General features: G+C 46.9%; 1 protein-coding gene across 3 annotated transcripts; it reads right to left on the bottom strand.

Annotated features, from left to right (window-relative positions):
- Positions 1-305: 305 nt before the first annotated feature.
- Positions 306-112,606, bottom strand: RNF213 (ring finger protein 213). 3 transcript variants are annotated; one of them, XM_059996286.1, is made up of 69 exons: positions 112,543-112,606; positions 110,017-110,158; positions 102,441-102,601; positions 97,149-97,298; positions 87,429-87,953; positions 87,027-87,149; positions 86,266-86,441; positions 85,531-85,689; positions 84,995-85,197; positions 79,776-80,059; positions 78,804-79,060; positions 77,447-77,644; positions 73,577-73,799; positions 72,738-72,793; positions 71,441-71,594; positions 68,581-68,751; positions 63,839-63,928; positions 62,607-62,729; positions 61,579-61,759; positions 59,410-59,625; positions 58,923-59,072; positions 55,817-56,406; positions 54,821-54,983; positions 53,462-53,679; positions 52,376-52,516; positions 52,087-52,254; positions 49,972-51,127; positions 49,095-49,288; positions 48,724-48,876; positions 44,493-48,098; positions 42,783-42,919; positions 42,284-42,379; positions 41,270-41,388; positions 39,846-39,965; positions 39,192-39,334; positions 38,508-38,643; positions 38,101-38,239; positions 35,486-35,677; positions 34,582-34,727; positions 33,393-33,547; positions 31,767-31,973; positions 31,252-31,427; positions 30,564-30,684; positions 28,040-28,140; positions 27,744-27,926; positions 26,853-27,022; positions 26,654-26,753; positions 22,831-22,942; positions 22,039-22,252; positions 21,602-21,792; positions 20,423-20,545; positions 19,513-19,623; positions 18,641-18,880; positions 18,231-18,312; positions 17,369-17,403; positions 15,933-16,027; positions 13,792-13,951; positions 11,758-11,926; positions 10,416-10,507; positions 9,409-9,660; positions 8,114-8,246; positions 7,688-7,771; positions 7,092-7,272; positions 6,620-6,821; positions 5,419-5,496; positions 4,296-4,490; positions 3,771-3,860; positions 3,499-3,677; positions 306-2,283 (listed from the first exon to the last, which is right to left on the bottom strand). In XM_059996286.1, the coding sequence occupies exons 2-69, from the start codon at positions 110,144-110,146 to the stop codon at positions 2,130-2,132; spliced, it is 15,732 nt and encodes a 5,243-aa protein (XP_059852269.1). In that variant the 5' UTR covers positions 110,147-110,158; positions 112,543-112,606; the 3' UTR covers positions 306-2,129. The 3 variants fall into 3 exon arrangements, with proteins under 3 accessions (XP_059852269.1, XP_069396150.1, XP_069396151.1); XM_069540049.1 differs by having other exon boundaries at positions 59,452-59,625; XM_069540050.1 differs by lacking the exon at positions 97,149-97,298.
- Between the last annotated feature and the right edge of the window lie 7,215 nt (positions 112,607-119,821).

Here is a 119,821-nt window from a genome sequence, read left to right as displayed (position 1 = left end):
CTGCACTCTAGAGCCCGTGAGCCACAGCTACTGAGCCCACGTGCCACAACTACTGAAGCCCATGCGCCTAGAGCCCAGGCTCAGCGACGAGAAGCCATTACAATGAGAAGCCCGTGCACCGCAACGAAGAGTAGCCCCTGCTCGCCACAACTAGAGAAAGCCCACGCACAGCAACGAAGACCCAACACAGCCAAAAATAAATAAATTAAAAAAAAAAAAAGAACCTTCCACTTTATGGACACCCCTGCAAGGACATCTCCACGAACACATGAAACCATTCCCCAAAGCCTCTTCCCCAAAGAGGATTCTTTAGCAGCAAAATTCAAGTTTATTAAAACAGCTATGACAAGTATAACAAAATTTACATCTGCCTGTGCTAGGCCAGTGTATTTCTGTACAAACAACAAGATAATGCTAGATAATGACAGTTAACACTTTGAAAGCATAGCATACAAAACAACATTATCTTCATCAAAAAAATAAAACCTTCATAAAAGTGGGAAAAAAAATTCTCCCCCCCATCCACCAAAGGAGGTCTTCACAGGCTGGCCAGCTCTATCCCAACTCTGAGGTATCAAAGGAGTTCCAAGTGCAAACTGAAGGGATGAACAAGCAACTCCCCCACTCTCACGTCCATTAAATGCACAATCCAGCTGATATTGTGGCAGAGTGCCTTTGCATGGAATGATTCAACAATCAGAGGTTACTACATGCAAGTGGATATTGTATCAAATCCTGGATTCCTGTGCTCCCCTTTATCAAACATGGTGAAGAGAAACCAAAGTAATAGAAATGGAGCACGGATTCTTCTACGGCTCCCTCCAATGGTGCTGAAGGGCCCATAGTGTCCTTGGCGAGCATTTTCTATTTTTGTAGCTCTCCCCATTCCATGGGCCCAATTTCAAGTTGATTGAGTCATCATCTCATTCAGAATATGTATGAAAAGACATTTACCTCTGACTTGTAAACAACTGTCATCCCAGGGCTAACAGGTGCTGAGCTATCTAGGAATAGGAATTAGTCCAGAGAGGTCAGAAGCATCAAGTAGATTTTGAAAAAAAGGCACAACACAGTGAGAAAAGCAGCGCAAGATCAGGGTGTGTTGACTATTCTTTATTTCCTTTTCAGAAATGTGACTGGTTTTATATTCTCTCTGAGTGTTATTATGCCTTGGCTGAGACCCAAAGAAAGGACCAGATAGTCATACACTTGGGGAAATCAAGACCACACTAAGAGTTCATGTTTATTTGGCAGAATGGTAGAGAGGCAAAAACTTCCCCAAGAAATGCCAGAACCATGCCTTTGATCCAAATTTACACTGATAATCTTTCATTTAGAATTTACTAGAATACTAGAACTGGAAGGAAATCAAACTAAGACACCGAAAGTGTCCTTGACTCTTGGCCCAGTGCTCTTCACAATGAAAGCTTGTGGGCTCTGACCCTGGAAATTTGGCAGTGACTCATTTGCGGGCTTGGGTGAGGGCTGGCTAGTTTGGCCTCACGGCACTCACAGAATGCCCTGACTTGTATTTGTGAGAAGACAAAAAAGAGTCTGGCACTTTTTCATATCTTCTTGAAAACCTAGAAATATTTGTACAATTTTCTGAATTTAAAGGAATGGAAGAAAGAAGAAAGCCAGATTCTCATTTGTGAGTGCAGAATAAACTAGAAAAGACGACAAATTAATAACCCCATTTTCCCTCCCTGTCACTATGCAGTGGTCTGAGGAAGAAGGGCCTGGTGGGCTGGGTACGTGCATGGTAAGAAGCTAGGACATCTGAGGCACAGATTCCTATATGTGAAGCTGAGAAGCTATTTTTTGGTTTCTCCTGGAATGCAGAGGATGGTGGTTTATTCTAGTTTCATATAATCTTCAATTTTCACCTCCTAATGAACGGTATTCAGAATATGAGAAGATAGTTTCAGAATATACACATGTTCCTGAAACAGCTTGGCTCTCAAAAAGTTGTCAGCCAGACAGCACATCTTGGTCTCAAATTTAGTGCTGTGCCAATAGCTTTCCTTCTAAGCACGCACAAAGGCAATAGCCCACAAAGGAACCCATCCCACCAGTGAGGAGGCAAGAGCCTTCTCTGCCCAAGTCTCTTGCAGAGATAGAAAATGATTCTATCTCATCTGTCGATTCCGTTTCAGTTCAGCAGCCATTTTCCACACAGAGACACAACTGGAAAGCAGTATCTCTTCTGGGAACTGAGATTCCATTTCGGGAAGAATTTCACTCTCTTTAGTCTCCATGTAACTCACCAGTGTGTCTCTCAGGCTGAAAAACCAAGGAACAAGAGACAGCGTTAAACAGTCATGTGACATAAGGAGACCATCACTGGTTGCTTTTTCAGGTCGTCAGAGAACCAAAGTGCTCATGAAGGCCAGAAATAACGAGAGTCAACCAACTGCTGAGTTACCGACCTGGCACTAGAATCCTAGGTTCAAGGTTCTAGTACATCCCTGCTGCTCCCCACACTGCAGTACACATACCCTATGGGATGGAGCACCCCTTGATAGGGGCCCCGTCAGATGGTTCTAAGCACTCTAGTGATACACCTGCTTTACAAAAAAAGCCTCGCCATTCAAAAAAAGCTTATATTCCAGTTCATCTGTATCAACAAAGATCGTAAATTCTCTAGAAAAGTGATCTTCTTTCCCTACACTAAAAGTCCAGGATAGTAAAGACTTCTTGAATAAGTTCAAAGAATACAAATGTAAATAGGCATATGCCATATACATAATGGAGGAAAACAGCAATTACGAAGTGTGTCGGTGAGGAAAACTGGAGTTTCACTATCTATTTAGAAAAACAGTAAAGCTAAATCCCTACCTCAGGCCACACATAAAAATAATTGGTTAACAAAACAAATGTAATATATAAAACTATAAAAGCACAGGAAAAAACATGGGAGAATATTTTATAACCTTGGGATAAGACTCTTACAGGTATATTTTTCCTAAAGAGTCCTTGGAAACTTCTGTAGGAAAATTCTGCCAGATTTGGCTTCGTAAAATTAAAGATAGAGCATTTGTAACAAAACAGATAAAAGATTAAGAAAAAGACATATAGCCCAAAAGAAAAATAATCATAAGATATCAAGAGGCAATTTGGAGGAAGATATACAAATGGCTGATAAATATTTTCAGCCTCACCAGTAAATAGGAAAATACAAGCAAAAATGAGATCCCATTTTTGGGCCATTAGATTGGTAAAAATATAAAAGACGAATAATATCCAATGTTGGGTATTCTTATACACTATACATTGGCGTAGCTTTTTCTATCAAATTTAAAATGCACATCTCTCTGACGTAGGAAGTCCACTTGTTATAATGAGAATATATGACTTTTTTGCAATTGGTAATGGTACATCAGCAGGAAACCAATTTCTGCAGTAACATAAGAATGATTTTCACGTCTGTGGAAGATCTCGGGAGACGTGGCAGAATGTTGTGTGTGTGCCTCGCTCAGCAGGCTTACAAGCCTGTACCTCCACTCAGGGTTGAAATTCTCCGCGGTCTTGGGGTTCTTTAGCTTCAAGACTATCATTTCGTGAAGTTCCAGGAGGAAGGCATCCAGGCCAATCTGATTCAGGAAGGTGTTGAGCAGCTTAGCATTTTCAGGGCTGAGATCAACTTTGTACCTTGGACTGATTTCCCCAAATGGCTCCTGGAATGAAATAAGAACACATGACACACGGAAGCCAGGGAAGGGAGCGTGCAGCTCCTTTCGTCCAGGTGGACAGGAAGAGGCCAGACTCACTTTTCTCAGTCGAAGCAGATGTTCAGACTTGTGGGCAGAGAGGAACTGCCAGAGGGAGATGGTGTGTTTTAACTGGCATCTGTTTAAGGCCTGAAAGAGAACAGAACTCCTGAATAGGAGGTGCTGTTTTCACTTGGCCCTGCACTGATTCCACCTCCCTCACCACAGAGGCACCTCTGCTTCGTCCACTAATTCCCTGCCTCATCTCCAGAACGTCTCTGAAAGCCCTCTCCCCGCTGCAACATCTCGGGATCCACCAGCGGCGTGCAGTTTGCAGGCACGCCTCCGCATATTTGTGGCACTCAGTCTAGATCTTTAAGTTCCAAGCACATCTCCGCCTTTCCCATCAGTGTGTTCTGATTACACTGTGGGCTGGCTCGGGGAGGGGGTGTTCTTGCCTCCCCTCCTTTTCAGGGGCTGCTTAGATCAGTACTCCCTGGGTGGTGGTATCCCAGTAGGAAGTGGGGAGACGATGGAGGGGGACAATGCTGATTTCCTTTGGAGAGAGGCTGACATGAGACCCACCTTTGAAACCTGTGAGGCCTGATCACCCATCCGCAGCATGTCTTGGATATACACATTTAAGTGCATGTTTGGATCCCCCCCAGCTGTGCTCAGAAACCCCAACGTGACTTCTATGGCAGACAGAGCTTCACAGGCATCGCTGTAGGACTGCAGTTGTCCTCTGATGGCACTGATGGCCACGTTGGGGAGGGGGCTCTAGGAAGTCAAAAGCAGGATAGAGTTCATGGTTGGGGCTTCCTGTGCACTGCTACTTGATAAGAGTGCTTACCTTCTTCACTGCTAAGGCCACAAAATGGGACAGACTCTCTAATTTAAATGGCAGTAAGACTTCCCTGGGGGCGCAGTGGTTAAGAATCCACCTGCCAATGCAGGGGACACGGGTTCAATCCCTGGTCTGGGAAGATCCCGCACGCCGTGGAGCAACTAAGCCCGTGCGCCACAACTACTGAGCCTGCGCGCCGCAACTACTGAAGCCTATGTGCTTAGAGCCCGTGCTCCACAACAAGAGAAGCCACCGCAATGAGAAGCCCACGCATCACAATGAAGAGTAGCCCCTGCTCACCGCAACTACAGTAAGCCTGCGCGCAGCAACAAAGACCCAAAGCAGCCAAAAAACCCCAAACCCCCCCCCCCAAAACAGCAGTAGTTAACACTTGGTGCTTGTTAAGTGTCAGCAGTATTTAGGTATGTTACAGAAAGAGAGATGAACTCACTGAATCCTCAAATCAACTTGGTGAAGATATGCATATGGACATATACATACATACAAACCACACACATATACATCACACACACCCCCCACACACACATAACACACATAAACCAGAAAAGCAGGAATAAATAAATTCTCTGAACCTTTTGCATCAGCATACACAGTCATGACATCATTGCTAAAAAACTACAAGCACAAGATTTCAATCTGTTTATACTCAACAAGAAAACTTCTGTTGATCTGCTGTCCTGCTTGCCGTCTGGCAAGAGCACTGGGCTCTGAACGTAGGGAGGCCCTGAAACTCTTTGGTGCTCATGGCAAATGCCAGGAGTGAGGGTGGAAGAGTCCTAACATGGATGGAAACACTCTGATAAGACAGAGGCACACGCAAATAAGATTGATCATCATCACCTGTGGCATTTTGTTCTTGATGTCCATGAAGAGATGTTCATAGTTCCAGTCACGTCTGTACACCAGAGTGGGTATTCCCTAAAGTGAGAAAGAAAAAAGTCTTTGGAAATGGAATCCACTGTGGAGGTTTCCATCAAATGACAATATATGCTTGAGCAGAAACTCAAATGTAGTCCCAGGCTATTCAGTGCATCACCAGGCAAAGCAGGCAGCTCCTTGTTGCCACGTGATGTCCGTGTTTAACCCGTACTCTATGGAAACAGTGACATGAGGAACCCAGCCTGGCCTTTGTGGCCAAGCAGATACTGTCACATAGAATACTGTGGCCTGCAGGCCGCCGGGGGAAGTAGGTCCTGAGGACCTCCCAATGGAACACTGAGAACAGACTGAATGAGGGGGCACTCTGCTAACAGGGAGAGCAGAGTGAATTAAAAGCAGCCTTGAGCTCAAACAGTTCACAGTTTAACTGCGGGCAGGGAAGGAGCATAAATATACTGAAGTACCATACCCTTGACTGGACCTGGAAGGAGCAAGTACAGCCCAGGTAAAGAACAGATGGGGAAGTGCAGGGTGCATTCAGGGGAGGGAGAGTGATCCAGTATGTGAGGTTATGGGGTTCAACGTGGGGAACTGGCTGGAGACAGGGTCAGGGCAAGGCCACAGGGCCTTTTGTGCCACATGCGCATCAAGGTTATCCAACAGGGTGGTGGGATGCAGATCTGGATGTAAGAAATGTGGGCTAAAGAGCCTGAAGGCAGGGACCAGTTGGGAGCTACCGTAGCAGTGGAACTTAAGGACGGATGCTTTGAACTAGAGCAGCGGGCTCTGGTGGTGAAACGGGGGTGGCTGATGGCTATGGTGGTGAAATGGGGGCGCCGGATGACAGACTGTGTGTGCAGACTAAAGGAAAAGGGGGAAAACAATGAGGTTTTGGTGGTGCCATTAATTATGGCATAGAAATCCGGACGATGAGTCCATTGAGACCTGCAGACACCCTTGGGGTAATGTGTGGATCCAGATGCATAGACAGCTCCGGAGAGCCGTCAGCCCCAGTGGCAGGGCTGGTCATGGACACTGGGGGTGTGGAAGAAGGGTCCGTTGGTCCCTCCTCACTTTGAAACCACTGTGATCAAAGCCACACTCAGGGCAACTTTTGCAAAACAGACACACCGACCACGTAAATACAGCAGGTCAGCCTTGCCTTAAGGGTTAGCCTGGGCTTGCCCTGCAGGAAGCGGCTGATGATCTGGCGCTGGATCTTCTCCAGGTCAAACTCCTGCAAGGTCTCCCCGCCCTGCTCCACGTGGTACTGGCAGTTGGAGAGAATTAGTGGAATCAAGTCCCGCTCCACTTCGTAGCTGATAACGTGCAGGTCGGCGACCTCGGAGGCATCGACGGAGTAGCTGGGGGACAGATAGATAGAGCTCAGCACTCCAGTCATGGCCTGGTGATATGGAGTCAGCTCCTGTCTGATGTTGCCATGGGCTGTGCAGATGAAGGGACATGCAAATCTGTGACACTTGTGAGGGTGGCCGAAGGGTATCTGTTCGAGAAGGACCTGAAGCCTGGCTCGCTGTCCCCACGCCTGGGGACCCTGCTTCCCTGCTTGTGCCGCCTCAGAAACGACTTCCTGGGCTGAAAGGGCGTCCCCTGCTGCGGGCCTGCACGCTCACCTGTTGTCTTCCTTGGAGAACTTGTCTACTGCGTAGACAATTTCGTTGTGCAAGTTAATCAAGTAGCTGACTAAGGCAGTGGAGCAGAGGCCCCGGCCCTGGCGGCGTGGCAGGATGACTTCAAAGTCAGTGTCCAGATCAAGGTTGCAGCTGCAGTAGTCTTTAGGTAGCTTGATCTCACCTTTAAATGACAGAGGGGCAGTCACCTCCCTGCTATTTCTTTCACAGCATCAGGACTGGGAGCCCACCACGGTGGGAGTGGGAGCAACGCAGAAGCCACCTCAACAGAACAGAACAGAGCTGGGAACCAGGCGTGCTTTTGCTTCCCATCTCTATTTTATGTGCTGATAAGTTTCAAATGTCCTCAACTCCTTTTTGATACCGTATTTATAGACTCAAGAGGACTGAGGGTTTGCTCTTCCTGGTATGTTATGCACTCATCTCAGACACCCCACCAAGAGTCCTCAGATCCAGCATTAGATGCACACAGCATGGCACTGTGCAGACGTGGAACAAGAAGAGTTAGGCTGGAGAGAAAGGGCCTTCAGAGAGGTGCTCCTATAATGTTTAGTGTTAAAGGGGATTTGACACTTTACCATTGGTCTCCAGCGATCGCCTCAGCTTGTTCCACGTCGACAGAAAGATAGTGATTCTGTTCTGGGATAACTGCTTCAGCCCATCTGTCAAACAAAACACTTGTTAGAACTCCAAGATAACACCTACCCCGTCTAGGTCAAACCAACAGACTTACTTGCTCTTTGACCCCTACCTTCATGCCATCACCAACACGTTCTAAATGCTGTTTAAACTAAAGCTGAGTTTGAGGAACCAGAGAGGGAGGTGTTTGTCTGTTACGGCAAAAGCCTCTAATGTGTCCCAGGGATTCACAGCACCTACTGCCTTATGCTACAAGCTTAGGGTACAGAGCACACGTTAGCCCTGAACTGGAGTCTCCGAGTTGGACTGATCCTTTTGAACCACAACAGGGATCGTCCTGATCCCCTATGAGAGCAGAGACCTACCTGAATAGTGACTGCTAATGAAACTTTTGATGGATCTGTATTCAACTTCTGAAACATTCTGGAATCGTTTCACTAGATTCCTTTGCAGGGCCAGAATCTCAGGCAAGAATTTCACCAGTCTCAGTTCTGCTTCCTAGAGAAGGGAAGACCGCCAAGAACACTTTTTAATGTACTGGGGAAACAGACTTCAAGGCTGGCTCAGGATGTGTATTTGTAGTTTAATCTGGTCAATGTGCCATTTTACATGATGACACATAATGATACTTGAGAATGGGGAACAGGCCACACCATTCTTTCAGCAAGTACCTAGTGACTGCTTACAACGTGTTGGCCAGTGTTCTTCTACCCTCTAGAGGTTGGGGAACAAACCCGTAGGGCCGACACATCAAATGTGTTTGCCAGAAGCTGATGAAAGAAAGCAGCCTCTTGAGGCCATGAGATGGGCTAGGTGTGGAGAGGAGCTGCTGAGACCAAGAAGACCAAGCTTTTAGGCAATGAGGCTTGGCGCTATTCCGGTGTTGTTCTGAAGACCTAGGACCTAAGCTTCTTCAGTTTAATGGACCTGTGCATATCAGTGACAGATCACAGTATTAACACAATGGCCTTCCCACTGGGAATTCATTTTCATTAACTGACCCACAGAAATTTCTGAGTCATCTTACTTCTTCCTAGACTGCATATATTGGTCCATGGAGGGAAATGATTAGAAAAGTCTATTGTAGAGAATAAAAGTTCAAATGGATTAGAGTTAGGAACCGTGTGTAATTCTGGTTCTAAAAGATATGACACACACTTTACTGCTCTCCTCCCCACAATCCCACCACCACCCTCACTCCGAATGGTTCGGGAACAGGGAAGATTCTTTGTTTGTTTGATTTTGGCTGTGCATTCTTAACTCGAGTTATTTTATTCAACAGACACTCATTGGTGACTAACTGCTCCAGGCACTGGGGGCAGGGGTGAAGATGAAAAGACAAAGGAAACATTTTCATTGTATTCTTTCTTGCTGAGTGATTGGGAGACGCCCTGCTGGCCCTCAAGTTCTTTACAGATACCTGCTCATTCCAACTCGTGTACATATTTCACCTGTGACTTTATGTTTCAAACAACTCATATAGATTGATGTGTCGAGAGATCTCTGCTCTATCCCTGAGTCTTCTGCCAGAGACATTCTATTCAAAAATCAAAGTAGTCTGATGGCTGTCCCATCCTCAGGACTAATCAGACTAAATGAGAGTGGGGCCTTCACGTCTCCAAGGGACATGTAGGCAGCATTCACGGAGAGGCAGCCTCACCTTCTGTAGGAACTTCCAAAGGACGGGCACTGTTTCTTTGCCATTCTTCTGCTCCACAATGTGCTGGAGGTTCTCAATGGTGATCCTTTTCCTGCAGCTCCACATCTTAGAGCAGTGAACCACGCTATTCTGGGGCAGGTGGGGCAGGCAGGCCACTGGATCACCGTACACGATTTTGGCCACAGGATTGGAGCTGATGCGCTCATCTTGGCTGATCCGAGTGTTCACCGCCAGGAGGGTTTTATCTAGATGCTAGGTAAGGAAGCGACATGGGATCTGGAAATGAGATGCTACTGCAGACAGGCTGGACACCTAGTGACCTTACCAGTGGGCAGATTCAGAGACCCGCCCTCCTCGTTTTAGCCCGTAATCAAATATTCATATTTGCCATCTTTTATTATAATTTATGTGATCCTTATTTGTAGGTTTTTATCTTCCCAAACAGAACAAGTCTCAGAGACCTGTATTTAATTCATTCATTCATTTATTTATTGATCTTGCCACACAGCATGTGGGATCTTAGTTCCCCGACCAGGGATCAAACCTGTGCCCCCTGCAGTGGAAGGCAAGGTCTTAACCACTGGAACCACTGCCAGGGAATTCCTCAGAGACCTTTATTTTATTACCATTATTTTACTTGATGACTTCTATTTCCTGACCGGCCTAGTTACTCTCAGTAACATTCTTATCTGACAGGGTTTATTTCTCTGCCTCTTGCTCTCACATTCTGCTGTAAAAAGTAACGGAGAGACAACTACTGCCTGCACTTTCTGAACTCCCAGTAATTCCTCAACCTGACACACTGACCAGCCTTGGGAGGGGATAGGATGGGGTGGGGGCAACAGGAGGGTGGGGTGACCGGATAGAGAAACCTAAATCTGGGGCTTAGCCTAGGGCTTCAATAAGGGACACTTTCAGAAGGGGCAACAGACCGAGCACTCAGTAGAGGCCCAGGAAACATGCTCCCATACTTTCCCAAAGTAGCCCTGTAGCTCTGCATCACTTACCTTTAGTTCCGGCAGAATAATAGTCTCAACAAGCTTTTCCCAGCTGTTCCTCTTTTCTCTGGTTGACAATTCTGCGTCAAAATTTAAAGACCCTACAAAGAAAAATGTGTCTGTTACCAAGAAACAAAAGCAGTCTGCATAAACACTAAATAAATGTTAAATTGAAATAATGCTCCTTTTGGGGTTGGGGGCGGGTATATCTTCCTAAATTAATCTCAGCATTTAAAAATGGTTCCTGCTGCTACCACCAACCTCATGATCTTCATGAAGAAACTTAGAACTCTAAAAACTCTAACCCACATAATTATCATCTTAAAACCATTCTGAACAAAATTACTGAAAGGACAGTACTTTAAATCAGAAGCCCACGGGCAAAATAATGGTGGCCAGTGGTAGCACCAGCTGCCTCAGCTGCTGCCACCTGGGCTTGAGAATGGAGGCGGGACCCTGTGGATGCCCGCGTGATGCAGAGTCCTGTGGAAACTGTTGGCATGCTTCCAGAATTTGATCACTTTGTCAGTATGATACTGGGTGAGCTTACCTAGTTTGAAATTGCACTAGAATGAGAGGCTTAAAATAAAATGAAGTTTTGCTAAATGGAAAATATATACTGATGTTGGCTTCTGGCAAAAAAGCTCCTGAAGTGGGAATGGATTTTCTTGTAAAGTAGCAGAACATTTTATTGCTATTGTTATTATTTTAAATAACATTGTCATTACAGTGGTAATTTTAAAAGATTTTTGCAGATAAGCAAAAAGAAAACAAAACTGTTCTTAATTCCACCACTCAGAGATAACCCTCTTACTAACTTGTCTTACAGACCTTTTCTTTCTGTGTGGATTTTAAATTTTAAAATAGAAAAATTAGCTTAGCGAACATAATAGACAGCCTGCTTTTTCATGTAACAAACTATGGACACGGACATATATTAAGTCAGCCCACAACGGCAGTATTTTTTAGGAAAAGCAGATGCTGCCCCCGCAAAACAGGACAGATGTACAAAGAGACCAAGCTCCAAGCGCTTATCAAACATTAGTCTCTCTGATGGTGATGTTTCTTTAACACACATCACCTGTTTGGGATGACAACAATATGTTCCCTATACAGTGGGTAAACTACAACAGAGGCTGACTTTTGAAACTTAAGCCTCCCCAGTACACTGGCATTTAACACTCAGAGCACACTCAGCAGGGGATCAATGGAAAGGCTCTCCCCTCCCCCACTCTCTGGAAGGTGCATGTCTTCGTGCTTCCCCTTCCTCTCGCTCTTGGGTCCGGACGAGTGCGCTGCTTCCTCTGCTGGCCGTGCCCCACGCCCCTCGGCCCCATGCCCGGCTCCTCACTGTGGCCGTGCTCTCTGAGGAGGTGGCTGAGGACAAGATGCACCACGCTGGCGGTCTCATCTGCACTCCTCCCCAGCATCTTCATTAACTGCTCCAGGTCTCTCTGGATATGCTGCAGCAGAAACCCTTTTGGATCCCTCACCGGAGGCTTAATGATGTTCATGAAAGCCTGTGGGGGCAAGGGGACAAAATGTCAAGCCAGATTTGTTTGTGGAGGAGATGGCAAGTTCAGGAGAGGTCAGGAGGGGTGAAGAACCAGCCCCGAGCCAGAGGAGAGTCTCTAGGAGGGATGTCAGTGTGATTCAAACAGCAGTGGCGAGAGAAGGCTCAGGAGCAGAAATGGCTGCAGTCTGAAAACAAGTGCCTTCCATATCCTCAGTGTGAAGTAAAGAATTTTCAAAGCCTGAACTTTTTGCTATCGTGGTTAATTAACTTAGAGGAAATGCAGCCTGCTCTCTTTCTTCCCCAGAGCTGCAGCAAAGACAGGTAAAATCATGGTTATTTTAGCCTCTCCATTCCCAGGTGTGGACCGGAGACATAGAGCCGTTCATTAAAAATTGATTTTACATAATCTGACAAGTAGTTCCCCCTTACCACCATAGACCACAGTGAGAAAAATTAGGATATGTGAATTTTATATTATGTTTTGCATTAGGTGACAATGACGTATTTGAAATCCACAAGAAGTGGCTAGAACTTTTTATTTTTTCAACTATTTTAAATAATTTATTAAACATTTTAAATGTTTATTAAAATTTAAAAGTCAAAGTACAAATTATAAGAATGACAATTAAAAATTCAGACCAAAATAGTTTAAATAATGCTAAATTTTTTATTTCAATTTTGATTTTAATTAAACTTTCTAAAATATTTTCAGGGCTTCCCCAGTGGCGGAGTGGATAAGAATCTACCTGCCAATGCAGGGGACACAGGTTCGAGCCCTGGTCTGGGAAGATCCCATATGCCGCGGAGCAACTAAGCCCGTGCACCACAACTACCGAGCCTGCACTCTAGAGCCCGTGAGCCACAACTAGTGAGCCCACGCACCACAACTACTGAAGTCCACGTGCCTAGAGCCCGTGCTCCGCAACAAGAGAAGCCACCGCAATGAGAAGCCCGCGCACCACAACGGAGAGTAGCCCCCACTCGCCGCAACTAGAGAAAGCCCTTGTGCAGCGACGAAGACCCAACACAGCCAAAAATAAATAAATAAATAAAAATTTAAAAATAAATAAATAAAAAATAAAGTATTTTCATATTAAGTGTTTTAATTCTAATGTTCGATATCCATCTAATTGTCAAAGTAAAGAATTGGTATCATACACAGTTAGCTTGAGGTCATATTAATATCACCCTGCTGGTTATCTTTTACAATTATTTCCTTTTTTAAACTTTCAACAAGTTACTTTTAGAATAAACCTTATGCCTTCTATGGAAAAAAAAAAAGAATTCATACCAGGCTTCAACATGTTTCATCTGGACCTACATGCACTAATAAATGTAAGCTAATAAGATTTGTTTTATATTGTAAAGCATTCCTTGTGTGTTACTATTGCCAATAATATTCTAATGAATGAGAACACCTAGAACCACAGATTGGACCTTCAAAGAGGAGTAAGAAAACAGTTACTTATTTCTACCAAGTATCCTAGCTAAGGATACTTAGTTATCAGAGAAGCAGTACATTCATACTCTCTGAAAGGAAGGAGTGGACCAATTCATTAATCTCTTTTCCCTCACCCAAGCACTCTGCCACTCAGATCTTCCCCATACTTCCTAAATAGTTTCTGCCTCTGATGTCAGTAAGGGCACAACACACAAACCTCACAGCATTCAAACCTAGGAAGTAGTCTTGTGTTTCAAGGGGCAAAATCAGAGAACTCTGGAGCGGGAAAGGGGTTAGTCACAATGAAACCAAGCAGGACCCTGCAGGGCCTTCCCAAGAACTGGCTAGGACTTTTTAGACAAAAGGATTCACCGTGAAAAAAATTACTGTAGAAACTAAACACATGGTTGGGCAGTACAATGCTCTACCTGGGGACTTTGGGTGGCTCCCCAAAGCATAGCCAAATGAGTGAGTAGCCGGATGAGAAGGAAGACCACTGGGGACAGCTCTCGGTCAGATACCATGGCCTCGCCTCTCAGTGGTGGGTTTCCCAGCACGTGGCCAGTCTGAGTTCTGTCCGTCTTGTTTCTGGAAAGGACAAGAGAAGACAGGGTGAAGGCTGAAGATCACCATTTCTTCTCAGCTCTGGGGGCACACTTCCCATTCTTAGAACCTGGAGACCAGGTTCAGAGTTTTGAAGAAAACAATGTTAAATTACATATTCTACTAAGCCTAGACTACTTTCCTATATTAGAAGATTTTTTTTTTTCTGCGGGGGGCCACACCATGCAGCATGTGGAACTTCCCTGACAAGGGATTGAACCCATGCCCCCTGCAGTGGAAACATGGCATCTTAACCACTGGAACACCAGAGAAGTCCTAGACCACTGTCCTAAGAGTCTTCTTCTTTATAGACTGACCTTTCTGGCTGACTAAAAGCCCACAACAGTGTAAAGTGGCTGTTTGTGAAACTAGTGGTTGCCAGTGGGGAGAGGGAAGGGAGGAGGGGCAGTATAATGGTAGGGCGTCAAGAGGTACAAACTATTATGTATGAAATAAGCTACAAGGATATATTGTACAATACAGAGAAGATAGCCAATATTTTATAATAACTATAAATGGAGTATAACCTTTAAAATTGTGAATCACTAGATTGTACACCTATAACTTATATAATATTGTACATCAACTATACTTCAATTAAAAAATAATAATAACTTTGAAGAACTTCCCTGGTGGTGCAGTGGTTAAGAATCCGCCTGCCAATGCAGGGTACACGGGTTCAATCCCTGGTCTGGGAAGATCCCACATGCCACGGAGCAACTAAGCCTGTGCGTCACAAATACTGAGCCCGCGCATCACAACTACTGAAGCCCGCGCACCTGGAGCCCGTGCTCCACAACAAGAGAAGCCACCGCAATGAGAAGCCCGCACACCGCAACGAAGAGTAGCCCCCGCAAGGGGGCTTCCCTGGTGGCGCAGTGGTTGAGAGTCCGCCTGCCGATGCAGGGGACACGGGTTCGTGCCCTGGTCCGGGAGGATCCCACATGCCGCGGAGCGGCTGTGCCCGTGTGCCGTGGCCGCTGAGCCTGCGCGTCCGGAGCCTGTGCTCCGCAACGGGAGAGGCCACAACAGTGAGAGGCCCGCGTCCCGCAAAAAAAAAAAAAAAAAAAAAAAAGTTTTGAAAGCATAAAAAAATGGCTGTTTGTGCTAGTCCTGGGGCCATGTGTCAGGATGGAGGTCTGGACCCGCTTCTTCCACTGAATCATTGTGGGGGATCGGGGGAGCAGGCGGGCAAAGGACAGTAAGAGTTTGGAACGGCTGACATTACCATGGGAATATGTACACACTGTTCTCCTTTTCCCAAATCAAAAACTGGGATCCAAGGTCTGGCAAAGGATTTGGCATCACACCCAGATGGGAGGTATAGTGTGATGGGTACATTCAGTTGCAAAGCTACTGAAGATTCTAAGACATTCTGATAGTTTATGGAGATAACAGATTAGCATATTTTAAACTGCAACAGCACTAAAAGAGCTAGAATATATGATGAACGTAGAGAGGTCACACCTCCTATTAAGGGAGCATGTATAACCATACTCATCTCATGAGCAAGTGTGGGATTATGAGATCAGATTTTTAGCTGGATTCTGAAGTATTTGATAAGATTGACTATGTCTCCTCTATTTTTCTGGGAAAAAAAAGAGTAAGCTAAGAGAGTTTATAAGTGACAGACTTAAATGTGCCTCTGAAATTGGTCACCTGTTTATGTCAAGCAATTTCTACAGGGGTTGTGCCCAAGATTCAGATGGAAGACATCTGAATTAGCAAGTATTAATAAGTATTAACGCGTGGTCTGCTTTGCATTAAGAGCCCAGTTAGCCAATAACAGATCAAATGCCTCACTACTGAATGACCACAGGGACCTTGGCGTTGATATCAACAAGACCCAGGTCCAAATGTACAATAGTAATTGATACTATATTTAGTATTGATTTATCAGCTGGAACAGAAACAGTCCCAAAGCCCATGGTTTGACTACTTAGAAAGGAGATAAAATCTTACATACTCGATAACATGAAATCCATCCTTTGGTTTGTGATTAATCCCTCCAACTGGAACACCACAGTCAATACAAAAGCTCTGTTCCATCGGCAAGCCACACTAGGATAAACACAAATGAGACCCCGGCTCAGTTTGGACAAATGCCATCGTGCAAATGAGCACATACTTACCACAGGAGGTAGCGGACGCCACTACGATTGCTTCCTTTAGCATATGTGTGTGTCAGGTGGGGCTACAGGAGCCCTGGGAGACAGGGCAGGCACTCCATGCCAACTATGTTGTATGTGGGCAAATATAGACTTTTAAAAAATAGAGACAATTTAAGTTTTATTCCTAAATAGTCACTTTATAGACAAATATATAAAACTCAATCCTCCTTTCTCATATTCATCACTGTTTTCCATTCATTCCCCCACCTATCACACTGGCCTTACTGCTTCACTATCTAACACCAGGAATACTATAGCAGCTTCCAAACTGATTTCCCTAATGCCATTTGGACTTTTTTATTTAAAAAAAATGTAACCATATGATTCACTACTTCCAAAGGCTCATTTTTCAAAATCAGATTGTGTGCTACTACATACACTGAATAACAGTCTATCACAAACCAAACCAGTCTCAGGTTCCCAGACCACAGAATTTCAGGAGCAGTTTCAGGAAGAATCTATTTTAATCCTGTTTCACAGACAAGTAAGTGAGAAGCTCAGAAAGATAAAGTAAAATGCATATATCAGGTTTATCCTCCAGGTCGCTTATTTATTTATTAAATAACATTTGTCTGTTTCAATTCAATAGCCTGTTCTGAGCAAGGATGGATGACACTATGAAGGGCCCTGGTTGATGCTTTGGGATTCAGAGATGAACAATACACAGATCTTCCCCCAACGGGCTTACAAGATGTGTGTCTCATTTTCCTATCCTTTGGTATCTAGACCCTATCTCCTCCCTGGGACAGTAATCCAGCCTACGGTCTAGTCAACACTTTGTTGTCACATAAAGACCCGTGTCACTGATCTTGTGATGCAGTGGCCAGGAAGGATGGCCAGCAGTGGTTCCTGTCCTGTAGTTTTGTCTTTCAAGGGACACTTGGCAATGTATGGAGGCAGTTTTGTTTGTCACACTGTGTGAGATGGGATACTACTGGCATCTGGTGAGTTGAAGCCAGGAATGCTCCTAAACCTCCAACAATGCCCAGGCCAGCCCCACAATAAGGCGTTATGTCCACAGGGCTGAGACTGAGAAACCCTGGCTGGAAAACCTTAGTACCATTTGGATGTTTAGTCGTAATACCTAGAATAGCCGGCAAAATGAGTCTATGTTCTCCCAAAAGGTCCAGACCCTCATTATCCATCCTCCTCCTCCACAGCTCCCCTCCTCAGACCTGGAGGAACACACATTTTGAACCCCCCAAACCCCACCCTGAATACCAAGACTCACCTCGCCTACAGAGCACGCGTGACCATTGGGACATGCTGTTAAAAGAACAAGACACATGTTGGCTGATGAGGTTTCACCTAATGACCCACGGTTAAAAGGGAAAGCTAACTCCCTCCTCTCTGGTCTAACCAAATGCTGACGTGGACCTGATTTCCCAAGCACATTACCAGAAATCTTGAACTTTGCTAGATATTAGAACTCATTAGATATTTGACACATACCAGGAGCTCAACCGGTATCACTGAAAAATAATGTCTGTGTTTAATTTCACAAAGCAAAGAGAAACTAGATTACAGGTTCATACCAGGGTTTACTTTTGGAGGCAGGGTGGATAGTATTTTATACCCTCCTATTCACTCTCTTTGATTTTTTCCTTTTGCTATGAGCAGGTTTTATAACAACTTTTAAAACTAGTTTTAAAAGATCATCTACTCAAGGCAACAGCAAAATTTACATAAAGTCATGGGTTATATTATTTTCTCCTTCAGTTCTATATTTCTAAAAGAACTATCTTTGGGTCAAAAACGTGGCTGTATTGTGAGCTGGCCCTTGACTGAGCCTCTCATGTGGTTCCCAGCACCCCCTTCTCCCCAAAGGGCATATTCCAGGGAACAGAAGTGCACCCTAAAAGACCCTCTCCCTGTGACTAAGAAAAAAATAATCTGGCTCATCCACAGTCAGCAGGGTACCAGTTCCTGCAAGCTGTTCATGTTCTGCAAAGGCAACCACGGCAGAAGGAGGTAGGCGCATAAGGACCTTCAGGGACAAACCCGTGGACCCCAATTCTATAACAATGTCTCATGTGGTTTTAGGATGCTCTTCAAAGCTCAGGAGTGGGATTCCACCTCAGGCCAACACTTACTGTACCAGTGGACTCCTTCCAGACCCTTCCACTTCCTAGCTTGAGCAAGCAAGTCTTCAGGCATCGTTGGAAGAAAGGCATTCTGAAAAGTCAAAAGAGCAGGGCTGGCTTTAGCTAAGTGAGCATATCGACGGGCTGTCACTGATCAGCAAGAGGTCTCAAGTAAGAATGTGACCTTGATTTTCTTTCTTCTTGACCTAAAAAACTCTCTATGAAGAACACAGAACAGCTCCCTGTGAGATAACAAAGGGCAAGGCAAGTTTTTCACCATCATTGTGGACTAAAGGGTCAAGTGAGACAGAGGCAGATGGAGAATCTAGAAGATAAACAGGTTCAACAGTTTCTGAGGTACCGGCTGGGTCTCTAAAGTTTTTCCTGTGAACGCAGATGCAATCATATCCCAATCTTACCGCCATGAGTTCTGGGGAGAAGGCCAAATTCTTTAGGGGTTCCAAGACTTTGCTTTGTCCACAGAGAAGGATGGTTGCAACATGAATAGCCATTTCTATTACTGTCCCTTCAAGGCTGTTGTCCCCAGGACCCGTCCTCAGCAGGGGTAGTTCATTGTTCACAAGGGATATTGCAAAACGTCTCATATCAGGAGACAAGGTCTTTCTTTCCTCAATGAATTTCTTCATAGCCTCACATTGCTGACAGGAAAGAAATGAAAATACAACAAAGCAGAGTATCATGTGAATAGTGAGAGAAAACCAAAGGTTTGCTCTTATGTCACTCATACATTTTTGATTGCAAATACCTATCAGATATCAAGGTTAAGGGGAATTCCCTGGTGGTCCAGTGGTTAGAACTTCATGCTTTCACTGCTGAGGGTGCAGGTTCAATCCCTGATTGGGGAACTAAGATCCCCGCAAGGTGAGTGGGGCAGCCAAAAATAAATAAATAAATAGATAAAGTTTTTTGCATTAAAATAACTTTGACTTTTTTAAAAAAAATCAATGTTAGAATGGCTAAATGGTTGCTGTTTGAAGGGAAATTATCTGGAGAAGAGAATTCTCCTCTACAAACACAGAAACCACATACCCAAGCACTAGTTTTCATAATTTTGGAAAACATTATCTTATGTTCTTGACTGTGTTTTAACTGTTACTCTAAAAGCTTTGGATGAAACAGAAAGTAATTGCTCCACATAAGAAGGCTGGAAACCCCAATCCTAGAATTTTAAAAACTGGGGGCATAACTGGTCTTTGTAACTTTTACCTCTATTCAAAAAGTCCATCCAAATTATGAGACTATGAACACAGCCCTGAAGGCTGATACTCACCTGTGGCTTAGGATGGAGGTTTGCACTGTGCGATCTGTACAAAGTCGTGACCTCTCTAAAAAGTGCTAACATTAGGTGGGCAGCCTGCTGAGTTGTGGGGCTCCTGCAGGCCTGAAAAAGCAAGGATATCAAGTGAGACTTTAAAAAATCTAGCTCAGGGCCAGAATCCCATGTGATTCGTATATGAATATGAAATGAGATCAGCCCTTAAGCCTTGGAGAGGTTGAGGGAGCCTTTCCCAAGACCCTGGGCGCCTGGGACCCTGCACCTCAAGGACCATCTTCTGGAAAAACAACTGTTCAAAAACATTCTCATATTAAACTCAATGCATATTTATCAGATAGCTTACAACAGAAGTAACAGAGATCACCACCTCTTCTCTTTCTGACTACTTCACTGGTCCTAGAAACTTTTCCTGAGCAGAGATAAGATACTTATTTCCTCTTTTCCCAGCAAAATGCCAGGGTAAACAAGGACTCAAAAAGGAAACATGACCAGAACAATTGAAAGATTAGATTCTAAAAACCCTGTATCTATTAAAATAAACACATGCATACGCCTCTATGGGAATTATGAGGCTACACAGACACAGGTTTTGCTTCCTGTGCCATCACTTGTCAGAGCAGAAGAATCTTGGAGGAAGTGACTTTTTAGCAGGGTCTCAAAGAAAGTAATGGACATAAATGAATCAGAAAGGAGGTGCCGGTGGCCTCGTGCAAACCCACCACCCCAAATCAACCACTGATTCTCCCGTTTGCCAGGCGAGCCCATGAGGCCGTGAGCATAAGACTTCTGATGCAGCATGTCACCCTGTGGGGCCTCTTTCGCTGCATCATTTGACACCAACAAGACAAGACTTAGGCTCTGAGGGGCCACTGTGTATGCAGAGCAGTCTCCCAGTCCAACATACCTCCAGAGCAGTCTCAATGGCCAGGGGCTCGCACTCCAGAATGGCTTTGCCCAGTGCATCGCGGAGAGCCTTGTAGCTGTCCCCATGCACCAGATACTGATCCATCTGGCCTGTATGATCCTTCTGCAACCCCAGGAACACAGGGGTTAATCATGGTGGGGACAGTGTGAGGAATGCTTAGGAAAGAAGCTTCTTGATAGGTAAAGGGACCAGGCAATCATAAGAGGTTTAAAGGCAGCTGAACCCAGTTTCCGGGTCCAGACTGAGGCATGACATCCCACTGCTGTTTGGGAAGCACCTCCTCAATAGATGAAGAGCAAGGAGTGGGTGAAAATCTGGGGGAGGTGATCTTGTGGCTGCTTTCCTTCTGCACTCAGAGTAGAGCACCAAAGGACTTCAATACGTTAGCCCTAAGCTCCAGTTGGGAGCAAACAAAAAGCCAGGATCTTTAGTGCCATTTTTGTAACTCCAGGACAGTAAAAATTCATTCATTTCTGAGCACTGGGAAAGGACCACTGAGCAGCCCTGAAGCCAAAATGGCTGCAACTCTGTCATCCTTAGTCCTTTCCTATCTCACCTGCCAAGGATAAAAAGGGCTTATTCTGAAAGCTGAAGGATTTTTTTTAAAAATATTTATTTATTTATCTGGTTGTGACGGGTCTTAGCTGTGGCATGCAGATTCTTAGTTGCGGCATGCAGACTCTCAGTTGCGGCATGCATGTAGGATCTAGTTCCCTGACTAGGGATCGAATCTGGGCCCCCTGCATTGGGAGCATGGAGTCCTCACCACTGCATCACCAGGGAAATCCCTGGCTGAATGACTTTCAATCTGCTAAAAGCCAAAGCCACAGAATCATTCTTTTGCTTTCCCTGTGTCAAACTCTATCAGAAGTGATATCTACATATGCTGTGCAGGTAGGTGACAAACACATCACACATACACACGCACGCACACACATATCTTTCCCCTAGGCAGGCAGTCTAAATGTGATCACGAGCTGGGTCAATCAACTGAAGCACAGAGACAGAGGAGAAGACCAGAACAGATGCACGCATTTTCCGTGATGGGTGTGGGAGAAGGTCAGGGAGGAATGGAGAAGCAGCAGCCCCGCTCCTGGGGTTGGGGGGCGGGCAGCGGAGCTGAGACAGCACAGGGGCTGCTGGGAACACCCTTCTTACCTGCTGTGCAATGACTCCCCTGGGAAACACCCAGTGGGCCGGATGGCCCTGTCTGGAGAGGCTCTGCACAAACTCCATCCCCTGCTGGCTAGTGAGCTTCCTCACCAGGTATACTCGGTACCAGTCATTCTGGACCCGGGCACAGAAGTGCTCCACCTGCCGCAGGTAGCGACGCTTCTCCTCCGCCATCTCTGCAGAGCCAACGAGAAAGGCTGAGTGACGGCTGAGGGTACTTGTTAGTTAACTGTCTGGAACAGAGGCTAGTAAGAGCTCTGGGGCCTCCCCTTTAGGAATTCACAGTGAAAGAACTAATCTAGAGGAAAGGGGACATGGTACAGACCAGTATTACTCCAAGAACCAGCTTCCCACACTTCCTGAATTTCTAGATCATGGGGGCTCCCGGCCTGTGGTCAAGAAAGTTTGGGAGGAAGACCTGCCTGAGCCGTCCTGAAGCTCAGAGAGGATCTCAGAAGCCTTGTCAAGACAGAGGCGGATGCGGGCCATCTCCTGCAGGTACTCCACCGAGGCCTCGCCAGTGGGCTCTTGGCTGCATCCCAGTGGTCGGTACGTCTTAAGGAACTGGCCTTCCTCTCTTAGGTATTTCGATTCATCCCTCATGAAGAAAGTATTATTCTTCTCATGTATTGAATCCTAGGGAACATAGAACCAGAAAGAAAGGATATTATTCTTTTTTATTTGCGAGTCTCCCACCTTCGAAATTTCCACAGTCTGGTCGTGGAGAATGCAGGAAGGATAAAGAATAGTGTTGTGGGTTTGAGTGTACATTTTTTGAATCATGGAAAACTAATATCCCTTTTTATTTTAGGGGCAAGAAGGAGGGGAAAAAGAAAAGCTATGATGAAAGATTTTATTATCTAATATTATTTTTTCATATGCATGGTAAGATTTTTGGAAGTAACAAAAATATGAAGAGAATAAAAATTAAAAGTATTCACAATCTCACCACCTGGAGACAACTCTGGTGGCATATTCTTCTATGCTTCTTTTTTCCCCCTCATGCACGTGCTCATAAATGCCAATATATACAACTGCTGAGGGCAGAAGCAACGTTTTTGAAACTTTTTTCCCCCTGCATGGAGCAGAGCATCTGTTAATGTTACCACCTAATTTATATTCTGTAAATTTTCAGAAAAACACTATTCCATCACATAAACCACATGGTTTGGAGAGTTTGAAAAAGAAATGCAGGGAGGTGATAATCAGCTTACCTCCAGGCAGCTGCTAAAGAGCACATACAATTCAGCTTTATCTTCAGCCAGGAACGGTTTCTTTTCCAACTGGGACAAATAAGCCTGAATATAATCCTTCACGTCACGGAAGCTTTGGAAGGAGAAATATTATACCTGGTTAGTTCAGGTCTGGAAACTCATTTTGCCAAAAAAGAAAGAAAAAAGGTATGTATGTATGTATCTATTTGCCTGTTACCCATCCCCCCTCCCTGTATAATTATATATATATATATACACATACATACATGTGTATGTATAGTTTGTAACACGATTTTATGAAAAATATTCTAGCACCAACTTGGAGGAATATAAAATTCCCTATTTTAGACTAGCTGTTCTCAAACTTTTTGGCTCCAAGACTCCTTTACAGACTTAAAAATTATTGAGAACCCCAGAGAGCTTTTGTTTCTGTGGATTACATCTACTGATATTTACAGTATTCGAAATTAAAACTGAAAAAAATTGAAAATATTTATCAATTCATTAAAAATAACCATACGAAACTCATTACATAGTAACATAAATAATATTTTTAAAAAGTTTTTCCAAAACAAAAATTCATTAGTAAGAAGAGGGGTACTGTTTTTCATTCCTGCAAATCTCTTTAACACCTGGCTTAACAGAAGTTCACTAGATTCTCAAATCTGCTTCTGCTTCTAATTGGTTGCACTATATTGAGTTATATGAGGAAAAATCTGGTCTCACACATTATGTAGCTGGAAAAGGGAGAAATATTTTAGTAGCCTTTTCAGGTAACTGTGAATATTCTCCTTTGACACTACACCAAAACTTGATAAATGATAATTTCTAAAGGTTAGTTGCAATGTGCAATCTGAAACCCTATCAATGCACGTTTCATAGTCAATTACATTAAAATCAAATGGTCTGCCTTGCACTTCAAATGGATTTCTTTTTGATCAATGCAAAATTCTCTGACATCAAGCATCAGTCACTTCAAAAATACCGGTCCACTGAGCTGTGCAGATCTGGCAAATGTTGACACATTTTAATTTTATGATATATTTTAAAAAACCTCACATTCATTATCATCAAAAGGTCTGTAAGTATTAGAAAGCTGATAGGCTCCCGGTGGAGGATACAGGTTTTCCAAATTTTTATTTTAATTTTTAAAAAATGTATTTTTTTTTTGGCCACACTGCATGGCTTGCAGGATCTTAGTTCCCCAACCAGGGATTGAACCCAGGCCCTTGGCAATGAAAGCGTGGAGCCCTAACCACTGGGCAACCAGGGAATTCCCACCAAAATTTTAATATTTGCTTAAAAGCTTGAATTTTATCATTAGCAACAAAACCATCAGTTCTCTTCCTTGATGTGACAGGCTCACATCCCTTGGTTTCAAGAAAACACCTGCCAAATGCCCAAGTCTGAATAAGTGTTGTTTGTCAGTCATTCTTTCAAGTACAAGTGGTATTCCACAAAAAAAGCAGCCAAGTTAGCATGTAACTCAAAAACCGCATGAGTGATTTTCCTTGAGATAATCCTGTACCTTGGTGTGCAGCCGGAGTGCTTTGTGTGTATCTCTCATTTCAACAGAATATTAAAAAGTCATATCCTCGAAGGTGGAGATTTAGTAAAATTAAGAATTTTTATAGCTTCGTCAAGGACATTAAGTGAAATTGGCATTTTAAAAAACTATACGTGGTTGGTGGTGATGGAAACAATGGCCAATACCGGGGTTTTCCTCATGCTAAGATGCTACCATATTCACCCTTCATTACTTTAGTAACATCAGTGCAAATATCAACATGTTGAAAAAGCCAGATAATATCTTAGTGTTATTTGCAGTCTCATCAGTGTTGTCCCCCACACAGGTCTGCCTAAAGAATGGATGCCTACATTTCCACAAAGTATGTCTAAGTCTGGTCTGAGTGATTTTTTTTTCTTTTTGGCCGTGTTGGGTCTTCATTGCTGCACACGGGCTTTCTCCAGTTGCGGTGAGCGGGCTTCTCATTGCAGGGGCTTCTCTTGTTGCGGAGCACGGGCTCTAGGTGCGTGGGCTCAGTAGTTGTGGCTCGCGGGCTCTAGAGCCCAGGCTCAGTAGTTATTGCACACGGGCTTAGTTGCTCCGTGGCATGTGGGATCTTCCCTGACCAGGGATCGAACCCATGCCCCCTGCACTGGCAGGCGGATTCTTAACCACTGCACCACCAGGGAAGCCCCTGACTGATTCTTAATACATGAAAATACTCGAATCACAAAAGCAACGACACAAGTATTTCTCAACCCAGGGAATGACAATGCAGATTTTTAAATTGTGTTTTATGTCTCAAGATTTTTATTTCAAAATCAGTTCTGTAAACTTTACTCTCTAAATATTTCAAAACAAAGTGTTTACCTTTAAGCATTGTTTGTACTCATGTTAATGTGTCTACACTATATGTCAAGAGGTATGCATGTTGATGATACTGTTCCCTTTCTCTAAGCAAAGAGATTCAAATGAATACAGATTTCACACATTTACCAAAATTAATAAAAATCACAGAATATCAAAAGAGGCTCTTCTCACATCTCAAGTCAACTCTTTCCATGTATGCCTTAAAAGCCATTTTCAGGTACAGTAAGATACTAGTTCTGTAAGAAAATGTATTTTAAGAGTATTTTATTTGAAAATCCTCCAGGAATCCTGTTTGAAAAAACTATTTCACAAATAATGGGGGGAAAAAATAGAAGCAAAATAAAATGCCCGTGGACAAGGCTGCAGCAGATCCATGCTTAAATGTAAATCTAATCTCCATCCTGAGTCACCTTTCAGACATTTAAGTTAGAAACAGTTGTTTCTATTGGAACTTTTCTTACAGCATCTTGATTTTGCCATCACCTCAAGGTGTACTCTATCAAGTCAGAACACAGGCTAGGGATACTGAGTATCTTCCAAAAGAACCTCTAAATACAGATCAGCTTTCTTTCTCTCTCTCTCTCTTTCTTTCTTTCATTTTTGGCTGTGTTGGGTCTCTGTTGCTGTGCATGGGCTTTCTCTAGTTGTGGCAAGCAGGGGCTACTCTTTGTTGCGGTGCGCAGGCTTCTCATTGCAGTGGCTTCTTTTGTTGTGGAGCACGGGCTCTAGGCACACGGGCTTCAGTAGTTGTGGCACGTGGGCTCAGTGGTTGTGGCTCGCGGGCTCTAGAGCACAGGCTCAAGTAGTTGTGGTGCACGGGCTTAGCTGCTCTGCAGCATGTGGGATCTTCCCGGACCAGGGCTTGAACCCGTGTCCCCTGCATTGGCAGGCGGACTCTTAACCACTGTGCCACCAGGGAAGCCCCCTACAGATCAGCTTCCTAAGAATTTTCTAAAATAGCATAATTTGACAAGACCATTGAGCTGAAGCACCATATGGACTTCTCTGTCCATTTATAGAATCAGAGAAACTTAAGAGCTGAAGCAAAACTTAGACAACATCAAGGGCAAGCAGGGTGAGGGGAGAGTCTAACTTATCATCCAAAAGACCACAAAACTTTGTAGCTGTGGAATTGAGATGAGAACCGCAGATTCTTGACTCCCGACTTCCCGCACGTGTTACAACACCTTGCACCCTTCCCCCAAATCTGTCTTCTTCCTAACCACGTGCTTGTAGGCATGCTGAACTCATAGCCAGTAGGTGAATATGTCAAGGACACAACCCATACAGATAAAGGAACAAGGGGGTCTCTTGCTGAAAAAGCTTCCCCAAATCATGAACTAGCTACAGGTTCTGCAAAGAATGCTTGGCAGCAAAGAAAAAGCCACGAGGAGAATAAAAAGTCAAGGCGTGCTAGAGGCAACTCCACGTTCGTGGTGCTCTCACCTGTACTTCAAAAGCAGTTTCAGTACCACTGAGCGGATGACAGGGGTCTTATCCACAACGTCATCAAAAGGAGAAAGAGATTTTGTGTGTTCACGGCGTCCTTAAACCAGAAGGAGAAAGGTAGATCATCGTTCACATCAGACATAAAGAGTGAGATGAAGAACTGAATTTTTAAGTCTATAGGAAGAAATCCACTCACTTTGGGAAGCCTCTCGAAAGAGCTCCTTCTCTACAAAGAGTAAAGACAGCAGAACATTGACCACATCCTTCTGAGGTGGAGAATTGTCTTTGAAGCACATGGTAGAAACTAGGTCCACAAAGAAACTATTGCACATCTGCCGGAAGCGAGCATGTTTCTTGATGACCTCCCTTAGGAATCGTTGAAAACCACGGTCAAAAGGCTTATAGAATGTGTTCCAGAATCCCTCCCTACAGAGTGCTTTGGGATTTGGACAGCATTTTTTTTTTTAATTAAAAGATGCAAGTATCTCCTTACATTGATTAGAACCAATCTCCAAAACTGCAGACAGTACATACACTTGGCTCTTTTGAGAAATACTTTGATCATTTGGGCCATCTAGCAATAGCCTTCATATCCCAAGAGCTTCTCAAAGATCCCATCCACTGGGCTTGCCTTGTGCTCCGCTTTCAGGAGGCATCAGAATGGAGGAAAACGGGAAGGAAAACCAACCACTTAGGCTAATTTTAACTACTGCCCTGAAAGGCACTTAGCCAGATAAGAGCTAGCTTTATCCTCAGGACATAGAACATGGATGGAATTTACATATCAAGAGGACAAACCAGTTGCATCTAAATTCTTCGGGTCTCTTGTGATGGCTTTATTTAGTTTACGAATTTCTGGTTTATTTCCTCTAATTTTTCTATCTCCCTAATCTGTATACATGTATGTCTTGAGGAGAGGATAATTTTCAGACACCAGGTGTTTATAAAGGTACATAAGTAGTTAGTTGTCTTTCTTAGAACACTTCTCTGTCAGGCTTTCTAAGATTAATAATTATATTTCTGAATACTGTATTTGCAAAAAAGGAAGAAAAAAGAGGAAGCTTTCTCAAGAGAAAGGGTGTTTTACCGGTGCTCCTGGGAAACAGAAGGAGAGAAGCTGTCTGGCAAGTCAGTTAAACAATAGGGGCATCCCATCTGCCCTTGGGTGAGGTGAACTTTGACGCAGCGCTGGCAGAATACATGGTCACAGGGCAGGCAGACAGGATCCTGTGCATCTCCCAGGCAGATGGGGCACGGCTTCACCCCAAACCTAGAAGCCAAGAAGGGTGACCAATTCTGAAGCAGAGAAGTTGGCCATGAGAAGCAAAAAATACAAAAGGTTCTGAATTCTCTCCCTTGCAGATCCCAAACCCAAGATCTCACCTGGTGAGGCTCTTGCTGACCTGGTCCTTACATTTACAAAGAGTGGTCATCACTGCGACGAAAGGCCTGTGAGTCTTGATGTCAGAGTCCTCTTGCAGGCACTGAAGGAGAAAGGCAGCGGGAGGAGGAGGGAAGCTAATTAGCAGTGAGGAAGGGCAGGAGTCAGCCGGGCAACAAAGGCAACAAAACACAACATCCCCTCTGCTGCTGGTGAAGCTGGGCAGTTAGGGCTCTGGTGTCTGCAGTGCAAGGCTTTTTTTTTTTTTTTTTAATTTAGCAGTTTCTTTAACTTTGAATGCCCTTTGTGACTATGCTGCTTTGGGGAGAAGGTTGATATTCTCGGCTTCTGATTTTTCCCCTCTTCCTTTTTTTCTTTTAAGGTCTATCCCCCTCCTCCCGTTATGAGATATTTCAAGCTATAAAAGATAATATAATGACCACCTGCGTATCCACCAAACTTTAAGTAATCATAGCATTTTTTTTGAATATGTGCTTTATCAGTTTCTAAAGAAACAAAATATTACAGGTGCAGCTTCAAGTGTATCCTTTTCTGATCATATTTCCATCCCCCACCCCCCACCCAGCCCCAGAGAATCACATTCCTAAATTCCCACTTCCACTAGACTTGGATGCATGCATAAAAATCTTGTTGCTTTGAATGTTGTAAACTTTCTATCAGGGGCATCACACTGTACCTAAGCTTCTGCAACTTGCTTTTTTTGTTGATACAAGTAGGTTCAGATCATTCATGTTAACTGCTGTATGGTACTTGTTGATACCGGTCACCTGTTTTCCCATTAATGGACATTTAGAATGTTCCCAATTTCCTGCATTTACAGACATTTCTGCACCCAACATTCTTCCATGTGTCTGAGTACAAATGGGAAAATTCTCTAGGATATATATTTAGAAGTGGAAACACTGTTTTTTAGGACATGCACATCTTTAATGATATAAGATAGTGAGTTTAATGGGTGTGCTTAGGGAATTTTCTGGTTAGGTATAATGTTTGCTATAGATGTTTTTCTATTAGGTATACCCCTTGGGCATTATCCGCTGAAGGAGAGTTCCTTTCTATTCCTAATTTGACAAGAGTATCTTTGTACCAAATTATAAATTTTATCAAATGCTTTATCTGCACCTTTGGAAATAATCGTTTGGAGTTTTTCTTTTAATTTGTTACATAACTGATGACACATCGATTTTATGATTTTGAGCTATCCTTGAATTCCCAGGATTAATCTTACTTGGCAATGATATTAGTTTTTAATACCCTGCTAAATTTGATCTGTTAATCAAAAGATTGAAAAAAGATTGAAAAAAGGCCAAAGGACTTGAATAGACATTTTCCAAAGAAGATATACAAATAGGCAATAAGCACATGAAAAAATGCTCAACATCACTAGTCATTAGGGAAATACAAATCAAAAACCACAATGAGATATCACTTCATACCCATTAGGAGGGCTATTATTAAAAAAAATGGAAAATAACAAGTGTTGGCAGGGATGTGGAGAAATTGGAGCCCTGGGGCATTGCTGGTGGGGAAGTAAAATGGTGTGGCAACTGTGGAAAACAGTATGGTAAAATGTCAAACACAGAATTACCATATGAGTCAGCAATTCCACTCTTAAGTACACACCCCCAAAAATTAAAAGTAGTGACTCAAACAGATACTTGTACACCCAGGTTCAGAGCAGCATTATTTACAATCACCAAAAGGTGGAAACAACCCAAATGTCCATCAACAGACGGATGGATAAACAGAATGTGCTCTATCCATACAGTGGAATCTTATTCAGCTTTAAAAAGGAAGGAAATTCTGACACCTGCTACAATGTGGATAAACCTTGAGAACATGATGCTTAGTGAAATAAGCCAGTCACAAAAGGACATTTCAAAGGCTGCACAGCAAAGCTGCTGGCAGTGCTTGTGTGAGGTTCCCAGTGGGCAGACACTGTCTTCCCTGAGTGGCCACTGATGCTGAAAGGACAGTCACTTTTTCTACAGAGTACTATCCTGTGTGTCACCAACTTTATCAAGGGTGTAGAGGGACAGAGACATGGGCTTCCTGACCCCTTGGTCCCACCGACAGCACTGTGTTTGGAAGTCCACAGGCCCAGCAGCATTCTCCTACACCCCCGTCTTCCTGACCGTGGCCGTGGGAAGCAGCTCCCTCCGCGGGCCAGGCTGCTGGTCTGGTCTGGGGCCACTGGAGGCCTGGCTGGAGCCCACCTTCAGTCCTCCCAAAGGTTTCCCAAGTGTACTTGCTGCATGAATAGTTCCTTTTCCTGCAAGGAACCCTAAATGACACACCCTGACTTAACACTCAGGAGAGGGTAAATATTGAAATATTAAACACCAAAATTTTAATGGCCTATGTGATGAAATATAACTCACATAAAACTCTCAGAGCAGAAAGGGGATATACCACCAAGATGGTAAAAGTCAGGTCACATTTCAATTGTTCTTTGTCTTACAAAGAGGCAGACCAGTGTTTGACAGGCCAAGCCTTCGCGCTCACCTTGTTCAGCAAGAAGACATACTCTGTCACCAGCTTGCACAGCTCGGGAATATAGCTCTCGGTCCCCAGGAGCACATGCTCCACAAAGAGCGCAATGGAGAAAATGCGATTCCATTGGGTTCTGTCGAGAGAGGGGGTCCCTCACTCAGCTCTGACAAAAGCGCCTGAGATGAATGAAGAGGGGCAGGGAGGCAGTTCCAAGGCACAGGGGTTGAAAGATAAGAAAAGGACCGGGCGTGAAGGTGGGTGAAAGAATTAGGTAGAAGCCCTTTGTGATGTGCTCCCTGACCTCCACACACTTTGTCTCTTTCCGCCCCTCCCCTCAGACTCTCAGCTGGGACATCTCAAGTTCTATGCCTCTGACTGTGTCCGGTGAGTCCCACCTCGCCCTTAAAGGCCAGCACAGGATTTGTCCCCTGGAGAGTCTACCCTGTGTGTTCCCTCTCTGCTGCCCTGCTGGGGTCCTTTGCAGCTGCTTCTTCTCCCTCAGGATCATCATAATCTGCTGCCTTTTTATCACCCCCATCACTCCACGCACTCCCTGAATGTACACCTCTCTAAGATCATCATGATGCCTGGCATTTAGTAAGGGTTCAAGAGACGTTAAAGAATGAATGAGGACAGGCCCACCTCCTGTGGCAGGAGCATCTGCTCTCTCTCTCATGTGCCCGGGACTCCTGGATCTCACCTGACATCCCTGATGACGGTTACCATCCTGTTGCCCTGCAGGTACCCATCTGAGCAGAGGAGCTCCAGCGGCATGCGAAGATTCTTCACCATCTGTAACCAAGCTTGGGGACTGGGCTTCAGGAGGTTTTCTGTCAGCATTTCAGCACAGGCCACTGCAGCAAACACATCCAGACTCTGGGGGGCAGAGAACAGGCCTGTGACTGAGCAGCCTGTCCCCTGACCCCCACTGGGCTGCTCTAACCATTAAGTCGGAGGCCCTGGCTGTTAGCCCAGTGTGTTCTTGTGTTCCAGGCTTGTAGCTTCACCTTTCATTGTCTTGGGATCTAGGAAGCATGAGCTAGATGCGTTCTAACTGAGGAGCCACACTGACATGTGTGCCCCATGAAGATGTTTCCCATTTGGAATGTGGTCCATAAGCTTTCCCTTCCCAGGGCGGCAGTAGGAGCAACCGCCCAGTCGCTGAGGAAGCCAAGCCTGGCTGCAGGCACGTGATGTCCCTAAGAGGGGCCATACCAGCTCATGTCCGGCCCAGCTGCGGTTCCAGGTGCCTTTTGTAAGGCTCTGTAGAACTTGGGGGTAGATGGTCAAGATCCTGGAGAAGTTCTGTAGCCGGCTCCTGAAATGCTGGTAGGCAAGGTGCACGGACGGTAAGGAGATCTCTTCCGCTGGCCTTCCTGCCTTCAGCTGATTGATGCAGGACCCCAGAGCCATCTGCAGAACCTGGGATGAGAAACAAGCTTTTACTATATACTTGTAAATTATTTTTTTTAAAAAAGATACACTTTCCTTGTGGGAAACCGGAACTATTCAAAAATGACAAAAAAGAAAATTAAAAACCATGCACACTATTAGTATCCCTCGTTTACTTTTTGGTGTCGTCCCTTCTAGACGTTTGTGATCCATACCTCTTCTCCCTGTGGTCCCCAAATCAGGGTCACAGAGTATTCCTGATTTTTTTCCACTTTACATTACAAGCATTTCTCTATCACGAGCATGCTCGAAGACATCGTTTTTAACCAGTCAAATGGCTGTACAAATATTTGTCCAACCCTTATTTTAAGACAATTACATTGTTTCTAATTTTCTGTTTTTAGAAATAAAACTGCAAAGAACATTCCCGTGAATAAAATATTTGTTCACGTCTCCGACAACGTTCTCAGGACAGAATCGCCAGTTCAGATTTTGTGAAGTTTTTCATTCATCCCGACAGATGGTTTTCCAGAAGCACCACGCCGTTCACACCGCCACTGGCAATGGAGGAACTCCTGGCTGTTTTATAGCCACGTTATTATTATTTATTATTTATTTTTTTTTTGCGGTACGTGGGCCTTTCACTGCTGTGGCCTCTCCCGCCGCGGAGCATAGGCTCCGGACGCACAGGCCCAGCGGCCACGGCTCACAGGCCCAACCGCTCCGTCCGGGACACGAACCCGTGTCCCCTGCATCGGCAGGCAGACTCCCAATCACTGCGCCACCAGGGAAGCCCCCTCCTGGCTGTTTTAAAAACCAGTTTTGCCACAAGAGCAAGTAAAGATCGTATCTAAAAGTTGTTCATGCCTTGCTGATTTACTAGTGAGGCTGAGCACTTTTTCCAGTGTTTTCTGGACATCTGTATAATTATTCTGTTAATAGTTAATTTCTAACTTTCACTCATTTTTAAAAATTAGGAGATTTTCTTATTGTATCCTAAGAATACTTTATTAACCCTTAATCATGTTGGCTGTTAAGTATGTTTTCCTCAAATCTGTCAGTTTCCTTTTTTAGGTACTGAAGTTTGAAATCTTCAATATTTCCATTGAAATTTTAGTTAATATCATTATTATTACCTTGCTGTGATCAGTTAAATATTTACCTAAGTTTCTTCAAGAAAAACTAAACATTTAAAAAGAAGGTGTCACAGGAAATCGGAGGTCTTCTTCCTGTTAATAAAAGCTCCATGTTTTAGGGGCGCTGGTCAGTGGGCTAAGCATCCAGCCCCGAGAGTTCTGAGGGGGTCAGTGGCATTTTCTCATACCACTGTCCTCTTGGACCACATTCTGTTCCACAAACACTACAGCTCCAGAAGTTGAGGAAAAGTTCCCATGTTGGCATCTTGTCCACGTTATACCAGCCTCACCCTGCCCCCTAGTCAGTACTCACGTTTAACTCTTCCCAAGTGGACACTCTCATGGTCAAGAGAAGGAAGTCCTTCAGGTAGCACTGAAGAAGTTCTTGCCGCTGGTCTTCAGTGAGCTGAGCAAGAAACCTGCCCAGTGCGGTCTGCTGAAAGAGCTCCACTAACTTCTCTGCCAGTCCTGCCGGGGGTGGGTGAGGGGGGAGATGGAGAACGGCTTGGGGTGAGGATGTTGACCATGACTCCCCTTACCCGCTGAATGCAGGGACATGGACATGGTTCTAATAAGGCTGCCTTTTTAATCATCATTTTTTATCATCATTTCTGGACACTTTAGATATCTTCTCAGTGGAATAACAGAAACAAAGTCAGAAGGAATGTTCCATTCCGGTCATAAAAGCCTAGCCAGCCCCAAAGAGAACACAACCTGGGATAGATCAAGTTTATTTCTACCAAGTCATAACGTGCTTTGGGAACCCCGGACCCAAGCGAACCAGGAATGAGTGGGTTGCCCTCCAGGGGCTGGGATCATATGCTGCTCAAATCAAAAAGATCTGCCGTCTAGTGGATGGGATGCTGGCCCCCAAGTCACATGCTATTATAGAAAAGTAGGGTCAGTTAGGATATGGTATGAGAAAGAGAAATACTCTCTCTTCAGGAGAGAGACTGCTTCAGGTTTGTTCAGAAAGAGTGGCAGAATGCTTACCTAGAAAAATAAGTTCATCTTCAAGTATTTTGACCAGTATTTTTTTAAGAAATCTTTCCTTTTTTTAAAAAAATTGAAATATAGTTGATATATCATATTATGTTAGTTTCAGTGATGTGACATCTGCCTACCTTATGAAATGATTACAAGTCTAGTAACCATCTTTGTCCTGTATTTTTAAAAAGCAGTACTATACATAAACTTTGAAAAGATTACTTCATGTATGAAAGATGACTTTCCCAAAAGTGCTATGTGACCACCGGTTTTCCTGGAATGTCTGTGGCCAGACTACTTGGCACGTGACAACAGAGCAAGGTGCCCTGTGACTCAGGGCAAAGGTATTACTCTACTCTGGTCACTGGCAGTTGCTGAGAAGGGCCCAGCTGGGGACATCTTGAGTCCTGGTGCCTTAGTTGCCCAGGGAACTCAGAATGGGGGTGACCACCTATGACGGGTAGCAGGGTCTCCTCCTGCCAGAACACGTCCCCTCCCACCATCGCTGGGCTCACCTTCATCTCCCGTGATGTACTGAGTGTGGACCCACAGCTCCTCCAGATAGTCCTTGATTCTCCAGCTAAACGGGACACTGTTGGAAGTGTCCTCTGAGAGGTTCATGTAGTTCTGCACTATGATGTAGGACATCTCCCCTTTAGACCTGCAATCGGCCAAACAAGGACCAAGAATGTGGTTAGTGAGACGCCGCTCAAGACACAAGACGAGATCCACTCCTGATGCCAATTCCTCTCCATCCTTAAGAACTGGGAGGCTTAGTGGGCTACAAAGACAGTTCCCCGGTCTATTGAACAGCTCACCTTTATGTTATAAAGGAACTCAAGGATGACCTTATGTTATCTCTTGGTTTTACAGACAAAACAAAAACAAACCACAGCTGGAAGGGGTTAAGTAGGTTGCTTGAAGTCTTGGGCAGAACCAGTCTGGTGGTGTCTGAACCCACCCTTACCCTATACCTAGGCAAAGAGAATCGAAGCCCCCTGAAATCCAAACAGGAAGGTTCTGGCAGGCCAGCTGAGCTTGAGTTACACAAGATCGGGTCTAGGGATAGGCTCTGTGGTTCCCGCCATTGGCAGGAGGAGCAGGAAAATCAACACAAACGCTCTCCTACGTGCAGCTTCGCCAGTGTAGACGAGGTGGAAGCTGGCCATTTTAACTGCAAAGGGTGCTCTGAGAACAGGGAAATGAGGGAAGCCGAGAATGAAACAAGTATTTCTCAGAACTCGCATCAACTCTTTTGTTACTGCAATGCCGTGACCCTTCAGGCTACAGAAACAGCCACTTAAATGTGATTCTAAAACCCATAACTATATTTCATCAAACACCTGGGAGAGTCTATTAAGTTTGTTGCTATGTTATGGGTTTTTTTCCCTTCCCATGAAAAGAAAGTCTTCTATTCACCTTGTATCATTTGCCACAAGAGGAATGTTCAGAAGCTTAACGTCACTGAAAATAAACATCCAAAGATCTCTTGCCCAGGACGGAGAATGTGGGTTGGTCAGCAGCTCGAGGTTGCCATCTCTGTCCATGAAAGATATCATGCTCGCCAGGAGGGGAGTCACAGCACCCTGGACCCGCTTCCAGATGGTCTGCCTATGTTTGGGAGAGAAGCAGGCCTGCTCAGGTTTGAGGGACCACAGATCACACTGGGATGCCTGCATCCTTCTCACATTTTGTGCCTTCTTGGCAGTAACAAAACATCTGCTCTACTACTCCTACACTGTAGCTGTGTTTTTCATGTTTTTTTACATCATTTTTAAGTACTAGAAGAAAGACTTACAAATCGAAATAAGATTAGAGGCAGAATTGGAAAGGTCCTTAATTCTACCTCTAATAAACTGGAATTAGTTCGTTGAAAAGGCCAAGTAGTATTTGTTTTATTTTGTTATATAGCTGTTTTCCAGAACAAGTCATCCAGGCTCTATAAATAAAGAAAAGAATGACCAAATTCATTTGAAAAAAATGTTATTTTAAGAAAAAAAAAAATCAGTTGGGAATAGAATATAATAAAGAGACCAAAGTAAATTCATTCCAGGTACGTTAAACAAGAAAGCATATCTTTATCTAGAACTTAGTTTTTATTGTTGATGGTTTTGTACATTAGATCTGAATATTTATATATACGTATATACACATATATATAAACTTGACTGCTTATATTAACTCATACATGTACAATTATATTTAGTAATAAAATATATTTTATTTTATAAAAATAAACTTAAGTCATTTAAAAATTCTTATGGTAAGGCCAAAGAAATCTACTACTAGGTAATTAATATTGGGGAGAAAAATGCATGTTCCATTTTGAAAAGAAAAAGAAATACTTTTTAAAAATATTGAACCAGAAATGTGCAGAAAACTGTGAGAGTGAAAGGTAAAAGCTGGCTGCAGGGAGAAATGGGGGAAGCTGTACCTGGTCACATATGCAGACTTTGGGTGCTGGAAAAACCCTAGTACAGTCATCCCGCCATACCCATAAGGGGTTGGTTCCAGGACCCTGACAGATACAAAATCTGAGGATGCTCAAGTCCCTTATATAAAATGGTGCAGTATTTGCATATAACCTACGTACATCCTCCTTTACACTTTAAATCATCCTTAGATTACTTATAACACCTAATACAAAGTCAACACTACGTAAACTGTTGTAAATACAAGGTAAATGCTATGCAGATAGTTGCCAGCATGTGGCAAATTCAAGTTTTGCTTTTTGGAACTTTCCGGATTTTTTTTTTTCCCGAATATTTTCGGCCCGCAGTTGGTTGAGTCTGTGAATTTGGAACCTGAGGATATGGAGGGCTGACTGTGTAAAGACTATCCCAATTTGGATTATTTAATGCCAAGAGGGCAAATGACTGAAATCCAAAACACATGGAGGGTGAGCAGTTAGCTTCCAAACCCTTGTGAGAACGGGCCAGTAGGCCCCAGAGCTCCACCTGGACTCAGATGCTGGTCGGATCCCATGGCGGCCCCTGAGTGCAAGGAGGCCAGTCCTGACGCAGAGCAAACAGCAGAGCAGTGACAAGTGGGGCCACCCTTGCCACTATGAACACTCTTTGAACACTGGCAAATGTGGGAAGTGCAGTAAGGGAAGGGGTGGTGTCAAGGGTACATTGAAAATACAGATTTTAAGAAGCATTTATGTAAAAACAAGCATTTAGTAAAATCCATACAGAGGAGCCAAGGGAAATGAAAATAATTCTAGGTCCAAATCTAATCTTATAAAGTTCCTTCAGAAGGTACAATTAGGAAAGAAATGAAGGCTAACTACAGAAAAACACAGAAGCAGAAAAACCCTACAGTCACAAACCCAGCATCAATAAGCTCACATGGTCCATTTAACCCTGGATGTTCCCACGTGTCCCCCCTGCCAGTGGCATGAAGGCGACACACCCCTGCTGAATCCAAGCCTCCGGATGAGTTAACCTTTCTCTCAGAGATGAAGAAACTGAGGGCCAGGGTGGTGAAGTCACAGGTCTAAGACGACCCTGCCGACAGGGGCGGGTGGAATCTTCCATTTGGGATCCAGAGCAAATGCCCCCTGCCTCAGCCACAAAGGTTGTCACGGGCTAGTCTTGAAAACAATGTCAAGTTTTGCAGAAAAAGGACCAGGGACAACAAATGAATACTCTGGGTCTTATTTTCGTAGTAATCAAATAACTTCACGCAGGAGGCCTGGGAAAACAACTTCGCTTCCCTCCCTTAATTTACTAACCTAAAAAGGCACCCATTTCTATGGTAATGGTCATGCTGGTACAAGTTTACATCCAACAAGAACAGATGTTCTGGGTTGTTTTGTTTTGTTTTGTGTTATGAAAAAATTTAAACTCACACAAAAGTAGAGAAAAGAGTCTGGCAAACCCCATGTAACTGCCGCCCAGACCATCTTGTGCTCTGGGGAAAAAATATTGACAGCTCTGAATTTCTCAGAGGTTTGGAAAGAAGCGTCTCCTCGGCTGGAAGAGCCATGCATCCACCCCCCAGCCAGCCCTGGTTTCCCTTCACGGCAGTACCTGAACGTGCCGGCTTCCTGCAGAGCGTCCTGATTGGAGGCTTCCCTCACCACCCAGTCTTTCACATTGTAGAGGTAGTTCTCTTCTTGCTTCTTTAAAAGGACAGAGAGGCGCATCTTGGTGACCCGTAAGAAAGCGGCTATGGAAAAGCAGAGCAGATGGGCACTCAGCACATCCCCGGGCACCGAGTGGTAGGCTCTGCATCCCTGACCTGCCCCAGCAGGAGGGTAAGCCCGTTTCCTTTGGGCAGGCCAGGTCTACAGAAATCCCGGAGGTGCACTTAGATTCCCAGGGGGCCAGCTGCTTCTGGGAGCCACAGAAAGCGGCAGCGGGGGGATGATTCATGGTCCAAAGAAGGAGCCCAGGCTGGGGTGCAGGCAAGAGGGGCCCCACGCCTCTGTACTTGCCATCTTCGTCTAGGAGGCTGAGGAGAATGGACACCCTCCGCATGCTGCGCTGACAAGCCTCGTTCTGGTCTCTGAGCATGCCCACGGCGCCCTGGATACAGCTTCCCAGCAGCCTGGTGGTGTCCAGGATCTGCGCCTGTCGACAGAGACAATCAAACCTTCCGTTTCTGTCACTTACAAGTCAGGAGAAGCCAGGCGACACATGGGAGACAAGGTCTAAGCGCCTATGTGCAGGGGGCACAGTGTTCCTCCTGCCCAAGCTCCCGCCACGTGCCCTTGCCAAGTTCCCCTTAGAACCACTGTGAGGGAATTCCCTGGCGGTCCGGTGGTTAAGGCTCCGGCACTTTCACTGCTGTGGGCCTGGGTTCAATCCCTAGTCAGGGAACTAACATCCTACAACCCACGTGGTACAGCCATAAAAAGTGAAAAAAAGGAAACCACTGTAACATGATCCCGTGTGCCTGGGGACCCCGTCAGTGGTCAAGGATCAGAGCAAAACTGACCAGGGGACACCAGGAAGAGCCAAGGTCAGATCTGGTACTGGTAATTCACCTGCACTTGCAGTGGCAGGGGGAGGAGTGTTGGGCTAAGCCCTGGACAGCTGAGTCCACTCCTCAGACAAGTCTAAGGAAGGGAAGCCCAACAGCACGGAGGCTCAGAGGACTAGAAAGAGCAAGAACTCACATCACTTCCTGGTCCAGAGGTCGGGCTGTCCATTGCCTCAGAACTTTCTGTCTCCATTTCCACCTCTGCCACTTCCCCTGATGTGGCCACCTCAGTTTCCATCACCTCCTCACCATCGTCTTGGGCCCCGTGTTCCACCTCCACTGCATAGAAGCAAAACAATGGAGTTACTGTTCAGAGGTGGAAGGGGAGCGCTGGCAACAGCCTCTACGTGGCGTGCTGGGGCTCTAACCACTGGGATTTCCCTGGCAACAGCTCGGGGGAGGGTCCCCAAAGGACAGGCCGTCAGTCATGCAGATCAGCCTCTGTTCGCCCACTGGATGTGGTCCATCAGTGCAACCCGAACCTCCGTCCTGGGCTCGGATGGCTGATCCGGGAGGCAGGGCAGACAGAATCTGACATGTTCCACAGGCACCTGCAAAGACCTACCTTTCCTGTGGAAATACTGTCTTCTCCTGGCCTTGGCAAGCAGTAGACAGTGCCCTCGATTCATCATCACTCAGTTCAGCAAACATGTCCCGAGCTCTTGCCGAGGGGCAGGTGTTGGACCCAAGGGAATGGTAGCCTAAGGTCCCAGCCTCGCAGCGCCGCACACACCTCCCTGCAGCCACTCCCACCATCCTGTCTCCCCGAGGACCTTTCCTCCACACTCACACTCAGGCTGATCTTCTGGTTTAAACAGCTGGCTGATGGCCACATCCTGCAATTTAGTCACGTCCGAAACCATCACTGTGGATCTCCGGAGGTCGTCGATGTGTACAGACTGCCACAGCCCTGGGAAAACAAGCCCCAGAAGCTTCCCTGTCTCCTCTGGTTTCTTCCTGTCAGTCATAAGCAGGGATACACTACCAACCCTATGTTTCAACGCACTGCGGAATGAACAATTTGTATCCTGAAGTCTAATTCCTTCAATATACACAGGAACCATATAGATGTCATGCTACAGCTGTTAGCAACTTTAGCATAAAATTCAGTTTTAAGAACTGAGATGACTACTTTGTAAAAAATGTTTGAAGAAGGCTTGTGATTCTTTTATAAATTTGTTATTAAACTTGCTGTATCATAATTAGTAGAGGGGTGTGAGACAACGGCAAGCTTTGCCCCCCATTAACTATGAAATTATTAAAGTAAACTGTTATTTGCCTATTTCTAGAATACTAATTTTCTCATACAGGGGATTCCTTGGAGATACTTTGGGATCAGGTCCAGACCATCACGAAAAAACAAATATTACAATAAATTGAATCACACAATTTTTTTGGTTTCCCAGTGCCTATAAAAGTTATGTTTACATTATACTGTATTTTATTAAGTGTGCAATAGCATTATGTCTCAAAAAACAATGTACATGCCTTAATTAAAAAATACTGTATAGCACACACAAAAACAAAACCACCAAAAAAATACTGCATTGCTAAAAAATGCTAACCCTCATTGAGCCCTCAGCTAGTCGTAATAGTAACATCAAAGGTCACTGATCCCACGTCACCATAGAACATATGATAATGAAAATGTTTGAAATATTGCGAGAATTGCCAAAATATGACACAGAGACATGAAGTGAGCAAATGCTTTCAGAAAAATGGCACCGATAGACTTGGCACAAACCTTCAATTTGTAAAAAACGCAGTATCCGTCAAGTGTAATGAAGCAAAGTGCACTTAAACGAGGTGTGCCTGTGTGATAAATATTTGGTGGCTAATTCCTCAGGAAAAAAGAGAGAGAGAGAGAGATTTAAGATAGCATTTCCCCACCCCAGAAGCAGGCATAAAGTATCCATGCATTCGTAACACTGTTAGCTGGAACTCTCTCTCTGCATTATCCATATAGTAAAAGGTGAGGAACCAGAGATTAATCAAGTGTTTATCGACAAGTGATGAAAGAAGTGCTATATGTTGGAACAGCCAGTCCAAAGATGAGTGTTTTTTGCATTAATCAGCAGTAAGAAATCTCAATGAAAAAAATATTGTTGAGATTAATATTAATGTTCCAATGTCAGACTTTGTACATCATAGGACCAAATTAGAAACAACTTAAACATCATTAAACAAACATATTCACTAATATTTTGGTCCTACCTCCATGGGATCCTACAAAGGACGTTCCACTTCCCATCCGGGACAGTTTTGTGATGAAATAGACTAAGACGTAGTCCTTATTTCCTTGTATCTTGTTGATTTCATTTATAGCAGAATACCTATTTTAAAAACAAACAAGCAAAGACAAAATAAATCAAAACAAAACCCAAGAAAATAAACAAAATGGACGTTGTCAAATGCCTGAAGGGTGTCCTCGGAGCGGTCAAGTTCCATCTCACATTTTTTTTAGCTTTAAATAGATTTCATACCCTCAAGCTTGCTATCCTCTCTTACAAGAGAATGGGAGCAAGACCTCTCTAAGTAGGCTCATCTCTTTCCCCCATTCTTGCATCCCTCTGCTTTGAAATGGCATTTTTTTTTTTATTGGTCAGGAACCCTATCTTACAACCCTTGATGGGCTTGCTCTGATGCTACTAAGGTAAGGCTGGCGGACCTTTCCATTTCAAGAAACAGAGTTCTGTGAACAGACAACCAATGGCCAAAGACAACCAAGATATGAAATATGGTTTCCAATGCTTTAGAAGGTCCAGAAATTACTTTTACTTAAACATCAAGTAATAAGGGAACGTAGTTAATTCTAAAAGTATCAAATTTCCCCTACAAACAATATAAAGCTGCCCAACAAATACAACTGAAAGCATTTAAATACCATTATGGCCCTTAAACTTGCAATAACTTCCTATCATGTAGTTTAAAATGAATAATGACCAAATTATGTCTGCTAACATATGTTCCAAGGATACTCTTTTATATCCTGCTAATATTCTGTTATTTACACTTGTTGCATTTGGCTATTTTTGTGTTGTTATGAGCCTTTTCTCTCTTTGTTTCTCTAGTCCACATTTAGAGGAATAAAAAGGGAGAATAATTTTTATTCTTATTTTTAATGTTCATTCTGATACTATACAGTTTTCAGGGAAGAAATTCTTTAGGAGCTCCTGAATAAATTTGGAGTTTCCTACGCAGTTTCCGAGAAAAATAATAAAAACATACTTTGCTGAAGCGATGAGCTGAGCACTGTGAATTCCATCTTCAAAATCTGTTTGAATAATGAGGATTTTATAACTGGCTTTGTGAGCTAAGCAGTTTCTGAAAGAAAAAGGAAATTATCCAAGTGAGTTTTCTGTCCTAAAAATTGGTGATAATATTCTCCAAAGTGATGGGGAATAGAAGGGGTATATAGAAAAACTATTCAGGTGGGATTTTCCTCTGCAAGAAAAGATTTTCCTCTGAAAGAAAAAAGCCCCAATAAATGCCTCCCAATGAGGCATAAGGATGCTGGATTCAGAGAGGGCTGTTTTTGCAGAGGATAACAGAGATGAGAAGGACACCTGGAGAATTTAACAACATCCTTTTCAGAGTCACATGTCCTCAAGGTTCACTAACCAAAAGTGGTGAGAACACCAGTGTTTACCATAGCCATACATATGAAATACAAAGTGATGGATCCTGAGGAGGGAAAGGAACGGGAGGGGAAGGCAGAGACCCTCACCGAACTTCCCTGAGGAAGGAGTACTCGGTGTCAAAGTGCTGCAGTGACAGGATGGTGAGTTTCAGAGCCCTGTCCATTACTTCTGATTCTAAAAGTTCACAGTCATGACTGGTTAGCAGTCTGGAGAACGTTGTGATCTGCAAAGGCAAGAAATGCAAATAATTCGCTGGAATGCAAGAAAGGGTTGCACGTCCGCTAGGTTTAGATCCCAGAAACATGAGGATGTTCAGCAAATATCTTCCATGGGCTCCTCAGTGTGCAGCTGGTACACAGACAGAAAAGAATACAAACCCAGTGGAGTTTTCCAAAACGAGGCAGTGCTGAGGTAAACAGAACCTACAGGATCAAACGTATTGGAGAGAAGAGTCACCCTGTCCCTAAGAGGCCTTCAAGTCTTCTTCCTAGACTCCAGTGTCTTTTCCTACTTTGGATCCTACTGACAGTTCTGATGATACCTTAGGGCTCAGAACAAATGCCATTTCTCCTTTGCAATCTTACTTCATACTTTCAGATCGAGTTGGCCATTCATGTCCCTTCCCACAGCTGTTAGCAATTCTCCCCTGCCACTGGATCACACCGCACAGTGCGACAAATACACTCCTTAAGGGCATGCTGATATCCTAGGTCCTGAATCGTTATCTCCAGGCTGGCCTTACCACTGAGTTTCCTATTCCTATATCCAACTGCATGATAGTCTACCTAGATGTTACAGGAACATCAAAGCCCATCCCAAATGGAATTCACCACTGCCTCTGCCAAACTTGCTGCTCATACCTAGATTGTGATTAACCAAACTTTTGGTCATCCAAGGAAGAATCCAGGGAGCCATGTCTAGCCTCCTCCATCTCCCAGAGCCCCTATAAGGAATCAATCATTACCTCTGCCAATCTGCATCCCTACTATGTCTCAATTCCACCCATCCATCCTCTACTTTGACTGAACTGGTACTGCAGCCTCCCTACTGGTCTATCTTTTCTGTGAGTCTTTTATCGGACTTTTTTCCTTCCTCTCTCCACACACATTTCTCCATCACTCCCCTCTATACAAGGAAGACAAAGCTCCTTGGTGCTACTGACAAGACCCTCCATGAAGTCTCTCCAGTTATATCTCATCCCCATCTCTCAGCACTCGCAGCCTTGAACTTTAAGCTTCATCAGCCTTTAACTCCTGGTTTCCTGCACAGACTGTGTTGTTTTAAACCTTGACATCCTTGCTCAAATAAGGTCCTCTGCCTATAATACCTTCCCAACCATACTTTACAATTAGCTTGACGGTCATCTCTTATTAAAGATGGGTTCACGCGACCTCGTATCCTGATCTGTGTTGCTCCTCTTTGCCTCTGTGGATAGCACTGTCATAAGATATCAACAGTACCCGTTCATGAGTGTCCTTCCACCTTACACTGTATGTAGACCAAGGCCAAGCCCTGTGTTAATTCATCTTTATATCCCCAGTGTACTCGAACCTCATTTGTTGAAGTGAACACTGTGCACAGCACTGCAGAAAAATGGGCACTCGAAACTTGGTTAAACTAACATGTATAAATATATAGGTCTCCTTGCACTTGCCAAGGAGAGGAACCAAAAGTCTCAACACATTCATTTACGGTTCCTATACACTGACTTGCAAAGAATCTTGAATTCTTGATGCTAGCAAGTCAAGGACCCTGAGGTAAAAGAGAAAAAGGGTAAAATATAGAAAGATAATCACCTCTGTGAAGACGGCACGGCGCCCCGCATCCATCGTGCAAAGGTGAGCCTGGAAGAAGTCTGCAAAGGAGTTATGCTGCTGCCTGTAATAGTATGCTTGCGACAGGGACTGTGCGGTGAACAGGCCTAGTGAGGAAGCGTTCAGCCGAACTACAGCATCAGGTGTGGCACAATCCAGCAGCACCAGTTTGGCCTGCTCAGATACCTCCTGGTAAAGCTCATCCGTCAAGACCTTGTGCCCCAGCCGCTCTATGACCTGGAGCACCACAGAGGCACACGTGTCTGAGTGGTAGCCCATGAAGACATCGGAAGGGCTGTACTTGGGTCTGGCTAGAAACTGCTCTGCTTTCACGTCTATGAACTTCTCCACCCAGACCTTAAGCTCTTCCACGATATTCTTCTGCCATTTCTCCAAAACAGTGTTGATGTCCAGATAGTGCTTCTCTAGCCGGTTAATGAGGGGGATGGGAAAATGTTTGTAGACGACATCTTTCTCCTCGATGACTATCAAGCGGAAGTCTGGGTGAACCCGACATTTGACCCGATGGGTCCCCAGACCGAGGTCCACGTACTTCTGGCCACCGAGGTAGACGTAGTACTGATTGAGCGCATCATAGAGGCTCTCATAGAGGTTCTGTAGATTGAGCAGCACCACCATCTTGCCGGTTTCCATGCATATCTTCACTCGGTTGATATTTCTGCAGATCTGGGTGTACTCTTGGTCCTTGGGAAAACTGGATCCAAAAATAATCTCTGGCTGGTCTGCACTGAAGAACGCCTGCTGCAGGATCTGCAGGGCCACGTAGTTTCTGGTCAGCACGAGCAGGTAGCGGGATTCGGAGTCGTCCAGCTCTCTGCCAGATGCCTTCTGAAGATCACCGTATATGTTCTGCTGGATCAAATGCATGGTGCTGATTTCTTCTGTGCACTTTGCCTCAGGTAAATTGGATGAAAAAATATCCAGGGCGTGGATGTCGTCTTTGCCACTGAAGTTCCGAAGGACAGCTTGTGCGATGTCTTGAGGGGAAGGCTCTTTATTAGAGGCTTTTGCCGCGGCAAACACCATTTTGATGAGGCTGTAGTAGTCACGAAGCCCAAAGAACTCCTTGTCCTGCCTCTTACATACTGTTTCATAGGCTTTGGCAAAGGATGCAAAGTATCCTCGGATTCTTTCTTGGACAAGGGGCTCTGAAGAGCAAATTCCCCTGGCGCTCTCAATGAGCTCTCTCTTATTGGGGCTGCCACGTGACACAAAAATACCCCGGTTCATCTTGGCGGGGTCCAGGGCCCAGTTGGAAATGCCTATGAAGCCAACTTTTTTGTGGGGGGCGGGATCGTCTTCAATGCATCCATCTTCCAGCAGTGGGTGCAGAGCCTTCAGGGGCATTTTGGGCGAGTCTTCTGCCAGTCCAACCTCATCTAACACCACCACGGAGACGTACTGCTCCAGGTCTTTCCCCTGCTGGAAGCGGGCACACTGCTTGAAGGTGCCTATAATGCCCTGTGGGGTGGAATGAGGGCTACACTGGAACGACACCAGATGGACCTGCTTCAGGCTCCGGAATAGGTCCGAGTGCGCAGCCTGGCCTTGCATGGCATCTGCCACGATGGTCTTGGCGAGAGATTTGGAGCTGCCGGGCTTGCCCACCAGGAAGAGAGGAATCTTGAGCTCGATGCAGATAACCATCATGAAGACATTCTCCTTCAAAGCCAAGTTCTTAGCGATGGTTTTCCTCAGAGATACGTCATTCAGAAAAAGATCCTGGGTTTGTGTTATCTCATGCAGGATAATCTTGCTATCATTATATGGTTCTGGAAAGAACCTGCAAATGGCTTTCCGATAAGATTCCTTCTGCTCTAAAGAGGCGTGGTAACATACCCCGATGGCCAGCACCAAGGACCAGAGGATGGGATCTCTCTCAAAGTCATTTTGGATGACATCAGACTCGCAGAGAAAGGAATCCAGCTTAGACAAGAGCATCTCACTGTGGTCGTAAAACCATTTGAAAACTTTCACACAGCGTTCCACATCCCTGAGGCTGACAAAACTGCATTCATTTTGTCTTTTCCTCATGAAACCCTGAGAGGCAGAAAGCACTTCGGTGATCACACGAGTCTTGCTCTGCACCATCACGATGGAGTTCACTAGTCTCTGGACAATCTGCTGGATGTAGAGCTTTTCTGCTGAGTCATTCAACTGTCCGAAGTCCCACACCAGGGGGATCAGGCTCGGCGGCAGAGCGTGAACGCGGTACACCAGCTGCCTCAGGGGGATGGAGCCAAGCCTGTCCGCCGTCTCTTCTGCACTAACCCTGTATCCCAATCCAGCTGACTCCAGACGGCAGATCATCTCCTGGGTGTGCTTCCGGTAAGGGTTGCAGGCTGCTATGATATGCAAGCCAGAATTCTTAACCAGGGGCTTGCCACCCACTGTGTGGTCACACAGGACCTCTTTGATGCAGCTTATGGCCTCTGTGGTGTTGGCTTCATCAAAGAACAAGATGGTGTCTAGCTGAAATTGGTCCTTATTGAAGCAGGCGAGTGCTTCGGCCTCCCTGACCTTGGAGTAGATCATGTCGGCAGCTGTTCCTCCGTGAACCTTGACCAACTTCATGGTGTCAGCGTCAGCACCCCCACGCCGCAGGTCACTGAGGAATTTAATGAGTCTTGTTTTCCCACAGCCGGTTTCTCCCATGATGATGACAGGGATGCCACACCGGAAACGCATCTCGATGGCAAGGATCTTAAGCATATTGTCCGTTGTAAGCTCGTATGTTTCATCAGGGTCGATGGGCCACTGGATCCCCAAGGCCAGGCACAGCTTTTCAAGTTTCTCATGTCGGGGCAGCTGGTCAAAGTCCACATTGAAGGGCACCCTCTGAAGTAACAGGCCCTCATACAGTTGCACTGTCATAACATCCTTCTTGATTACTTCCCCACTCAAGCGGTCAATGGCGTCAACACCACCGTTCTGATTGGGCTGGAAATGGAAGCCTATGAACGTCATGGATGTGTGGTCACTGTTGAAGAACACGTACGGGTGGGGCTCTGACTCCCACCTCTTCCGGAGAGTAAAAGGGGCAAGATCTTTTTCCTTGACCCCGTCCATGGTGACTGTATACTTCCCTGGGCTTTGGTCGGATGTGTGAAGTGTAGGCGTGGCGAAATCTCGTGCCATGAAGATCATGAAGGTGACCACAAAGTTCTTGAAACCCACCAGAGTGTCTCCAACAAAGCTGGGATCGCAGAAGAGAGAAGCCTCACAATCTCGGAGCTGGTAGTTCAAGAACCGAGCAAAGTTCTGAAGCTCTGACCAGGATGGGTTTATCACCCCACAGTAAATGAGGAGATGTTGGATGCATTCACCGGGGCTGCCCTCAACAGAGCCTTTTTGGTACTGAAATGTGTCTAGGTTTTCTTTCTGATGGAACCGCCTTAGATATTGGTAAGGTCTCTGGAATGTTTCACTGCAGAACGCTCTCTGGTCCATTCCTGGCTCTTCATAGCTCCACTGAGGATCCAGCTCCATGCTGATCACTTCTTTGGGAGGCCTGCACGTGACTTTGGGGAAGATGTCTAGAAAATTGAACTGGGGGACAAGTGTACTCTGGAAAGAAGAGACACAAATGAAATGAGTTATGGCTGAATTGCCTAAAAAATGCTTTTGTGTTTTAATCCTCCACATGGTCTAGACTGCATGGACCTTTACGAAAAATCACTTTCCATGAAGGGATTTCTGTAGATTCCTCTTTGCATGGGGTGTTACCTTTTGCACATTCAGGCATCATATGAGCTGCACTGTTGATCACAAAGCCCTTTTCTACCCAACCTCTTGGAACTAAATCTCTCCATCAAGTACATACGCGTGCACATGTGTGTGTATGTCCGCATAAAACTCCCTTTTGTTAAGAAACTGAGATGATGAAAGTCTCCTTTCCCTGTCAGCTACCATTAAGAAGGATGGTGCTCCTCCTAGCAAATGAGTTTTCTGCATTCCCAGCACCACTGGCATTTAACCCAGACATACAGCATCCATCCCGATGAGAACAAATCTAAGATACTGCTAATTAATAAAAGAATCTTTTTATTCCAGGCATTACTTAAAAATAAGTTTAAAGATCTGTCTTTACTAACATTGCACTCAGCTACTTTGCTAAGGCAAAAGTGGGGAATCACAAAAACGTATCGAAGCCCCCACCCCAACAGTAACCTGAAAGTGCCCTGATACACACCAGCTTCAAAGGCCTCTGTGGCAGCGAACTCCCTTCCAGGATTTCAACGATATATAAGTGGCATGGGTTCCGAAGCCACATCTTCCCATTTACATCCATTAAGTACTGGAGAATGAGGAGTTTGAAAAGAAACACCCAAATTCCAGTCTGCACCTAAAGACAGAATGACGTGGGTCTGTAAATACGTACACAAAAGACATCAATCCTCCCAACCCTAAGGACCCTCTTATTCAGCTCTTTGATAACGATGATACTGAGTATCAATACATGTACGAAGAAGCAAGTCTTTATACTGGGAAGGGGGCAAGGCAGGATGTGGGAGCTGTGTCTTTCCCAGCACGGCCACTCAGCTAGAACCTGCGGGCACTTACTGAAGAGGTCACGTCAAAGTGGAATACAATGGGTCTCCTCTGATACCGGGCGTCCAGGAAAGGCAGGAGGGAGCCCAGGACTTCATTCTCATCCACCTGAGGGTTGATCAATCGAATAATTTTTAGAGGCACTTTTTCTCCATTAAACTTCATTTTCAGTTGGCCGTGCAACCTCTTCACAAAGAGAGACCTTCCTGTGACGTGAACATACAAAAATTAGGCGCCAGGGCTACGGATCAAGAGTGAGAATGACCAGAAAGAGTCACTACAAATCGTTTCTCTTTGTACAAAATTCAAAACCGATGCAACCTAACATCAGGTTAAAGGACGCACGTTCGAACCCTCAGATTTCCTTGCTGTTACCCACCCACCATCCTTGCTGCTTCCTGGGACTAAGGATGGCAGTCTGAGCATAAGGACAGAAACAGCAGAGTTCGCTCCCGGGGGCGGGGAGCAATTTTCACTGGAAGGAAGGTAGTAATGTTAAAGGGATACAGTCAACAGAATGAAAATCATGATGGTGACTGAAGGCAGAGGCATCCGTTTCTTCTCAAGATGGGGTAATTATACCTCAGCCCGCTCAGGACCCACATCAACCCCAAAGTAGCCAACGGACTTAAAAAAAAAAAAAAAAAAAGGAAACTGCAGAGATGCTAGTTTAAAGGGGGAAGATGGCTCAGCCGAGCTGGAAACCATGTGAGAAACGGTGTCCCGCTCCAGTATGGGTCACGATTTACAACTTCAGATGAGTCAATCCTCTGGAGACTCAGTTTCCCCACCTGCAAAAGGGCTCATCTGAGCTCACCCCCCACCCCATTGGACAGGGAAGGGCCATCAGGTGGTCCCTGGGACTCAGGGACCCAGCAGCCATCATTACCGACACCCGCTCTCTCCGAGGCCACGATCCCAACACACATGTGGTCCCGGAACGTGGCAGCGGCTGACGGGGTCTGTTCCGGGACCCGGAAGTGGTGAGCCAGGTAGGCCTGGATGTCCTTGAGGGGCGCCTGGGGGGTGATGAGAACCTTGTGCTGGCTGAAGGCTGAGGGGAGGTAGCAGTGCTCTCGCTCATGGTCACAGACCATCACGAGCCGGTAGTGCTCCTGGTGGCGCTGCATGCACAGCCTCAGGAAGAGCTCCTCCGCCCGGCAGGCCACCTCGTAGCTCAGCTGGTCTGCGTACAGCAGGCTGTAGACCCTGAGTCCCTGGGAGCCCGGGGTCAGGCAGCGACGCAGGAGCAGCGCCACCTCCTCGAACGTGGTCTCTGGGGTGCAGAGCAGCACCTCGTCGTAGGTGGGCAGGGGCTGGTTCGGGGTCTGCATGTAGATGGCCAGGGCGGCTGGCAGCACCTCAGAGTGGCCACAGACGACGAGATTCGGCTGGCCGTCCTGCAGGCCTCTGGGGAGCTCCCGCTGCACAGGGGGCCCAGCCATCCTCGCCAGGCGAGCCAGACAGTGGCCAAGGGCCTCGAGGTCCAGGCAGTGAGGCAGGAAGACACTCATGCACGTCATCGAGTGCTTCATGATGACCCTCAGCTTGTCCACCAGTCTGGACTCAGAGAAGAGCAACAGTGGCAATTCTTCAACCACTGTACTCTCCTGGTGTGTGATGGTCCTGCCATCGGGCCCCCGGCAGGCCTCCGAGACGTCCCTTGGGGTGCAGTTGCCTTTGATGAAGGAGAGCATGGTGAGGGCGGCACTGCTGGGCACCTGCTTCCTGAGTTCCGAGCCCAGGTAAACCAGCTGCTCGGCAGTATAGTAGTTGAGGTAAAAGTGCTCAGCTCGCTTCTCTGCCACGAATCTCTCCCACTGGTCCAGGAAGTCCTCCATCTGCCGGCAGAGGGTCTCGAGCAGCTCAGCGACTGGCCCGCTCTCCACGAGCTGGCGCATGAGCTGCAGACCGAAGTCCATCCGGATGGAGGCACCCTTCCGGGGGGAGCAGTACACCTTGGCCGTCCAGGTCCTGAACAGCATATTTCCGGCAGAGTACAGGTTTATAAAGGACTGGACAAGCCTCTGCACGTTGCAAAACACCTGTTGCAAATGGAAGCAGGAGGCAGACGTCACAGAGCTGACCGCAGAGAGAAGGACACAACAGTCTAGAATAACACAAACAGACTGATAATTTGAAGGGCTGGGGTTCGTGTTTTCTCCATGGTTCACTGTGTGATATCGAGCATGAGACTGATCACAGAAGGCCTTCCTTCCTCATTTCCACAGTCTCTTCTTTAGGAAGCAATACGTTGTAAAGATAAAGGAAACCATTTATAAAATACAAATGAACTTTAAGGACAAAACTCATAATCAAAAGGAGAGACCATGACATAAATCGACATGCCTTTCTCATCACGATTACTTCGGATGTTGATGAAGGATGTCCATGTACATCGTTAAGTACTTGGGGATGCTTGCTGATTTACAGAGTAAATCAACATCTCTTTGGGTCATGATTTCTGAATACATGCATTCTGCAGACCCACTGGCTCCACTCTCCATGGGTTTAAGAGCAGAGTGATTTCTATGAATTAAATACAAGCTCAGGGCTTCCCTGGTGGCGCAGTGGTTAAGAATCTGCCTGCCAGTGCAGGGGGCATGGGTTCGAGCCCTGGTCCGGGAAGATCCCACATGCCGCGGAGCAACTAAGCCCGTGCACCACAACTACTAAGCCTGCGTTCTAGAGACTGTGAGCCAGAACTACTGAAGCCCGTGCGCCTAGAGCCTGTGCTCTGTAACAAGAGAAGCCACCGCAATGAGAAGCCCGCGCACCTCAACGAAGAGTTGCCCCCGCTCACCGCAACTAGAGAAAGCCTGCGTGCAGCAACGAAGACCCAACACAGCCAAAAATAAATAAATAAAATAAATAAAATTTAAAAATAAACAAATAAATACAAACTCAAACTCTTCTGACTTTCCCAGGCACCTCAGCGGTGAGAGTCCTCAGCCCAAACAGATGGGAATAGGATACCTGCTCCAACATAGATACAAACCCTTACCTCAGAAAATACCTCTACGACTTCAACATTGTTGTGATCTTTCTTGCCAGACATCAGCATCAATTTGTTCAAAAGCTCCTTCAGCTCTTCTAAAGAGTAGTCTCGCACCTCCTCGTGGCCTCCGTGGCCCTCAGGAAGGATTAAGTGTAGAACTGTGTCTGGGGAAATCTGTGGAACAGTACACAATCAGAGGTCATTTTTGAGAGGCAGAGACTCCCCCCACCCCCGCCCCTGAGGACAGCAACCTGTAAGAGCCACCTGCAGCTGTGCCTGGGATGTGAATGCTCACCTTTTGGCCATCCGCGGGAGCCTTGATCACATAGATGCCTCTGCTGTTGATTGCTGTCGCCAGGGACAGGGATGAGAGCTCCACAGACCCGTGACTCTCCTTCACTGTCTTCAGCCACTCCAGGTTCCGGGCAGAGTCACACTGTTGGGACAGGAGAGAAAATGGGCCGCAGCTTACAGGTGATCTTCTTCCTGCCACTCTCTCCACCTCTGCCTTCCAGGGGCAAACTCCTCCTCCCCTTCTCTGGCTCAGCGTGCCATCACCCACAGGGGGGGCCTCCCTCACCCGCTGCCCACCACTGCCACGGGCTTTGGCTCTCCCTCTTGGGACACTTGTCAGGAGGTGTTGCTGCAATGGGCTGCTCCCCTGTGTTCTCACCCGGTGCCCTGGATGCATGGATGGGGAGGGACAGGCATGAACCCAGCTCTCTGTGAGAAGGCAGCGTTCTGCCGGGCCCCCAGCTGGGGATAATGCTGGCTATAACAAGGCTGTGAGCTCTGCTGCTCCTTCCATTCCTCTTTTCCTCCCCCATCCCCTGTGGGGCTCCAGCCACCCTGTTACACAAGCTATGTACTGGGTTGGCCAAACAGTTCGTTCGGGTTTTTCCGAACATCTTACAGAAAAACCTGAATGAACTTTTTGGCCAACCCAATACTATGGGCCTGCTTGGGCCCTGTGCAGATGGTTTAACTTACAGTGAAATGTTTATTTTTTCTGATTAAAACTGAATCTGTACCAATTGCGGAAAGTATGGAAAATACCAAAAAGTATAGAGAATTAAGTAACAATTACCACCATTAAGAGAAAACCACTGGTAACATTTTAACATATTTCAGTCTATTTTTCCCATTCTTTTCGCATAGTAGAAATCACTCTAATTTACATGCAGTTTTGTATCCAATTTTCTAACATAATAAGACAGAGAAAGCATTTCCATATAGGAAGAAACTGTTTTTAAACATCCTTTTAAATGACTGCATTAAAAACCTGCCATGTGAGAGTGCAATAGTTTGCAGTCCTGCCCCTAGTGTTTCTAAGCGATGCTTTATTACACTTATCTATTTTGGAGCCAGAAATAAGACTCACCAGTTTTTGGGGCAGGTGGTGGTCATTATCCAGAGCCTTCCACAGCTCTTTCAGGTGTTGCATGAATTCATCGAAACCCGCACTCGTGTCCAGCTCATACAGCAGGGGTGCAAAGCCCTGCACAGCATCGTGGAAGCAAGCCACCCGATCCACGTCGATGTCATTCTCCCCCGCAGAGATGGAGGCCAAGTCCACGAACACCTTCAGCTCAGTGATGCCTGGGGAGGGAGAGGCAGGTGAGTGCAGGGCTACCCCGTGATGACATGAGCCTCAAATCCGCGACAATGGTCCTTACTGAAGCTATAAATGGATACTCGGTGGATTTTTAGGGGCTTTATCCACTTTTTGCTTTCGATAAGAACCTGGGGCATTTTTTTCTTTCTTGCCATTTATGTTGATACTGCTGACCAATACCTGACCTTACTGAACAGCATCAATGTCCAGGCATTGCATGGGGCTTTTGTGTACCTTACTTCATATAATCACACAATATTGCCATTTCGTTACGAAAAAAACAGTAACATGTTGACAGTTATCTATAAAAAATGGCTGCTCACTAATCAAAATCTGTGCATCACTGTGGCCCGAGGAGCCCATAGCTGAAAGCAGCGAGTCTGTGATGAGCTGAGCAGGCGGCCCCTCCCCTGTCCCTGCACACCAGGGCTGTCCACCTTCCCTCTTCCCTGGCTCCATCTCCCGTCCATGAATTAATTCTGCTAAAGTCACCAAAGCCACAGAGTTAAAAAGACTGCCAAGCCCTTGCACAACGACAGGAAGAGGTGATTAAGCCAAGACAAGTTCGCCTTGGCTTCTAGTAAAAATCAACTGGAGGAAAAAGCTAAAGGGACACAATTTTAAAGAAAATGATCCCTTGCTGTTCACAGCAAGCATCCAGAGTGAGAGGGGAAAAAAGTAGCCAAGGAAATAGTTTTTACACCAGAAAATGAGCTATACTGTCCTGAAATAAATGCTACCTACAATCAACGAGGCACACCCTGCACATTTACCAAAGAATACAGACGAAAACTTGCTAAGAGACTAGACTTAATTATTACAATCACTAAGATGAAAGGAGAATTACAGGGCGTGATAGTGGGGCTAATTATTGTTACAATGGCAATCATATTACAAGATATAAATGGATCAAATCAATGTGCCATACACCCTAACTTTACACAATGCTACCTGGCAAATACATTTCAATTAAAATGTTTTAATTTAAAAAATGCAGATGGCATCTCATGGTCCTTTACTCAGAACATGATCAAGGGGAGGGGCTGCCCACACGTTTAGGAAGACCACCCTATGAACCATCTAAACATGCTCCAGACTTCCGGCCACCACAGTGATGGACTGTACCTCCGAGAGCCTCCCGGACCCAGCTGATGAACTCCTTCCTCCGGGACAGCTCCTTCAGACACTGACACCGGGTCTCATTGACGTCCTGCAGCAGCTTTTTGGCACGGATAAGCTGCTGGTTGATCCGGTCCAGTTTTTCATGGCGAAAGTTGTCCAAGACAGTCTAAAAAAGTCATCAAAGCAAGTTGTCAAAGAGAGTCTGCAAGAGAAGGTTGTATGTGCACTGGAACTGGCTCCTGGACCCCCCAAAACAACAATGTTGACCGTCCCAACAGTCCTTCCCACCAAGCTTCCAGGATTGGCAGGTGCATAAAGCTCTTATCCCAGATTGGACACTGTAGCCGCTCTTCTGTCCCGCCTCGATCCATAGTAACTACAGTTCCTCCGCACCTGGCATTCTGCTAAGCAAACCTACACAAGAACCCTGCCAGGTGCACCTTGTAATTTTTTCTATTTTCTAGGTAAAGAATAGAAGGACCAGGACAGTGACCTACTCAAAAACACGCTGCTGGGCTTCAAGCTTACATGTGCCAGTCCCCATCATACCTGTCTATACAATAATATAGGTCACCATATACCTTATAAATGCTCACCTAAAAAAATCAGAAAGCAGAAGACTCACTTCTTAACTGTAACAGATAATGTACCACGTGCCGCTCCCAGGTAAGCACTAGATGTGCAGAGCTGACAAAACAAATGGCTTTTAGAACCTAAAGAGCTCAGGTGACTCTTTACAAATACCTGATGACTAAAAGAGGATCATTGCCTTTTCCTAAATTCACGATCCTCCTGCCGATCCAAGGAAACCCTCACTAGCCAAAACAGTCGCACTGTTGGTAAACAAAGGTAAGAACGAAGCCCTTGGCATATGCAGGCATCGAATAAAATACAAATAACGTTGAAGGAAGCTGCGGAATCATCTTGCCCAGTTTTTAAGAGCTCGAGAGCGGCATCCCCGCCACCCCCACCCCCAGTAGTCCCCAGTAAATAACTTACAAAGCTTAGTAAGATGTGGAGAACACCAAAGTCGCCGGTCAGGGCCAAATTCTCTTTGACCTTCAAGATGACCTTGGCTGAGTCGACAGCCTGATGCAGGTGATGGTATTCCTCGATCTGCCGGACTCGCTCCTTGATCCAATCTTTTTGGTCACTGGGGTACAGAGCACACATGGTCTGGAGGTCTTTAGTTAGGTCGCTGTATTTATTCACAAAGTTTTTGAAGATGTCATCGATTTCCCCAAAGGTGACTTCCCCTGACTTCAGATCCTGATACAGTTTCGTAAACCTTTTGAAACAAGGGCCATATAAACATTGATACATCTCTTCAGGGTGGAATAGTTTCCTTTCCAGCTCCTCCTCTGGCTCACTCAGCTCCTGGGCGGCTTCTGTCCAGAAGACCTGGAAGACGTGGCTGTCCTTCAGCAAGTCTGCATTTCTGGCCATTTCTTGGACTGCAGGGCTCAGGTTGTAATGCGTTGTCCACGTTGAGTCGAGGGAGGTGGCTGACAAGTTCACCGTCACGACTTGGTTTAATCTTTTCCCGCTGAGGTCTTCCGAATGTCTTTCAGCAATCTCTCCAAAATCCACTTTTGAAACCATAAGAGAATGTCAAAAGTGAAACCTCTATTCATGATATCATTTCATTTTACTTTCCCAGTTTTTACTCCCCTCGCTGCTCTTAAGGAAATGCAAGTGAACACACTTGCTGGCATTGTTCTCAGTAAGAATCCCTAAGTCTCCACCCTCACCTAGCTCGTCAATTTTCATGACAAAGAAAGCTTTGCAACTTCTGGGAGAAGATGACAGTCTGACATCTGCACATGCTTCCACTCCCTCCCCATATTCTGTTCCAATGATAGAAAAGAGATTGTTGTTCAAAAGCCATAAAGCAACAGGGCTGGGAAGGACAGAAAAGGAGATCACAGCAACAAAATTTTGGAACTTGAAAAGCAGATGTGCTAGGGGGTAAATGACGTCTTAAGCCTCAGAACGTGGGGTCCTAGCCCATGGTGGGGAAACCTGAGTCTGCCACGTGTCTGGTGTCACAGACTTCCCCCAATGCACAGACACTGGCTGCACAGGTAACTGAAATTTGGGAGGTGGTGATAAAATAAGGAGGACTGGGCTGAAAGTCTGCTTAAGAAGTCATCAAATAGCCTCATTTTCATCCCCACCCGTTCCATACGGCAGGTTGATGGCACCTCCTCCACCCTGGCAAGCAATGGGCGGTTTATATTTTAGACAGGATAACACGGAGGGCTCTCTGGATTGGGGGTCTCAGGTATATGGCAGAATAAAGGCATTTCCAGGCACGTATGCTTTGTCAGGAAGCTAACAGACGGTACGTACCATTAAATTTAAGAAGAAAGGAGAACAGAGGATACAGGGAGAAGGAAGGCAGTAAGACTAGATGTGCATATTGGATGCTGAGAACCCTCCAGACCTCATTTCTCTCTTGACTCCCAGAAACCTGGCAGCGGGGCCTATACCTTCCAAGCAAGAGACTGGCAATCTAAGCAGCCCAAGAGAGAGGAGCTAAAGATACAGGCTATTTCAAAGCCTAGCCACGCCACCCTCAGAATCCTCCATTAGCATGTTAGGCACCTCTCTTAATATAAACAGATAAACAAGCATTTCTAGACAGATGGGGAAAGTCTTTAACATGAAAAATAGATATTAAAACATACCAAGAGATAAAAGCAACTCAGAGGAAATAGGAAACTATTCAAGATAAAGAAAAAGAAAACCTCTAAATCAAAAATATCAATAATCTCAGAAAGATATGATACTGCAACCATGAACAAGAACAGGATAGCAGAGAAAAAGGATCACTCAGAGGAAAAAAAGAGTTCTTATAAATTAAATACATAAGAAGAGAAATTTAAAAATTTACTGGAAACGTTAAAAGGTCAAATTAAGGAAACTGCTCAGAAAGCAGAACAAAACACAAAGAGATGGAAAATAGGAGAGAAAATGTATGGAAGTCAGATGACCATTCCAGGAGATCACACATCCAACTGTGAATTCCAGCAAGAGAAAAAGTAACCACTTAACTAACACAAGAAGTTTCCCCAGAACTCAAGGACTTGGATTTCCAGATTAGAAAGACCCACTTAATTATGCCCAGTACAACAGATGGGAAACAGACCCATTCCAAGGCACATCATTAGGAAATTTCAGAATAAGGGGGACAAAAAGATATCAAGAGCTTCCTGAGAGAGAAAATATGTCATCCACGAAGGATAAGAATCACATCTGACTCTCAACAGCGACCCTGCAGAGACCATGGAGCCACAAATCCCAAATCCTGAAGGAAAACGTTTCCAGTCTGTACCTCTGCACCAAACAACAGATCTCATGTACGGGCAGACATTTTCAGACAGGCAACGACTCCTGTGCCCCCTTCTCAGGAGGGACCAGAGGGTGTGTTTCACTAAAACACAGGAGTGAAAGCAGGGAGCCATGGGACCCAGGACACAGATCCAGCTGAGGACAGAAGCAGGACATCCCTAGGACTGCATCCCTCCAGTCTGGGGAGAGTCCTTCTGAAAAGTCAAACTGATTGCCTTGTGAGGAAATTCAAATGGTTGGTAAAGAGTCTGGGATTGAATTTAAAAACAAATACATTGAAAACAAAGCATAGGACAAGACAAGAATTTTAAATCTAGAGAAAACAGTTTGCACAAGAAATGGAAGAGAATCATGGTATGTTTCATGGCTCAGGTATGAACAGTGCATTTACACAGTCGTGACTATTTAAACCCTGAGGACTGATCTAATTAAAATTATGATAAAATTGGAGGAAAGGGAGGTTGGAAAGGTTATGTGTGTAAGGCAGAAATTGGAAAAATAAGGAGATTTAACATTTAACATGGATAATGCTTAAACCTGAAAAATCAAGGAGATATTTAAGCATGCTATTTAGAGATATGGCAGTAATCGCCAAAAAAATTTTAACTTTGTTAAAAATTAACACATTTAAAAAAGGCTCCCGTCCAAGATAAAAGGCTGCTACTGTGATACATTTTTATCATATTCTCTTTTGACCATTCTCCCCTGGGGACCCCTCAATTTTGTTTATTTTAATGCTTAAGAATATCACCTTTAATCAGGTCTTTTACCCTCCCATACAACTTCAGGAGAGAGTCAACATATGTTTTCTCATTCTTTAGAGTGACTAGTTCATTCTTTCTGAGACTCAGCACTTCCTTCATAGCGTGTCTTTTCTCATGGGCTGGAAGACTTGTACTCCCTGAAAAAAAAAGAAAAGGAAACCAGTAGAACACACAAACATTCGCTTGTAGCAAGACATTTCTTCCACCCACATGAACATGCCCCACGTGCTGAGCTATGTGGAGGGTGACGCAGGGGGCTGCGTGCAGGGCCACTCCAAGATGTCCCCGTGTCAGCAGCATGGAATAAAAACAGCCAGTGCTCTGACACAGTCAGTATTTTATCACTTTCCCATTATTTTCCTAAGGATTAGAAGCCATCGCCTGTCAACTTCCTGGCGAGAAGAGCCACTAATCATAAAGACGACAAAGATCGCCCCTCTACAAGACACACAGGCAAACACAGACGCTTCTTACCGTCTAACCCCTCATGAGCCTGAAGTCCACATCTCAACTTACTTAACTGCCAGATGTCAAGGAACTGATTGGTGTGTTTTATGATCAGCTCCAGTTGTCCAACTAAAATCGCTCCACTGATGAGGTCATTAGTAACTTTTCTGAACACAGAGTCAGCAGTGGCCATCAACTTCTTCCCTTCATCGGTAATATTTTCTAATATTTTGTCATTGGTTCCTGATCAAGTTAAGAACAGAGTTAAAACGGTGGGCATCCCACTTCCTTCCCACGTTATTGAATTCCCAGTAACTTCCTCATTGCTCTGACCCAACTTCCATACAATAAAGCAGAGTCATTCCGTGTTTCCACATGTGCTTCTCACATCCCTCGATTCTGCTTTGCCCAGGAGGTTTACATCTCACCCAAATTCATCTCCCAAAGGACTTCCTTCTTCATGAAGACGATTCCTCAAATGACCAAAGTCAGCCAGGAGAACCACATTTCTCAGTTATTTTAAACCTGTGCCCTCTTCAGTATACTGAATATCTTTCTTAAACTAGACATCACCGCCTTTAAAATCTCCCATCTTGAGAACGCTTAGAGAAAAATAAACTGCACTAGGGATGCACTGACACCCCGTGAGGGTTATCTACGTGGTCTTAAGGAGGCATCATCACAGCACATGGAAACAAGATAAACATCAGTGTAATGGCTATACTCTACACATCTTGGCTATCTTGCAAAATGTTGAATGTGAATTTTAGGATCAATTTAGAGGGCAAAATTTTCAAACATACTTAACCACCAGAAGGTTTCTCTCCCAGTCATACTAGGGTCATACAGTTGGGTCATGCCATTAAAAGCAAATAAAGCAGCTTTATTCACAATTGCAAAATCTTGGAAGTATCCAAGATGTTCTTCAGTAGGTGAATGGACAAACTGTGGTCCATTCACATAATGGAACATTATTCAGTGGTAAAAAGAAGTGAGGTATGAAAAGGAACCTTCAATGCATGTTGCTAAACGAAGAAGCCAATCTGAAAAGGTTACAGAGTGTGTGATTCCAACCATATCACTTTCTGCAAAAGGCACAACTGTAGAAGAGGGGAGAGGGGAGGGATGAACAGGTGGAACACAAGGTTTTAGGGCAGTGAAACTATTCGGTATGATACGGTAATAGTGGATGCACATCCTTAAACATTTGTCAAAACCCGCAGAAAGTACCAGAGTAAACCCAATGTAAACATTGGTCTTTAGTTATTAATAACATATCAGTACTGGCCTATCAGTTATAACAATTGTACCACACTGAAGCAAGACATTAATAATAGAGGAAACTGTGTGTGTGGAGGGGCTAAATATGGGAAATCTCTGTACTTTCTGCTCAATTTTTCTATCAACTTAAACTGCTCTAAAATATAAGGTCTATTAATTTAAAAGACACAAATGTAATATTTTCAAATGAGTAGTTTTTAATCATTACATAGGAATTCCACATCAATCTTCTTATTTTATCGCTACAACAACCCTGCCATTGAAGAAACTTAGCTTTTTGTTTTAAGGCTGTCCCAGTAATTTGATGAAACTGAGACGCAAAATAATCTAACTGTGGTGCTTTTCCACTAGATCTGAATCTAACGACTCACACATAAACCTGAATATAATGTTTTTAGGGAAATACACATCTCTCCCTCTTTGGTCACAAACGCTTGGGTCATGGAATGTACGGGTGGAAAAATCAGGCAGTACTTAGTTTTTGCTAAGGTCACCAGTATTGGATCGGACATTTATATGGATCTCAGAACAACAAAGAGAGGGTTTTAGACTCAGACACACTTGGGTTTTGATTTCAGTTCTTAACACTTATTCTTGGCAAGACCTTGGGTAAGTCCTATTACATTCTCCACCTCAGTTTCTTTGTCTGAGGAGCCTCAGGACCACTTCAAGTATAAGACATCAGCATGGTAGCTGTTGTTCAGCAGCTATTCTATGAATGGTGGATTTCAGTGTTAGCTCTCAATTACAATACAAGATACTATGAACCTTCCTGGGTCCTTCCATCCAGGCTGCTTCTTTTGGCAAACATCAACCCATTCGAACTGACTCACAGGTCAAATACTCTGCCCTACCCTTGGGTCAGGAGGCACCACTGGACAGAGCACATGTTCCCAGCACCCTCTGTGAACATACCATACAACTTGAGGAGATGACTGACTTCTGGCCAAGTGAGCAGGTGATTCAAAACCTCACCTAAGTCATCTACAAATTCCCCTCTACTTCTCGGCCAGGACTTAGTGATCACAGCAGACACAAGGGTGCCACATTTCCTCAAGTCGTTATAAGAGATTTTCTCAAGGATACTGGTCTGAGACTACAAGAAAATGAATAAAGAGAGGGATATTTAGAAGGTTTTTCTGGTTGGTTTGTTTTTGAATAACAGAAGTAAATTACCCACCCAACAGCATTTCAGAAATCCCTCATAACTAGTTTTACAAAGCCTCAAAAAAACCAATTATAAATAAAATGCTTAACTTTTCTTAGGGCACTTCCATTTTCCTGTGCACTGTCTCCGTAAGTGATGAATACTGGGGATGCGGAAACAGGTACCGACAGACAGATACAGACACAACCCACAAGTCACCCCTCTTTCCTCTGGCTCAATGCCAGTTTCTACATTTTTCCTGGGACTTTCACATTATGAAAAACATCAAACATAATACAAGTAAACCATTAATACTGGTATCCTTTGTATTCCTAACTGTAATTCTTGTAAAGCTACCTACAAACAACACATAAATTTTAATTCTCTTTCTAAGTGAATTGATAAAATCTTTTCAACTTCATACATTTTTCTTCCATAATGCTTTGCTAACCTTTGGGGTCTTCTACTGCATGCTAAGCAAGTGTTATTAGCAAGCAATAAAACAAAGGCTGGGTAGGTGGCAATGATAATAATGGGGCATTTAGGAGCAGCCTGTGAGATTTCTGGAGGTCATCCGTTAACTGCTATGATACCATGCAGTAGCAGGAAGCTGAGTGGCATTTCAAGGAGTGGGTACAGGGTACTGGATTTCAGGCTGGGGAGGGGGATGCCCAGAGCCCATTCTTTGCATTGGTGCAGGGTCTCAGAACCAGCGGCACTTAATAGCCTTTAGTTGATGAAGACAGAAGGCAGGTGTGAACCCAAACGCAATTCTTGAGTGGGAAAGGTTGTTCACCTGGCAGATCGAGCTCACGGCTTCAATGGCACACATCTCAAAGCGTTTCGACACACTGTCTTCTGCACCTGCAGCATCCCAGTTAGTGCTACAGAAGGCAGAGATCTGGGAGAGAGGCTTCTCCTGCAAGAAGGGAAGATGAGGGTGTTATAGGTTTGGGGTGCTGCACTCTCAGACACTATGGAATGAAAACACCCTAGTAATTTTCACTTTCCTACTACTGTATCAGCTCCCCATTATTTTGACCTTCTTCCCATCCCATGCTAAGCATGTCCTCCCTGCCTCTAACCATTAGACCAACAAGGCAAAAATTCAAACAAGACCAAGAAGGCTAAAATTCCCACTTTGCAGAAAAAGCATCCGGCTCAGCAGCTTGCAAAAGCAGGTAAATTTAAAAAAAAAAAGGGCTTCCCTGGTGGCGCAGTGGCTGTCAATCTGCCTGCCAGTACGGGGGACATGGATTCAAGCTCTGGTCCGGGAAGATTCCCACATGCCGCGGAGCAACTGAGCCCATGCACCACAACTACTGAGCCTGCGCTCTAGATCTTGCAAGCCACATCTAGTGAGCCTGCGTGCCACAACTACTGAAGCCTGCACGCCTAGAGGCTGTGCTCTGCAACAAGAGAAGCCACCGCAATAAGAAGCTCGCACATTGCAACGAAGAGTAGTCCCCGCTCGCCGCAACTAGAGAAGGCCTGCGCAGCAATGAAGACCCAACGCAGCCAAAAATAAATAAAATAAATGTATAACAAAAATATAAATTTTTAAAATTAATTAATTAAAAAAGGTTTCTTCTTTGCTTCTCTTTTCCTAAAAAGATCCATTTAACAGTTGCGTAGAAAACCCTCATATCCCGTTTTTTAAAACCCGAATTTTCTAGGGTCACAGGCCTTAATTAAAAATGGGGAGCAATTTTGTGTTGTCCCCACTTGTCACTGGGTTTAATAAGGCTCTTGTCACCAACAGGCCACTTAGAGCCACCGCATATAGGGTTAGTGCCAATTAGAACCCCATGCATGCTGAGGGTTCCCCTGGTGCCCAGACCTTGTGCCCTTATTCTTCTCTGGAATACCATCTGCAGTCAAACTATTAAGGCTGAATCAGAAATCATATGACAGAGTCATATGAACCCCATGCCCTGTCCCTTCAAATGCAGTCATCACGTGTCTTGGTTGCTTCTCACGGTCTGGTTTTACCGACTTCCAAAAAGAACATCCCCCGAGTTTCAGTACCTGTTTGAGCCTCCCTTCCATGTCCCCCAGCAAGGATTCCTTCCAGCCATGCTCTGCAGGGAAGTTTATTTCCACCAGTCGCCTCCAGACCTGCAAAACCCACATGTAAGGGACAGCCACTAGGACACCTAGATGCCACAGTGGAATTCTATGAAGGAAGATGATTATGCACAGCGCTTCAAAGACACCTGGGTTCTGACTCATCTTTGTCAATGGTCTGCTGTGTCACTGGTGTGTCAGGGCAACCCACCTTAGCCTTATAAAACGAAGGGTCCTGACTGGGACAGGTCATCTCTACAGTCTCTTCCACTGTGTAACTGGTTTTTAACCTGAAAGGATTTCCCTCCATTGTTTTATTTCAAGAAGTTTCAAACTTAACAGAAAGTTGCAATGACAGCACAAGGACACTCATATACCTTCAGCTAGGCTCCCCAGTGTTTAAAGCGACTGCTTTATCTCTTTCTCTTTTGTGCTCCCTTTAGTCTCTCTAGAAATAGGCGTTTTCTCTGCTGAACCATCGGAAGGAAGTTGCAGACGTCATGTCCCTTGGCCCATAAGTCCTGGGCAGGCATCCCCAACACCATGTCCCTTCTGCTACACATGGTAGTACAGGTGTCATGCTGAGGCCAGTTCACGTGGGTGTGACCTTTCTCGAGGAAGGGTCCATGTCCACATTTCTCTCATTGTCCACAGGTGTCCTTCCTGACTGTTTGGGTCATGGATCCAACTGACGGACAAACACTGCATTTAGTTACCATGTCTCTTTTCTAGAAGAGTTCTCTGGCCTTTTCTGTTTTCCTTTCTGTTATGATGATGACAAAGTTTTTTTCTTTTCCATTATGGTTTACTACAGGATATTGAATATAGTTCCCTGTGCTATACAGTTGGGCCTTGTTTACCTATTTTATATATTAGTAGTTTGTATCTGTTAATCCCAAACTCCTAATTTATCCCTCCCAGACCCCCTTTCCCTTTTGGTAACCACAAGTCTGTTCTCTACGTCTGTGAGTCTGTCTCTGTTTAGTAAATAAGTTCATTTGTGTTGTATTTTAGATCCCACATGTAAGTGACAGCATATGGTATTTGTCTTTCTCTGTCTGATTTACTCCACCTAATACGATAATCTCTAACATGATAATCCTCTTCTGGTCATTACTCATTGTGATACTCCAATTGCCTCAGATTTGGATAGTGGGAACCCCGGCAAGCTAGCTTCTGTCTCCTTTTTTTAAAAATGTAATAATTTTAGATGTACGGAAATACTGCAGAGATAGTATAGAGAGTTCCAGATACTCTCAGCCCAATTTCCCCGAGTGCTAACACGTTACGTAGCCATAGTACAGTTGTCAAAGCTAAGTAATTAGCATTGCTAGATTACCACGAACAAAACCACTGGCTTTATTTGGATTTCACCACTTTTTTCCCATGAACATCCTTTTACCATCCAGGATCTAACCTAGGATATCACCTTGGATCTAGTCCTGCCTCCTTGTGACATGTCACCACTAGACTTCAAGCACTTCTACTTTCTGGCAATACAAGGTGTTTCAGGCTGGCCTTTCACTTCTTCAGCCCCACCTCTAGAATCTGCTGTTCCTTCCAGAAGCACAGGTTTGGGGGGGTTTTGTTTTGGTTTGTTTTTCACGGGAAATGACATTTAGAAGCCATGACTAGGGCTCTGGGTGTGCTCACGGACCTCGGTGTCACAATCTCGAGGCCCTTTCAGTGGATGGAGTCAGGAACTGTGGTTGCTTTTTATTTTTTTAATTTTTACAATATTTATTTATTTATTTTTGGCTGCGATGGGTCTTCGTTGCCGTGCACGGGCTTTCTCTAGTTGCGGCGAGCAGGAGCTACACTTTGTTGCAGTGCACAGCTTCTCATTGTGGTGACTTCTCTTGTTGTGGAGCACGGGCTCTAGACACGTGGGCTTCAATAGTGTGGCTCGCGGGCTCTAGAGTGCAGGCTCAGTAGTTGTGGTGCAGGGGCTCAGCTGCTTCACGGATGTGGGATCTTCCTGGACCAGGGCTCGAACCTGTGTCCCCTGCATTGGCAGGCGGACTCCCAACCACTGTGCTACCAGGGAAGCCCCTGTTGTTGCTATTTATTTATTATACAGCAGGTTCTTATTCGTTATCTACTTTATACATATTAGTGTATATATCTCAATACCAATCTCCCAATTCATCCCACCACCACCACCACCCCACCCCCGCTTTCCCTCCTTGGTGTCCATACGTTTGTTCTCTACATCTGTGTCTATTTCTGCCTTGCAAACCAGTTCATCTGTACCATTTTTCTAGATTCCACATATATGTGTTAATATACGATATTTGTTTTTCTCTTTCTGACTTACTTCACTCTGTATGACAGCCTCTATGTCCATCCATGTCTTCACAAACGACCCAATTTCGTTCCTTTTTATGGCAGAGTAATATTCCATCGTACATATGTACCACATCTTCTTTATCCATTTGTCTGTCGATGGGCATTTAGGTTGCTTCCATGACCTGGCTATTGTAACTAGTGCTGCAATGAACATTGGGATGCATGTGTCTTTTTGAATTATGGTTTTCTCTGGGTATATGCCCAGTAGTGGGATTGCTGGGTCATATGGTAATTCTATTTTTAGTTTTTTAAGGAAGATCCATACTGTTCTCCTTAGTGGTTGTATCAACTTACATTTCCACCAACAGTGCAAGAGGGTTCCCTTTTCTCCACACCCTCTCCAGCACTTGTTGTTTGTAGATTTTCTGATGATGCCCATTCTAACTGGTGTGAGGTGACACTCATTGTGGTTTTGATTTGCATTTCTCTAATCATTAGTGTTGTTGAGCAGCTTTTCATGTGCTTCTTGGCCATCTATATGTCTTCTTTGGAGAAATGTCTGTTTAGGTCTTCTGCCCATTGTTTGGTTGGGTTGTTTGTTTTTTTAATATTGAGCTGCATGAGCTGTTTATGTATCTTGGAGATTAATCCTTTGTCCATTGACTCGTTTGCAAATATTTTCTCCCATTCTGAGGGTTGTCTTTTCGTCTTGTTTATAGTTTCCTTTGCTGTGCAAAAGCTTTTAAGTTTCATTAGGTCCTATTTATTTTTGTTTTTATTTCCATTACTCTAGGAGGTGGGTCAAAAAAGATCTTGCTGTGATTTATGTCAAACAGTGTTCTTCCTATGTTTGCCTCTAAGAGTTTTATAGTGTCCAGTCTTACATTTAGGTCTCGAATCCATGTTGAGTTTATTTTTGTGTATGGTGTTAGGAAGTATTCTAATTTCATTCTTTTACATGTAGCTGTCCAGTTTTCCCAGCACCACTTATTGAAGAGACTGTCTTTTCTCCATTGTATATCCTTGCATCCTGTGCCATGGATTAGTTGACCATAGTTGCATGGGTTTATCTCTGGGCTTTCTATCCTGTTCCATTGATCTATATTTCTGTTTTTGTGCCAGTACCATATTGTCTTGATTACTGGAGCTTTGTAGTATGGTTTGAAGTCAGGGAGTCTGATTCCTCCAGCTCCATTTTTTTTCCCTCAAGATTGATTTGGCTATTCAGGGTCTTTTGTGTCTCCATACAAATTTTAAGATTTTTTGTGCTAGTTCTGTAAAAAATGCCACTGGTAATTTGATAGGGATTGCATTGAATCTGTAGATTGCTTTGGGTAGTATAGTCATTTTCACAATATTGATTCTTCCAATCCAAAAACATGGTATATTTCTCCATCTGTGTGTGTCATTTTTGATTTCTTTCATCAGTGTCTCATAGTTTTATTAGTACAGGTCTTTTACCTGTTGTTGCTTTTTAAATCATGAGTTCACACTATACCTCTAGCTCCTTCCAAACCACAGACCGCCTCCTCTCTCCCCTGGTCCACACGTCCCTCCTCCAGTAAGAAAGAACCTGGGTTTCCAACAGCAGCAACCCTGTGTCCATCTGCTCAGCCTTAGAGTACACACAACATAGCTCCAGACTTGCTACACCCATTCCACTGCCAACAGCAAAACTTCTAAACCAAGTTCAAGATGTATGTATGTTTTCCTTGTTTTGACCTTAGACTCTGCCCCGGTGAGGGTGAGTGGTCAGAGTTCTGGGCTCTGGGTATTTGGATTAATGATCTTCTCCCCTCTGTGTAGATAGGTAATAAGTTTGAAGAAGTCTGAGATGGAGTGAGAGTCATTTGTCTCTGCTCATGCACAGTCTCAGCTATATGATTTTATAATGACTCCATTAAAGTATCCCTGGAAGGCAACAGCCTATTGAAGTCTGGTTTGATGACGTCAGAGGGCCATTTGGTTGGTTTGCTTATGTCACTTTCTAGAACTTTGTCCTGGAGCCAACAGTCTTTAGGCCCTCCCTCTTCCTCCTCAGTGGCACAAGATTCTGTCCACACCTCGGTTTCTGGAAGCCCTCCCTGCCTCCCAACATTTTGGAACTGATTTCCAGCTTCCTCACATTCAGACGCCACTCTGCCCAGTTTCCCTTTCAAGTAGCTCTTGCTTCCATCTTATTCTTCCACTTTCAACATCATAAACCTGACTCATAACCTCAGCACTGGATCAGACTCGAATGCCCCTCCCCGCCAGCCCAACAAGGTCTGTCCTCACCATTCAGCAGCCTCACCATCGGTGTGGGGACCATGGCCCACCCACCAGGGTGCCCGTGCCCTTGGGTCCTGTTAGGGGAGCAGCTGCCCATTCTGCAAACAAGACCCACTGGGTTCCCTGCACTCGGCAGGGCTTACCTCAATCTCCTCGCAGTAAGTGAAGGTGACAGAAAACGAATACTCAGTCTGGAATATGCCCTTTTGAAAAATTCTCTGAAGCCAAGATCTTGTAGCGGCGAGAGTCCCCTGGAAGACTGTTTTTACTGAATTCTTCTTTCCAGTTTCATTTCCCTGTCCTCCTGCTGAATCCTGTCACCACAAGTGAGAGACAGAGAGTTTAATTGTCCCTGCGCTGTGGACCCAAAGGATCGGCCAGATGCCACTCCCTTCCCCCCTGCACGCCCGACACCACCTGTGCGCTCAGACTCACCGGCCTGGCCAGAGCCTGCACATTCATAGCACTTTCATTTCCCCAGAACATTTCGGCTTCACTCTGGGTGGGCAGCATGGGGGAACGAGGCAGGAGAAGGAGTGGCATGGATGCCCCAACAAATGACCCCAGGCAACTGTTAACAGAGGCAACTCTGCCTCGCCAATGCACAGACTTCCTGGGCTCTGAGCCGAGGAAGAGCTGACAAGCTTCCTCTGGACAGGGTGCGAAGGAGGCACCCAGGGCTCAGAGCCTCCAGCAGTTCAGAGAAGCCGAGCTAGTGTAAACCCTGCTCCTCAGTGACATGTTTGGTCTGCGGGCCAGGAGGTAAACCCACGTCCCCAACCACTGGTGCTCTTTCCTTGAGGTTCTCCCTTCATTCCCTCTCCCTGAAAAGCCCCTTTTCCCCGGGGTCAAGGGCTCCAAGGATGCCTCCCTCCCTCTCTCCCTCTCCTTCTCACCAGAAGCACCTTTACCACAAAGCAGATACAACCCAGCCATCAGCCCCACTTAGAGGTCTCTCCCAGTTCTGTGTGTGTTTCCTTTTGCTTCAACTGAGCCCCTCAAATTGTGTGTCAGGACCCCCCAAAATTGAATCTGTTGGTGTCACTCCCTCCCTCCAGAGATGCCTGGCCCAAGGGCTAAAGACGCGGTGGCGAGGCAGCTGCCCAAGGAGGTGACAGCACGGTCAGTAACCAGAGCAAGTGCCAAGATGAGAAAGCACAAGCTATTTTCAAGGCACATAAAGGGTGCTGTACCCAGCCTGGTGGGGGCAGTTCTTCCCTGAAAGATTCAGGGAGCTCTGGGCAGCATGGGAGTGGTGGGCTGGGGTACAGGTGTGACGGGAGCATAGCACTCAGGATGTGGGTGGCAAGGGCCAGCGACAGTTCTGAGCTGAAAGCAGGACACGCTGACCCATGCGGAACATCCCCGCATGGTGCAACAGCTTCTAGAATAATCTGGAAGCTTTAGCAGGGTGTGCATGCCATCTGTGATCTGGCATTGCCTAGATCTCAGCTCCATCTCCAGCCACACTAGGCTACCTGTGGGTCCTCCGGAGCAGCATGTTCCTCTCCTCCCTGACACTGCACGGGCTGCTCTCTCGCCCTGTGGGAACGTCAGCCCCTCCGAAGGCCCTTTGTTCCCAGGGCACCTGATCAACACTCCAGCTTAGCATTAAGCCACTGTGCTGCAATTATGTGCTCACAGGATGGTCCCCCTCCTACGCATCCCTGCTGCCAGGGACCTGTCTTCTCCATCTGGGTGTCCCCTGCACCCAGCACAGATGATGGACGTAAGTGGATAACCCAAGTCTGAAAATCTACTCTAGAACCTTCAGCTTTGCTCCTTGTTTTTCTCGATCTGATGTCCTATCAATCCTATCAACCCTTTATGTCAGCATGCAACCAAAAGCTCTGCAAAAACTCTTCATATACTTTGGTTTTATTTAATTTCAGTTCTGCAAAGCTTTCTGCTTTTATGGCACAGGCAGAGTATTTGGATCAGACTGTGGATTGCACTAATCTGAGATCCCAACCAACATTTAAGATAGTTATTTCTACAGGGACATATACCCTAAGTAACTGACAAATTTCAAATTTCTTGAACACAGTTTATCTAGACGTTGGCACCTGCCTATGATGGTTTAAATAATACCCACTTCAGGAGAAAGCAATCATCTTGCCAATAATGTTTATTTTTAAATGTATCCTTGGTATTTTAAAGAAGAAAAACGAAAAGGAACAAGTTAAAACATATACTTAATTATTTTATATCACTAACGTCCCAGTTCTGACGTGTCAAATGCTTAACAAATAATTGGTCGATCTAAATATGAAATCATCTATCACCTTCATGTGGAAGCTCAAACTCAAGCTGGTGAAGATCACACAACAATGGGAAAATATAAGCTGCGCACAACAAGCAACGTCATGGATGGAACTCAGAGATGTCACGTCAAGTGAAGAAAGCCAGACACAAAAAGGAAAGAGTTCAAAGATGGGCAAAACTAATCCGTGGTGGTAGAGATCAGGAGAGTGGTTACCTCTGGGAGGTGTGGAGCGAGGGGGGACAGAGCTCTGGGATGTCCCTACAGCTTGATGAGGGAGATGGAGCCTGTGTGGAAAGGCTCTAAGGTGGGCACTTAGGTGTGTGGACCTCGCTACTGTATTTGAGTTTCAGTGAACAGGAATAAAGCTCAGGTGGGAAAGACTAGGCATGAATATGCATTTAGGTGGGGAGGTCCTTGCCTGAAGTCCCAGCCACTTGCAGAGCTCTTGAATTAACCCAGTCACAGCTGATACTCTACACTTGAGATCCTGCACTGCCTCCTTCCCTCCAACGCAAGCCCTGGAGAGCAAGCACGCAGACCCTAGTTCACCAAAATAGCCTCGATGCACAGAACAAAACCTGGCATCAAGTAGGTACTGACAAATATCTGATGACACAATCAGCCACTCTGTGTCATTCCAGCAATCCTAGAATTAGCCTATCTCCTTTTTGAACTGAGGGTGCTTCAGGTTCCATAGCTCTCCTGGGTACAACATTACGTGTACGTGTTCCACTTACCACTAGAAGTTTAAGTATAATAATTCTGCAAACAATCTCAGCAGATAAGGCAGGCATCTCATAAAACGTGTATTCTTTTGTTATTCTGCAGGTAGTTTCGTGAAGTTTCAGGCACACAGTCAAGTAGGACTGTATCAAGGGCTCCTCAAGAATCCTACCCCACAAAGAGTTGAAAGAAATCAATGAAGTAATTTAGGAGGAATGAGAAAACAGTACCCCTTAACCATGACGAGTTCCTTCCCTTTAAAACACCTACAAGGAAGGCGTGTACTTGATCCCACATAGGTTAACATCCAGGACATTTCCATCTATCTTGAACTTGGGATTAAGATAAAAAGGAAACAAAGTCCTTTTGGTTTGCCTCCATGGTCTGAACTATTTTAACAAAAGCAAGTTAAACTATTTCCAAGTGTATTCCTTTGTTTGAAAAAAATCTTAGGGATGCATATTACCAAAGATTCAAATACCATATAAATTTTTTAAAAAATCAGGAAGATACAGGGAGGGAGAAAGAGAAAGAAATGCTAGAAGAATATATCCTGGGATATCCTGTGCATGAAATCTCTTCCCGCTCTGTGTGGACTTGCTTACTGGTTGACACATGACCAGAGCTGAGAGTTAGGGAGTTGATCAGAGTGGGGTTTAGAAGGCAGCATGAGAAAGGAATTACCTGGGTCAATTCTGTAATACACAGAATTAGGTGGGGTCCCTGAAGCCCCAGGTGCTTGATGTTAATGAAGACCTGACACCCCCACCTCCATCCTGAACACCCTACTAATTCAGATGAGGTGATCCTGGCAGTGCTCCAAGTATCTCGGAAAATACCTTCTCTCCCACAGGTACATTTCTATTGTTCTGCATTCGGTACACTGTGCCTTCTGGGTATCAGAGGTCACACAAATTTGCAGGAGCAAGTAATCTCAGATGATTACGGAAAGCTAACTTTGATTTTTATTTTCAACTTCCCTGACTTGTAAAAAAAATTTGAAGACTAAATGCTGACGAAATGCAGGATGCAAGCATGAATATGTAATATGATGGTGATCACTTAAAAATAAATGACAAAAATGCACAGGAAAAAAGACCAGATGGAAATAAACCAAAATCTTAGCAGCTGATTTCTATGCTTTTCCCTTTTTTAAAAAGTAGCATGATTACATTAATACCTAGAAAAAAGAAGTGGGATATATATTAATTTATGACCTTCCATTAATGACAGCAAATATGGGATACAGCCAATCAGTAGGCGATAACCGTGTGCAAGAGGAGAGAGACTACACTTTACTTTTCTACTTACTTTTCCCGAAACATATCCAGGAGGTGCAACAGCATTTCAAAAGTACTCTTAATACTCTAGGGTGGGGAAGAAAAGAAAAAAAAGAGAGGATTTAATCATGATGCCACCATCTTTGCTAAAACAGACCCCCCAAAATCCAACATAAATAGAGCATAATAATTATTTTCTTTCTATAAACAAATTTTAAGGGGCTCAAGTACTAATCTTATACCTTCTACAAATAAAACTCAGGATTTAAAATTATACTGTTTTGGGGACTTCCCTTGTGGTCCAGTAGTTAAGAATCCGCCTTCCAATGCAGGGGATGGAGGTTCGATCCCTGGTTAGGGAACTAAGATTCCACATGCCACAGGGCAACTAAGCCCATGCCACAACTACTGAGCTCACGTGCCACAACTAGGGAGAAGCCTGTGCGCTGCAACAAAGAGCCTGCACGCAGCAACAAAAGATCCTGCATGCCGCAACTAAGACCCAAAGTAACCAAAAATAAATAAATATTTTTTTAAAAATAAAGTAATACCATTTTATCCACCCCCAAAATGGGAAAGGACAGAGAGCAATTAGGAAGTGGACCAATACTCAGAATAACTTCTAGCCCTGCCCTGCACAATCACACATACCCAAAGGCTACTGTTTTATTGAGTTCTATTTACTGAAACAGAATAACTCAAGTAAATCAACCCTTTACCCTATGAAATATTGACCCCTCCTGGTTCTCTTTTTTCTAAATGCTTTACCCTGTCAGGTTTTCAGAAAAGGAGAATCACACATTCTGACTGATTCGGTTTTGATCTGCTTTTGCTAAGCAAGGACTCAAGAGCCGATTCCAGACAACAAACCTGGGAATTTCTGTTGGAGATTTCCTCAAGTCCTTCAAGCCGGTACCAAGTCCCTAGAAGACAGTCCAGGATACGAGGGGGTGAGTAACTCAGGTAGTCAATGAGGTCTTCCATGTAATGAACCAAGTTACTCAGAGGGAGCAAACTGAACCAGGATCGGAACAGATACTCATCCACATTTAGCAAATGTCTGTTCTTTCCCATTAGCTGGAGTAATTGTTTCCTATATAAGGGAAAATTGGAACAGAAAAAAAGGGCAACAGTGAGATCAGTAAAACAGACCAAGTTAGTTAAAATTATGTTAGAAGGGATCTGAAAAGTTCTGATTTCAAAAATGATTTAAATGCTAAGAACTCAATCAAATGAGAAGTAAACAATAATATATTAAGGATTCAGCAACATGGATGAACTCTGAGGACATGATGCTCAGTTAAATCAGCCACTTACAAAAGGACAAATACTCTGATTCCACTTATGTGAGGTCCCTAGAGGAGCCAGATTCATAGAGACAGACAGTAGAGTGGTGGGTGCCAGGGGCTGGTAGTGAGGGAGGGAGTAGACAGTTGTTGTTTAATGGGGACACAGTTTCAGTTTTACAAGATGAAAAGTTCTGGAGACGGATGGGGGTGACAGTTGCATAACAATGTGAATGTACTTAATGCCACTGAACCGTACACTTAAAATGATTAAAACGGTAAATTGTAGGTTAGGTATATTTTATCATAATAATAAAAGAATCCATCCAAAATTAAACACTTTCCAGCTTTACTGAGATACAACTGGCATATGACGCTGTGTTACGGTTAAGGTTAAATGTGTTGATTTGATACTCTTTCTTATTGCAAAATGATTACCACCATAGCATTACTTGATAGCTACACCCATTGTGTCATATAGTTACCATTTCTTTTCTGTGGTGAAAACATTTTTTGTGGTGAAAACATTTAAAAGTTGCTACTCTCTTAGCTTACTATAAGTAAACAATACAGTATTATTAACTATAGTTACCATGCTGTACATTAGCTCCCCAGAACTAATTTCTCTTCAGAGTACTGAAGTTTGTACTCTGACCAACATCTCCCCTTTTCCCCACCTCCCAGCCCCTGGTAATCACCATTCTACTCTCTGCTTCTGTGAGTTTGACTTTTTTACATTTCACATATAAGTGATATCATACAGTATTTGCCTTTATCTATCTGACTTATCTCACTTAGCATAATGCCCTCAAGGTCCATCCATGTGTTGCAAGTGGCAGGATTCCCTTTTTTTTGTGGCTGAATAATACTGCGTCATATATACATATATATGATGATATACACAAGTATATATACATCATATATATGTATACACACACACACATATACACACCACTGCTTTATTTATTCATTTGTTGATGGACACGTAGGTTGCTTCCACATCTTGCCTATTGTGAATAATGCTGCAATGAACACAGGGGTACAGATATCTCTTTGAGATACTTATTTCATTTCCTTGGGTTACATACCCACAAGTAGGACTGCTGGCAATCCTATGGCAATCCTATGGCAGTTCTTTTTTTAACTTTTGATACTGTTTTCCATTGTGGGTGCAATAATTTATGAACTAAGCATGTTGATGCGTGAATAAGCAAGCGCCCTGGATCAAACAGTCTATGCAAACCCAGTCTGGGGAAGGTCTTTAAATTATGCTGTTCTGTAACACTGTCCTGGAGACCCGAAAAGATGACAATGGGAAAGTAAATACAGCCGAGTGACACAGAAGCGACAGAGGCTACGCGAAACATATGGATGGATAAAGCTTCACTACATACTAAAGGCCACTTTTGCCTAAAAGACACGATCTTTAAGACCAATGCTAATGTTTGTCATTCTCCAGCTAAATTTCTTCTAGATAGTCAGTCTTCTAGATAAATGCCCCTTGAAGGGCAATTTAAAATATATATAATTATATAAATAATCTTAATTTGGCTTTAATTTCAAAACGTTCCAATAATAGTGAAGAAGAAATAATTCAGCTCACTCACTATTTCAATCCCTAAAAACCTATAGGCTAGATCCTATTGGATTAGGGGCGGGGAGGGCAGATGAGAGACTTGGAATAGTTTCTTTGACAAAAAACAAAGTAAATGGGGGATGTTATCTGTGCTTGGAAATAAGTGTTAGTATTAATTTTTTTGTACTGAATTTGTATTTTTTATTTAGCTTTTGTACTTAAATTTGATTTACCATTTTTCTTTTATGGATTGTGCTTTCTGTGTCTTCTCTAAGAAATCTTTCCTTGCCTCAAAATAGTACTTCACTACCTCAAGATGTGCACCTACAATGTGCAAAGCCTCTGACCTGTGAAATTCTACTTTCAGGAATTTATCTTGAGGAAATAATTGGACAGGGAAAATTACAAAGAAGTGCATCAAAGCATGCTTACAAAGCGAAAGTGCAGAAATAATCCAAGCGTCCAGGTACAGAGAACCGGCTAAATCAAATTTGCAACACTAAGCAGTCATTACAAAAGTAGGTATATATTTACTGGCAAAAAAAATCGTTCACAATATACTGTTAAATGAAAAAAAGAAGGTTGGAAAACAGGATAAAACAGAATCAATAATCTATCATAGAGGCGGGGCAGGAGGGAATTGCATGAAACCAGACAAAAGGTGCAAACTTCCAGACATAAGATAAATAAATGCTACGGATATAACGTACAACATGATAAATATAATGAACACTGCTCTGTGTTATATATGAAAGCTGTTCAGAGAGGAAATCCTAAGAGTTCTCATCGCAAGGGAGAAACTTTTTTTCTATTTCTTTAATTTTGCACCTATGAGGTAATAATAGATGTTCACTAAACTTATCGTTGGTCATCATTTTGTGATGTAAGTCAAATCATTATGCTGTACACCTTAAACTTATACAGTGCTATAGGTCAATTATATCTCAATAAAACTGTAAGAAAAATACATAATCTATCTTTTGTGGTTGATTTTTTTTTTTTTTTTTTGCAGTACGCAGGCCTCTCACTGTTGTGGCCTCTCCGTTGCGGAGCACAGGCTCTGGATGCGCAGGCTCAGCGGCCATGGCTCACGGGCCCAGCCGCTCCGCAGCCTGTGGGATCTTCCCGGACCGGGGCACGCACCCGTGTCCCCTGCATCGGCCGGCGGACTCTCAACCACTGCGCCACCAGGGAAGCCCTGTGGTTGATTTTTAAGCATATAAAGCACCCACATATCGACATTTGGACAAAACCCTGCAAATACACAGGCCAAAGTGTCAACAGCAATGATTAGCTCTGGGGTTGCAGGCCATTTTTGTATTTTTCTTTGTATTTCTTGCTTGTTTAAAATTCTTTTTTTTTTTTAAATTTAATTAAAAAAAAAATTTAATTTAATTTATTTTTTGGCTGCGATGGGTCTTCATTGCTGTGCACGGGCTTTCTCTAGTTGTGGGGAGAGGGGGCTACTCTTCGTTGCAGTGTGCAGGCTTCTCATTGTGGTAGCTTCTCTTGTTGTGGAGCACGGGCTCTAAGCACGTGGTCTTCAGTAGTTGCAGCACGCAGGCTCAGTAGTTGTGGCTCATGGGCTCTAGAGCACAGCCTCAGTAGTTGTGGTGCACGGGCTTAGTTGCTCCAAGGCATGTATCTTCCCAGACCAGGGTTCGAACCCGTGTCCCCTGCACTGGCAGGCGGATTCTTAACCACTGAGCCACCAGGGAAATCCCCTAAAATCTTTAAAGAAGTAATTTAAAAAGAAGTGATACATTACTTCCATCACTAAAAGCAGGAATGAGTGGGTACTAAAAGTCCACTGGAGATCTTGGAAGCACAGTTATGATTCCAAGATTTACATATGTTAAGTGCAGGTCTGTAACTTACTGATCTGCTCCTTTTTCCCGAAACTCCGAGAAGGAGATGCCTTCAAGGCCTGCCCAGGTGTCCTCGGGCTGCACGCCTGAGTCCTGGGCTGGTGAGGACAGGTCCATGCAGTGGTGCAGCACAGGCAGGGCACACACCCAATGGTCAACCTTTCTGTCCATGCACATTTGGCACAGGTTTACCATGGATGCTCGCCAGCTAGAAAGGGAACAGAGATCCCATGTGAGCCTAGCACGGCCAGTGTCAGGCCAGCCCCGGGGGTCTGACACCCACCAGCGAAGGGATAGCTCCTCGCACAGAGCATAAGATAAGAGCACTCCGGGTGTCTGAGCACAGAGTGACCAGATCAGGGAGAAACCTCAGGGGCCCCCTCGGCACCCCCAAAAAGCATCAGGCACTGAACTGGCCCTTTCGAAGCCCCAGAGCAAACTCCTGGTGGCATCTTTCCATCCTCCTTGACAGTGGAGGAGACAGAGGTTCAGAGATGCATGTGATCTATGCAAGGGCCCCTGTGCCAGAGCTGGGGCTTGAACCCAGGTCATCTGGCAACAGTAAATCTACATATAAAGCAACTTTTTACATGTAAGGAAGGAGCCTATAAATAATACACGGCATGTTCCCTACAATCACAAATCACGGATGTTTCTTAAGACCTGGAAACACTTGTATATTTGCCAGCATTTCTTCTCTCTTTCAAAATGAACGGGGTTTAACTGGGTGTTTTAAATTTGTAAAACCACAAGGCAGGTGTTCCATAAGACTGACTGCTCAGAGAAGGCTGCCCAATATCACCCTAAAGTTCAATTCAAACAGCTCCAGAAAAAAGACCTTGGGACCATCAGAGGGTTCTGGGGCGGCACCTCCACCCAGTGAAACATGAGTGCCTTCAGGACAGGCCGCGGCCTCCACACCACGAGTGCTCCGGGCCCAGCGCAGTGACACTCTGGCTCGTGAACTGGGCACGGCAACTGCAGAGGCCACGGGGAGGGCACCCACAGTACTTCCACAAACATCCTCAAGTCCGGCTTCGTTGTCTTACCATGACCCCCCCCCCCCAAGATACACGCACGTGGGGCTGAGTCATGAGACACCTTGAAGCTGCTCAAAAGCAGGGTACTCAGGAGAACGTGAATAAGATGAAAACTGGTATATCGGCTAGAAGAGGCCAGCGGGACAGACACTGACGCGACAACAGTGAGCAGTAAAGTTACGGCTAGTTTTTATTCCTTGCATGTCTTCATCCATTCTCTGACAAGCACTTATTTTTATAATCAGATAAAAACCATTAGAGAGCTAGAAAATCTTTACACACACACACACACACACACACACACACACACACACACACACACACTACCTCTGAGATGTTTCAAGGATGTGGATCAGATCCTTGCGAAGGGCATCCGGTGAACTGGCATTCGAGCAAAGGAGGCAACAGAGTGAGCCCAGGTCACTTTCCGGTAAGAGAAAGTGAAATTTTTCCACTGAGAAAAGGACAATCAGGCCCATTCTCAATTTACTCCTCACCGGGCAGTCTTCAGGCAGAGGGTCCGCCCTCATTTCCAGAAATGGTGCCATTTTCTTTGTCAAACATTCCCACAGGTGCTTTCTCACCTGCTCCCAGGAGAAAAGGGAGATACAGAACCACGGCATTGAACCCACCAGAGGTGTCAAGAGCTGCCCATCACTATGCTTACTTCCCCATCAGTTGGGCAGGGAGGGCTCTGTGGAGGGGTCACCCACTGCCTGCCTCCCCACTAAACCCTGAGCATCCCCCTCGCCCTGGGTCTTTGGGAGGTGCCGCCACTGGCACGTCCAAAGGCCTCAGCATGATGGAGGCGCTATCAAGTGGGGGCTCCTGAGCCTTATAAGGATATACTGGTCATCTCAGGTGTGGCTCCAGGTCTGTCTCAGAAATGCCTAAGCCATACCACACAGCAGGTGGAGATGCAGTGAAGGGCACCAGCCTTCTTGTGGTGGAGGGGAAGGGCAGGTGAGGGGGCGGGACCAGTGGGGGAGGGGGGCAGGTGAGGAGGTGGGACCAGTGGGGGAGGGGGGCAGGTGAGGAGATGGGACCAGTGGGGGAGGGGGGCAGGTGAGGAGGTGGGACCAGTGAGGGGGGCAGGTGAGGAGGTGGGAGGAGGAAGAAAATGGGGAGAACAAAGAATTCCCAAGAGGTGGTACTAGGAGAAAAGGGACTGAAATATCCTGCCCCCATCCACCTGGTCCACTGATTCTAGGGGTCATCTGGCCACTAGGAGGTGGAGTGATGCTGAGTGCCCAGGAGGAAGAGAAGGGAGCTGTTGCTGACACCCCTGAGACCTGGTACCTCCTTCTCTTCGTACTGCAGAGTGCTCCACAGCTGTTCTTCTCCTTCATAGATCATGGGCACCCGAATGACAGAATAAAACTGCTGGAACTGGGTGAAAAAGTTCTTTAAATTGATGGCATTCCAGGTCTCAAGGATGCTGAAAATGCGGTCCAGCATGACCGCAGCCGCGATCTGCTTCCCTTTCACCAAGTCTTTCCTTCTACGATCTGTTAGATAATCCACCAATCTCTGGAAATTCCCAAGGGGCCTCCTACAAATTATATCATCGTACTGGTGCCAGTCTAAGATTAAAAGAACAATGTTATACTTAGGAGCATCAAAACCACTAGACCTGGACACTCCACCCTGGAAGGCTGATCTTGACCAGAAGAAATAGGATGAAGAAAGACAGGAACGTCACAGAACGTGGTAAATGGAAGGCAGCCAACACTTGCTCCATCCAGGTACCCATCCACAGATAAACAACAGGGGGCCTGGCCCCTGGGTGGAGCATGGCTGTTTAGGACAAATAACCTGGACACCCTACAGTGAATTGAGTGAGGCACACGATTCAGCTGCCCTGAAAATACTTGAAACATGTCTTTGTCAAACTAGATGGTTCAGCACAATTGGTACATGAGTTCCTTAGAAAATGACCACACAGGGGTCAAAAATTTCGTACTGAAACTGCATCCCTCACTAGCACTTGTGCACCATTTTGGTATGTTACTTGGTGCAAGTGCCCATTTCCTCTGTCCTGGGAACCATGGTGCCCACTCCATGAAGGACGGTACAGGTCACATGGCAGACAAAACAGCCCTTGACATGGGGCAAGGGCTGAACCCATGGCTGCTCTTATAACCAGCTGAAATGATATGAGTACAGACCTAGAAAACCCAGGAAAATCAATTGTCAAATAATTAGAAGGCAAAGAGGTCAGTAAGGCACCAGAGGCAACACAAGTACATAAAAACAGCCATGAAAATCAGGAAGTCCAGCCTCTGAACAGGTCTCCTTTTCCTCACTGTGCAGTCTGCTCTTTGCTGGAAGTCCCCACTCAGCCATCCCTGCCCCATCCTGGCCCTGCCCAGCGATAACTTGGAATCACTGTTTGGATCTGACCTCAGGCATCACCTCCTGTGGAAGCTTTTCCTGCTCCATATGGTGTGGGACACAATGGCTCTCTCTCGGTTTTATAAAAATGCTCTTCCAGACAAAAGGTGAGTGAGAGCTGCTGGCCTGGAATGGCCAGTGCTGTGGAGGTGAAGGGAGTACCAATCAATGTCCTGGGCATGGGATACCCTCGACGCCAGGACGGTGGGACAGGGAGGGCCATTAATGGTCTTGGCCTTGAAGAATCTACTAGCAGAAATAAAATATTTAAGTTCCAAACCCCCAGAGAAAAGAGAAAGAAAATCCAAAAGTTAGAAAAAGTACAAAAAAGAACAAGGAAACAAGGTAGAGAGAAAAGACATGATTATTTGTCAAAAGTTGAGTCTTCCACTGACAGTCTCAATTCATGCCAATGGGCTAAATTCACCCATTAAAGATGATTAGATTGGGAATTCCCTGGTGGTCCAGTGGTTAGGACTCCGCGTTTCCACTGCACGGGGCACAGGTTCGATTACCAGTCTGGGAACTAAGATCCAGCAAGCCATGCGGCACGGACAAAAGAAAAAAAAAAAAAATGACCACATTGAATGGAAAGAAAAAAAAAAAAAAAACTAACAACAGTCCAGCGCAACAGAGACGGGGCTGCAAGAGTTGAACTTGAGAGCAAACAGCAAGAGTTGGGACAAAAGCAGAGAGGCTAAGAGGGTAGGCAAGGAATGCAGACACAGCAGAATCAGTTTCAGGCAAAACACAGCACAAGGAAAAAGGCACTGGAAGGGACAGAGTGCTCGTGATGGCTGTTTCTGCCACCAGCACACATATCTGCCGTCTGGGTCTCCCCCATGTCACAGGGCTGGAGCCCAGAACCTCCATTCTGCCCGCCTTGCCACAGTGGGTTCTACCAATGAGAGCACCCACAGGAGGCTTAGAAGGAGGGAGAGGGGAGGGAAGTCATCTCTCTCTGTTTATTGGGACTGATGAAAACTACATTTATTTAAGATAAACCACCACCACACCAAATAAAACAAAGCACAAAACTTCTCTCAATCAACAAGAGTGCCTTCCAGACACTCCTCCCAAATCACCTGCATTGATGATGTCAGGGGCTGGGGCACTTCCCCACCTGGGCTCAAGTAGTGACCTCCAGACCCTCAGAAGCCAACAAAGGCCCTCCCTGGCACTCCCATCAGGCCTTCCATTGGTTACTATGACTGACCTCCTTACTGCTTAAAACTCCTGATTTAACCCAACTCACCAGGGTACCATCTCCCAGGGAGCTCCAATGTCAACCTACCAACAGGGCATCTAAATAGAACGGCCCACACCAAGAAGTAGGCAGTTTAAGTGCCCGTGCAACAATAAGGAAAAAGCTTTAACACTCATTTTTTTAAAAAGCTTGCAAAGTATAATTATTGAAAAACACTAGAACAATATCACGATTAAGAAAAAAGCATCTGAAAATAATCTGGCAATTCTGAGTTACTCTACAACCTAAAAATCTGCTTAATGATAAACAGCTCATACTACTCAATATCAAAAGACAAACAACCCAATCAAAAAATGGGCAGAAGACCTAAACAGACATTTATCCAAAGAAGACATACAGATGGCCAACAGGCACATGAAAAGATGCTCAACAGCACTAATTATTAGAGAAATGCAAATCGAAACCACAATAAGGTATCACCTCACACTGGTCAGAATGGCCATCATCAAAAAGTCTACAAATAAATGCTGGAGAGGGTGTAGAGAAAAGGGAACCCTCCTACACTGCTGATGGGAATGTAAATTGGTACAGCCACTATGGAAAACGGTATGGAGGATCCTTAAAAAACTAAAAATAGAGCTACCATATGATTCAGCAATCCCACTCCTGGGTACATATCCAGAAAAGATGAAAACTCTATTTTGAAAAGATACATGCACACCAATGTTCACTGCAGCATTATTTACAATAGCCAAGACATGAAAGTAACCTAAGTGTCCATCAACAGATGAATGGATAAAGAAAACATTATATGTGTGTGTGTGTGTGTGTGTGTGTGTGTGTGTGTGTGTGTGTGATGGAATATTACTCAGCCATTAAAAAAGAACGAAATATTGCCATGTGCAGCAAGTGGATGGACCTAGAGAATATCATATTAAGTGAAGTAAGTCAGACAGAGAAAGAAGAATATTATACGATATCACTTGTATGTGGAATTGAAAAGATAATACAAATGAATTTATTTACAAAACAGAAACAGACTCACAGACAAAGTGAACAAACATGGTTACCAAAGGAGAAAGTGAGGGGGAAAAGGATAAGTTAGGAGTATAGGATTAAGAGATATACACTACTGCATATAAAATAGATAAGCAACAAGGATTTACTGTATAGCACAGGAAACTATATTCAATATCTTATAATAAGCTATAATGGAAAATAATCTGAAAAAATATATATATATAAAACTGAATCACTTTGCTGTACACCTGAAACTAACACAACAACTAACTATACTTCAATGAAAGAGAGAGAGAGAGAGAGAAAGAAAGGAAGGAAGGAAGGAAGGAAGGAAGGAAGGAAGGGAGGAAGGAAGGAAGAAAGGGAAAGAAAATCTTTTTAATGGACTTTAAAATGATTGTCTCTGTGTTGAAAAGCGCATCTCTATCTGGTTTGACAGCTTAAGTACCAGGACCCAGCCAGATAAAATCTGAAGTGACTAAGGCAGTGCTTCTTAAATAAGAGCAAATGGGACCTGCTATCCCAAATCACTACCACCTCCTCCGGCAAGATTAGATCAGCATCAGCTCTTGTCTGATGAGGGGTCACCTCAAGCATGGAAACAGCCAGTTTGGATCATCCAGCAAGTACAGGGCAAAACCAGAAAGTATCGCAGGGCTCTGTTCTTTGGTCAGCCCATACAGAATAGAGTCTTTTGGAGGCGATCAAGTCAACACTTGGGCACATTTAAAAAGAGAGCATGACTCTAGTTTCTTCTCTGTCTCTTTGGGCCAGTTCAAAATGACCAAGCACCTGCCCCACTGACCTCAATCGCTGTCAGCCCAACAGAGGTCCTAGCCACGGGCAGCATCAACTGCAAAGACCCCTCCAGATGATTCCAAAGCCCAGCCAGCAAATCACTCCCAGCTTTCAGGCCTTCCTAGCTGAGGCCCCAGACGTCAGAGAGCAGAAACCAGCCAGCCCTGCTGTGCTCCATCCAAACTCCTAACCCACACAAGTCATGAGTATAATTAAAAAAATAAATAAACAAAGCACCTGGTCTTGGTGACAGACTGGAACATCTCTCTCAAAAGCTGACAGATGGATCTTTTTAAACAAGGACTTTAATATTAAACAGGCTTTATCTAATAGATATACATACAGCTTTTGAGTCACAAAATTCATTATCCATTCTTTCTGAGCATACATGGAATATTTATGACAGACCAAGAAGTCAGCCACAAAGAAGATCTAAGCAAGTTCCTAAAAGTAGAACCCATATAGACTCACTATATAGAACACATGCACATGTACACACACACACAAATACACACGCACACTGGACACACACACCTGACACACACCTGACACACACACAAACACCACACACACTGCATACAGTGAGTAGAAAACAGAGCACAGAAAGAAGAATTAGATAACAGACAAGAGAAAGAAAGAGAAACAGAATAAAGTGAAAAAAAGAAAATAGAAGAGTGACACTTACGACAGACAGCAGGGGGCAGTGGACCAGCCCTTCATGGCTTCTGCTGGATGTCTTATTCACAGTTGCCATTTGGAAATCTGGGAAGGGCTTGTGGTCCTGGCAGCCCTGTTTCCCTTGCCCTTGCCCCTGCTCACTGCTGCCCCTCTAGGCCCCAGTCCCTTTACTTCCCAGCAGCTCTATCTTCTCTCCTTTCCCTTAGTAAAAATCCTTTCCCTTGTTTACTCTTGTGAGTGGTTAAGCCAACCTGATCAGAAACATGCTTCCAAGCTCAGGTTTATGAAACATAGAGCTGGGGGGGTAGGGCAGAGCCAATGCCAAGCAAAGAGGACCCACACGGGCCAAGGAAAGCCTTTGATCCCCAGGAGGAACGTCCAGCCTTCTGAGCTCCGATCAGGAGCCCAGCCTGAGGCTTACCTCCCGAGCCCAGAAGGGAAGATTTCACATGGAGACAGCGGTTCACGTGCTCGCCTTCCTTCTGCTGACATTTGTAAATGAACTCATACTCCACAGGGCCCTTGCCTCGCCAGAGGACGTACTTGTATGGAATGGGCTTATCCAGGTGCTGCTTAGAAATGATGGTTCTGCCTTCAACAAGGAACCCGTTCTCATGTAGGTCTCTGTGAATAAACAGGACACCAGCCCGTTATCCAAAAATCCTCTCCCAGAAATCTTCATTCTTCTCAAACATAGCACGGAGTGCAGACCCAGAGCTATAAATCGATGCTGACTGAGAGGATGTTTCCGGAACAAGGCATGGTTTTCATGCAGAGACAGAAAACAGGCCAAGGTGAAGTATGACAAAGAAGTGCATTATAGGGAAGAGTTGTTTGAAATATTCATCTTCCCAAAGTTCTAAGGGTTAATCAACTTGATAAAAATTATGATTTCAATGTATTTCAAAGACTGGATGTTCTGTACATTTCCTTACAGGCCTACTGGGATATACTCACTCGGTGAAGTACATCTCGCAGACATCATGATTCCATCCGGGCTTCCCAAATTCTTCTCCGCCCCTGACAAACACTTTGTGTTGCCCGGGGTTGAACTGGAAATGTTTTGAAATGATTGCATGGAAGTACACCGTGATTCCTTCCAAGGAGCTCAGTGGGCTGGGGGAAAGCCACGGAGGAAAACACCGATTATATCTGGATCAGTCTACCTCTCTGCACACACACACACTCACCCCCCCCCCACACACACACAGGCACACGTGTGCACACAGGATCCTTGTTTCTTGGCTGTGCACTAAGACACACCCCAACAAAGTGCAAAAGCGTCCACACTTCAGACAGGCTGTCTGCTGTGTGGGTGCCCTCGGCTCTCCCTCTACAGTGGAGGAGGACAGTGGGCGCGGTGGGGGGGGGTGATCTCTGCCCAGCTCCGAGGGGCTGAGGGCTGTGGCAGGAGGGGGTGGCTGAGTACTCTGGGACGTGACAGCCTCTCTCCTGACTTCTGTAAGGCCCGTGCTGCCTCAGGGACCCCAGGGACCATATTACAGAGCATTTCACCTGAGCAAGGAATTGGAACAGGTGCCCCTCCACTGCCTACCTCCTGAGTGTTCCCCTTTCCCCCAAGACTCAACAAGAGGGCAAGGTGGGAATCTCCTCTGGGGTGACATGGCCCCTTCCAGCCCCCGCTCAGGGTGGGGACCAGGCCTGTGCCGCCCCGAGCCGGGTCACACCCACCACTCCTTAGCTCCGTGTGAGCTCTCCCTCTGGCTCCTTTGCTCCCTCTCATTTTTCACGGTGGTTGCATTATTTCTGTTATTCCCCTCTGGCTTCTTTGGGTCCTTCGGCTTGGCCTTCTCATTTTCACCTGCTTTTCCTCCAGAAACACCCGTCTGGTCCTTGGTTGCAGCTTCCTGGAACAAGCACCCAAACCCCAATCTTGATGACCAGCCTCCACATTTGCCCCCAACAGGGGATGCTTCTCATAGCCGCCAGAGTGGTCACATTCCTTCCCTGCTCAGAACCTTCGAATGCCTTCTGGTCCACCTACCACAGCCTCCCAGGACTCCTCTCCGCACCGCTGTCAATGGCCCCTCTTTCCTGCTGCTCCCTGAACAGGTCCACCACACTCTACCTGGGGGCCTTTGCTCGTCCCCAGACAGCCACGCGACTCGCCTGTCACTCTTTCAGATCTCCTTGGAAGGCCTTGCCTGGCACCCACCTCCAACACCCCAGCCCCTCGCCCTACTTCTCTCCGCGGCACTTCTCACAGCCTGACTTCACTTTCTCTTTCTCCCCACTAGAATGTGAGCTCCAAAAGGCAGGAGCCGGTCTCATTTCAAATGTTAGGCTGCACCCCCAGCACCTAACACATATTCACCAAATGATTAAATTGAGCTGTGGAAGGAACGGGGCCAAAAGGAGCAGCCCATGGGACAGACAGCAAGGACGGGGATGGCTTCCTGGAAAGCCGACCAGGTTGGAATGAGACGCTTTACCTGGTGGTTGTCTCGGGAAGCAGGGACACTTGTGGGAGGCTGTTTCATTTTCTCAGTCTGATTTTTAACTTCTTTCCCAACTCTTTTCCCTGCATCAGCTGGCTCAGCTGCAGCAACACTTGCCTGGAAGAAATAAAGACCCCAAAACTTCAGGGCCAACAGGACAAAATGGACAGGGAAACTCTGACTCAGTGGCATAAGGGTAAGTATATGCCACCAGCCCAGTGACAGGGGTCAGCAGCTCGGGGTGGAAGGGCAGCCCCTTCCACAGCCCCCCTTCCCAGGGAGCAAGTGCCAGTGGACACCCTTCCCAGACAGTGAAGTACTGTCAGAACTGCACTGCACAGCAAGGTGTCGAGACATAGCAGGCCAACCCCGGTCGTCACTCCCCTAACAACTCACCCCAGAGGCAGGGGCCCTGGCCTGCTGCCCAGTGGCCCGCGGCTCTTTCCCGGGCCTGGAGTGGTCCCCCTTTGGCTCAGGCAGTGGGAGCTCCTGAGCAGCATCTCTCTCCCTAGGAGGGCCTTCACTGGCAGAAGTGGGGAGGCCTTTGCCCTTGGAGGGGTTTGGGGAGTGGTGGTCCTTCCCTTCCGGGAAGGCTCCTCCCAGAGTCTGGTCCTGGGGTACCGGGCTGCTCAGAGACTCGGTGTCCGTAGCTGCTTCTACTCCTCTCGCAACCTGGCCCTGCAGAGGGCGGCTCACAGCCTCCAGCGGCGTCTTGTCCACACTTGGGGGCTGGCTTGTCTGGTGGGTGGGACCACCCTGCTGAGCTGGGCTTTGGGGTGGGGCTGTGTCCGGGAGCTCAGGGTTTGCAAGCGAACTCAGACTACAGGGGCCCAAGAGGGATGAGGACAAGGGATCCAACTCTGCAGACGTGGAAGCATTCTGATTCCTTTTCTTCCTTTTTCTCCTTTTTCTCCCTTTCCTCTAAACAGAAAAAGAGACACACATGTTATTTCTCAGGTTTACTATACTCTCACCAATGTTTTCCTCCAATTTCCTTTCAATTTCTGAAGTACGTCAAGTGTAGCTCGACCAAACCACCTTACATCTGTTAAATCTACCATTTCTTTACCTTGGAAAGAATGAAATTGAGACACAAAGTGAATGGGAGTGGTGAACAGAGGGGAGGGACAAGTGGGGAGCAGTGATGGTCACATGCTTCGTTCTGTCCAATCCAAGCTGAGACCCTCACATGGAATTCCTTCCCATGGGACATCCTTTAAGGATGGCTTTCAAATGTTAGAAAGCAGGTACAGGTCCCCACACACCATACTCCATATACGTATTATGTACAAAATAGAGACGGAAGAATGAACAGAAGTCTAAGTAGTTCCTTCCTGCACCCGCACTGGCATGTTACACCTCTGCCTGAGATCCTTGCTCAAAGGCAAGAATCCTCAACTTCAGAATCAGAGATGGAGCCTGTGAGAAGCAGGAGTGGCAGGACCCTTTGAGGACCCCATGGGGCTGGATGCCCTGCACGCTTGGGGATCCTGCTCTGGAGCAAGTATTCATTGGTTCATTAAGTGCTAGTAATCATGCCTGGGCTGAGTCCCCGGGAGAGGGAGACGGAAGGCCTCGGGGTTTCTCTGCACATGGAGTGGGGCAGCCTTGCTCTGGGTCAGCTTCCAGATTTTCTCCAAGAATCCTGACCAAACTTCGTGCCCATCTGCTCGAAACAAGCAACACGACACACAGGCCACCCTGGATGGCAATTTCCCAGTCTGACACTGACCCCTGCTAACATCGCAGTAGAAAGAGGCTTAAGAAAGGTCATTCGAGGCAGTCACTTCCCCAGCTTCCAGGGCGTACAGATCTCTGAAGATTTTGCCAACATACTGATGGTGACTCAGCACGTCTGGAGGACCCACGGTTCTACATTTCCATGGTGCTGCTGCCAGACCAGGCCTGCTCTGTGAGCACGAGGACCAAGCAGCTCCCTACCCCAGGCGCCCGACTGATCCGACTGGCCTGGGGGCACGGGCACCAGCATCTCCATTAGCTTTCCTGGTGGTCCTGACATGAAACCTCACTGGGAACCACAGGTCAGACCAGCAGAAAGCTGTGTGCGGACCCCACAGCCCCAAGCCCTTTGCAGAATCTCCTCCTTTTTCAGCGTGAGGCTGGCTTAAATCAAGTCGCTTAGTTCTACACTGATTTACCAAGGAACCTGGAACGTTGTCCTAAGCGCATGGAACAAGAAAGTAAGACACGTTCCTCCCCTATGAAGCTGATGGTTTAGTAGGAGAGAAAGACTAAAAACAAATGGTTTTAGCATGTTGGAAGGACTCGCAGGCTTCCCAGGGAAGAGGCGCAGGTTGAGTCTGAAAGCCACCAAAGGCCGAGGAGGCAGTTTCATCCATTCGGCAAAGATTCCCGGGTCCTACAGGTCTGAAGGTGGCCAAAGCCACAGGCTGCCTCATATGCTGACTTGCCCATCCAGAATCAAAGCGTACGTGTGGCCGGAAGACCCTGCAGAACTGGCCCTCACTGCCTGCTAACCTCATCCCCTGGCCTCCAGTATTAATCCTGTTTTTCACTTTCTGTATTTTAGGATGCTCTGGCATTTGCGGGGGCCTTGCTAATCCTGGAGAGACTGCCCCTCCCAGGGCTAGCTAATTCCCAGAGAGAGGGATCTCTCTGAGCAGATGAAAGATCTGAGCAGATCTTTCATCTGCAAACCAACTAACACGGAGCCCTGCCCCCCACCTCCTTTATCAAACTCTCCCTCCAAGGCAACATTCCCTGCCCTGAATCACCGCAGGGCCAAGTACAGGACAGCTAGACAATCCTATAACCCAGAGCCCACAAAGAGTATTCAAACCAGCCAAACCTAAACCTGCTCGAACCTGCCTGCCTTTCCCCACAAGGCAGACTCTGGGCCACGTTCTCCCCTTGCGCCTTCTCCCTCCCGTGGGGCCCTGTGGACGTGGCCCCCCTGCTGGAATCCATAAGTACCACTGACCTCTCGTGTCATCACCAGTTATACGAGCAGGGCGCCTCCTGCCTCAGGTTCTGTCTTTCCCCAGACACCTCCTTCACTTAGTCCTCTGCCCCACACCCCTCAGCAGACTACCCGGACACCCTCAGTAGGAAAGCAAACCTTCACAGCCCCGCATCTGCTTTATTTCCCTCCTTAGCCACTGTCAACTAAATATGTCTTTATTTTCTCTCCCCTCCAGGAAGGAAGTCCTTGTTTTCTTCACTGCTGCATCCACAGTGTCCAGAACAATCCTTGACCCCCTATAGGTGCCTAATCACTTCTGTCTCATTAAATAAATTCCTTGGAAAGTCCCGTGTTTCCCTGTAGCACCAGCATGTTTCCTCTCCCCCTGGGACCCCACACCCCTCAGTCGGCTCTGTGATCAGATCCAAGAACAAAAGGTTTTGACTTCTGATTTCCAATTTGCCTTTCTCCCCTTTACCTTGCTTTCTCCTTTTCTTATCCTTATTTAACTGTTCTTTATATAAGCTGCTTCAAAACCCTAGAATGAGATTTAGATTTTGCACAGGTGACTTAGAGTTCTCCCAACACACGTCTATGGGGGCACGTGAGTGCCCGGCCCCCTCATGGGTCTATAGACAGGACTGGGATGTTGGCAGATCTCAGGCTGCTGGCACGCCTGCCATATAGCAAGGCTTGAGGCTAAAGTCTAAAATTTTCCTTGACAAAAATCAAGTTTATATGTATGATACTTGTTACATATTTACGTATTCCTAATTCTTGTGGTCTGTCATTTGACCACATTAGTCAGGAATATGCACACTAAAACTAAACACTGCTGATTGGGAATGCATGCACGGACCTGGGTCACAACCTCTGGATGTTGGCAGCGGATGGGGGCGGTTGGGAGGAGATCCCAATAGTTGCCCACGTTTACAATGGATGGTAGGGGGTGAGTATTCACTTAGTTAATCCTGCATTTATGTTATACATACCCTTTATAGTGGGCATCATATTTAATTAAAACATTTTTTAAATGAAGAGTTTATTGACTTGGAAGTGATGCTACCGAGCTTTCTGGGGACTGCAATGTCCTGTCTCTGGATCTGGTGGGGGTGACAAAGCTGTACACACAGCAGAACATCTAGGGGGCTCCGCCCTGAAGACCTGTGCATTTCACTCAATACCAATTTTACCTCAGTTCAAAAGCTATGCTGCGGGAGCTTCCCTGGTGATGCAGTGGTTAAGAAATCTGCCTGCAAATGCAGGGGACATAGGTTCGAGCCCTGGTCCGGGAAGATCCCACATGCCGCGGAGCAACTAAGTCCATGGGCCACAACTGCTGAAGCCTGCGTGCCTAGAGACCGCGCTCCACAATAAGAGAAGCACTACAAGGAGAAGACCGTGCACTGCAACGAAGAGTAGCCCCCGCTCACCACAACTAGAGACAGCCCGCGCGCAGCAACAATGCAGCCATAAATAAATAAATAAATTTATAAAAAAAGAATGTACAACATTATAAAAAAAAAAAAGCTACACTGCGCCAGCTCTATATGCATACATAAAGGCTATTCCTATTCCTGTCCAAAGAGAATTAATTAGAAAAAAACAAGTTTGCTACTTCTTGAGGGTGGGGGGGGGGTTTGGTCAGAATACACCTCTGATTTTATAATGAGCATCAGTTTGTTTTTCCATCAAAAGAACAAAGGCTTCCCAAACAGGGAGAGCAGAGAGGAGACCCCAGTCTGGGGGAAGGCAGGCCAGCTCGTTCACTCACCTGAGAGCTGGGTCAGGAGCACACAGAAGGGTGGTGCTGCGGACCCTGAAATGGTACCTATAGCAGGATGCGGGGGTGACAGGTGGGAACACTGACTTGTTGGACAGAAAGTCAGTGAAGCCGCTTGACAAAAGCTGACGTGTTGGAGGCTAAGTGGGCCCACTAGCTCTGCCCCAATTCCCAGGGGTCCTCTGCCTTCACCTGCACTGATAGTGACAGGGAGAGAGTAGAATAATTAAAGTTAGTTTAGAAATCCCACTAGGGCATTAAAGACGGAAAAGGAATTTTAAGGGAGCTTAGGAAGCTGTTGCAGGCCAATGACCACTCAAGAAAAGAATCCAGCAACCTAGCAATAATCTGCGCTACCTTGAAGGAAAACCAGGCACATCCAAGCACCAGGCACACTCAAGCCACAGGTCCTGAGAGTTAAAACACAAGACAATAGATATGGGGTCCTGGTCTTGTTACTTGAAGTCAGGGAGTTAATGGTCCCCAAAGAGTAGCATTTCTGCATGTAGTCAAGACGGGAGCATAGGTGAGGGGGGGAAAGAAACTAGGTGAAAGAGGACACTATACTGAAACCTTAGATGAATTACAATATTTTAGTGTATGTTACCATCCTTTTGCTAACACATATGTGATTTAAATAGTGCTATGATTGTCCCTGTTAGACCATATATAGGGTCAGGAGGAACTAATGATGTAAGCCTTGATGTCTACCCAAAAATGAGGAAGAAGGTGGTCTTCTCCCCTCCCCACTTTTTCTTTGATTATAAAAATGTAGCCCTCTTTGTTCTTGGGGCTGCGCTCCCTTGCCTGCCCACTTGTATCTGTCACAAGTGTCCTATGCTAACAAACCCACTCTTTGTCTATCGCTTTGCCTCATGCTGAATTATCTCTGTGATGAGACAAAAGAACCTGAGTTTCATTAAGTCCTGAGACCAGGTGAGCAGTTTCAATTAAAAGACAGTGGGTTCGAGTCCCCTCCTAAGTCAGGGATCGTGGGTTCAAGGCCCAATCTGAGGTGCAGCTGGGTTCGAGTCCAATCCGAGAAGGAGTGCGGTTTCAACAGCAAGTGCTTTGCCAATTCAGGGAGGACGGCAGGGCTGAGGAGAGTGTCACCTTTCCACCTGGCATCTGATCAAGCACTTCCTTCTAGTAAACAGGCACTGCCCAAGCTCCCTCTCTGCAGCCTTCCTTCCCACCGTCTCCAGACCCAGGTAACCTTTCTCAGCTTCAGTTTCCACTTCTGTAGAACTGGGATGACACATGTGGGCAGTGCTTCAGTGGGGGGAGCAGGGTGGGGGGTCTGTCTACAAACATAAGGTGGGCTTTACAGAATCAGCAAGAGAAAAGAAACTGGGATGAGAACTAGAAAGATCAGGTTGACCCCCAGCCTGACCTATCCCAACCAGTGGTATCATTAGGACCAGGGCTGGCCTCTCAATTAGACGCTAGCCAACTGCAAAAGGGAACTAAGACTCCATAGTAAGGAATGCCGAGGAGGAAGTGAGGGTCCATCAGGAAAAAGTCCAACAAGAATCTCTACTAAGGGAACCACACGATTCCTGGATGTGCTGAGGAAGCCTGACTGGACCAGTTCTGGAGCCTTGGAGAGGTGCTTGGACCATCCCTGCCCCGCCAGCTGCCTGGCGTCCTGCTCCCACTCCCCAACTCCAGGAAATGGTCCCCTGAACCTCCCATTCTCAGCCAAGTGGCTCAAGCAGGATTAACTCTACTCCAGCTGCAGGGTCAGCATACCACCCTGGCCACAGTGACTGCTTCAGGGATGGGTATGTATTCCAATCACAGCCACTGAGGTTTGAGGAGAGCTTCCCCTGGGAAAGAGACGCTTCCTCTTCCTTCTCTGGAAGCCCCCGAAGGAGGCATTCTCTTGTCCCCTGAATGATGCAGTGGGAAGTGGATAACTGTGGAAGGGTCCACAGTGGTGGAAACTGCTTCTGAGAGGCCAAGGAGCTAACTGACATGAGAAAGGCAGTGCAAAGACACAGAGAGATACCCGGACTTTGGGAATATCATCTAGGTGCCCAGATTAAACCTCGCATGCAGCTAGGTCTACCTGAGGATTTCTCAGTTACGAGAGTGACAGATTCCCTTTATTGTATTAATTAACCAGAGGTGGGTTTCAATTATTTGCAACCAAAAGATTTCTAATGGTTAAAATACTCAAACTTCCGAGTAGGGTGTTTCCTTTTTACAGAAGCCCCAAATAAGTCAAGGTAATCATGTTCTAACAGCTTTGGTGCATAAGATGTCAGGCTCTGGTAGATATGCTTGGGCCACAGCATCCTCAGGGCTCCTGTATCACTCATGGCACAGTACAGGAGGATCCCTCTGTGACACGTGTGTGACCAGATGCCTTCTGGGCATCACAGAAGTTGGTGGGAGGTTTCTGACCTCATGAACAGGTGCCAGCCGCCCCCCAGGGAACATGGGTCAGGTCTGCCTTCTAGAAGGAAGGGCGCTGTCAGCAGGGAAAGAACAAGGAAGCACACACCACAGTGAGCTAGGCGACCCCGCGGAACCAGGAGGGTCTGGGAGGTGCGGCTGTGTAAAGATGGCAGTAAATGCAAGACGGACCCCTGGAGGGATGTGACCCAGTTCCTGGAAGACAACCATTGGGAGAAAGGGTGACACGATAACAGCCCATCACGCGGACCCCAGACCACGCCCCAGCCCCCAAGAGCAGACTGGTGGATGTCACCACACCTGTGGTGGCAGCCACAAGCCCAAACCCTCTTTTTAATATAACCAAAACCCTGGAATCTAAAAACATGATACCAATGAACTTATTTACAAAACAGAAATAGACTCACAGACATAAAAACAAATATGGTTATCAAAGGGGAAATGTGGGGGAGGGATAAATTAGGAATTTGGGATTAACAGATACACACTACTATATATAAAATAGATAAACAACAAGGACCTACTATACAGCAAAGGGAATATAGTCAATACCTTGTAATAACCTATAATGGAAAAGATTCTTAAAAAGGATCTATATATGTAATATATACATAACTGAATCACTTTGCTGTACACCTGAAACATTGCAAATCAACTATACTTCAATTTGAAAAATAATAATAAAATATGTAAATAAATAAAACCAAACCCCACCCATCTGAGAGGCAACAGGGCAGCCTCTGGGCGGTGGGCATGTGCTCTCCTCTGATCACCCCTCCAGGAGAACTATCCCACATTTGCTGCCCACTTATCTCTTTCTCCTGGGAACTGCCTTTTATGTCCTTCACCCATTGTTCTGTTAGTGCGTGGATGTCTTATTTCTTTGAGAGAACTGATTAGGTATTCCAGTCGTGAACTGTTTGTCACATGTTGCAAATGTTTTCTAGCCATCTGCTTTTCCACTTTATTGCTGAATGGTCCCCTCTAACTCAGAATCTGGAATATTTTTGTGCCCCTATCAGCATTTAAGGGGTTGTTTTGGTGAGCCTTAGGAATATCTATATAATTTTATAAATAGTCACCTATATTTACAAGAACTTTTAGGGTGTATTTTACTTTAAAATGGTCAACCAAGCTGGTATATATTTTAGTGTTTAGTATGAGTAAAGAACCGTTTTTTCCAAATGGTGAGCCACGGTTCAAACACCCCTTACTTAACACAACTTTACTCTCTGATACATGATGTCACCTTTATCATGCGCTCAACTGCCATAAATGCTCACATCTGCGTCTGGATGTTCTACGTCAACCCTCCCTGATGGGTCTCTGTTACTCCATTAGGATGTTATATTGCTATGTTTATAGCTTATGATACATTTTGATGTCAAATCTCCCATTTATTTTTCTACGTTTCTACATTTTTCATAGGAACTCTTGCCAATTTATACTCTAGATGGACTTTAGAGTATTTTATCTATTTCAAAACAAAAACAAAAGCAAAACCAAACCCACTGGGAACAATACTACTTTTACACATTCATTGGCTAATTGGATGTATACATCTGAGGAGAGAACTGACATCTTTACGATATTAAACCTTCCTTCTGGGAAAATCTATTTGCAGTTTGGTTTTCCTGTTTGTGTAGATCATGAAGGGGTTCTCCACCCACCCCACCCCCCCCACCCCCCCATTTTCTGTTAGTGCTCGCACCCTGATGTCCGCTGTATTTACAAGGTGCTTTTTTTTTTTTTTTTTTCCTTCGGTACGCGGGCCTCTCACTGTTGTGGCCTCCCCCGTTGCAGAGCACAGGCTCCGGACGCACAGGCTCAGCGGCCATGGCTCACGGGCCCAGCCGCTCCGCAGCATGTGGGATCCTCCCGGACCGGGGCACGAACCCACGTCCCTTGCATCGGCAGGCGGACTCTCAACCACTGCGCCACCAGGGAAGCCCTACAAGGTGCTTTTGCTTTTTTTGTTTTTGTTTTTGGCTGTGCCACATGGCTTGTGGGAGCTTAGTTCCCCAACCAGGGACTGAAGTCCGGCCCCAGGAGGTGAAAGCACCAAGTCCTAACCACTAGATGGCCAGGGAGTTCCCAAGGTGTTTCTGTTCTTAACTAACCAACAGACCCAAGCCCAGAGGCAAGACCACACCTGGTTTACATGCTTCCCCCTCACACCAAGCACCCAGTGCCCCACAGGCAGCAGCTGCTCAAATAAATCTTTGTTAAATGAATCAATGGCCATCTTACTCAGGAAAAAAGTCACCACTCTGTAAAAGACTGATAGGTAAATACCACAAACATCACTCTTCAATGTCTGAAGCCTCACTGCTTTTCCTCATAAGCAAAAATACTTCCATTACATATATTAGATAGTTTCACTTTTGATAGTATTCGTGAAATCTGCAAGACTCACAAATGCTATAGAAAATGAAAGAAGTTGGATTTGAACTTCCAGAAACCAGAGACTAAATTTAGCGGGCTTCCTCTGCACAACCGGGGTTCAGAACATGAGCCCATAACCTCAGGCGCTGGCAGTTGCAGAGACTGGGGGTTTCTCTAAGCCCCAGCAGAGGCTCGGCCTTTGACCCCCACCAGACTAGTCCCAGCTCCCACGGAAAACCCAGGCCCCCGCTGCTCTTTTCCATGCAGAGAATCTGTATGGCCTGTGGGGCTTTCAGGGTAAGTTTTCCCATGAACCAAAGAAGATAGCTGCACAAGAAATTAAAAGATGGATGGAAAAGTGGGGTAGGGCGCCACATACAATAAAGCTGAAATTCAATGTTAGCAGAACATCCTCAGAGTCACAAGAGCTGACACCTAAAGGCATGGCTCCTTCCTAGACCAGTCCAGGTAGGAGTGAAAAGCACCTCCCCACCAGCCATCCTCAGCATCAGAGAAGGTGTGGGGCTCAGTTTCATGCAAGCCTCGGCGGGAGGCATCGTGTGCCACTATTTATGCAAACTACCTGCTCAGAGTCTGAAGAGCACGCGTCAGGGACCTCAAACGGGGTTGCATCCTCTTTTCTTCTTTTGCAGGCAGAGTAACTAGCAGCCTCCAGCTCATCGGATGTGGATGTGCCGCCTGCCGCATCTACAAAACCCTCTGACGCAACTTCCTGTTGAAACATGACCCCCTTCAGACAGGACAGGGTGACCACAGGCCCCGCTCCATCAGGACCTAAGGGACCCCTAACTCAGCCCCAGGCAGAGAGATGCTCTCGAGTGAGGACTAAACCAGCCCCCCAGCCTCCGGGGCGTCCAGGCTCAGCAGGCACAGGGTCCCGGGTGTAGGGAACCCAAGAAAGGGTCCTGCAGGTGGCAGGCAGAGCAAATCCATGCAGGCAAGCTGCCCCATGCTAGAGCTGGTGCCTGTAAGCCTTGGCACACCAGACCTCCCATGCAAGCAGGCCCAGGCCCTGGTTCCCTAAGCTCCATCACAACGTCTAGGCCGGTGCTTCCACACAGATGCAGCTGCGGGGACACTCCTGGAGGAGCAGGCAGCCCAGCACCTGAGGCCAGGCCTCGAGGGGGCTCTCGGGGACGAGGGGCACGCAGGGCAGTGCCCAACCCCTCTGGATGGCACACCCCAGGCAGCACAGAGCCAGTCCTGTGCCATTCCCCTTGGGTGCAGGTCAGGGGAGGGTACCTGGGCCTCCCACATGGGGGCCTCATGGCTGGCACTGCCCTCAGGGACAGACAAGGGGAAAGACCACGAGCCTCTGACCGAGTGTTGGGGAGGGCAGGCAGTCAGCGTGGAAAGGGAAGGGGAGTTCTCCGAGGGGTACTTGCAAAGGCCCAGTGGGTGAGACAGGTCAGACCACATGGGTGGCCCAGGCGCAAAGCCCACCCCAGTCAGCGCCAGGTACCCAGGCTGGCTCCATCCCCTCCCAGAAGGAAGCTGACGATGGGGACCGAGGCGACACTGGAAGGAACCACAGGGTCAGTAGGCGCCTTCAACCCAACTCTCTGGGCTCCATCCTGTGCTCCTCTTCCTCACAGGGCGGGGGAAGCTGTCCCAGAGGAAGAATGAATCCATTTGGAAGCAAGAACCACCAAAGCCGCCCTGTCAGTCAGCACCAAAGGGCCACCACAGGAAGGGCAGGTAGGGACAGGTGCTCCCCACGGCCCGTAACCCCAACACCCCTGCACCCACTGCACGACAGCCGGGTGAAGGGCCCACTCACTCAGCGGCTGGGGATGAGGCCAAGTGGTCCGGGTCCTGGTTCTGGCCTTTTCCCTTGGTCCCCCGCATGTCATCCCACCACTGTTAGAACATCACGGCCTCGCCCGCAGGCCCTTCCGACCACGCACACGCCACTGTCTACTAGGATTATATAAGGTCACTGCAGGGACTGGCAACAGTCACAGAAGCCCTCAGGAGCTAATCACCAGACAACCCCCCAGCGTTCCTGTGTTCACTGCATCTGGCTTCTCCTGTGTGGGTAAGTGTGCATTCAGGCTTTTGTTTTTAAATCCCCTTCTATGACAATATTACACAGTTTTCTTATATCGAGGTGAAGATCATAACATAACCTAAAGTTAACCACTTTAAAGTGCACAACTCAGTGGCATTTAGTACTGTATGGCCATCGCTTCCATGTAACTCCATCATTCTCGTCCCACCAGGAGGAACCCCGTACCCAGCCCCTGGGTGAGCTCCGGGCACCTGCGTGGCTTTCTCCAGATTCCTCACCAATCCTGGTAGCTGTTTCAAAATCTTATTCCCCAGAGGAACCTTCTTCTCAGGCTTTTTACCCCAGGCTTCCAGCACATCTGCTGGTGACCCCAGCTGGAACCTTCCACCCGGGGTGGGGGGAGCGCAGGTAGCACCTTTCCATCTGCCTTCTGAGGAACACCCTCTGCACAGCTGCTTTTCCACCCTTAGAGAGTTAGTTCCAAGTCAGGTGTAAAAAAGGCAAGTGCCCTGTGTTATTCCTTCTGGGAACTCCCAGACAGGCCACAACATACTTCCTTGGGGACAGGTCTGCTCGGCCCCCTCCGGAACAGGGAGCCCACAGCAGAACATCAGAACGAGGCTGTCATCCTCAGACCACCAGCACGCAGGAGAGGAGGGCACGGCTGAGTTAAGGTTGAGCTACGGCACCACAAAGCTCTGCTACCAGGTTAAGCCCCTTTTTCTTGATTCTACGCTCACTTGGTTACTGCAAACCTCAGACTACTTTCCAGAGTTCCAGTAAAGTTTATTCTTACAGTTCTCACTTACTGGGGTGTTTCTCTGAGGGGACAGGCCCTCGGAGTTCCCTTCTCTGCCATTTTTGCTGATATCACTCTACTATACGTTGTCCTTTATCTTTTTATTTATCTATCCGATTTGATTACAAGAATTCCTTCATATCTTTAATCTTTGACAGTAATAACAGTTGGAAGCCACAGTACTTTCTGCCATAAGGATGATACAAATGACACTCCCCAGGGTGGAATATTCAGGTGGACTCCAACATTTGGCCATAAGACACTAAGGCTGTGATAAAATCTTCAAATGAAATCTCACATGCCTGAGGTTATTTTCTGACAATGACAGTAGAGAAGCAGAAGAGCAGGGGGCACCTGCCTCACAGGGGGTCCCACCACATTACTCTCACCTGCAGGGAGAAAACTGCCCCATCGCTGCAAATGCTGACTTTTAGTCAATTTGTTCGTTTGATAGGTTTAATACAAAACCTTGCAACTCTTTTGAGTGTTTGATTCAGAGGTGGGACAGTTATACGTTTAATGGCCATTTCTATCTTCTCTATTGTGGACTATATCTATTGTTGGCCCATCTTTCTATTGGGTTGGTTACTGTTTTCTACTTGATTTCGAAGAGCTTTTGACATATTGAGGCAACTCACTCTTTGCTAAAAAAAAAATGTTATGTAAATATAAATCTTTTTATGTATATACAAGTACGTAAATACGTATTTTTCCTAAACTGTTTGCCCTTCATTTGTACTCATGATATGAGGTTTTTAATTCTTTTAAGACTTTTTCTGGAGTCACATATACCAATCTTTTATTTGTATTTTTCACCTTTGCTTTAATTACTAGAAAATCTTTCCCCATCCATGGGTCAGATAAATATTTATGTATATTTTCTCCAACTGTTTTTATACACATTAGGGTTTGTTTCTGGATTAGCTATTCAGGTACATTGACTCCTCCCAAGATTCACTGTTTTGTTTTTGTGTGTGTGTGTGTGGTACGCGGGCCTCTCACTGTTGGGGTCTCTCCCATTGCGGAGCACAGGCTCCGGACACCATGGCTCATGGGCGCAGCTGCTCCAGGGCATGTGGGATCTTCCCGGACTGGGGCACGAACCCGTGTCCCCTGCATCGGCAGGCGGACTCTCAACCACTGCGCCACCAGAGAAGCACCAAGATTCGCTGTTTTAATGACTGGCTTTGAAACATGTTTTTGTTCATCTAATACATCAAGTCCCACTCAAGGCTTTTCTTTTTAAAAATTTTCTTGGTTATTCCTGTTCATTTTTTCTTCCAAGAGAAGCTTAAACTTACTCAGTCAAGGTTAAAAAAAAAAGCCCTAATCCTGCTGGGCTCAATACCATTTTCAATCACAGTGTCATACACTTACTTCCTAATGGTGTGTGTTTCTTGATACTCACTTTAAGAGTGTACCCAAGGGGGGGCTCCCCTGGTGGCGCAGTGGTTGGGGGTCTGCCTGCCGATGCAGGGGACGCGGGCTCGTGCTCCAGTCCGGGGGGATCCCACATGCCGCGGAGCGGCTGGGCCCGTGAGCCATGGCCGCTGAGCCTGCGCGTCTGGAGCCTGTTGCTCCGCGATGGGAGAGGCCGCAGCAGTGGAAGGCCCCGCGTACCGCAAAAAAAAAAAAAAAAAAAAAAGAGTGTACCCAAGGGACTTCCCTGGTGGCACAGTGGTTAAGAATACACCTGCCAATGCAGGGGACACAGGTTCAAACCCTGATCTGGGAAGATCCCACATGCCATGGAGGAACTAAGTCCGTGCGCCACAACTGCTGAGCCTGCACTCTAGAGCCCACATGCCACAACAGTGAGCCTGTGTGCCACAACTACTGAGCCCACACACCACAACTACTGAAGCCCCATGCCTAGAGCCCGTGCTCCACAAGAGAAACCACTGCAATGAGAAGCCCGCGCACCGCAATAAAGAGTAGCCCCCGCTCACTCCAACTAGAGAACGTCTGCACACAGCAACAAAGACCCAACGCAGCCAAAAATAAATAAATAAATTTATTTAAAAAAAAAAAAAACCGTTTACCCCAAATTTCAGTGTCCGACGTGGCCCAGGATGGGAGCTGGCCATCCTGCTTTGGACAGGATTATTGTCCAAGGGGAAGGATACACTCACATATACACATCACAACTACCCCACACACTCACACACACGCATATACCACACACGCATTCTCATACGAGTGCATACACATATACTATGTACACACATTTGCTCACACATGCATGCACACACACACTCACAAAGGGCTGCAACACTGCCAGCTGCAGTACCTCCCACACTGTCTGACCACAAAGAACAACTGAGGACCAGACAAGAAACCAGCCCCCACCAGGCAGAGAGACAATGTCCCTCCCAGTCCTGTAAGAAACCTGGGAACAGACCCGGCTGTCTACATCTGGACAGGCTAGACTTCAGCGTGGGGAGCTCTCCCCCATCATTCTCCCTGAATCTGCCCAGGTAACTCTCTGCAAGTCTCGCCTGGACTCCAGCCTGGTCACTTACTCAGGAGACGCTCTCTCGGGGTCTGACACTTACAAGGAGAGCAGACAGCTTGGCTTCCCCTTCAAGGAAGAACGTCTGGGTAACTGGTGGCATTTCCCGAGCACCCCCCTTTCCTCAGAGCCTGGAGGCACCTTATGGACTGCACGGTCCATGCAAAACGCCCAGAGAAGAGCCAGATACCCACGTGGCAGAAGCTCAGGCACCCAGCCCCAGCCCAAGCACAGCATCTGGGAGACACGATGTGCTGGGTATATGGTGGGAGGAAAAGGAAGGGGGATGGGAAACCAGAGACCCTGCAATGAATCAGGCACAGAAGGGGCGGCTCTGGCACAGTCCAGCATGCAGGGGCCAATGGGCTGCACATCAGAGTAATAACGTTTTCCCAGAGAGGATGCTGTGGGGACATGCGGGACCTTGTTCAGCCACTGATGAAACCACAGCAAGAAACAGCATCCTTGCAGAGCAGGTGGATGGGCAGAACCATTCCTCCCAGACCCACTTCCCCAGGGGCCAGGCACTCACTCTCTGCATTTGCCAGGAGATGTCCGAACAGGGCTCATCTGGGTTTTCTTGCAAATCACCTGAGCCCAGCGACAAGAAAAGGCTGCTGTCCTCCCTCAGCTCTTGTCCACACTCCATTTCTCCCTCCAGGGCTGATGTCGCCTCGAGGCTGTTCTCAGAATCTACAAAGGCAGACGCACATGGGTCACATCTCGGAAAAACAAGTGAACGTCACGAAGGAAAACTTGGATTCCTCCCACGAGCGTTGTCTAAGATTAGCCCTCTCCCCACTCGAGATCCTGCCCTGCGTGTGGTGAGGCAAGCCTGGTACAATTTCTGCTGTCTGGTGGGCAAGAGGGACCCAGGACCCTGGCCCCAGCCCAGCAAGAGAGCACAGTCCAGTGCCTCCTTGTGTCTGCATCAGCACAGCCCCAGACCCTGATGTCTCAGCGACACCTCAAACTCTACAGAGCTCCAAACCGGGACTGCCGCCCAGCCCTCCCTCCCAAAAGCAGCCCCCCTCTCTCCCCAGGGGCGGGCTCCCCCTTCCCAGCCCGTCTCCCAGCAGGGCCCAGGGGTCTCCCAACACCTCCCTGTACTCATCCATCCGTGTGTCCTGGGGGTTGGTCTGTCTCCAAATTCACACCCATTTAGAGCTGACACCCACAGCACCAAGAGCCTGATACAGTGACCCCACACACACACTGAATCCTTCAGGGGACCTATTTTCAAATCTGGGTCTCGACGCCCCCCCCAGAGACACACACACTCCAGATGGTTTTCTGCCAGGAAGCCTCCCTTAGACTGATCCCCAAGGCCCCAGGCCCACGCGGGGAGGAGGGTGAACTTCCAAAAGCGCCTTCCACTCCCCTCTCCCGGTGCCCAGTCGTATCACCGCCCTCCTCTGTAAGTTCTGGAAGGCAGGGACCAGTGGCCTTGTTCTTGGAGTCCCCAGCGCCTGGAACATAAAGCCCCTCAGGAGCCTTCGCTGCATGATTTCAATTAACAGGAATCAGAATTTCTAACAAATACATTAAACAACTACAAACACACTCTGAACCTTAAGGCCAAAGAACTAAATAAAGCTGGGAGAGTATTTGTAACACACGAGAGCCCGGGGCCACTGTCCTTTGATGATAAACTGTGGGCATCCTGACCTCCTCTCTCTTCCCCCAGCCTCCACTGCGGGGGGTGGCCCCCCATTAGCCTGATCCAATCAGAACCTGGCATTTCCGTGGCCCCAGTGATTGGCAGAAGTATAGCAGGGGTCCAGGGCTGGTTACTGGGGTTTCGAACTCATCAACTCCTTCTTCCCAGTCAGACAAACAGACCCTATGCTTGAAAACGACCAGTCTGCCTCCATGAGGGCAGCAGCATAAGGACAAAGCAGGGCTGTCAGGACCTGAGAAAGATGCAGAGCTGTGCGTAGACCTGACCCTCTCGGTCTGGACACAGAGCGTGTGCGGCCCAGTGTACTCCTCCTGCCGAGGAAGCAGGGGGCTGGGTTTCCAGTTGCCTCCAATATAAACAGCCCCAGTGACTGTGAAAATCAGTAAGAATAACCTAGAAAAGGAAGAAAGGGATCTTCCCAAAAGAAAAGAGGCAGTTCAAAGAAAAAGAATTATAAGTGAGCTCTTAACCCTTAGTTTCCCTACCAATGAAGGAAGTGACAGTGGAACCCAAGAGGTACCCGTTTCTACCCATCTGACTGGCCCAAACCTAGACAGGGTATGGCTGGAAATGAAACCTTGAAGACCCTGCAGACAAGAGGAGCCGGAAGAAGCCTTGTGTGGGGGAGATTTTGAAGGTTTCCATTGTAAATGCACCGGCCCTTGGGGGCCAGCAGGCCGCTCCTTGGAGCTTGTCCTCCAGACAGACTGGCCTCAGGGCAGATCCCGTGCAAGGATCCAGCCCAGCCCTGTGCATCTGTGGCAAAAGAACAGGAGTCCAGGACGGGGCTGGCTGCCGTGTGGCAGAGCTGAGACCGGTCTCAACTAGAGGCCACGGAGCGGTGCCACATGGGGGAAGCAGAGTGCACCAGCTTATAGAAACGCATGTGCGTGTGTGCAAGTTTCCACGCGGAGGAAACATCTGGAAGGCGACACACCAAACAGTTAATGGTGTTGTGTTAATGAGGGATGTGAAGGGCCTGGGCTGGGGGTAAGCTGAGGGGGCTTTACCATTTTTTATATCCTCCTGTAACATGCTGGTCATTTGCACCAGCAGGTACTTCGTCTACAATCATCAAAATAAAAAAGAAACTAGCTGGACTCAGTAGGAGCAAAACTTAACTAGCAGCTACTCGATACTCTGCGTGCTAACCTGTCAAGTACTCACAGCCACACTGTGACGTGCTCAGGCCCCCAGCTGGCAAGGGGGCGGGCAGGGCTTGAAGCCAGGCTCAGAGGCGAGGATAGGCCCCAGGGACAGCGCTAGGGCCACGGTCCTTCCCCCAGGACTGTGGCTGAATCAGAGCAAATTCCTGTCCCTGCCCCATGAAGCATGGGCTCACCAGGTACATGCACGCTGGGCAGCATGACCTCCTATTGCAGCGCCCCTGCAGACAGGTGTGCCTGCAGGTAACAGACACACAGGTATCCAGAGAGGGCTAAGAGGGTCTGAGTTCCCCTTCAGACAGATCCCCAAATCAAGTCAATGGCTGATTACCACATGAATAGGGGAGAAGGGCAGGGACCTCACAGGCAACCCCAAATCACTGCTACAAAATTAGTTCAACCTAAATCAGTCAGCTGCACAGACTCCATGCCTAGGCTCCCAAATGAGCCCCGACAGCAGCTCTGGGTCTGCCACCCTCAGCAAACCCCACCCCTCCCTCAGCTGGAAAACAGGGGCTGCAGCTGCCTTGTCCTGAAGGCTAAAGAAAGTACTGCATGCCTCAAGCTTTTATATGAGGTCCGTAGAGCCCCAGAAGTCATAGAGACAGAAAGTAGGATGCCAGATGCCAAGGGCTGGGGGAGGGGGAGGGGCAGTTAGTGTCTAATAGGGACAGAGTTTCAGTTTGAAAAGAGGAAGAAGTTCTGGAGATGGATGGTGGTGATGGTTGTGCAACATCGTGAATGTGCCTAATGCCACTGAACTGTCCACGTAAACGTGGTTAAAATGGTAAATTTTGTGTGTCAATGCAAATAATCAATCTATAATAAGAAACAGAAGAGAGTTTTATTTGACCCAAACTGAGGACTATAGCCCAGGACAGCCTCTCAGTAGTTCTGAGGAACTGCTCCATCGAAGCACGGTTTTCAGCAGTTTTATATCTTGTCAGAACAAAGAACACACACCAAACATGACAGGGATACATCCCTTCAAAGTTTCAGATGAAGTAGGTTAGCACGTACACTGCAAGGAAGTATGACCCCAGTGTCTAGGAAGTGAATCTTAAATATGGGGGTGGGGGTGCTGATGTGGACGCCACAGCAAGGGAGGCATTTATCCTTATCTTCAAAGTGGAGTCGCTAATGGTTAAAGCACATGTGTGAGGTATGTTTGACAGGCCATGAGTCAGGCTGTTCCAGTTCACACAAAGTTCAGGCTGAATCATGTATAAGCCCAAACGACTTCCCCATACTTCAGTTTGTGAAAATCCCTTCCATCATCGTTTTAAATATTTTATCACAATTTAAAAAAATTAAAACCACCACATAGAAAAACACAACTCTCTCAGCCCATGCACTCCTCTCACCACCAGGCAGCCCCTGGGTCAGGTGTGGTGGGCATTGAAGGGGAGCAGAATTTCCCACCCCAAATATGTCACTTTGGCACGAGGATTATTTTGTGCTAAAGACAATTAAAACTAAGCAGATTCAAGAAAAACTCTTGGCCTCCCCCTCAACGGCCTAAATTTACAAAAAAATTTAGGTCTATACCTAAATTAGGTCTATACCCTTGTCTATACCAGGAAGAGAGCCATTACTATAGTTACCATTTACCAAAAAACTTATCTGCATAATAGAGCAACCTCTATTTTCCAAACTTCTCCTCTGCCTTGCTGTGAAAAGCCCTCCTCTTTGCAGCCCCAGATCCTACCCCTCTCCTTAAGTAAGGGTGTTACAGAAGCTTCAATTACCTGGCTGCCTTTTGGGTCTCCTATTTTTATGGGCTCCCGTACACATGAAATATTAATCTGTCTCTTATGAATTTAAGTGTTAGACCAGCCAAAGAATTTAGGAGGGAAGAGGGAAATGTTATCCTTCCCTGCAGCACAAACTCAAAGGCCAGTGCAGGCAGCCTCAGAAATCAAGTGGCCGCATCAGTGGACCCACAAGTGCTGGCAGGCGAGCAGCTCTTTCCCTGACCAGTGAGGCCTTCACAGCTACATCCAAACCCTGGGGCCACCCCTCGCCCACCGCAGCTGCCTCCAGAGCTCCCCCAGCAGCCCCCAGTCCCTCCTGGACTCCTAAGGGGTCTCAGCCTGCTTATCTTACTTTTTTCCATTATAAAAACAGCGACGGGGCTTCCCTGGTGGCGCAGTGGTTAAGAATCCACCTGCCAATGCAGGGGACACGCGTTCAAGCCCTGGTCCGGGAAGATGCCACGGAGCAACTAAGCCCGTGCGCCACAGCTACTGAGCCCGTGCGCCTACAGCCCGTGCTCTGCAACAAGAGCAGTCACTGCAATGAGAAGCCCGCGCACCGTAACAAAGAGTAGCCCCCACTGGCTGCAACTAGAGAAAGCCAGCGCGTAGCAATGAAGACCCAACACAGCCAAAAATAAATAAATAAAAATTAAAAAAAAAAACCATCGACAGGAAAAACTTGGAAATGCAGAAAATAAAAGAAAAAATGCATTTCCCAGAACTTCCCCTGCCCCTGCAAAAATAACCTTCTAGCACTCAAGGAGGAAGTCCCACTTGGATTCCCTGGGGCACCTACCAGAACAGGGGTGACTTGGGGTGGGGGAGGCGCTCCTGACCACCCCCTACCCCCTGCCCCGCTGAACCTACTGGCACTGGAAGCCCTCCACCATCGGACCAGATGAACATCACCCCTGCTCTACCATCAGACTGCACCATCACCCCTGGCAAAGCCAGCCGCCCTCCACCTACGCCCAGGGTGGCCTGGAACTCTCCAAACACTCCCCTTCCACGCCTTTATCTGCGTGGCCTCCCACTCCCCCCACCGCCCAGACCCAGGTGTCCTGGCAACTCTGGCGCCTGCACTGCAGCCTCTCCTGGCTCCATGGATCCCAACCTTGCTCAAGTTCCAGAGGAACGGGCCCCACCTGCAGCACCAGGGGGAGCCCAGCGTCCAGGATGCCCAGGGCTCACAGGCTGGGTGGCCTGGCAGACCTACAAGTGGCTGAAAGGTGGAAATAACTCCTGCAGCTCACCCAAGTCTCCCAACATTTTGGTTTCAGTTTCCATTCCTGTAAGTAGTAAGCAGAGAAGTCCGTAGGCAGGAAGTGGGTGTGGGTTGGAGGCAGGACTCACCATTCAACACCTGGGTCCTCAGCCCTATTGTGTGACCCACACTGAGTGACCAGGGCCTGGTCCCTAACCCCCACCCCCAGTGACAGGTAAGGGACCGCCCCCAGCAAGCCAGCCCTAAGGACAATGGCCCTGTCCAGCACTCATTGTGCTCACAGAGGATAAGCAGGCAGCCCAGAAGCCAGCAAACCCCCAACAGCTCTCAAAGCCTTTGCCCCCGGAGCTGGCAGAGACGCCAAGCATCGAGGTGTGGGCTGTCCATCTTGGTAGTGACCATGCCCTGCTAATGGTTGGGGGCCCTGGAGTGACCTCTGACTGGGCCGAGGTGGACAGCTGCCTTGCCTGCTCTCCCTACCTGCCTGGACAGGCAGGACACTAGAAGGTGACCAGGGTTCTCTGACAAGGCTTTTTTCCCTGTTCTGTTGGAAAACACATCAGTTGCTCTCAGCAGCCCTGGGAAAGCCCCTCACACAAAATTAAAGGGTGGTGGGGGGACAGCAAGCTTTCCTGGAGGGCTTCCCAAAGGGATCAGTCTCAGGAGGTGCCAGGCACAGGACATGAGACTCAAATGAAGTTCTGATTTTCTCCCATTAATCTGTCTCATGTCAATTTAATTCTTAGACAAACCAGAAGGACCTAGAAGGGTAGAGGAAAACTTCCTCCCCGACCATGCTAGGCCAGTAAGACCTCAACCACAGCTTCCTTCCAGGGTACTGGTTCTGGCTCCTCAGTTCAAAAATCCCTTCTCTGCCAGTTGCTAGCTGTGTAACTCTGGGCAAGTTACTTAGCCTCTCTGTGCTTCAGTCTTGACATCTCTAAAATGGGGATTGATGATAGCTCCTCCCTCAATATTTAGCACAGGATCGGGCAAATCATAAGTTAGCTGATTGGTTTTATTTGTGTTTTTAGTCTCTGAGGTCCCAAAGACCCCTCCTCCCAAGGCCCCCTAGTCAGGCAGATGTTCTAGTGACCAGGGTGGGGAGCCCTGGCAGGTGGGAAATTCTGCCTGGACACCAAGAGTTCAGCCATGCTATGATTCACTATCTGGACCAGGAATCAATGATAAGAGTGGACACTCAGCTGCCCACCAAGCTCCTCCCAAAGGGTTAGAAGCAAAAGAAAATCAATAAAAAACTGACAACAAAAAGCGGCCACCTCTCCATACCTCTTACAGTCCAAAGAAAGCATCTGTAACATGAGCACTTTGTACAAATACAGCAGAAACAGGATCAACCAAAGAACTGGGGGTGTCCATCTCATCCCTGCCTCAAAGTGCACCTTCTTTGGTTCATTCAGCAATTATTTATTGAGCACCTATTGTGTTCCAGGGAGCATACAAGAGACTTGGGATAAAGCAGTGAACAAGAGAGCAAATGTCTCTGAAGCCCCACCCTGGTATGGTCCAAGTGCTACCAGGACAAAGAGCCTGGGGAAGTGCAATTCAGAGCGAAGGGGAGGGGTGAGCACAGTTTTCAACTGGGTGGTCAGAATGGGCCTCCAGAAGAAAGGAGACAGTTGAGCAAAGACTGGAAGGAGGGTATGGGGGAGATGTGCTGCCCTCTGAGGAAAGGTGTTTTCCAGGCAGAGCGAAAAGGCAGTGCAAAAGTCCTGCGCTCAGAGCATGCCTAGTATGTACTAGGCGGGGCAGGGAGACAGTCCAAGGCCCAGGACACCGAGAGAATCCAGGACCGACCAGAGTCCACAGGTGAGGCCCACCTGACACGGTTCTACCTTCATGCACCTACCGGCCGCCCCTCACCAGGAAGGGGCCTATGCAAGCTGTGGGGACCCTTCCCCCACCAAGTGGGCCTAGGATACCGCTACTATGCAGCATCCTCTGAAATCCTCTAAGACTCCTCAGCTCAGCCCAACACTTCCCACTCCCAAGGGAGAAGGAAAACCCCAAGTTCTCTCCAAGAAATGAAACTAAGATTCTTTAAAAAGTGACAGATGCCTCCAGCAAAGGGCCAGATAAAACTGTATTTCTAAGAATAGTGCTTCTTCTAGAAAGAGCTCTTTAGCCATAGAAGACGTCACTGCTGGCCTGGGTTGTCTGCTGGCCAAGGTCTCCATTTCTAGGGAGGGAGGTGGGACTTAGCTGACTGCCCCACTACCACCAGCTCCACTGGGCTCCCAGCCGCATCAGGGCCTTACCTGGTACAGGGGCTGCAGGAAGCAGCTTCTGTCCACACTGGCTGCAGAACTTCGGGGCTTCCTCTTTGGAGATATGCCGGCAGGAAGGACACTCCATACCTCCAGGGAGGGGAATTCCTGAGGCTGGCATGCCTCTGCAGATCTGGAAGCAAGAGTCCCGAGGCAGCCAGTTTTATACCCCACCACCTGTCATATGACCACAGCCTTGCTTCAGTTTCATTTTCTGGGAAAGTGAAATTGGCAGCGGCCTGGAAGTTCTCCTTGCTCAACTGAAAACCAGCCTGATCACTGCCCCTGAGGCGCTCCAGCCTGCCTCATCCCAACCTCCCCCTCTAACTCCCTCCTTGTCTGAGCCCTGAGTGGCGCCAGCCCCCACTTCCTTTTCTGCTGCCCCCACCAGGCTTGCTCCTCCCAGCTTCCTGAACTCTCCATCACTCAGTGAGTCTAAAAATTTCCCCGCCCAGCTGAGACTGGGAGCCAGGTCAGCTGAGCCAAGTGAGTGGAGACTGGGGGTAGTGGCGGAGCAAGCAGAGACACAGCTTGTGCAAAACCCAGAGATAAGACATGGGGTGGGGATACCTGCTGCGTGCCCCAGGCAAGGGACTCAGACTCTCTGTGCCTCACTGCAGAAATGCTGGCAGCAAATGGCTGAGTCAGAGCCTGCCAAAGGAACCAGCCTGCACAGGGCAGCCCAGGGCTATAGGGCTGGCAGTCAGGATTCCTAATAACGGGGCCAGTGGTCAAGATTTCTAATAACGGGGAGTGCCATCTGCTAAGCCTGCACTCTTCTCATTGACCATTTGGCCCTCAGAACACCTTCTGTGGGAGTGGCAGCAAACCAAGGTCAGGGTCATGCCAAGGCCAGGACTCAGGCCGAGAACATCCAGCCTCCAGGGACAACTTAGCGCATCCATGGTGAGAGTGGAGACAGGCGTCTTGGCTCTTGGGGAACAAAGATTCACCGGCCACCCATTTCTGCTGGCTTCAGATCCAAGAACTCTGCTGGAGCAGTGGTCAAGTCAGCTCCTTCCCCAGCTGGGAGGGCACCCAAAGGGCCCTCATCAAGCAGCGACTCTCTGCCTCAGCCCTTCTACCTGCCCCTGCATCCCATTCTCATTTTCACTTCATCTGCGGCATGGGTGCCCCTCTGCCACCACCAGCTGGGTCTCCCTGATGGTGGGCTCTTGGTGGTGGGGGTGGGGGCGAGGGCTGGGCAGGGCCTGACCAAAAGCACTCAGTGTGCACAGTTATCCTCGGGGCCTTGGTTTCCACCTCCCCTCTCCCCTCTCCCCTCCATACGCCCCCCCCCCCAAATCAACCACCCTAAATCAACCACCACTGTCGTCTGGGTACTCTCTCACTAAAATACTCTCAATGACTCCCCTGGGCCCAGGCCTCTGTCTGAAGGTGTATTCCCTCTCCCCAAAGCTCTGCTTCCCCACAGACCAGAAAACTCACAGCAAGGATCAGAATTCCTCACTCAAGTGTCCTATTGTTTCTCGCCAGCACCAGGGGCCTAAGGGCAAACGCGAGGGCCGGCACCAACACATCTCTATTCAGTCAGTTTCCTGACTTTTCCCTTCCCCTTTTTTCCAGCCACATTCCGCCAACCATCACCAAAGAAAACCAGGTGGTGGCCCCCACCATCCTCACACTCCCCCATTCTCAGCCCTCCCCGGCTTCCCCCAGGGCCGCGACCCAGTCGCGGCTCTCAAGGCCAAAACCGGCGAGGTGGCAACCTGGCCTTTAGCCCCTGACCACAGGCAGCCCCTGCTAAGTCGGGAGAACCCTGCGCTCTGGGCGGCTCGGTGATGTGGGCAGTGATTCCGTTCTCCTAAAAGTTACCATGAAATAAAGATATGGGCATTTTTCGCAACATCACTTTTCCGTTATTGCAATTAATGAAAGCGAAGGATTCCGTTCCCGGGTAGAGGTCCCCAGATCTGCCCGTCCCGGTCCGCTATTATGCGCCGCCGCGCCCCCTCCCCGGGCAGCGCTCTCGGGTTCAAAGCCCGACCGGCGCTTCCTCGCACGGGGTCCTTCGCACTCGAGGCTGGGCCCCCGGGAATGTAGCTGGGGCCCGGGGAAAGCGCGCTGCCTCCGCCAGGCCCACCTGCTGCGCGCGGCCGGAGAACAGGGTACGCACGGTGCCGCGCGGCGGGGCTGGACAGGGAACCTGCGGCGAAACCGAAACTCAGCGCCGCAGGAAGGGGCGGCCCGGCGCGGACGGCGGCCGGACGCGGCGCATCAGGACGCAAGCGGCGCTCCCCGGCAACGCCTCGGGCCGGGCCTCCGCGACCGTGGCCCAGACCGGCGGGGACCCTGATCCGTGGGACCCTCTCGCACCCAGGGTACCCGCACTCCGACCCGTGAGACAGCCCGTACCCACGGGAACTTGCGCCCCGCACTCACGGGACCCGGCATCCCTCCCTGTAAATCCGCCCTCCGCCCGCCAAGACCCGCGTCCGGTGTCCCTGCGCCCGGGCCTCGCAACTGCGAATCCCCGCCCCGCCCGCCACCTCGCACCTGCGCCGCTCCCGCGCCCACGCCGCCGCCAGTCCGCGCGGTTTCGTTTCTCGCGTCCTGGGTCCCGCCCCTCTGCCCGCTTCGGCCGGCGCAGCGAGTTTCGCTCGGGTGTGGCCGTCGAGTGGCGCCCCCCAGTGGACCCGGCGCCTGGCCAGGTCATCCGCCGCAGAGGAGGCGCCTCCTGCCGCTGCGCGCGCGGGGCGGGAGGCGGAGGGGCCCTGATTCCGGCCGGGCAGAGGCTGGGGTTCGCACGTGGGCCTACCCCAGCCGCCCCCACGCCGCGGGCCGAGCCCGGGCGCGCGCATCCCCAGTCCAGCCCCAGCCCCTTGGACAATGTCCAGGACCTTGCGAGCCAGCGGCCAGCCTGGGAGGGGCCCCGAGGACACGAGGCTGGTCACTCAGCCGAGCTTCAAGCCACTCGGATGCAAGGTGGAGGTCACCTGCCGCATCGCATCGGGGCTTTGTGTGGATTAAGTGACCACAGCGGCCCACGCTCAGTCTTGTGTTGGTCACTGATAACCTAGAGGCCACCGCCCCGGCCTGCCTCTGCACCTCAGTTTTCTCATCTGTCAGGCTCGTAATCCGGCCCTAGGGCTGTTGGAGAACTACTATTACAGTGAAAGCTGGTGTTCCAGGACCCGGGCAAAAAGTGCTTGATGTACATCAGCTTATTTACTCCTCACTGCCGTCTCCGCTCCCAACCAGCACCTGCCTGAGAGCATTTGTGAGGAGCCTAGCTCAGGCCCATGGGGTGCTACAAATGCCAGTTAGGATGAGCATCATTGTTACATTAAAAGGGCCCAGGGGGCTTCCCTGGTGGCGTAGTGGTTGGGAGTACGCCTGCTGATGCAGGGGGCGCGGGTTCGTGCCCTGGTCCGGGAGGATCCCTCGTGCTGCGGAGTGGCTGGGCCCGTGAGCCGTGGCCGCTGGGCCTGCGCGTCCTCCTTTCCCACACCCTCCAGTCACACTGTCCTTCCTCTGGGCTGGGAACAGCAAGCTCTGTCCTTCTTGGGGTTCCCCTCCTGCAGTGCCTGCCCCTTGCAGGGCTGGCTTCTCCCAGCCATTCAACCCCAGCATCTTTGCGCTCAGGCAGTGCTTAGGGTTTGGGGGGATGCCAGCAGAGCTTGGCTGGGCCCGGCAGAGTGGGGACCTGTGGACCCCGCTGGTGTGCACGTCAGAATTCTGGGCCAGCCCCAAGGTGACAGGGAGTCGCTAAAGACCAACAGAATACCGCGCTGGGTGGGGTCATCACACGGCCTGAGAAAACACATTTACCTGCCAGGTGCAATATCTTTCATTTTAAAACCCAACACAGGGACTTCCCTGGTGGTCCAGTGGTTAGGACCCCACGCTTCCACTGCAGGGGACGCGGGTTCAATCCCTGGATGGGAAACTAAGATCCTACATGCCGTGCAGAGTGGCCAAAAAAAAATAACAAAGAAAACCCAACACAGCCTTAAGAAATTAAAATTCTTCCAGTGAGAGACTGAGCCCTGCAAAGGGAGGTGACTTTAGGCCATTTTAATGCCACCAGGGGATCTTCCCTCCACCCTCTTCTCCGTGTCCTTGTCCACTCCTTAGAGGAATCATGAAACAGTAAAGGGATTTTTAAAATCCAGCCTTAGAGAGAGGGTGGGGTGTGGGGGGGATCCGCTGTCCTACCTTCAATTTAGTTTGTGGTTCAAGATAAACGTGGAACAATCCAGCAGGATTATCAGGTCACCTCCTCTACCAAGTCTTCCTTCAGCCTGTACAGTCCAGTATAACCTGGCTGCCCAGAGCCATGGCTGTAGCATGCACTCCCAGGCGTGGAGTTTGGAGTGACACCAGCACACTCACACCTCCAGAGGAGGAAGCTGCTTATAGCAGGAGGCCTCAGCTTCCTACTTTCTGAGAAGTCAGTATGTGGCGTGGTCAGTGTGGTCATCCTGTTTTGACAGGTGTTCCAAAGTAGACAGAGGTTCTGGACACTGTCCACTTCCAGGTGCTGAGGACCTATTTGTAAGTGACCCTGTCAACATGTCACCTAAACCAGAAAGATGGTTAACAACCCAAAGAACCAAGTCAAAACACACATACCACATCCAATAAAGACCAAGAAAAGATGGAAAAGCCAGTATTAGGAGCCCATCCTGAATACTCACAGAGAAATCCCCTCACATTCCCTAGTCTATATCAATGCAATAAATGTATGCATTGAAACATGCACACAATTTTTAAAAATAAAAAAATAGTATAACATTAAATAGTATATAAATGTAATATATGATCTAACGTAATTAGAAAATACAAAGACAGTGGTAGATGCAGTTTACTTTGCAGAGCTGAGCCAGGCGCAGAGAGGAGGGTGGAGGAGGATGGTGGGGTGGTGGGATGAAGGAAGGAGGGTACGAGGAAGCCAGAGGGACTTGACGAAAGGTTTCAGATGGCATCACCTCCAGCTTTGTCCCTAAAAAGATGGTGCTGTGGACACTGCGGGCTTGAATCTGGACATCCTCTCTTCCTGGCCTGTTGTTCACAAAGGGCCCGGGCTCCTCCACATAGAAGATCTGCTTGGGAAAAGCCTGCCCGGTCATTATTCCCCAGGTCAGCCGCATGACACAGCAGGGGAGCCCCTGGACTTAGCCCCACTGCCCGTCCAGCCAAACCCAGCATAGAATATTTTCCTGGTCCCTTGGATATTGGAGCACTTGAAATTTCCTCAATCTCCTGCATTTGTAGAATGGATTCATTTGGGCCCCAAACACACGTTTTGGACGGTCTTGCTCCTTGCCCACCTAACTTGATAATCCTGGGGTCGTCTGCAGAAAGGACGCTCTCCGAGGCACAGTTTGCTGGGAGGATAAGTGTGGTGAGAGGCTGGAACGAAGGGCCTTGTGTGGGTTGCTAGGGCAGGGACGTGGTTCTGCTCCAGACGAGGGCATCCAGCCGTCTCAAAGCAGGGCCTGTGTGACCAGGCAAGCTGAATAGAATGCTCACATTAACTCCAGAGCTGTGCAGAACAAGAGGGGCTTGTAGTTCTGGGCTTCGTTCACATCCACTTCCCAGCCTGCCTCCAGATCTTCATTTCAGCTGTTTTCCCCACAGAAAGACAGGAGTGAGACTCAGCAGTTAAGTGTCTCACTAACGGGGCTTTGGGTTCTATGTGGTCGGGGCAAAGTTTGGCTGGTAGGAGTCAGGTTTCTGGGCCTGGGTATTCTTGACTGAGGATCATGCTCTTTGCACCCTATGGAGTAGCTGTTCCCGAGTCAGATGTCCCCCAAGTTAAAACACTGGGGGCCAAAAATTCAGTCCTCTCAGCACCGAATGAATTCATCCACCTTGGGCTGCAGGCCTGTCCAGACAGAAGGAAGAGCAGCCAGTAAGGAGCTATGTTTCCTTTCTTGTTTAGGGAGGCAGGAGGGGCAGAAGTGAGAAGAAGAACGTAGGGGATTAACTTCATGGCTCCCACAACCGCACATCCCTGTATGTGTGTCTCTGTCTGCTCTTCTTATAAGGACACCACCCAAGTCTAGTATGATATCATTTGAACTTAGCTAATTACATCTGCAAAGACCCTATTTCCAAATGAGGTCACAGTCACAGGTGCCTAGGATCAAGAATGTAACTCTTTTAGGGAACACAGTTCAACCCTCTACAGGCACCAGCTCCACGGGCTTTGCCAGAAGTCCTCTGAAAGATTCAGCTGTCGGCACTGCACAAAGATTCGTATGATTTGGATGAACTTGGGTCCTCCCAGGGGATTAAAATTATTTTAAAAGTGGGGAGTGGAGAAACAGGCTCTTTGCCAGCATCAGCAGCTAAATTTACAAAGGGTAGATAGATCTACCCAAAACAGATTTTATAAAAATAATCACACTTCAGGCAGCAAAGCGTTTGCTAATTCACTCCCCGGTTAGCCCAGGTTAGACCTGCTCCAGGTAGGCTTTATCTTTTTTTTTTTGCCACACAGCTTGCGGGATCCCAGTTCCCTGACCAGGGATTCAACCTGGACCACGGCAGTGAAAGCACTGAGTCCTAACCACTGGACCGCCAGGGAATACCCAAGTAGACTTTATCTTAAAGAAAGATGGAGGTCACTGCCCCACTCCAGCACTAATGGGAAAGCCCACCACTCCCCCCCACATTAGCTCACAGAGCACCCTCAGCTCCCCTGCCCACTGGGTGTGGGGTCTGCAGGGACGTGGCTGCAGAGCCCACAGCTGCTGCCAGTTGGAGCTGGTGGCACCGAGAGCATTGCTCCAGGATGACTTCAGGCTGTAGAGCGGGCATGACAGAGCAGTCACACCAGATCTCCTGCCCTCTTTCAAGTAAATGGATTACTGGGGCGTGGGTGGGACGTGATGCTGGCATTGCAGCCTGAGTCCTAAATCCTTCCCCTTCTGCCTCCCATCCAACCTCTCTGTCTCCATTATCAGGGTTCTGCATCAAGCGGCTTCCTCCAGGGCCACTTCCCCAAAGACATGATTTCTATTGAAGCCACACCTTGAGGGGGAGCTGCCTGAACTGCATTAGACATTCAGTTCATGTGGAAGAGAGGGTGAGAACAGGGGAGGGTAGGACAAATAGAATTTGAGGAGGTTCAATTCATGACAGCAGCAACTACTTCTTAAATGCCTGCTACACATACACCCCAGGCCTCCACTCTTCTCTTCAATTTAATCTGTGCAGTGACCCTTTGGAAGATGTGGAAAATAAGGGTCAGAGAGAGTAGACAATTTACTCATCATGCGTTATGAAATCAGAACAACCTGGACTCAAACTCAGTTCTCTCTGAGCCCGCCACACCATGCTGCCTCCTTGTCCGTGACTTTCAGAGTTTCTTGCAATTATCTCCAGAGTTCCAGTGGAGACAAACACAGGCCCAGGGGCTTCCCTGGTGGCGCAGTGGTTGAGAATCTGCCTGCGAATGCAGGGGACACAGGTTCGAGCCCTGGTCTGGGAAGATCCCACATGCCGCGGAGCAACTAGGCCCGTGAGCCACAACTACTGAGCCTGCGTGTCTGGAGCCTGTGCTCCGCAACAAGAGAGGCTGCGATAGTGAGAGGCCCGTGCACCGTGATGAAGAGTGGCCTCCGCCTGCCACAACTAGAGAAAGCCCTCGCACAGAAACGAAGACCCAACACAGCAAAAATAAATTAATTAATTAAACTCCTACCCCCAACATCTAAAAAAAAAAAAAACAGGCCCAGGCTCTGAACAACATGAGGCTTCCCAACCATTTTAGATTTGAACATTCTAAACCTACATCATCTGACACAGCAGTCACAAGACACAGGTGGCACTGAGCACTCACGTGTGGCTGGTCCAAGCTGAGATGTGCTGTGAGTGTACAGTTCACACTGGGTTTCAAAGACTTAGTATGAGAAAAATAATGTAAAATATTTCATTGATAAGTTTTATATAAATTTCATGTTGAAAATATTTATTTTAGATGTTATCAGTTAAAAGATATGTTAATTTCACCTGTTTCTTGTTACTTTTTTTTTTTTACATCTTTATTGGATCTCGTTACTTTTTTTAGTAAAGCTACTTGAAATGTTAAAATGACCCATGTGGCTCACACTGGGGCTTGCATTGTATTGCTGTTATTGCATTGTCTGTTGGACAGCGCTGTTCTACATCACCACCACCATCATCATCATCATCTGTGTAGTCAGGGCTCCACCAGCCGCTGTAACAAGGGGTCTTCAGAGCTTACTTCTGGCCCATGTAACGGTGCTGGCCAGGGCACAGCCCAGTAGGTGGCCTCCTTCACTCCAGCTGACCAAAACTCTGTCCCTTATGATATGTGGCATCACCAGGTCCCCCAGAAGCTCATTGCCATGCCAGCCAGCCAGAAACGGGGAAAGCGCTCGGAGGAGGGAGCACGGAAGGCTTCTACTGGCCAGGTAAGAAATGGCACGCACACTCCCCACGTACTGTATTAGTCTACTAGGGCTGCTGTGACAAAGTACCACAAATGGGGTAGCTTACACAACAGAAATTTACTGTCTCACAGTTCTGGGGGTTAGAAGTCTGAGATCAATGTGTCATCAGGGTTGGTTCCTTCTGAGGCTCTGAAGGAGCATCTGTTCCAGGCCTGCCTCCTGGATTCTGGTGGTTTGCTGGTGATGGCTGGCATTCTTTGGCTTGTAGAAGCATCACCCCCATCTCTGCCTTCATGTTCACATCATGGTCCCCCTGTATACGCATATCTGTACCAAACCTGCCCCTGACCACTTTTTTTTTGACTGCGTGGTGCAGCTTGCAGGCTCTCAGTTCCCGGACCAGGGACTGAACCCGGGCCATGGCAGTGAAAGCCCAGAAGCCTAACCACTAGGCAACCCTCCCCTTTTTATAAGGACACAGCCATATTGGATTAGGGCCCACCCTACTGCAAGTATGCACTTAACTAATTACATCTGCAATGACCCTAGCTCCAAATAAGGTCCCATTCTGGGTACTGCGGGTTAGGACTCGACATATGAACTCTGTGGGGCCGGTACACAATTGAACGCACAACAGACAGCACTGACTTGGTATCAGTCACGTGGCCACACTCACTACAGGGGAGGCAGGGAACTGCAATGGTGTTGGTGATGTCAGTGCCGTAAGCACCATGCCAGCCAGTGGTGAGGAAAGGCTCCATCGACTGTGTCATCATCAGTACAGTCACATGGATTCCCCGGTTTATAGACCAAGGCTCAGACAGCTTGTCCGGCTGATGAGAAAGGATGATGGAACCCAGCCCTGCATCTTCTGACACCAAGTTCCAAATTCTTTCCAGGCAATTCTCCATACTTCTTTTTTTTAATTTAATTTTTAAGTATACATCAATGTAATGTCCTTTGAAATATTAAACCATACAGATATGGTTACTGTCAACCCAAGAAGTAATCACAGTTATGAGTTTGACATTTATCCTTCCAGAACTTTTAAAAACCTCATACATATATCATACCATCATTTAGTGGGTGTGTTTACACAAATGGTATCTTAAGATGGGTATCACTCTGCAACTTGCCTTTTTCACTCAAAAATCTGTGAGTACCTACACCAATTCATTCCTTGAATGTTCCATGGTCAAGACACTTAGGTTGCTTTCATTTTCCAAAATTGCTAACGAGGTTGTGATAAACATCCTTGGTCAGCTTCCCCGGAGACAGGCTTGTGTTTTGCTAGAGTGGCTTCCTAGAAGCAGAGCTGCTGAGTCACAGATGGTGAGGGTTTTCAATGAAATTGGTCCCACCTGTGTGTATCAACTGGCTACATTGTGAATTGGATGATCTCTGGGGTC

The sequence above is a fragment of the Delphinus delphis genome, chromosome 19 (genome assembly GCF_949987515.2).
Source record: "Delphinus delphis chromosome 19, mDelDel1.2, whole genome shotgun sequence".
Taxonomy (NCBI): Eukaryota; Metazoa; Chordata; class Mammalia; order Artiodactyla; family Delphinidae; genus Delphinus; species Delphinus delphis.
The sequence above is the reverse complement of the archived record's forward strand: the minus strand, read 5'-3'. Positions and strand labels throughout refer to the sequence as shown.

Excerpts from the sequence above, each read along its gene's own strand:
- RNF213 (XM_059996286.1), bottom strand. The coding sequence starts at position 110,146 with ATGCCAGCCTCAGGAATTCCCCTCCCTGGAGGTATGGAGTGTCCTTCC. Across the intron at positions 85,198-85,530 it reads TGCGAGATGTACTTCACCGA|AGACCTACATGAGAACGGGT; the intron begins GTGAGTATATCC and ends GTTTATTCACAG. Across the intron at positions 3,861-4,295 it reads AGGCCTCACAGGTTTCAAAG|GCCTTAAACAGATGCCAGTT; the intron begins GTGGGTCTCATG and ends GTTCTCTTTCAG.